Raw genomic sequence first — 142,566 nt, forward strand, 5'->3', positions numbered from 1 at the left:
GCGGGTTGTGTGAGGACATAATTCTTGGAGCTGTGACCTCCAGGTGACAAGTCAAGGGAAGAAAAGCCAGCCCATGAAGATGGGGGCACAGGGAGAGGAAAGGGGTCTGAGTCCTTGACGGCTCTGTTGAACCTTCACCTCCTTGCTTGTTACTTGAGATCATTGGATATCTTCATCATTTAAGACATCAGTCAGGTTTTACTTGCACCCAAATATATCCAACTACTATTGTCTTCTACACAGCACACTTTTTAAATCTGGCATGCATAACTCTTGGCAGGGCTCCCTGTCCCCCAAGCCTTCTCTTCCTCCTGTCTTTTCTACCTCAGTAAATGACCTCAAACTTCACCTGGTTGCTTAGGCTAAAAACTTTGGCTTCGTTCCTAACACTCTCTTACCACCCATATCCCGCATCCAAATTCATGCCAAAATCCTGTTGGTCCTCCTTCAAAAAGGATCTAGAATCCAGTAACTTCTCCCCACATCCACTGCCCTCTCCCAGGTCTAAGGCACCATCATCTCCATCCTTGAGGTCCCTACAGTTGCCTTCCAACTGGTCCCTGCTCTTCCCTCTTGCTCCCCCAAGACTAGTCTCCATTTGGCAATCAGCATGAGCTCTGAACACATAATTCTGGTCTTGCTCAAAACCTTCCACTGGTTTTCAGAATTAAATCCAAAGTCTTTATCTGTGGCAGTCATCTATTGCTTCATAGCAATACTATCACACACTAAGTAACTTAAGACAACACACATTTCTTATCTTCACAATTTGTCTGGGTCAGAAGTTTAGATGTTGGCTTAGCTGGGTCCTTTGTAAGACTCCATCTGAGGTGTGGGCCAGGGCTAGATTCTCATTCGAAGGCTCAACCAAGGAAGAATTTGCTTCCAACTTTACATGGTTGTTGGTAGGTTACAGTCCCTCTATGGCTGTCGGTCAGAGGCCACCTTCTGTTCTTTGTCTGCTGGACCTCTCTGTAGGGCAGCTCACAACAAGACAGGTGGTTACATCAAAGCCAACATGGAAGAGAGTCTTCTTATAAGCCAGAAGTTACAATCACATATGAGTTCATCACAGAAGTGGCATTCCATTACCTTTGCCATATGTTATGGTTTAAAAACAAACCCTAGGTCCTGTCCACACTCGAGCAGAACAGGTTACACAAGGCAGGAGTACCAAGAGGTAGAGATCATTAGGGACCAGTTTAGAGCTTTGATGGGCTGCTGATGAAATGTTTGGGCTGAGTTCCTAACCATCCAACCTCATTCACTAATGCTGCAGCCACAGAGGCCTCCTGGCAGTTCCTTGTACACCCCGAGCATGTGCTAAGTCAGCACCTTCACACTAGCTGTTCCCTCACCTGGAAGACTTTTCCCTACTTAGGTGAGCAGCTGTCTGCTCAGGCACATCTCTGCAGAGAGGCTTTCCCTGACCGCTGCAGGTCAAGTCACACCACTAGCCCTTTCTGAAGCCCTGCTCTGCTTCATGGTGTCTGACAGCCCCATTAGGAGGGAAGCGCCACATGTCAGGAATTTTCATCCATGTCGTTCCCTGCTGTAGCCCCCAGCTCTCAGGACGGTGCCTGGCAACCAGTAACACTCAATAAATATTTGTTGAATGGAGACAGAATGAACTCCTAGCAAAATAAATTGGAGAAGAAGAGATGAGTTTAAGTTAAAAGATCAGAACAGAGATGAGGAAGGGCAAACCAACATGAGCAAAAACCACCAACCAATGGCCTCCATCCCCTAAGTCAGCAGCTGTTTACTGTGTTCCTACTACTGGCGGAGCACTGTGGTAGGTAAGAGGTGGGATTCTGCCTTTGGGGGGAGGGGATGTTTTAGTGAGGGGGATTGGCAAGAAATCAGGCAGAACAATGAAGTGAGATAAGTTAGGTTGTGATAAAAAAAGCACCAGGAGCTCTGTGAACTCATCTGTAATCAGGTACTTATTGGGCACCAACTGTGGGCAGAGTTCTGTTAAGACACAGAGAGTATAAAACCCACTGTATTCAGTGTACTCTCTGGAAGCTCTCGACCCAGTGAGCAGGCAGCATCCAGAACTAATGATCTGTCAGCAGCCAAGCAAGGGTAGGATTTCGGAGAGGGAGAAGTACTCACCAAGGAAGAATGCTGGTCCCCCAGGGTGTCAGTCTGTCTGCAGAACTCCAGCTCAGCTGGAAGCCTGACCATGAAGAATTCCTTGATCAGATCTGCTGTTGGCACCTACTGTTTCATTTTCACCCACCTGGTATTCCTTCTTTGCTTTTTCTGGTGACAGCCTCCCCCTCCTCTTGGGGAATTATTCCTGCACATTGATGTGAGTCTCTGGTGGGATGGACCCAGTGGCCCGACCCCCAGGCTCAGGGATGGACAGATGACCCGGGCTAGGTAACCTCATCTCCACCATCTCTGGTCCGACAGGTGCAGGAGACCTGGCTGTCCTCTCCTAGCAGGCAAGAAGCCGACCCCTTCCCAGGAGCACCAGCCGGCACTGTGTGTCCAGAGCAGTGGGTGTTGAGTTCCCCTGTCATTCAGAGGGAATTTTCTGTGGCAGGAAATAATGAAACCAATATTCAGAGAGATGCAGAATCAAAAGATGGAGCTAGAGGGTGGGCCACGGTGGCTCAGCAGGCAAGAATGCTTGCCTGCCATGCCCGAGGATCCGGGTTCGATTCCCGGTTCCTGCCCATGTAAAAAAAAAAAAAAAAAGAGAGAGAGATGGAGCTAGAGAGGCAGACAGACTGAGAGCACCGCCTGGAAGGGACTGTTTGGATTTGGCTTTATGCTTCCTGCACCTGAAAGACCCCTGGCTTACTAGAACAACTGGGAAACACTGCATCCTCTGCTCCCTTCCTGGAGGTTCGCCTAATTAAAGACTCCGAGATGTCCTGCAGGAAAGAAGCCTGTTCTACCTTTCTTTAACTCATTAATTCTTAGACTTACTTAGCCACGAAGTCCTTTTTTTCCTATGGCCTGAGGGAACATTTTGAACAAGGTGAAAGTGTATTCCAGGTAACCAAAAAGCAAAGGTCTGGGGTTAGTATTTAGAATATAAAACTCCCCTGAGAAATGGGGCTTCAAGCTGGCTGCTGAAAGACAGGTGTAGACGATTATTTAGAATCCCCCCCATACCCCTCAACAGCAGCGTGGGGGGCAGCTTCAGAGTGAGAAGTTCTGTGGCTTCACACGGGACCATCTTCGCAGCACAGCCCCCTCTGAGCCACCTTCTACTGTTTTACCCATAAACATTTTTCCAGGGAGACAGACCTACTTTGGGAACACAAAATGGGTCTGCCAGGCTTGCTTATTGCTTAATGCCAAGAAGGCTTTCTGAAGTGACAGATTGCCTTGAAGTAGCCTCTGAGCAGCAGGAACTCAGTACGGCCACACTGGATTGATATTTTTTCCCTTCTAAAATGGAAATGCAAGAACAAAATGTCTGTAAGTCAAATATTCTGATTATAATGAGGTTTTTTGAACCCCTGTAAATCATTGTTTTTCCAGTCCCCACTCCACTCCCAGAAAATTCCCACAAGGCACTTGGAAATCAAAGACTATTACCCATAAAGACAAAATCAGGGCCACAGTGGTGGAGATGGGGGGTATGGGAGGGGCCGTGGAGTTGGGGGTCAGGGAAGTGGCTTGAGGTGCTGGGAGCCTCTACCCTCCACTGGACCTCCAAGGAAAAGCCCTGTGGCTTTAGTACTCTCTGAACAGCCAGTGGCAGGCAGGAAAGGTCTGGGTCTGAGGTGACTGCAGTCTTTTGCAACCCCTTTGATGTCTTGGAATACCAAGTTTCCTAGGTTTGCAACTACAGATAACTCACTGGGGATCACGCTCCTCAGAGGCCAGCCAGAGAAAGGGTCTAGCCCATAAAGACGCTGAGCTTAGACCAAGAGGAGAGGCCTAGCGCCCAGCAATGCACCCTGTCTGGACTCTGATTGGAGACAGGAGGCCCAGGCTGGGAGAATGGTTTGAGCTCTTTTGTTGTAAGAATTAAGCATCCATTCAAGCCAACCCAAGGAACGCGGTGTTATCCTAAAGACACAGGGCCCAGGGAATCATCAGGCCCCAGGAAAAACTGGAGTTAGAAGATGGCTCTGGATTCCCATAGTCCAGAAGCTCTCTGACCCACCCCAGGACCTTTGCATTTGCTGGTGCCTCTACTGGGAACATCCTCTTTCTTATCAGTTGCATGCCAGGCTTCTTCTCAGATGTCACCTCCTCAGAGAGGCCTGCTCTGAGCAGCCCGTATAGACAGCCCCCCACTTCCTCCCAGTCCCTTCGCTCTTCTTTGTTTTTCTCCATGGCATTTGTCATTTACTGCTGTTTCTCATCTGTCTCCCTCAACTAGAGTATAAGGGATATTTTTTCTTTAATTTTCTTTATTTTTTAATTGACAAACCAAAACAACATACAAACATGAACATTCTTAACATACAAACATTCCACGCATGGTGTACAATCAATGGTTCACAATATCATCACATAGTAATATATTCATCACCATGATCATTTTTTAGAACATTTGCATCACTCCAGAAATAGAAATAAAAATAAAAAAAGAAAAAACTCATATATACCATACTCCTTACCCCTCCCTTTCATTGACCGCTAGTATTTCCATCTACCCAATATATTTAACCTTTGTTCCCCCTATTTTTTTTTCTATACCCCTTACCACTCTCAGTATAAGGGATCTTGAAAGTGTTTCTCCTGCTGCAGCCTCAGCGCCTGAATAGGGACTGTCATGTGGTGGAAACTCAATCCATATCTGTGAATGAATTCATGAATGAAGAGAATCCCAGGGGTGCTGGCATGGTTGCTCAGGGCATGCACAGCACAAGTTACCAAAATGGGGGTGGGGACCCAAGAGCAGCACAGTTCACAACTGGCACCATTGAACACTGTGGCTCTGGGCTCCTTCACAGTTTCACTGCTCCTAACCCAGCAGCTCCCACCTGAGAGCGATCAGGGCTGCCTGTGGTGGGCATCTGTGTTCACAGCCGGCCTGGGACCGTGCAAGTACTTCACTTCTGGTGTCTTATTTCATCCTCACAACATTACACTAGTAACACTAGTATACCTGTATTACAGGTGAGGAAATGAACTCAGAGACTATATTCCTTGGGTTCCAATTCGGTGCCATTGTTTCCTGGCAGTGCAACCCTGGGCACATTGCTCAACCGCTCAGATTCTCAGTTTCCTCATCTGTAAAATGGGCGTACAAAATAATACCTGCTTCAAAAAGGTTATGAGGATTAAATGAGAAGACACAGATAATAAGGCTAGAAACCTGCCCTCTTAGCTAGTGTGGTGGATTGACTTGTGCACCCCAGTTTGGGCGTGTTCTTGATCTTGGCCCGCTTTCTGGTGGGTGTGGAATCATTGAAAGTAAGAGCTCTCTAAGGTGTTAGTGCAGTTAAGGTGTGGCCCAGCTAAATCAGGTGGGGCTTTAATCCCAGTTACTGGTGTCCTTCATAAACAGAAGGAAAAATCAGATGGAGAAAGAAGCCATGGAGAGCATGGCAAGAAGCCGGAAGTCAATGGAACGCAGAAGAGAAAGGAGAAGATGCCGCCGTGTTCATTGCCATGTGAGGGAAAACCCAAGGACCAAGGCTCGTTGGCAGCCAGCCCCAAAACACCACAGTCTCCTGGGAGAAAGCATCACCTTGCTGACACCTTGATTTTGGACTTTTCCTAGCCTCAAACCTGTAAGCCAATACATTCCCATTGTTTAAGCCAATCCATTGTTTGGTATTTGTTTTATCAGCTGGGAAAACTAAAACAGTGACCACTGATGATAATGTTTGAGTGTTTCTTTCTTCCACCCAACACAGACATGCTTTATAGCACTCATCTCTAGTGATGGTCCAGGCAGAGAGAGTTGGTCGGCTCACACATGCCCTGAACTTGGGGTGAAAGTGGCATTTAGGGTTTGTGTCACTAGGACTGAGTTGTCTGGGGGGCATGAACCCTTGAGAAAGGGAAACCGCACTTGAACACTTGGCCCTTCTTGTCTGCATACTACTGCACAGGTTGTTTTGTCACCTGATGTCTCCAGGGACACTGGGCCATATGATGACTCCTACCCCCCACCCCAGGCAGAGCTCTGAGGCATGCCCACCATCAATCAGTGATTTATGTTTGGGACATATACTAAAAATTAGTCATTGTTTATTTGAAATTCAAATTTAAATGGGTGTCATGTATTTTTAGGTGCTAAATCTGGCAGTTGTACTCGGTGGCCAGTCATCCTGTGAACTGGCTTTAGGAGAGGGACCTGGTTGGAAAACTAGGGAGGTAAGAATCATGCCACCCCAGGTGTGAATGCTGGCTCTGGCATTCATTTGCTGTGTGGCCTTGGCCAAGTTCTTTAACCCCTGTGCCTCTGTATCTTCATCTGTGAAATGGGAGTTATAGCATCTCATTTCAGGATTGTGAGAAGATTGGAGATAATCTGAAAAGCGCTTGACTCAGTGCTTGACACAAGATAGCTGCATCATTAAAGCCAACTCTTATTATCCTTTGTGTCATTTAAAATGAGCTCAAATATGCTAATCTTCTCAAATGACCTTTCACTGCATGAGTCAGGACTAACCTATTTGGAGTGAGGGGTTTACCTAGGAGGAGGCAATAAAGATAAAAACCGAAGTAGAAGGGATAATTAGGACAATTGAAAAAAAAAACAAAAGAATTAGGAGAAACACATGGAGGCAGGGGAGAGAAGAAAGAGAAAGGAGGGCTGGACAAGAGCACAGTGATGTAGTAATGAGCTCCTGGGGCCTTGGGAGCTGAATTCTAATCTCAGCTCCGTCCTGACATACTGTAAGGCTTTTGGCTCACACTTCCCCTCTGGGTCTCAACTCCCCTGTCTTCAAAATGAAGGAACAGAACACACCTCTGCAGCACTTTGGTTGTAACAGAAAACTCAGAGCACCGTGGCGGGAACTATAAAACACCTTTTTCAACTCATGTAACTAAAAAGTCCTGGGAGAGAGCTAGTGTGTGGGACATCCGTACACTAAAAATTATTCGATGTTTATCTGAAATTCAAATTTAACAGGGCATCCTAATCTCTATTTTTATTTGCTAAATGTGGCCGTCCTAGCCCCTCTCTGGCCATTATTTCACCAGAGCAGCTTCACATCTGTATTCCGTAATGGGCATCAGTGAAATGCTTGCCTTGACCAAAAGTTTCAGCTTTTATCCATTATCTCCCAGGGCCCTTTCCAGCAACTTGATGCTGTATCCTGCAGGGTTGGTAGCAGCAGAAACCATCTCGTGCTAACTGGCGCAGAAAAGGAGTCCACCAGAGGACCTCGGGGGGCTCATGGAACTCCCAGGAATGCTAGAGTGCCAGGATTAAGGCACCCTGGTAGGGAACGTGGCTCCAAATTGCTCTGCAGCATGGTCTAGGCACGTGCGCAGGGCGGCTGAGGCGGATGCCTCTGATTGGCTGAGACGGACGCCTCTGATTGGCTGAGACGTGGTCACATGCCAACGCTCCGGTTGCAAAGCAGGCTGGGGCCGTGCAGTTCCAGGTGGTCGCGGGTGGGCTGTGCTTCAGAAGACCGCAAATTCCCAAACATAAGAGGGGTGCATATGCAGCTGGGTGGGTAGAGGAAAGGCACTGAGAAGGGAGATCAATGGACACCCGGCTCCTAGAGAAGAAATTTTGTTTTTTGATTTTTCTGGGAGAATTTTTCGGAGCGAGTGTTTCAGATCAATTAGCAAGGACAAAGAGCTGCAGTGCCAGTGGGAAGGGAACTGTGGAGAGGGTCAGGATCAGATGCTGCTGCAGGGGTGGGCAGGTTTCACCTTGCCATCAGCCACCATGAGCTCCTTGAAGAGAGAAGCAGATGGGCAGGTGTCGCTGTGCTGCCTTGAAATGCACCATCCTCAGTGTCCTTTGGTTGCTGGTGGGGACCCTAGATATATTCTCCAAACCTAGAAGGGCCCTTTGTGAGGCTAAGGGCCAACTGGACTCAGAGGGTAGATTTGTCCTCTTTGGTCTAATGGTTTAAAAAAAAAAAAAGGAATTAGTTGTCATCAAATAAGCAATGAGAGTCGTTACATGAAAACCCAGATTTCCAGTTTCTCTTTAACAATGAGTCTGTCTTGTAACATTGGAATCCAATTCCTGGGTGTCAGCATCCACGGGAATGTGATCTCCAGCTCACCCCAGGCCGCACCCCTCCCTATTGCCTCTTGGCCGGTGTCCTTTGCCATTTGTCATCCGGACTGTGTTCATGGTTTCCTTTGGTGGAATTGGGGGAAAGTGAGTATTCCTTGGGCCTCGCATCATGGGCATTGCATCTCTATTTATGTTACCAGGCTGGACCCTGCAGGTATCTAGTGTGGGACTTCTGCTACAAAGGGGGACCTGAAGAAGAGCTCAGAGATGCCTAGGCATTCATGGATTACTGTTAGGGCACCCACTGTACGCAAGACCTCTACCAGCACGGGGAGGTAGGAGCAGGACTGACAACCCCCCCACCCCCCCCACCACCATTTCATTGTGCCCCTGTGTTTAAGGACCCAGGTCTGTACCTGAAGCCTGCATTAGAACGCTGATTTCACTGCATGTTGCCCGCTACGTGGCCTGGGGCAGGCTCTGTCGAGTATTGAGCCTCGATGTCCTCATCTATAAAATGGGGACCATAATAATGAGTATCTTAGAGGAGAGTTGTGAGGAGTAAGGAGTTAATAAAAAGCCCCTGGAATAGTAGCTGACATGTTTGTTTCCATTTTAAGTTTCAGATTATTTTCAGCTGTGACTTCAGTAGTTTAGAGCCCTGCTACTCAACTCGCCAAAGCTAGACAAGCAGCCTCAGCAGCCCCTGGGAACTGGTTATGAATGCAGACTCCCAGGGCCTGCTCAGCCTGGCAGAAGGGGATTCCCAGGAGATTCATGCATATAGGCAGTTTGGAGACGTGCTGCTTTAGGGTAAAGCTCTGCTCTCAGATCACAGAGCAAGCCAGAGTGTTTAAGAGCCTGGGCTGTACAGAAAAATGTGGCTTTGGATCCTGTTTGGTTACGGATTAGCTGTGTGCCTTTGGGCAAGTAGCTTTACCTCTCAGAATCTTAGTCTCCTTTGTGGTCTGAGAAGCATAACAGGCCCCTCTAGATTGGAAGATCCCATGGGCTAAGGCAGCAGGGCCTAGCAGATGCTTGGCAAAAGGTCAACATTTCAGAAATGTTGGCCGCTGTTATTCACATTTTGGAAGGTCAGTCCTCTCTCTCCAAAGCTGGACCAAGGATAGTAAATGCTCAAAATCAAACCAGGCTTCCCCCAATGGAGGAAGAATTAAGAGTCGTGATAATAGCAGACAGTGCTGCAGCTTCCCCCGAGCTGTGTTTGAGAACTGGTCTGGAAACCATGCCTCGGGCATCTGCTTTCTTTGGAGTGTGTGTGTGTGTGTTTTCCCTTTGGAACTGTGGCCACTGCCAGGTGTACTTAAGACTGACAGAAGATGTTTAGTCTCTTACTCCTGTTTTTTATTTTTTTGCTTGTGTAAAGAAAACTCCTGAGTGATTAAGCAGAAGGAGCCTGAACCTCCAGTGAATTGTGCATGAAAAGCAAAATCACATTACAGGTGTGTTAAAATAATTTCTTCTCCAGAGTAGATCTCTTTGCACCCACGAGTTTAAAAACCCATGCAAAAGGAATCTCTTGGACTCCTATTCTCTGCTGGGGCCTGAGGTCCCAGGTAGTCGGGTCTTGGCCAGGTGGGGTGGACAGAGGGAGCAGCCCCTGGGTCTCCCTCGGCTGTCCTGGGTGCCCCCAGGCTGGCTGAGCTTCCTCCAGGCAGATGGTGTGAGAGCTGCACAGAAGAGGAGGTCCGTACCTTGGCTGAACAATGTGCACGTCAGCAGAATTCTTTTCTTCGTTTTATTGCCTTTGAGACATATGCTGACTGGGTCAAAACGGCTTCAGCAAGATGTGACTGATGATGTATGAAATGAAAACTCCTTGTCCGGCGCTGGGAGGCCTGCAAACTAGGGGTGTGGACACTGTGCTGGCAGGGCGGCTGGCCAGACTCAATAGCGCCCTCAGCTGCCAGGCCGTCTGTCATCCTGCTGAAGCCCCAGGTGTGGGCCAGGCCGGGGCCGATCAGATTACGGCCCCAGGAGTCCAGCGTGGGGTGCCCTGGCTTGGAGACCCACAACGGGGTGGGGGGTGGGGGGTGCGGGGGGGTGGGGGCTGGCTGCCGGGGTAACAAGATAGGCCCCAGGGAAGGTCCTGGGCCCCTGGTGGCATGGGGGCTGGGGGACAGCGGGAGGATCGGAATGCAGATTATCCTTTCATCTCCAGCCCTCTCCTTTGCGCTCTCAAGCTTCCATTCTCTTGCTGGCGTTCTTGATCTCTCCAAGTCAGGATAAATTCGCTTTTCTTTGCTTGGCCAGGAAGTAGATGTTCATGAAAAGTTTCCTTGTTGTTGTTTTTAAAACTTTTGGAGGCTCTCATGCTAACATATTTTCCTTTTCATCCAGATGGCAACTGACATTTATCAGGCGTTTTCTCTGTGTCCCCAGGCGCCATTCAAAGCCCTTTACGGGAATTAAATTCTGAATCCTTGCAGCAGCCCCAGGAGGCAGGCACTCTCAGTAGCCCATTTTCCAGGTGGGGGAACTGAGGTCCAGAGGAGTGGAGACCCTTGCCCTTGTCATGCAGATGGGAAGCGGCAGCCCAGGGTGTCCACAACTCCTGCCACCACCTGAGACCCTCTAAATGGTCTCACAGCTTTTAGCTCCCAAGCCAGCATCGGAGGCAGTTCCAGCCCAGACATTGCCTGCATGTTTGCATTCATTCATTCATTCATTTACTCCTTCCTTCATTTGTTTGGCAAGCATTAATTGAGGGCCTGGCTCAACCCTGGGACTCCTTTAGGGGAGAAAGCAGGGAAAATAAAGAGCCGCCCCCTCCCCCAGCAGGGAAAGATAAGGTTAAATAGGGGGATCTTGGGAGTTCAGAGGGGACCTTATCTTTTCCTATTGGAAGTGCCTCATGAAGGGGCTCATTCTGCATTGATTGTCACTGGACAGCTGTCACTGGACAGCTATTTACTGAGCAAATGCTGGGTGTCAGGCTCAGGATGAGCTCAGAGGAGATGCAAAGAGAGGGGCAAGTCCTTGCTTCAAGGATTTCCAGCGGCAGAGAGGAGCCTGGAGGAGATGCTGACAATCCTGTACCAGTCCTTATTTGTGCTCCTGTGTAAATCCGCAGCACCCATACCTGCCCTCCTCTCCAGGCTCATTTGCTTGTAAAACAACACCCCTCCCCACCCCTCACCCCGCCAAAACAAAAAGCTTTGCGAAATGCTTAAAAAAGCAGAGACAGTGTGGGGAGCCACTGTGATTCTCATTTGCATTTTACCTCCTGGAAGAAAGGGCTGCCTTCATCTTCACTGGCCTCTGAGGTAGCAGGTATAGCCGCTTCGCCCCTGGCGAGCCAGCATGGGGGTGCATGGGTGGTGGTGGTGGTGGAACCCTTTCCCGGTCCCCAGGGCTTGGGCATTCGCTGTCCCTCTGCCTGGCTCAGGTCAACGACAACTCCTCCCTCACCACCTTACCTTGTTTATTTCCTCTGTCGCTTATCCTGAGCTGAAAGGAGCAGGTTGTTGAGTTGTGCACTCTGCCTCTGGTGGAACCTCGAGGCCACCGGCACTCTCTGACTTCCCATCACCCCCGTGGTAGCCACCCCCTCCACAATGCTCTCAGCCCACCTGTCCTCCCTCCTCACCCTCCTCCGCCTGCCTTCCAGCTGCCCAGGGTGCCAGAGAGGAAGGATGGACATGGGCTGCCTCCTCTCCCTCCCCTCCCCAGCCAAGCCTGATTTAAGGTGCCAGGTTTGCTGCCCCTGACCTGAAAGCCAGTTCCTTGACAGTGGCCACCTCACGGGCTCCTGCTGTACCCCCTGTTAGCACAATGTCAGGCCATGGGATTGCCACGTTGGGGGGCCCAGTGCAAGATGAAAATGCGGGGCCCTTGTTCATGGAATATTAAGAAATTCAAGATGGCGACAAGGGAGCATTAAACAAGTGTGGGCCTTTCTGAGCACCAGCCCTGGGGAGACTCACGGGCTGTACTCTGACCCTGTTCGGTGACCAGGAAGTGCTCAGGAGTGAAGGGCTGATGGGCAGTTCAAGGGGCCCCAATCCTAGGTAAGGGGCTCAGGCCTGGGGGCTATTTGACATACCCTTCCTCCTCACTGAGCCTCTGGCCTCTTCTCTCAACCCATGTGACCCCCTTACTCCAGCCTCTTGTCTGAAAGCCCCAAAGAGAGATCGGGAAGGCTGTAAGCAGAACTGTCTCTGCTGGAGAATACTGGAAAAGACCAGCTTGGCCAAGTTCCCCTTCATCAGCCTTCCTGCTGCAGGGAGGACCAGCCCTTCGGGCCTAGCCAGACCCTTCAAAAGTAAATCCCCTGCCCCAAACCTAGCCTTCCACCTTACCGCGTTGGATGACTCTCCATCTAGCCCACCCAACGGGAGTCACCACTTTGTATGCTTGCCTCCTCGGGGTAGAACCAGAAAGGAAGGAGGCAAGATTTGAAGTTCAACTCACGGTGCTCCCTGCTGCTCACGGTGAGGTGTTCTTCTGCTCCCACTTTTACAGAGGAGGAAACTGGGGCTCTGGGGAGCAGAAATTCACATATGGTCCAATAGCTGGCAGAGGGGACCCATAGGTTCTGAGCTGTCTGGCTCAGTTATGTTTGTGGGGAGAATGAATGAGGGAAGGTGTGGGGAGGGCAGAAAGGAGGCAAGGAGGAGCTGGCAGGTGAGGTCTCAGATAAACTAGGTGCCAAGGCAAGCTGCCTGCCCCCACACACGGTCAGGGTGGAGAACTGCGGGGGAATGTCAGAGAGTGGATGGCTGTTCTGGGGAGTTGGAAATAAATGGAGCCCAAAAGAGGAGGAGAGGGGAGGAGTTACTCCAATTTCATCTACTCATTCAACAAGTATTGCTTGGGCAGGGCAGTGGCTACCAGGTGTTGGATTTAAGGGCCTAGGGAGACGAGAGCAACCTTATGGGGAGACACACTAAAGAATTCTCCGCAAGATAAAATAATCATGTGTAAGAGTGAGGGGGCAAGCCACCTTAGCTGCCCTGGTCTGGGAAGCGCTCTGGGAGAAGGTGACAGCCAGGTAGACTGTCCAAGCACCGGGTATGGAAAGGGAAGTGAGGGGGTAGTGGAGAGTTTGAGGCAGAGGGAATTGCAAGTGCAGAAACAAGTTGGAGACAAAGTTGGGGGGAGGCGCAGCAGGGTGAGCATGGCTGCAGGGCAGAAAGCTGGAGGGCAGAGGGACAAGATGGGCTCTTGTGACACCTCCTCTGCGACTTCTCCTCTGATTCCCGCGCCTGCTCAGAGCTTCATCCATTATATCCCGGATTCCAGGGTCCCGCTCGGGCCTCCTTTCCATCCCGACTGTAAGTCCCGGGAGGGCAGGGCCGTCTCGGATTCCTCCCTTCGAAGCCCCGCGGCGCCCGACCCGGTGCTGGACACCCTGTGGGCACTCGGTAAATATTTGTCGAGCGCGCTAAAAGGGATGAATGAACCCATTGGGCGCAGTTGGGGGGAGGGCGGGGCCGAGGGCAGGTGGGAGGCCGCCGGCGCGGGAGGGCCCCTGGAAGTCCGTCCTCCTCCTCCTCCTCCTCCTCCTCCCAGGCCCCAACGCGTACCACTCTGGGGCTCCCGAGGCGGCCTCTCGTGCGATCAGGGACGCACAGGGCTGGGAAAGCGATCCGTGAGCCCTGCTTTCCGCGCCGGAGGTCGGAAGAGAGTGGGTCGCGGCCGCCGGAGGGCGAGAGCGCCGGAGGAGCGGGAGGAAGGAGCGCTCGCTCGCCAGCTGCCTCGCTGCCTCCCCGGCGCCTGCTCTCGCCGGCTGGGAGGTTGGCTGGCTGCTCCTCCCACCCGCGCCAGCCTCTTCGCTAGCTTGCTGGTTGGAGCTGGTTTCCAAGCCCCGCGGTGCGCCCGGGGGACTGCGGGGCGAGGGGCCCCAGGGCCAGCGCCGAGCCGGGGGCGGGGGTCCGGGCAGAGCGCAGCCGGCCGGGGAGGGGCCATGTCCGGCGCGGGCGCGGCGGGGCCCGTCTGCAGCAAGTGACCGATCGGCGTGGACAGCTGCCTGCCCCTCTCCGCCACCTGGGGCGGCGCGGGCCCGGGTGCCGGGAGCCGGGTGCCCGGGCGGCGCGGAGAGCCGGCGCGATGCACGTGCGCTCGCTGCGCGCCGCGGCGCCCCCCAGCTTCGTGGCGCTCTGGGCGCCCCTGTTTCTACTGCGCTCCGCCCTGGCCGACTTCAGCCTGGACAACGAGGTGCACTCGAGTTTCATCCACCGGCGCCTCCGCAGCCAGGAGCGGCGGGAGATGCAGCGCGAGATTCTCTCCATCTTGGGCTTACCCCACCGCCCGCGCCCGCACCTCCAGGGCAAGCACAACTCGGCGCCCATGTTCATGCTGGACCTGTACAATGCCATGGCGGTGGAGGAGGGCGGCGGGCCCGACGGCCAGGGCTTCTCCTATCCCTACAAGGCTGTCTTCAGTACCCAGGGCCCCCCTCTGGCCAGCCTTCAAGACAGCCACTTCCTCACCGATGCCGACATGGTGATGAGCTTCGTCAACCTCGGTGAGTGAGGGCGGGCGGGAGGGGTGCGCGTCTTGGGCCGGGCGCCGCAGGACAAGGAGGGGGCCGCCCCTTATGTTCAGTCCGCCCACCTCTCCACTCCCGGAGGTTTGCCAAGCCGCCGGTGCCTGCCTGGTCGAGAGTCCCCCAACCCCCAGCCCAAGTGGACCCCAAGCTGAGCGCGGCCCCAGGTAGCGTGAGCCGGGCTCGGCTGGCCTGTTGCTGTTATTGGGAGGGAGGGAGCCGCCTGAAGCCCCCTTGGGGTACGACGCGGGCCGCACCTCTAGTGTTGGAGGCGCCGGGCCCGGCCGCGGTTCAGTTCAAAGCGCGGGGCTCGGTCATGTGAGCTGCCCGCGCTACCTGAATTTAAAGAGTCTTTCTAGTGAAACCGCCTTCCCGCCCTTCTTCGGTGCCGCTCAGCCCTGCCCAGCCCTGTCACCGCGGCCGTCGCGGCCCCTTCCCGCCTTGGCGAGCCCCACCTGTCCCCTCGCTGGGCCGCCCGCCGGAGCGTGCTGCGCGCCCCGGGCGCCCCGGAGCCCCTCTCCCCGGGCACCCCCCTCTCTCCCGGCTCTACCCGCCGGAACTGGGGAAGAAACGTTGCCGTTGCGAGCTTTCTATTTTAAAATATTTAATGATAGGTCCCGGGCGGGTAGAATCCATTTTCAGCTTTTATCACGTGTGGCGCGCCAACCACCGGTTTGGGCGATTGGGTGGCGCGGGATCTCTGAGCAGACGCCACCGGGGGCGGCTGGGGGACCCGGATCCCGACGGTAGCCGCGATGACACCGGCGACGGAAAGCTGGGGCTTCGGCGGGGGCCCCGTGGCTCCCCTCGGTAGGGGCTGCGTACATTCTCCAGACTTGCGCAAACTAACCCCCGACAGCGCACTGTGGGGCGGAAGACCAAATATTTGATCTCAGAGATAAAGCACCCCGATAGCGCCGTTTCCCCAGCCGCTTTTATTCTACTTGCTGCGAAAATCCGAACCGAGTCAAGACAGCAAACTTCCACCCACGGGCTCTGTGTCAACATCGAAATAATGACCCTAAATCCCCACGTCGGGTACCTGGGGAGTGGATGGGGGTGGGGGAAAGCAGGGATCGGGTTTAATGCTTCCCGCCCCAGGTACCCTGGACGCCATTGTCTGTCTTAAATGATAACCAAACATCAACTAGTGAAATGCGCTTTGGCGAGCAAGGGGTGGGAGATTTAGATGCCCAGGTAAGTTCAAGAAAACTTTGAGTTTTATTAGCAGCCTGGTAGGAGGGAGGCAGCTGCACAGTCCGGATTTAGAAACTAACCAAGGTATATGAGGTGGAAAACAGCAAGGTGCAGGAATCAGTGAGTCTGCGTGTGTGTTTGGGTATCATCCCTGCCCTTCCTTCTGCAGGAAGACACCATGACAAACTGCAAATAGATTTAGTGAGGTGGAGGCAGAAGTGGGGCTGGGGCTTACCGGTGGTAGAGGGGGTTCTGATTTTTCACTCTCTGTCTGCACTTTGATCTGTGGCCTTTTTTTTTTTTTTACAGTGTGTATTTATTACCTGTAGCAAATCTAAAGAAAAATTATAAAAATGGAAAAGTAGACGTGGAGCTTCTGTTCTTTCCTGAAGTGGGGGTGGGGTGGGGGTGGGGCAGGGTTAAACCAGGACCCTTTCTCTGGCTGAGGATCCAAACCTCTTCCCTTCTGTTGGTTCAGATGGGTTCCCAGCACTGAATGAAGCAGGTCCCACCTGCAGCCTTGGGAGCCTGGCTGGGGTCGTTAAAAAGGCATTTGTAAGCCCTGGCTTCTGTAGAAGGCTCTGCAGACTCAGTCCAAAAAGTGCCCCATGCTTGTAGATTGGCAGTGTGGCTGAACCCCGGGCTACCACCCCCTTCCCACACCCCATCCCAGAGGAGTGAGTGCCTCTGGGTAGCTGGGGTAGGGCTGTTTGCTTCCCCCTGCTGTGGAGGTGGGGGTGGTGGGGGCGGTGGGAACGAGTTGGGACTCGTTTGGGAAGGCCCCAGTTGGGTGGTTTTCCTCCTGTGGGTGTACACACACCTTTCAACGCCGTTAGCCCTGTTTCTTTCATCTTGCGAGGACAAAGACCAGCTTGTCTGAGCCTCTTCATCAGCTGGCCTGGCTCTGGGCTCCGTGGGACAGTCCTGACTTTCTCAGGTCTAACTTTGTGGAACATCACTCCGAATTAGATGGTGGAGTGGCTATTAACAGGGCACGCTGAGCTTGTTTTTTCTCTCTCTCTTTCCTAAAACGAAAGGCACTTCATTAGATGAAGACCTGGAGTACAGTTTGGCAAAACTCTTCCTGTAGAGCCTTCTAGGGCTGGCCTTTAATTTCTGCTCAGCAACAACACATGCATAAAATGTCTGCCCCTTCTATTCTGCCTTGGCTCTGGAATTTCTCCGTAGGAGGGGTGGTGGTAATGGGGCTGGAGGGGAAGGGGGCAAGTAGGGCACTTGTCCTGCAGCTGAGTTTACTGAGAAAGCACACTGTCCCCTTGGCCTGTAGATCCTATCCATCCGTAATATACAAACTTTTCAAAAGGTACGTTCAGTCACACTTTCCGTTAAGAGTGAGAAAATGTCACTTGTCCATATCAAACCACTGCTCGCTACATTCAGGAAACTTTGAGGGCCCAACTGATGGAGACCTTGGTGGCAGAGGGGTAGGCTGACCTCTTGCATGCTCTGTCTGTCCTATGTGGGCGCGGGGGGACGTCAGCCTGGACACTGAAGGCTTTTGCAGACCTCGTGCATTTAATTTTTTTCTCTGTCTGCAGCCAAACTAGTTTTTGTTCCTATAAGTCGTTCTGTTCGGAATTCAAGCTTTTTGCCAGGCTGAGCGAGATCTCAACGAGAGGGGAGCTAGAGGGGAATTTACTACAAAACCAGGCACTGGGAACGAGGACTTCAGACCACACCTATGACAAAGGCCAGCCTGTGTCACGGGACCCCTGTAAGCCTCGCTTAATTGTGGGAGTGGGCTCACATCCTCCCAGCCTGGGCCCCTGAAGTTCAATGGTGGGATTTGTAAACTGGTTTGGATTAACAAGTCCCCAACTCCTCTGTGTAGACTTAATTTTGGAATTCAAAATTCAGTGACAGCCTTCCACTATTGTTCCTTTGGAAAAATTCAGCAGCTCCCTTTGGAATCTTCTAAAGAAGGCAACTGGCAGTAGGAATGTACAATTAGAGTTTATCTCTGGTCCACATTACAGAGGAACCAAACTGGTTTACTCTTGGAAGCCGAAGTACAAGAAGAGAGAGTTGGAAATCCGTCATTTTTAGAGCCAGCATCTATAAGTGGCTTTTGTTAATAGGAGCTGAAGAGCGAGGAGGAGGCCGTGCAGTTTGAGTTGTACTTCATACCATCTGGCAATCCTTTTTGTTGACAAGTGTTTGGCATTAAGAGCTTTCCTTTTGCCCCTTAAGAACAGGCTCTACCACTGTAGAGTATTAGAAAAAGATTCTGTTACAGTTTAAAAATTTCCTTCAGGGAGTGCTTTGCGAAGGCAGCATGAGCTACAGGCATTTGCAGCTGTAACCTGGCTTGTGTTAAAATTTGGAAGGGGCGGTTCCACATTCCAGCGCCCCGGCACTGAATGCGGCCTCACTGGTGAGCAGCCAAAGGTTAATATAGATGTCACACAGGCTTTCCCCCTTCTTTCTTGCTTTCTACAGAGCGCCTTCGCTATAGGAGTGCACCGACAGCTGTGTTTTTAGTAACCCTTTCAAAATCACTTCTTTTAAACCTCATTTTCCTGCTTATATAAATCAAAAGATTTCCCCCTCTTTTCCCAAGGATGTGTGACCCCAATGTGAACTTTTTTGATCTTCTATGTAATTCCCTTCTGGAATCAAAGCAGGTTAAAATGGAGCCCTGGATGCCAGCTTGGGTGGCTTTTTTTTGTTTGTTTTTATTCCAGGATTGTCCTTCGGAAGGGGTAAGGGAGGTGGCTCAGATAAAAATAGGGTATGGGCAGCAAAGGACCAATCCTCTGAGTTTCCAGAGAGAAGAAATTGTTTCTGCGCTGCAGACCTTGCAAGCGGCAGTTCAGGGCCTGGTGCGTAGTAGGCCCTCAAACTTTTGCTGAGACGTACACAGCTGGTGGGCTATCCCCCATGGCTGGAATGCCTGCGATATGAGCGAATATCACATGTCCGCCGAACCCAAGACAAGTGATGACTTCATCCCAGGGAGAGTCCTTCTCATTGATTGATCACCCCCTATTGCTTTAATTTCTTTCTTTTTTTCTTTCCTATTTGGTAAGATCATGTTTGGCTCATTGCAAGAAGCCCTAGCCCTCCCCTGCTCCACCCATCCCCAGTCTCTGCATCCACTTAACTGGCTGAATATTTTGAATGGAGGACCCTTTGTGCCAAGCGGCAGGCCACCTTAGTTTTTTTCCGCGGCCACTTTTCAGACCTCTAGTGGGGCTTGTTGACATGCTCATTTTTGGCAGGCTGTTGCAACGCTTCGTCTTAATATACTCTGGCAGTGTCACCGGGGTTAGGGCGAAGCCAAGGATGTGTGGAACCTGTCATGTTATTGTCAGAAGGTATGCGAGGATTAGCTTTTACAAAGCGGTGGTGGGAGAGCCCTGCAGCTGTGTACACTTATTATAAAAGATTTAAGTCCCACTGGTAAAATCAATATATTGAATTGCATGACCCTCTGCTTTTAATTAGTTTAAATCAAATGTGCTGGTGCCATTTTGCCTCCTCTCACCTTCCTGGGGTGAGGAAATACCAATATTTACACAGAGACTGCTAATTTGTCATGAAAATGATAACACATTTAGCTTTACGCCCCCAAATTGCTCCCCCTTGATGGATCCAGGCTCAGTCCAGAGCTGAGAGGTGACATCACCAAGGGACAACATCAGGGTTGTCTGTTGCTTGGAGTCTGGGTGCCAGGAAACAGGTGGGCATTTCATCAGGCTGGGTGGCTGAGGATGCAGGTCTTTTGAGAACTCTCTGCTGTTTTCATTCACAAGACAGAAATACCAAGATTCACCTATGTCTTCTAAATCCTAAGCAGTCCTACAGAATCGCTAACCAGGCACTTGATTTCTTGGCTGTTTTTTTGAGTCTTTTCTCCCAGCACACTCGGTCTTTTACACTGGGCGGCTCAGGGCACGGCACTTTATTTATTGCAGAGCTTCAGATGCTTTTCTTTCCAATTCATGAAGCAGTTCGCAGAGAAAGGGGGGTTCTTTCATTGCAGATAATTCTGGGGACGATCATAGCTATTATACGAGTCGTTCGCTATTAACTGTGTGCTCAGCTGCGATTGAATTCCGGGTTTTGCAGCAAATGGCATCTGACAAATAATATCTGACAAAAATGTGATGTGGTATTTCTTCATATGGAACAGATATTTCATAGTTAACTTTCCCTGGCGAAAAATTGCTCGAACCCGAAGCGAACCAGGCAATGCGGATGCAGACCAGGGCTGCCTGTGTGTTTTTTGCCCGTCCAGAGTGGGGGGTGGGGTGGTTTATGATCTGGGAGGACATGAGCAGCACATGACGTTTGACATACACTGTGTGCGCCTCAGAGTAGCGTGTGCGGTGCCGTGCTTTCAGCCTTTGGCTTCAGAAGGCATTGTTGGGAGCGGCACAAAGCCATCGCTGATCCGCGTGGAGTGGATTGAATTAATGACAACTCGGAGAGTACCAGTTTTAGGGTAATTGCTTTATTGTTTGGGAGCCAGGGCGCTTATAATCCGGTTCCTGTACAAACATGTTTAACGTGTGTTAATGCGTTTCCAAACCAGAGCCTCTCAGCACAACCCTGCTTTTCATTAATTGATGTCGGTAGCATGGTACAGTATTTCAAAGGGCTGGCCAAGTATAAACTGTGTTTCCAATTTCCTTCCTTTCCTGTGTTTGGAATGCCAATGTTAATTTGTTCCCATGCATGAGCGGGGGCTGCCAACCGCGGCTTTATATAAAGGGCTTCACAGTGAAGGCTTCCAGCCCTCACTGATGCTCGGGGTTGCCTGGCCAAGTTTCCTGACACTTTGCAGCTAATTCTGGGTGATATATGGAGTGGGGGGTTGAGGGGTTTCATGGCCCTGCAACGGAAGTTCTTGGTGACAGCAGAGGGTGTGACTTGGCGAGGGAGTCTGGAACCGGCATTCACGGTGATTCTTTTTAAGACACAGTTTAAGCCCACATGTCAGCTTCGTTGCATATTAGCTGTGTGACCTTGAGCAAGTTGCTTGACATCTCTGAGTTTGTTGCCTCATTTTTTAAAAGGAGGGCAAGAGCCCCATGAAGATGCAATCATATGGCACACAGGCAGTGCCTGGCACATGGTGGGCATGCAATAAGTGATAGCCCTTGTTTTTATGGTGGTGGATGGATCAATATCCACTTTGCTGGGTTGGTCCAATTTCAGTTTTTAATCACCTAATCGTAAAATGCTGAGATGCAGCCACCCACTTTATTTTAAAGATGTCAAGAAAATGGCCCCAAAGGTAGCCCGTGTGCATTGCTCTCCTCTCTCAGAGACCAATGGAAATTTGAATGAAGACACCAGACTCACTAGAGGATGATTAGAGTTTAATGCTGAACCTTTCTCTCGTTTTTAGCATCAATGGCTATTTTTAAATTGCATTCCTAAAAAAACTGAAAGTCCGTGAGGGTCATTCAAAAACTCCATACTATCTTTACGACTTTGCTCTAAATAAAAAATTATTCTAGAATAAAAAGCTTACTTTTAAAATATTGCATTCCTTAAGGGTTTCTTCCTAACCATTTCTGGAGGATACTCAAAGTACAAATCGTCTCTTCCTTAGAGGAGTAACAAGCCCAAAGCATTTATTAACAGAAGGGCACAACCTTACTTTCTACTGGAGCAGGTGCGAGGCTTCCCTCTGCTCACCCCCTCCTTCCCTCCCTGTCCCCCCCCCCCCCACCTTCCTTGCCCTCCTCCCCCACCGGGCTTAGTCCCCAACAACAAAGCGCTGTGTGGGATCAGTCTGTTTAGAACTCTCTGGAGACCAGCAGGCGAAAGAGAAGTCTCCAGGCTGGAGACTGAGGGGTGGGCTTTAGCACTCAGGGCTTCCCTGTAAATTCCCTTCAGCTATTTCTATCCGGTTTGAAACATCCAACTTAGTAGGTATTAAGTTTCTCTGCCTTTTTGAGGTCACGTGTGATTCTTTCACATCTTTATCTCCCCAGAGTAGCTTTTAAGTTTCAATCTTTTGTTGTCTGGCTTAATTAAATTGGGCTGTGAATAAAAACTTGCACTGTTTCCAGAATCGCAGACTTGCATGTTTTTCGGCATGGGAGTTAGGCCTGCACAGTCTTGCAATTCCAGCCTCTCTTTTGCTTTCATGTAGTTTGAAAAAAGAAAGAAATGCTCAGCATGACAGTTGGCACAAATGGTCCAAGAGCTCATCTGCCCAGCAACTTAAGAACACACTCACAAAGGCTGGCACGTTATTGTGTGGTTTCAGTGACTTGTGTTTCGGCTTTGATAAAGGACTCATTTCTTACATGTTTGTCAGATGTCCTTCCTATCCACTTTTGCGCTGCTTCGCAGAAGTCTCGTGACTCCGAAGATGCTCAACTGCTGGCTATGTGTATGTGTGAATGGGATGAAGACATTCTACAGTGGTGTTCTCAAAATGTTTTTGATCTTCAATCCCCGCGAGTAAATTTTTGAGTACGCGTACCCTAAATACTGTGTCAGGATAGTTTGTGCACTAGAAAAGATAGGCTAACATAGAATTTTAAATAGGAGGCACTAAAGGTAAAAATAATACAAATTTTTATTTAATGAAGGAAAACAACTTTGTTGTCACTAAAATTTGCAATATGATGGTATGTTCTTTGATTTTTAAAAAAATCATGATTCAAGAGTTTCAGATCGGTGAGCTGAAGTTCTGTCCAAAATTTCGGTTGTTTTGATCCTTTCGTCTTTAGTTTATGCCAGTCAGCATAACCTGAGTTATTGTGTGGTAACAAATAACCCCACTATCTCAGTAGCCGAAAACCACAAAGATTTGTTTTCGCTTTCACTGTGGGCTCATCAGGAGTTGGTAGGGGGCTTGGCGCATGGCCGTGAGTAGGTGGGAGGGCTCAGTCCCAAGGCTGATGGTGCTGCCGCCATCAGGAATGTCTCTGATGAGTGCATCAAAGGAAAAGACAATGTAAGCTGCTCACTGGTTTTTAAAATTTCCATGGCACTCGTGCTCATGTTTCATTGGTCAATGCTGGTCATGTGGCAAAACCTAACCAAGGTAGGCAAGACAGTAAAATTCTACTATATTCTTGAAAGGAGGAAGTATTAGAAATAATTTGGGAAATGGCAGTGGCTCCCACACTGTCACAGGGGAAGAATGCCTCATAAGCTATCAAGGTAGAAATGGAAGATGTGAATTGTTGGCTGTGTTACTGAAACAAGAGCCTCAGTTTTCAATGCGGACTCCAGTTGTGCAGATTTTTGTTGAAGCTCAGCTCAGTGAATTTCCATCTTCTTTGATGTCAATCAGCTCTTGGAATATTTACTTAAATATAATTGTAATATTTTCTCCCTGCATCTCAGTGGATCCCATTTTGCCTCCCCACCCCCAGGGCTTGCACCCCATTTTGGAGACCGGTGTTTTCTAGAAGCTTCCACAGCACTGAGGTATCATGTGGCCCAACAAGAATAACCACTTGTTTCCAGCCCCACTTTGTAAAATGAGTCGCGTCTTCAGGACTCGTCTCTCAGCAGCGGCGAGCCTGAGCTGTAATTGGGCTCACCACACTGAGGGCCTGAGGGCCTTGCCCTGCTCGCGGCAAAAGGGGTTAGCTGCTGGCGTTTGGGTTATTGCCTGGTCACGAGTCTCGCCCTGAATGGAAGAGCTGCTTTTTCTCCCTGGACCTTTGAGGCATTTCCTAGTGTCGGCAGGCGCGTCGTATGCAGCTGAATCCAGAGGCTGTCTTCAGGGTCTCCTCCCTCATCAGAACCCACCGTGGAGGTAACATAGCAATAAAGCGAGAGGGGGAGCTCTTCTGTAGTAGCAGTGGATTTAAAGCCATCCTTATGGCTACTCCCCACCCCACCCCCACCCCCACCCCCCCACCCCCGTTCTGCAAGGTACGTAGTATCATTCCCATTTAAGGGTGGAGCAAACTGAAGGGGCTCAAACGTGATTAGCTGGGAAGTGGCGGGGGTTGCAACGCATTTGAACACAGTACTACATAAAGCCATCTGCTCATTCCTCCCGGTCCCAGGGGGATAGATGGCTGGGGAGGGGGCCCAGGGGAGAGTGGCCTCCCTACCCCAAGACCACGAAACAGAAGCTGAGCCGCCGGCCTGGCTTTGTCAGGTGCTTTAGTGAGTGAACCAGCGGGCAAGCCCCCTCCCTCATCCACCTCCATGCATCCAGCCAATCCACACCCCTCTGTTTCTGTGGTTTAAAAATAATAATTCTCTGTTCAAGGTGGAGGGGAATTCTGGAGACAGCTAGAGATGGGTGTTTGAATAGCAGTGCCTCGAGGTGCTGTGCAGAAAAGCGCACAGGAACGTTCGTGGCATGCGTGCCTGAGGCCGATGGCACCCTGTTTGTAACAGTGCCCCCCCACCCCGCAGCACCCTGCAGGCCCACGACGAGGAGAACCGAGCTGACTCAGACCTCGGGGACGGGCAGTGCAAAAGTCAGGGGGACTGCGCTTCTTCCTCATGGCTGGACCCAGACCCAAGAGTGTGCAGAGGAAGGAAGTCGCAGAAGGATGCTCGGGGTGTAACCGTTTGTCAGCCAAAAACACACACAGCGGCACCGAATCATACACCCGCTATTGTTTGTGAGCATGTATATATGTAGTGACAACACAGAAAGGTGGGCAGAAAGGATTCACACCCGCATCAAGGCACAGCGGCCTCTGGGGAGGCAGGGATGGGCTGGGGGCGGGGAAGAAGTTTTAAATAAACTCCAACTGCTCCTGTTAACTTTTCTTTTACAATAACAACAACAACGGTGACAAAAATCCCACTACCAACCACAACAATTGGAAGGCACAATGTGGCATCCTGGTTTGGATCTTGGAGGAGATAAAGGACATCAGTGGAAAAATGGAAAAATCTCTGGAGTTTAGTTAATAGTAACATCCCGTGTTAATTTAACAAGTCTCCCATGGGGGTGTAAGATGTTGGGGGAAATTGAATAAGGGGTAACCCAAACTCTCTCTTTGCCATATCTCTGTAAACTGGAAGTTATCCCCAAATAAAAAGTTTGCTTAAAAAAAAGATAGGATTGGAAACCACCACAGTGTTCACACTTGTTAGTTTCTGGTTATGGGTACATGGATGTTTGTTATGATTTTCTCTGTGTTTTTTTTTTCTTGGGATTAAAATGTTTCCCCTCAAATCCCCAAAAGCCAGACATCTCTCCTACTGGAGAGGAAGAGAGTCTCGCTAAGAATTGGGAGCAGAGAGCCAGTCCTGGTGTGTGTTCAGGCATCACCCCCAAAGGCCAATAACTGATCAATCTACAGACCCATTAACACGACCGGAACGTGCAGGCAGTAGAAATTCCACTCTGCAGATCCCCGAGACTCTTACAACACTCCCTGCCTCCATTCATAAGATGCCCCATATAAAGCAGCCATTGGTTTACAGGCGAGAAAGGAGATGGCGGTGTTTTAGGTCTTTCGATTTTCCTCTTGGTCCTTAACTTTGTTAAACTGCCCCCCTCCCAGCTTCTCCTGTCTCAGGTTTCATTTTCTAACCGACTTGACCTAACATTTGTTGAGAGAGAAGCCCTTAAGCTTAGCAGTGGGGCCTCAGAATCTTCCAGGGCTAGTAAATGTTTATAGGATGGAGGCACTGGTTGGTCATTTCCTTTAGGAGGAAACAATAAATGAAGCTACTTGCGTTATACTTACTCCAACCCTGAGCGCCTAATTGACTTAATATGCCGGCCAAGGGTAAGAAGGGGAGGGGATTCAGAAATCCCTGGCCTTCTGGTGGCTCAAACTTTAGGCACTTGGAAGTGCTCTCTTAAGTAGATTTAGGGTATGTCTTTCAACTTTAGCACTATTGACTTTTGGGGCAGATAATTCTTTGTTGTAGGGCTGTCCTGTGCATTGCACGATGGTCACCAGCAGCTCAGGCGCCTTCCCACCAGATACCAACAGTACCCCTCCCCCTTGCCCCCAGCTGTGATAATCTAAAATCTCTCCAAACATTGCCACATGACCCCTGGGGAGCAAAATCACCCCCGGCTAAGAACCAGTGGTTTAGAGTAACTTTCCTCAAACTTGGGAATTCATCTGGGAGCCTTCGCCCATGACGGTGAGTAGGAAAAGCAGCGTTTCTAGATGGAGGGATTATTTTCCGGTTGAAAGGAACACAGATTGCAATCAACACGTGAGCCCCCTCCTGGGAAGACAGCTTTGCCTGGGTTTGAGACACTCCCGGAGACTGGAACGCAGGTGACAGTAAATGAGAAGGGGGCCCCAAAGGGGGCCCCAATAGCAAATCTCTAAGGAAAGAGTATTGTCTCCTGGGAACCAAAAGATTTTACAGCGCCTTTTGCCTGATGATATTAAAACATTATTAAGCATGCATTTAGCACCAATCCCTCTTTTACTTTTGTCCCCTATAGAGGAAACAGAGCAAACGGGTGATGCAGCATCACGCATGGCTTTTTCTAAATTTGCTTGGCCACAGCTACCCCTTCCCCTGTACTGTTTTTTTTCTTTTAAATTCTCCTGAAGTGTCTTAGGTAGGTAGGTAAGCCTTCAGCTCTGGGATCAGACTGTTTGAGTCTGAATCTCACCTCTGCTACTTGTTAACTCGCGACGCGACCTTGGGCAAGTTATTAAACTCTGCATCCCCATTGCCTCATCTGGGGTTAATACCGGGGCCCCCTCCTGGGCTGCTGTGAAGGCAGGAAGAGGGCTGAGCGTGGAGCCCGCACCCAACAAGCACCAGGTAATGTCAGAGGCTGGCAGCAGGGCCATTGCTTGCTGGCCCCACACACTTGGTCTGCTCGGGCACTGACCCGTGTGTACCCCAAGCATAACAAGGTTCTCAGTCTGGGAACCAAGGCAGGCTGTGCACGGGTCCGCCATGCTGAGCCTCGGCGTCTCTGTGGGATTTGGGTCAGGGGTGGCTCGCACTTAGCTGGGATGCCCCGTGGTGTAACGGGAAGCTTGCAGTGTTGACTATGGGCATGAGGCAAAACAGGAAGCTGATTCCATTATGCTGAATCCTGTTATACTAGAAAGTTGCCTCTTTGCTGATTACAATCTCTTTATTGGTGCAGGGTTTTAAGGAAACACTGAATGTGTGGGACCAGCTCTGCATATGCCTATTAGTCTAGGGCAGAGACAACCCACTCAGGTTTAGGCACTAGGCTGTGGGCTGGCCTAACATTATTTTAAAAATCACATAAATATAAATTTCACAGTAAAATTATCCCATTTTTCCTCTTCCCCCAGAACCCTGTTTATGATTGACCTGGTGGGGTGGCATCTCTGTGTCCTTCCCAACTTTGATACAGACAACTGGCGTTTCTCAGTCTAAAGGAAGAACCACCCATATCAGTCATGCATCAAATAGCTATGGCCCCCACAGTTATTTTCAGATATGAAGAAATGGGCTCCGTCACTTGCCCAGCTTTGGGGTGGCAGGTGTGTCTGGCTTTTGGTCCAAATCACTGGTGTGTGACCTCAGGCAAGTTAGGGAAGTGACTGCAGTGCCTGGCCTCTGCTCCCACCCAATGTGGGGCTGCTGGGATCGAATGTGTTTATGTTAGGGAGGGGCTTGGTCCTGCCTGCAGGGAGCTCTCAGTAAAAGGGGCTGCCCTGGAACCCAGCCTGACTGCAGAGTTGTTTCTGAGTCCCTCTGTGAACTTGATGATGGGCTCTCACCTGTTAATGTTTTTGTCGGGCCGCTGCAGCTCACTAGAACTGCCCTTAGTTCCTCTCCAAATCCAGTATTGGCCTTCACATCCATGAATATATGCATTTTTCCAATAGCCTCACATTTTCAAAACTGCGTTTATGTTATTTATTCAACTCCCATTAGAGTTTTTGGGAAAATGCTGGACATTTGAAAAAGTGGGGTGTTTCAATCACCCTTCCCTTGGGGCTTAGGTTAAGGGCAGTGGGTAGGAAAGAATTAGGCAGAATGAGAATTACCCTGAGCTCCCTTAGGAAGCTGCCACGTTGGAGATGGGTCTTTGTGTCTCTGTGCAGTAAGGGCATCACTACCAGGTGTTCCTTGCAAGTTAGGGCAGATTGCCGCTTCCATTGCACATGAGATGAAATAGGGCCTGTATTTTATCAAAAGGCTTGTCTTTGAACCACCCTCAGGGACAGGAGAGGAAGTGAGATTTATACCTCTCATTGCCTGCTCCACATTTCTATGGAAAGGAATGCTGTCTCCGTTGCAAGCCACAGTACATCTAACAGTGGCCACAGCACTAAAACAGGTCATTATCTCCCATTAACAACAAGTCTTTAAGAAGGTAAGTCCAATTTGTGGGCAGCAGTTCAGTGATACTATCCAGGATCCATGAGCTTTCCACCTTTCTCTCCACCATTTTCTGGGGGCCTCATGCTGGTTACCTCATGGTCACAAAATGGCTACTGCAGCCCCAGACATTACATCTTTATATAATCTCATATTGAAGGCAGAAAAAGTGGAAGGGTCCAAAAAGCTCACATTGCTTGCCCGTTTTTTGGTGTCCTATAAGTCCCCCAGAAGACTTCCCTTAAGTCTCAGTGGCCAAAATGGATCATAAGGTCAAGTCTTGTTGCAAGGGGGAATGGTAAGGTATGAAACTGACCTCTGTAGATATAACACAGTGGGAGGTGGGCATGTAGGAGGTAGATTGGAATGGTTGGGTCACTACATCCAAATTATTTAAGTTGTTTCTCTCTTGTCTTTGTTCGTCTTGTCTATCTTGTGTATTCTTGGATTTATACAAGTTATTTGCACCTGTAATGTGACGCCACACTATGCACCTGATGAATAGAAGGCCTAATCCAGTCTCCAAAGTCTCTAAATTATAGTGTATCATGGAGAATATATGTGGAAGTTTGGTTGCATGCTGACATTAATTTGACCAGGCTCTCTGCAGCACATAGAGAGACTTTAGTTTCTCTTTAAACTCAAACCTACAAGGAGGTATAACTTCAGCCTTCACTTTTAAGACTCCACAGGACTCTAGCCAACAGCCATTCCTGGAAACAAACTTTATCTTATTAACTTAACCCTTGAGGGGTACACGTTCTTGAAAATGACCCAGGAAGGTCAGGAATTTTTGTTCCCTAGGAGGAAACAGAGTTGGGACAGGGCTGAGACCAGCTTGTGGGACAGGTGGCCCTTGTTTCCTTCTGGGTAGAAGGATGAACAGATCAAGATAATCAAGGCATTTTAAGAATCTGTCATTGTTTGTCAGCTTGTCAGTCAAGAGTGGAGAGCTGCTCGGTGGAAAGGTCTGCCTGTCTTGGTGGAAGCTTGCACATACGCTGTGAACCTTAGAAAGATTTTTGCAGTAAATGGCCCCTGGTGTAATTTCTGCTTTTTCCCATGGGGGATGGACAAATGACACCATCAGGCCTGGGTATATTTTTGGGCCCATTGTTTGGAAAAGATGATAAGGGGAAGGAGGTAAAAGATATTTTGAGGGTTTGTTTCTGGAAAGTGAACAGAAGTGCGTTTATCAAAATTCTTTGGTTTCAGGCAACAGAAATTTGCTCAAGCTAGCTTAAGCGAGGGGGAAAAAAAATTAGTTTTAAGGAATTGAGGGTTGCTCATGCAATTCAGAACAACCTCATTCCCAAAGCCTAGGAAAGGATGGCACCAGCAATGAGAAGATTCTAGGTAGTCCAAAGATTATTCTGTCCATGCCCTTCATCTCTATCTCAGAACAGCTTACCTTTTATTTCTCTAGCTCACTAGATTCTTCTGTTACCCTGACCACTGGAGGGAAGATGGCCACCCGTAGCAATTTGTGCTTTCAAGAATCTGCCCAGCAGCATCCTCCTTTTCTGGTTTCCCTTGCTGATTAGAGTGGCCTTGGGATGTGGTTCTGACCAATGAAACACAGGCAGGAATCTGCCATGGGTAAAGTATGGGGTGGGAGATGATTCTGGGAAAGATGTTGCTTCCTGATGAGTGAAAGCTGAGCAAACAGAACTCTCTGTTCACTTCCCCTGTTTCCTGTTGTGATTGTGGTTCGTTGAAGATGTGATACTTGGAGCCATGGCAGCCATCTTGTGATCATGAAGCAACATGCCTGTGGCTTATAAGTCAACATGTTGACAAAGACAAGGCAAAAAAAAGCAGAAGAAACTTGGGTTCTTGATGACTTGGTTGAGCCACTGCACCCAGCTAAAATTCCTAGGGAGAGAGCTTGAATTACATGTTCGCTCATGAATCAGTTGAGTCCAGAAGGTAGTTCATGCTACATAAACAAGGTTGCTGAAAGTCATCCACTGGCCCCTTGTGCCTGGGGTGGAGGTGTATCCACTCTCTGATTATAGCTGTGTTAGCCATAATAAGTAATAGTAATGATAATAATACTCTTAATAGCTACCATTGGTCAAGGGCTTACTATGTGCTGAGCACTCTTTATATGCTTTCCTTATATTAACTTTAATTTTCGCAACAACCATTTCAATGGAGGCTATTATTATTTCTATTTTACAGACCAGAAAACCGAGCACAGAGACGTTAAGTAACTGGCTCAATAACACACATGTATTTGGATTTGGAAGTCCAGTTCCTGAGCCCTCCATCCTAGACTGGGTCCTGAACTGCTTCTCAAGGACAGGATAGGTGGGAAGCCAGTTAGTAAACAGCCTTGCTAATAGGAGGGTTGTATCTGAGGGCGGTAAGGAACCTTGGAGGAGTTTTACAATTATGTGCTTAAGCCATAATATCCCACTTCTTTGATTCTCAATGTTTCTGAAAATTGCCATTGATTAAGATGCTGGTATCTTCTTCCCGAAGAACTGCCATTAAGTTGCTCAGGCCTCTTACGATAGAGGAAATAAGGTGACAAATACATACTGGGTAGAACTGAAGGCAAATAAAATCAAATGCTTCTGATTGTTAATAAAACTTTTGAAGTGTAGCACATGTACAGATCAGTGCTCAAATCACGAGCACTTGTGAGTTTTCACAAAGTGAACACATCCAGGGGTCCAGCATCTGGATCAAACTACATCACCAGCCTCCCAGAAGTCCCCGCATGCCCACACCCAGGGAACAACTATCCTGCCTTCAAATGGCACAGATTAATCTTGTCTGTTTTTAATTGTACAAGAAATACTCTGAAATCACTAATGAAAAGAGCACTGATTTAGAAAGCTGACCCCATTAGAACTGCTTCTTGTAAACCAGAGATTTACTGTGGAAATCGGCTTCTCCTCTCCTGGTTATAGTCAACATAGGATGCCAAATGTCATTTACAAACCATTCTTTGGTTTGATCTCAGAATCTCCTCCTTCCCTCACCTAAAACATGTTCAGAGGACAATGAGGCCATTTTAAGGGTGTTTTGATAGTTCAGCTTGGGAATTTGAGTTTAGTTTGTCCAAATCTGAAAATGAAATGAATGAAGTGCTTAAAGATTCCAGTTTCTGCCAAACCTCCACCTGCCAGCGCCTGGTGTGGTCTTTGCACATCCTGGCACTGTCCTGTTTACAGAAACAAATGCTGACCACTCTGTGGGGTCCAGGGCTGGGGCTTTAAAGATGACTTCTATTTTGAAAGGAAGATGGAAGCTGGGCATGAAGGCAAAGCAGAACCACCTTTTCCTTGGCTGCACCTGCACCTCCCGGGCCTAATGAGTTTAGGTTGATAGAACCCAGACTGCAGGAAAGATTATAAATTCTCATTTGATTTGATTTGCTTCTAGAGTACCTGAAACCAGCTGTGCCTGCCCAGCTGACCTGGGTGTCTTTGGCTGTTTTGGGGGGAGATTTGGGCAGGGCCCTCCTGTCTGGGGAAAGGGAGGGACGCCCAGAGCTCCTGGGCACCTTCCCCTCTGTGCCCCAGGACAGCCAGCATCTGCATATATGAATTCTCACAATAGCCCTGTGACTGGGGTCCTCTCATTGTCCCCGTTTTGCAGAGGGGGAGACAGAGCCTCCCAGAGGTGGGTTGACTTGTCCTGAGTTGCTGCTGCCAGTAGCAGAGCCTGAACTCTCACCCAGGCCATCAGCCCCATGGCAGCTCTGCTGCTTCTCGAACTGAGTGAGGCCAGAGGGTGGTTTCTGTCCTAGAGGAGCCCCTGGGGAGAGTTTCCAAAGACTTTTCATTTGGATGCATGAGAACCTGCCAAGCACCAGGCTGTGTGGTGGTGGTGGTGGTGGGGGGACAGCTGACATCTTTCAGGACGTTCGTAGATGTCCAGCACCCACAGCCTGTTCCCGTGGTTCTCAAAGTGGGATTCCTGGGCCAGCAGCATCAGTAACCTGGGAACATGTTCTTAGGTCCCACCCCAGACTCCTAAGTCAGAATCGCTGGGGGCAGGGCCTCACAGACTGCTTAAGCCTTCCCAGGTAATCCCAGAGCAAGCCTCAGTTTGAGATCCCCTGGTCTGTTTTAACCCTACAAGAACCAAATGCAATCCTTATTATTATCCCCATTTTACAGATGGGGAACTATCGTCCAAGTGCCCCAGTGGATAGTAGAGCCAAGATTCAAAGCCCAGTGCAGCTCCAGAGCTCACCACCGAAGGCTCTTAGCTAATGCTCTGAGTTAAAATCTCAAGGAGAGGACAGTTAATAAACAGGTCAACAGGCCGATCACTAAAATCATCAGAGCATTTAAGTTCTAGGAAGGAAATGAAAGGAGCTGGGAGGAGGCCATGCTGTGGGTGGGCAACTGGGGGCCAATGTCTGAGCGGGGTCCGCTCAGCTGGGGCAGAGCCCTCACTTCTGCATCCCCGAACTCAGTGGCCGGTGGTTGTCCAGCCTCGCGTCACTCAACTAGGGCTTGGCGGCCAACGTCACTCCACAAGGTGACCTTGTGACCACAGCAGGATTTTAGTTCTCCAGCCCATTTGGCAGATGGAACCTACGGCCAGCCGTGTTGGTCCAAGTCCTGCAGTCCAGAGGCCACACTGCCAAGTTGAGAGTCTCCCTCCTGGCACAGAATCCCCCACACTGGGAACCACTTCTTGAGGGCGAATTTCGTGTCTCTCTAGGAAGACGTGTGTAGACATTGGTTTACAATGAGCTCTTTCTGTGTCACCACCACTATGAGACGACAGCGCGCCCATGCCGTGGGGCAGTGGCGCCCCATAGCACTTTCTGTGACGATCGATGATGGAAGTGTCATTTGTTTTGTCAAATGTGGTAGTCACTGGCCACAGATTTAAATTATTAAAATGAAATGCAAGGGTGCACGGGTAGTTCAGTGGTTAGAATGCCCCGCCTTTCATGCGGGAGACCCAGGTTCAATTCCCGGGCCATGCACCCGCAAAAGAAAAAAAATGAAATGCAATGGAAATTCAGTTCCTCAGTTACATGAGCCACACTTCGAGTGTGTGCTGGGGCCACGGGGCTCGTGGCTGCCTCTCGGACAGGCTGGGGCTAGGCTTCTGGCACTTTAGAGATAGTAGGTGGAACCATAAAGAGGCCAACGTTGATAGAATATCAGTAACTTTATGTGGTAGAGCCTAATAGAAGAGAAAGAGGGCTTTGGGACAATTCAATCTTTTCTTTTGCTACAGATGGAAACATGGAGCCCCAGCGAGCCCGGGGTCACCCCAGCTAGCTGATTGCCCAGATGCGACCAAAGCCCAGGTTTCTTGACCCTCTTGAGATGTGCCATGTTTAGCTCAGGTATTCTCAACTCAGCATGACTGACATTTGGGGCTGAATGATTCTTTGTGGTGGGAACAATCCTGTGCATTGTAGGCTGTTGGGCAGCATTCCGGGCTCCTGTCCCCCAGGTGCCAGTCGCACCCCAGCCCCAGCTGTGACAACCACTAATGTCTCCAGACAATGCCAGATATTCTCAGGTGGGAAAAGGGGGTGGGCAAAATTGCCCCTGATTGAGAACCGCTGATCTAGCTGAAAATATTTACTAGTTTCTGTTCTTTTTTCTAATTTCCAATAAGCCGAGGGCAGGACAGGACCCCGAGATCCCTGGGGGCTGGGCTTCTCCCTCCAGGCAGGCAGGAGGGACGCCCGTAGGTGCAGGATAGCTGCCTCGGTTTGTGGTGGAAAGGCAGACATATGCTTCCAGCTCAGTTTTCTTTTCAACTCTGCCAGCGTCTGGGTCTTTTTTAGGCAAACAACGTGCCTCAGCTCCAGAGATAATTAAACCCATCTTTCTCTCCCTCTCCCCGCCCATCCCTGAAACCCCTGGTTCATTCAGCTCACAATGATAACATTGTCCAAGCAATCCTGCACACGTGTTGACACTGAAGGGTTTAATCTTGTGGTACAGTAACTCACTAAGCCCCACCCCCACCCCAAACATCTGTGCCGGCTGGAGGCGCGTGACAGAAAGGCTCCCGCCGCCTCTGCAACCCCGCGTCTGGGGATGCGGCCCCCTGCGTCTCTAACAAGGAGACAGTGTCTCCAAAGACCCTCCCGGCATGGCCCGGCTGGTGAGCCTCCAGGTGGGCCCATTGGCAGCCGAAGCATTTGGTGGAAAGTTTGAAAGTTGAGGCAGTAGTTCAGGGATGAGGGAGACAATGCTGGCTTGTGTGCCCCACACTCCTTCCCCGCCAATCTGGGGGGCTTGGGGGGAGATGATGGGGAGATGGGTTGATGCTACAAAACCTTCAAGCTGTCAGCCCCTAAAACGGGGACTCCGGCATTGGGCGGGAGTGAAGTTCATAAACCCGAGAGGTGCCTGGCTGGGACGTAGAGAGGCCCTCTCTCCCCCTGAGCGTGGCTCGTAGGGGATTGATGTTGGACAGAGGTGTAGCGTGTGCCATGAGCTGGCCTTATTTAATCCTCTCCACTGCCACAAGGTGGGCGGCTTTTCCCTCATAAGGGAGGGAAGTGGGTGTGTGTCTCAGTGGTGAAGTGCACTTTGGGGATTCAGGCCTGCTGTGTGGCCTTGAACAAGTGACTTTACTTCTTTGAGCCTCAGTGTCCTCATCTGTAAAACGGGCGTAATGAGCATGCCTGCCTCTGAGCACACAGGCTCTAGAAGGATTCCAGGAGATGTACATGTTGTGTGCTGCAGGGACACTTCGGCCAGTTGGAAGACTAAAATAGTGGCTGCTACCCAGCTCTGGGGTTCCATACGTGACGGCTGAGATGTCACTTAACTTCTGTCAACTAGTTTCCCACAGCATGGCAATAGAGGGCTCTCACAGGCTGTGCTGGGGCGGTCAGAAAATACTTGTTGAATGGGTACAGTGGGGTACAAGAAGACACTGAGATATTTTCTTGGCAGCATTTGTCATTTTAGAATCTTAGGCTGTGTCCTTTTTCTCTGGGTTTAGGACACTGTCCCCCACTCTGTGTAGCAGCATATCACAGCAGCTTCTCTGGGTACAGTGTTGGCCATGTTATCGGAACATTTTCCTGTTGCCGCAGTTGGGTGCGTCTGCTGGGTTTTTCAGAACTCCCAATTTATTGCATGGCTCTGGCGGTTTTTCAAGCTCCGTAATTTCGCCATGTAAAATCTTCAAATGAATGAAGAGCCATCATCAAATTTCACATCCCCAAAGCCACAGGGCCATAAATCGCCTCCCACCAGCAACCTTAGTAGCAGTCGGTTCCAGAGAGTTCTGGCGTGTGCCAGAATCTTCTGGATAACTCCCTGTTTGGAGGTTTCATAGTTAGGGGGGTGGGGGGAAGGAAGGGGTAAGGGAGACTCTGGGTCATGAGACCCTAAGTAGTTAAGGAATTGAAAACTCAATTCCTGCTTCTAGGTATATTGTGAATTTGGTTTGTTCTGTTGGTTCCCCGAGCCTCATTCTCCTTAAGGGGTCTCAGGAATCTGTCCCCAGCCCGTTGGCTGGAGCTGAAGAATCTTCAGACCCATCTGAGCTCAGGAGCAGAGTTCTAACATGCGAAAAGGATCCTTGGGCTCAAAAAACGTTTGCTTCTGATTCACCAATTAGCAACGTCGTTGAGGCAGAGAGAGGACCGTGTGATCTGGTGGGTGAACCAATGACTCCTGAAAGCCATAAAGTTTTGGAAGTCATTGCTGGACCATGAGCGTATACAACTCCCTGTTTATTAACTCTTTCCCCTGGCCGGGAAGACCACTGGAGGAAGCAATGAACACAGCTTTGTCCGGACCTAAAATTCCTCCTTCCGTGGGTGCAGTGTCTGTTTTCTGCAGCTGGCTACGGTTCTGCTCTTTACTGGTCTTTTCTGCCTGGCTCTCCCCTTGAGGGCTACCTTCTGCGGCCTCTGAGCAGCCGATGACTAAATCCGGTGACTCGCCTTCCTGTCCCCTCTACCCGATGCTTACCCCCTTCCCGGGGTGCCGCTCCTCCCCCTACGTGCTTCCGGCGGCTTTGGTTCTCCACCTCCCATGCAGCCCCCACGCTCTGGTCCCCACCCGTGCTTGCCCTGCTCATCATGTGCATGTTTTCCCTGCATGACTTTATCCATAAACCCACTTCAGCAGCAGCAGCAGCCACTGACTAACCTTGCTGGTGTTCCAGACATCTGGTTCCAACTGTCCAGTCAACATTCCCACCTGATTTAGGTTGCCTCATATTGTACTCGTTTTTTTTTTTTTGCATGGGTAGGCACTGGGAATCGAACCTGGGTCTCTGGCATGGCAGGTGAGAATTCTGCCACTAAGCCACCATTGCACCACCCCTTTTATATATATATATATATTTTTTTTTTCTCATGGGCAGGCACCCGCAATCAAGCCCGGGTCTCCAGCATGGCAGGTGAGAACTCTGCCTGCTGAGCCACCGTGACCTGCCCTCATATTGTTTTTTAAGTAGCAATTTTATTGAGATATATTCACACACCATACAATTATCCAAAGTGTACAATCAGTGGCTCTCAGTATAATCAAAGAGTTGTGCATTCATCACTACAATACATTTTAGAACATTTTCATTACTCTAAAAAGAAAACCCCATACTCCTTATACCCCCTTATTATTGACAAAGCATTGGTGTGGCACCTTTGTTGCATTTGATGACAGAATATTAAAATATTGCTGTTATCTATAGTTCATAGTTTGCATTCAGTATATTTTCCCCATTTATCACCTGATATACTTTGCAATAGTGACATACATTTGTTCTAGTTCATGAAATAACATTCTTATATGTATACTGACTACAGCCATTATCTACAACAAGGTTCACTGTGTTATACAGCCCCATGCTTTATCCTCTAGCTTTCTTTCTGTGACATAGTGACCCTAAACTTCCCCTTTCAACTATATTTGTGCACATAATTGAACACTGTTAATTACACTCAAAATAGTGTTCTATCATCACCTCTATCCATTTCCAGACATTTACAATCAACCTGATTAAAAATTTTGCACAATTTACCCATCAGCTCCCCATTCTCTACCCTCATTCTATCCCCTGGTAACTTATACTCTCAATTCTAACTCCATGAGTTTGCTTATTATAATTAGTTCATATCAGTGAGATCATACAATAGTTGTCCTTTTATGTCTGGCTCATTTCATTCAACATTGTGTCCTCCAGGTTCATCCATGTTGTCACGTGCTTCAGGATGTCATTCCTTCTTATAGTTGAATAATATTCCATCGTGTGTTATCTAACACATTTTGTTTATTCATTCATCAGTTGATGACACTTGGGTTGCTTCTAACTTTTGGCAATTGAGAATAATGTCGCTATGAACATTGGTGTGAAAGTGTCTTTTCAAGTTCCTACTTTCAGTTCTTCTGGGTATAGCACTACTAGTGGAATCGCCGGATCATATGGCAGTATTATACTTAGCTTCTTGAGGAGCTGCCAAACTCTCTTCTACGGACGGCAGCTGCACCATTTTCCATTCCCACCAGGCAATGAATGAGTGTTCCTATTTCTTTACATCCTCTCCAACACTTCTAGTTTTCTGTTTTTTTAATAGTGGGTTGCCTCATGTTTGACCTGCCCACAAATACACATTTTTCTTCCCTTCCACTTTGCTGCCTGAGCTGTTCCCCCTGTGACCCCGAAGCATGCCAAGCCAACAGCGGTCAGCCCTTCTCTCTCTCCCTCTCTTCTAATGCCTGCATTTGATCAGTTGTTGACTTTCCTCCTTTCCATAAGAGGATCTCCTCCTCCGTAGTCCAGACCAGGATTCTTGGGCCAACCAGGATTGGTAGTGGCTGCCTGAACTTGAAGTAAAGATGTTGCAATTGTTTAGTGATGCCTACCCTGGGAGCAGGAAGACAGAAAGGGGGCACGTGTGCTGGATGTGTGTTGTCCCTGCCCCAGAGTCTCCTCTGAGTTCCCTCCCTGTAAGCTTGCCCCCTATGGTCCACTTTCCATGGAAAATAGACCCTATCAAGATCCTGCCCTGCATAGAGACCGGCTAAGCCATTAGGTTAAACCAGAACCCCTGAGCATGGCATTTAGAACTCAACTTCTTGGCACTCTGCCAACACCTTCTGTGGTTTGTCTCAGGCCTTCACTCATGCTGTTCCTTCTGCCTGCAGCGTCCTTCTCTGTCCTCTGGGCATGTCAGCCCTCATTCTCCCTTAACACTCACTCCACCACCTTTCCTGTTACCTGTACAAATAGTCCCTTGCAACCAATGCATTGTGATATACTACAATAAAATAAACAAAATGGAACGCCCCCTCCAGGGCCTGGGTCTCCTTTGGCCTCTATACCCTATTCACCTTGAATGCTTGCCACAGAAGCAGTTAGACACCAGTAATGGAGGCTCCCTCTTGCCTTCCCTCTGGGTAGCCACAGTCTAGGCTCCTGGCTTTTGACCTGGAGGCTCGGTGACCTTGGCACATCTTGGGCTGAGTTCCTTAACTTTCCAGGTCTTAGCACACCCTGCTGCAAAGGCCCTCGCCCATTCTGGCCAGATCACAAAGAAACCGTGCAGCTTACAGGAGAAGGTTCATGGGAGAGTCCTTTAGGGACAGGTGACACCCTAAAGAGGGAAGCTTGAGAACCTGGGATCTAGTGCTTTTTGGTTATACCTCCCTGACCTATAAACTGATTGAGTTACTAATGTCTGGGGTCGGCCAAATAAATCACATGGATGGGGGCAAGTGTATCTAGTTGAATAAGGTCCTTTCCAGGGGATGTGCAATAGTACCGTTTTAAGAATAAATACACAAAGGTGCAAGGACATCCGGAGAACTGTTTGGGAGAATATACTAGCATTGAGCCCACGCACACCCTCTGACCCAGCGATTCCGCTTCAGTGTTTACCCAGGAGAAACGTGTTCACCAAAAGGCAGTTCAAGGAGGTTCATTGTAATAGCCTCAAATTGGAAACTCCCCAAATGCCCATTGAAAAATAAAATTGTGGTCGATGCATACAATGGGGTCCTGTATGGCAGTAGAAGTGAATGAATTACAGGCAGCAGCGGGTGAGCATTGCGTGAACGTGGAGAAAAAAGGGGACTTGCTGGAAGAATCCTGACATAGTTCATAGATCAGAAAGAAGCAGACACAAAAGGGTACGTGTTGTGGGATTGCCTCGGCCAAGTGCAGAGCGGGCTAAAGGGATCGGTGGTGTTGGGTGTCAGGATGGGGGTTGTGTTTGGGGCGGAGGGGCTGGTGTTTGGGAGGGGGCCCCGTGGGGACACCCTCGGTGCTGGTAAAGAGTGACAGTATCCTGCCCTGCGTGTGTTTGCACTGGCAAGTTCATCAATCTGCACGAATACCTGTGATCTGTGTACTTTCCTATATGCGTGTTAGAATTCAGTGACATGATTTGCTTGAAGACCAGAAGGGAATTATGAAAAGAAACTTCTGCAGATGTATGCAGCCCTGGAAAGTGGCGGGCTGTCCTGGGCTCTGGGGTACAGGGCTGAGTGAGGTGTCATTGTCCCCACTTCCATGGTGCTCTGTTCAGGGTCCACCTTGTATTTGGAAATTATCCAAGTCTAAAGAAAGCAGCTTTCAAGGCGGATGGCTGCCCGAGATAACCCCCGCCACCCGGTGTGCCTCCTCCCATCTCTTTCTGGATGTGTATATAATTGGGCCCATGTTTGTTTTGCTCAGATCTGCTTTGGTTGCAGATGGCAGTAACCGGACTCTAATTAGCTTAAGAAAAAAGGGGACTTGTTGGGAGAATCCCGACATAGTTCATAGATCAGAAAAACCGAAGGAAGGGTGGGAACCATGGGGCCAGGGGATGGAACCTGGCAGGGCTCCCTCCCTCCGACCTCCATGCCTGGAAGCTTCTCTCTCACAGACCAGCTTTCTCCTTTGAGTTCAAGGCAGCGCAAACTAAGTTCCAGTAAAAAAAATGAGACAAATTCTATGTTTGGGTCCGCTTGGGGTTTGTCCCTTCCATCCTTTGGCTTGGGAGGAACTGGTCATGGGGGCAGATGGCCGCTCTCTGCCGGACCACGTGGCTTGACTGGGAGATGGACAGTGGCTTTCCAAGAGAAAGAGGTGACAGGAGCATGGCACTTACTTTGGTGTCACAGTGAGCTGTGCCCCAGCTGTTTTGCTTATCTTAAACTGGGACGCATCAAATGATCCACTGGGGAGCAGGAAAAATATGCCATCTTTTATACTGCTTTCTCTCATGCCTGTAAGAATTTGTTATATCCATTTGTGTTTTGGATGTCATTATGTCCACACGTGAGTACGTATATATTGAGGTGTGTACCCCTACTTTTTTAGGGTGTTGAAGACAGTTTCATTAAGCATGTTTCTCATCATCTACCTTTAGACCCCCTCTAAACACACTCCCTTTACAAGTCTAGGCGTCAAGTTGCAGATTATTTGGATTCCTGCAATCTGCCTTTTCAGAGGACTCCAACTCTGGGGGTGTGCCCAGATGGGGCAGGAAGTGTCTCTGGGTGATACTGGGGAGCAGGGATGGCTTCCACACGGGCCGCTGGTCTTCCCTGACATGTCAGAGGGTCGGGAAGAGGGAGGCCCAGGTGGGTGGCTTCCTGTCCCCACCTGCCTCTCACCCTTTACTGACACTCTCCAGGTCAGAATGTCCCCTCCTGGGGCCATTTTTGGGGTTACTATTTCAGGCTTTTTAGAAGAAGGGCCCTGGGAAGGCCAGGGGGTTGATTGCCGTCAGGATGGTGTTTTCCGGAAACCATTTTCTCTTGACTTATCTTTTGGTCTCAGGGATTTGGGCCCTTTTAATCTTTTAAAGATTAAAGTCCTTTGTTAATGCCTGTGAGCTCTCCTTGTGATGGGGTGCTGGAATGTGAAGGGCTGTGGGAGAAAAAGTTGGATTCCTAGGCTGTAGTTTTACTTATGAAGTTTTTGTTTATGGGCACAGGTATCAACTCTTAATGTTTTACTTAAAAACCCAAGTCCTGGATAGTCAAATGTGGTGAATTAAGAAACTGTAAAGAAGCATTTCCCCCTAAAAGTACATGCAGGTTCTTATCTCTTTTAGTTCTGCAGTTAAACTGCCTTTATTCTTGAGATTGAAATGGTGTCACTTCCACCCTGTGGAGAAGCTTCTCTTTAAAATGGCAACCCTGGGCGGGCCACAGTGGCTCAGCAGGTAAGAATGCTTGCCTGCCATGCCTGAGGACCCAGGTTCAATTCCCGGTGCCTGCCCATGTAAAAAAAAAAAAAAAAAGAAGAGTTTAAAATGGCAACCCTGTGAAGACAAGATTTAAATTTTGGTGTGGACTGCATATTTGGACTGAATGGTGTGCTTATTCTTGTAGGGTGAAACCAACGATGGTTCTGTCTTTGAGAAGTCATACAAAATTACTTTCAGAGCACGCAGTGATGGTATTTATGAAGAAAAGAATGGCAAAGTGTTGCCTTCCTCTCCTTGTCTTAAAATAAGAATTAATGAAGTACGTTTACTCAGCAAGCCATCCCAAAGAGACTCCAAATGTTGGCAAGAGTTTATTTTTTTAAAAGAAATCTTATAACTCTGATATCTTAATGTCTTAATAGTTGATACGTTTTATTATACACATTTTTTAAAAAGTTTTATATATATATACTTACTCAGTAAACTCTATATGTGTGATTACTGTCAATGTTTCTTTCTCCGTTGGGGATGATTTTATTGGCTGTACCTCTGATGACATCACTTATTCAATATTTTCTTTATTGTTTGGTCTATTGCTTCCTTCTCCTTCTCCTGCTCCTCCTCCACCTCCTTCTCTTTACCCCTCTTCTCTTTTCCAAATGAAGTTACCCTAACTGAAACATGTAAACACACACGCACACGCAAACACTACTTCTCCTCCACAAATTGTCTCCATTCTCCTCGTTCATTTTTTGACGCCCTATACTGTAATAAAGGCAAACTTCAATTGCCCCCTGTATGCCAGATGGTGTTCTAAGTGCCAACACCTCTGATTTTCCCAACAACTCCGAGAAAGAGCCATTACCGTTATCTTTGTTTCAGGGATGAGGAAGGGGAAGGCACAGAGAGGTTAAATAATCTAACCGAAGTCACACAGCTGGTAGGTGGCAGGGCAGCATAAAGGTCAAGAGTGTGAGCTTCAGAGCTCAGCCACTTACTGACTTACCTGACTTGTGATTATGGGCAAGCTGCTAAACCTTGAACCTCAGTTCACTCGCCTGTAAAATGGGAATAAGTCCTGCCACTCTGGGTTCTGTTAGATGCTGGCTAGAGAGTGTTTGGTAGAGGGCTTATCTCAGAAGGAACCCTCAATTAACGTGCCTTCTGGAAACTCTGGGTTCTTCTGCATCTTGGCTATAAACTGGAAGTTACCCACACCTGCTCCCTCCTCAGCTTGATTGCTATGTTTCCAGTAGGAGCTGTTCTGAGGCGTGGCCTGTCCCAGCGCTGGGAGGAGGGAAGCCCAGGAGGCTCACTGGGGTGCCCCGTGTTCCGGGTTGGAGGCATACTGTGTCCCAGGCATCCTGCCTCCCCCCATGCATTATCAAATGAGCAGCCCTCTCTGCTGAGTGTTAAAGCATGGCCACCTCTCAAGGGCAGTTCCCACCCTTTGGAGATACTGTTCGACTTCTTTGGGGGAGGAGAAGGAAAGGTGGTTGGAAAGTGTACCTGTTATCCTTGGGGGACAAATGGCTTTCCTGTTACTCAGCTCCTCATTAACTCTCTTGTTACCTCCTCCTCTGCAGGAATTTTGATGGGATGTTGCAGCAGTTGGTTTTCCCTCCTGCTGTCCTTCCGTGCCCAGCAGACGTGACACTGCAGGGTTGTAGAGAGACGGATGGATTTAAAGCTAAAATTGACAAAACTTGGTGTGACGGAAGGAATATGTAGGAGGGAGGGGCAGTGTCCAGGAGGACACCAGGGACTCTGGCTCGAGTAGAAAGACGGCTGTAGCTGCCTTCTGCCTAAGACAAGGCAAAGTTAGAAGAGAAGCAGGGTTGAGTAGGCGGAGCGCATGAGCAGCTTTGGAAATGAATTTGGAATTGATTTTTGAGACCTGCAGATGTCAAGAAGGGAATTGAATACCTGAGAGGGCAGCTCAGGGAGGAGGTCTGGGCTAGAGAGAAAGCAACGGTGTCATTTGTTAGTTGACGATCAGCAGAATTAAGGTGGGGAAGATCTAGGGCAGGCTGTATAGTGAAGAGCCTGAGACGGAACTGGAGCCCAGCAGGCTGGGAAGACAAGGATGAAGCTGCAAAGAAGTCCAAGAAAGAGAGACCCTAGAACAGTGAGGAAGTCCCCAGGGTTCACAGGGAAGGGAGCTCCAAGAGCACAGGTCTGTGAAGGAAGAGGAGCCGAGGAGGAATCTGCCAGGAGGCCCACAATGTGATGGCCATAGAATGTACTTTCCATTCGGAAATGGGATGGCCTTTGGTGACCTCGCACTGGGGAGAGTGGTGGGGCGGGAGCTGGTACAGGCATGGGCGTGCATGGGAATTCACTGGGGTGCCGGGATGAAGGGTGGTGAGGGCACCTGGGCCCTGGAGCACAGTGGGGTGTGTGCAAGTGTGCAAGGGCACGCAGGCCCTGGAACTCAGTGGAGTGTGTTCAGGTGTGTGAGAGCACGCAAACCCTGGAGCTCAGTGGGGTGCAGGTACATGAGTACCCTGGGGCCCTGGAGCTCAGTGGAGTGTGTGCAGGTGTGAGGGCATGTGGACCCTGGAGCTCAGTAGGGTGCAGATGTGTGAGAGTGTGAAGGCCCTGGAACTCAGTGGGTTGCATACAAGTGTGGGGGCATGGAGCCCTGGAGCTCAGTGGGGTGCAGGTGTGAGAGAGCATGTGGGCCCTGGGGCTCAGTGGAATGTGTGCAGGTGTGTGAGGGCATATGGACCCTGGAGCTCAGTGGGGTGCAGGTGTGAGAGCGTGCAGGCCCTGGGGCTCAGTGGGGTGCATGCAGGTGTGTGAGAGCATGGGGGCCCTGGGGCTCAGTGGGGAGCAGGTGCATGAGGGTACGTAGGCCCTGGAGCCAAGTGAGGTGCAGGCATGTGAGGGCAAGTGGGCTCTAGGCTTAGAGGGGTGTGTGCAGGTATGTGAGGGCACGTGGGACTTGGAGCTCAGTGGGTGTAGGGGCAGAGGTCTGCTTGGTGATACTTGCGCTGGTGCTTGCTGGGGTCAAGGATGCTGTTAGGAGCTGTTGCCATCTCCCGGGGGTCTCCTCTTCTGATCCTCTGGAGAAGAACTCATGGAAACTCCAGATTGTGGTCCTCTCCCTCCTAGGACAGATTTTTCATTCTTCTGGGTATGCTTCTAAAAATCTCTCTAGTACAGTGCTCTGGGAAAATAATTTGGCAGTATTACCAGAGCTGAACAAATAGAATTCGACTTGTAGGCATATCTCTCAACAGAAATGCATACCTTTGCTTACCAGAAAACACATACTAGAATGTTCACAGCAGAACCAAGAGCCTCAAAGTGGAAGCTGCCCAAATGCCCATCACTGTTGAATGAATAAGTGAATTGTGGCCTCAGTAAATTCTGAATATAATATGGAATGTTATACACTAATGAGGACAAATGAATTGCACAGACACAAGAGAATACGAACTGCTTGATTCCATTTATCTACTGTCCAAAAGCAGGCAAAGCAAACTCATGAACTGAGAAGGCAGAGGAGCGGGAGGGGACAGAGGAGGCTGGTGGCTGGTGAGGTTCAGCTGCAGATCTGGGTGGAGGTTCTGGGCATGGGGTCACTTTGTGACGGTTCACTGAGCTGCCCACGTGCGCTTTGTGCATGTTTAGGCATGTGTGCTCGAATGCAATAAGAAAGTTCTAACAAATAAGCAGAACAGACTTGCCTTGCCGGGCTGGGGTGGGGGGCGGGGTGCTGGCTTCCAGCTGACGGTGGAGGCCACAGAGAAGGCAGTCGTTTAGGAACTCGGGCCGTCGTGTGGGACCTGGATTTGAATCCCAGCTCTTTGACCTCGGGCAGGCCACCTGACACCCTCATTTCTCAGGTGTGTCCCCTACCCAACAGGGCATTGTGCCAACCTCACAGGGTGGAATGTGCTAGAAAGGTGACAGGATTGGCTCAGGCATTTCCACAGCTGGTGTCCAGGCCTTTTGTCTCGACCCCTCACCCTGGGGTCACCCTCCAGAGGCTCATTTCATTCCCAATGGGCCATCCTTCCTAGAAGCTGCTGCAAAAGACCCCTCCCTCCCCACCTTCTCCGTAAATAGAGGTGGTGGCATTCTTGTCGCCGTTTTTTCCCCATCAGTTCAGCTTTTCACACAAATATAGCCAGAAGAGATGGACTCCTTATGGGCGTAAACGGGGCAGGGTATGGGGAGAGGGAGCAGGAGCATTGTCAGCGGGGAGGAGTGGTGGGATGGGTTTTGGAGAGTTCTTTCCTCTGGCTGGCTCTCCACATGTGGCCCCGGCTTCCAGCAGCTGTGGTTCAGGGGTCACCTTCCCAAAGTCGCTCCAAGGGCAACTGAGAGAGAGGCCACTCCTCTACCAGCCAGAGGCTCCTGGCCTCAAGGACTTCCCTGCCCTCTCCTCTCAGTCGGGCCAACATGAATAAATGGATAATTCCTCAACCGCTCCTCACCCTCATGTTTGGAACAATTATTTTTTTTTTTTTGCATGGGTGGTAATCGAACCCGGGTCTCCAGCACGGCAGATGAGCACTCTGCCTGCTGAGCCACCGTGGCCAGTCCTGGAACAATTCTTAAGGCATAAAACAATTTTTTTCTAATGGGGACCTCTAGGAAGGGTCTTTGGGCTGCCAGTGGGTGCAGATGTCCTTCCCATGATAGGTGCAGATTAGGGTGCTCTGCTTGGCAGCCATGGCACCCTAACCCAGCCTGAGTGTTTCCGGGCTCCTTAGGCTGCACTGCTCTGCCCATGTTCTCCTCTCTTCTGGCCACACAGTTCTGCCATGTGTCCCCACCTCTCCGCTTTCCCACCCCCCAGGCAGAATGTAGAGAGGGACTGTGTCTTCCCAGGAAATGAGAAGTCTTTCCATTTTGGTCCAGAGGGGGCATGATCCTCAGGAACCCCACACGCACCGTCAGAGACCCCATTCTTGGGCTCACAGCCCCTGAGAGCTTGTCCTCCAGGAAATGGGCATCATGCCTTCGTGGGCTGCTCCTGCCTTCATAGGGAGAAGGGCTGAGGCTTTTGTCCTTGCTTTGTCCTGCAGTCATTTTCAACAGTCCCCTAGACTCCCCTACTCCCCGCTTTACCTGCTTTTAGTCTAATGTTGTGGTTGTCAACCCTGGCTGCTTACTACAAACATCTGGGAGATGCTTTAAAAAAGTAAAAGCGTCTGGGCACCCTCGCTGGTCATCTTGATCCAGTTGGTTTGGGTAGGGGCAAGAACGGTGGTCGGCTGGAGGCCACTGGGCGTCTCTGTTTCCACCTCGGGGTTCAGTGACCTCATGTGGGTGGCTTGTAATCTGCCAAGGTAGGAGTGTTTATACCATGGGAATTGGCAAACACTACAAGTTAGGTCTTGGAGTCCCACCCCCAGGTCAAGGTGTTAGGATTTTTTTTTCTTAAAAAAACAAGCTCTGGCCAGTTTTATCAAAGGCAATTCTTACAATTTTCGTTCTCATTCTACTGCTACCAGAAATCACTTGGATCAACTAGCCAGTGTGCACACTCTGTAGTATTTTCCTTGGCCTGTGTCCAACTCAACATTATCACCGTGATCGGGGTGAATGCCAGTTTGGACCAACAGCATGTGGTACTTGATGGCAGATTTGCCATGTGGGCAGTTGTTGGCAAGGATGAGCTGTTCCACATTGCCTGATCATTTTCGCAGTCTCCTTGTAGCCCAGTTTGCCCTTTCAGCTTTTCATAATGAGTTGATCTACTGCAGAGGCTTTTTTTTGGTCTTCTTTGCATCCTGTTTTTGGTGCAGGGTGGACCCCTGCCCCCTCCCCGGCCCACTCCACCCCCCAGCCAAAAGTAGCTGCTTGGCTACCGGGAGAGTGAGAAAAAGCAGGGAATCAGCATTTCTGAGAAGCGCCCCCTGGAAATCTTTGATGCAGCCAGAGCTGAGAACCATTGGCCAGAGGCACCCCTGCTGGCCTCATTAGATTGGGTGTAGCAACAGTAGCTAATGGTTGTCTAGCCCGAAGTGGTTCCTGTCAATCTCCCAGCTCTCACAACAACCACAAAGGTGATTAATATCCCCATTTTGTAGATGAGGAAGTTGAGGTGCACATGGGTTCCCTGGTACCTTGTGCTTGTGCCAGACACGTGTGCCTGGATTCACACCCAGGCTTGCACTCCCAGAGACTCAAGTGTGCCCAGACCCTTAGGATGCCTGTGGCCAGTGCCCACCTTTCCCAGCAGGTTGGAAGCAGGGCCATCGCCGTTGCTTTCCAAGGTGGGCTCTGAGCTTGTGACCCTGCACGGTAGTGTGGAACGGGCAGTTAGCACCAGGGTCACTAAAGCGGGGACGCCCTCGCCTAGCTTTACCATGAGGCTCGGACATTGAGCCGTGGGAGTGAAACCCGGTTACTAACGGGCTTTTGGTGCTGGTGTGTGTTTTCTTTCCCTTCCAGTGGAACATGACAAAGAGTTCTTCCACCCGCGCTACCACCATCGGGAGTTCCGGTTTGATCTTTCTAAGATTCCGGAAGGGGAAGCAGTGACCGCCGCCGAATTCCGGATCTACAAGGACTACATTCGTGAACGCTTCCATAATGAGACCTTCCGGATCAGCGTTTACCAGGTGCTGCAGGAGCACCTGGGCAGGTGGGTGCCGCCCCGGTGCTGTTCACAAGGAAGAGGGGGTGCTGGCCAGGGGATGGAGCCAGCTAGGGCCGGGGGAGTCCTGGAGGCTTTCCCAAGGAGCACCGCGGCATGCCAACTCTCCTCCTCCCCTCCCCACAAGTGCCTGTTGTGAAGTGGGTGTTCTGTAAAGGGGGCATGCGGGTGAAGGTCGCTGTGTCTTAAAACTGTCACCATCAGCAGATCCAGTTAGGATCTGCAGAAGGCCGGGCAAACCTGGGGCTGTGGGGCTCCTCGGAGTATTTGTTGACCATCTGGGTCTGGCAGTGAGCTCAGGGGCAAGGAGGGGAGCGAATGGGGGAGAGAAGAAGCATTTTTGATCATCTGCCTCTCTCTCTCATTCATCTCTCTAAACCTAGCATACACCGTCCGGCAGCTAATGAAAGTGGCCATTTGTAATAAAATGGCAGGGAATAAAGAGCCCCAAACCAAAGATAAATAAGTAGAAAGCTTGCAGCCTTCCGAGAATCGCTAGGTCTGGGATGAAAAGCTCGAGTTCAAAGACTTGACACTCTAGAGACCCTTTAATGTCAAGGTTTTGTGAGAGGTTAGAAGGTTAAGAAGAAGGGCTGGAACATCTACCCAATTACGTTCTACGTCCCCGAGGTGGAAAGGACCATGTTCATGTCATTTGAAGATAGCACTCCTCGACTCTCGGGTGGCTGGAAGTTTGCTGGCCCCCTGGCTGCCATCAGATGGTAAACGATGGGGGAAAGGTGGGGCAGGCACTTCCTTGCAACGGTCACTCCTGGCATCTTCAACCGGAAAGGGGACTTGTCGTCACCGATGAAGGCAGCCCTGTGAAAGCGTGGGGCCATCACAGTCATGCCCACCAACCACTGCCATTTGAAGTCATCTTGAATTCTAGGGAAACCAATCCTTTCTCGAGTGGCCCAGTGTTTTGCATCCATTATCTTATTTCATATTCACAGCAGCTCTCTAAATGGGGACCTGGAAGTAAAATATGTGTCACTTGCCTGCAGCCACCCACAGAGAAAGTGGCCAAGTTAGGACTTGAAACTCAGGTTTGAGAATCTGGAGCCCATGCGTACAAAAAAAATTTTTTTTGTTAAATATGGGCGTGAATAGGTAAAACAGGTTCATGGTGTACAATTCAAAAGATAGAAAAGTAATTGCAGGGAAAACCTGTTACGCATTTATGTCTTTTCACAAATGGCGTCTCAGCACACATGCTCTCTCGCAGCTTGTTTTTATCATTTGACAATAAACCTGACAGTTCCTCCCGATTGGTTTGCACGGAGCGTGATTATTCTACCGCCACCCGGTGTTCCCTGGCGTGGGTGTGCTGTGAGCTATTTAACCAGCTTCCTCGGTGACGTATCAGGATCTCCCTTCTGCACTTACAGGCAGTGCTTCGCGAATAGCGCGAATAGCTTTATCGACATCTTATTTCACACTTGCGCATATCTCTCAGTTGGATAATGTTCTAGAAATGGAATTGTGGGGTGGCAGGGCACACACATTTGTAACTTTTTAGATTTTGCTGTGCTGCTGTCCTTGGAGATTCTGTCCATTCACACTCACCAGCCCCAGAGAGAGGACCTGTCTCCCCACCCGTTCACCGACAAACACGCTCTCGAATGTTTTTGATCTTCATCAATCTGATGGGAGACAAATGGTGTCACCATGTGGTGTAAATTTGCATTTGTGAGCCCACACTCCGTTGACAGCTCCTCTGCTAGAGTGAATGGCAGACCCATCTGGGGTGGAGGGTACAGGAAAGGAACTCGGGGCCTGGCCCAAGGTGGGGGGGTGGGGGTACAGACAGCACTGACAGCCCCCTCCAAATCTGACGAAATCACTCTGGTGCCTCAGCGAACCTGGCAGGCCATGTCTTGGTCCCCAGTTAGTTTGCACAGCTCCAGGAGCACAACCACGAGTGAGCCATCGGCTTCATCCTCCGGAGATACAGACATTGGCTCTGTGCTTTGACAAATCCCCAGGACGCTCGAACAAGGTGCATTCATCAACAGCCCCCAATCAGCCCAGTTGTGCAAACCCCTAGCCCTGCTCACACTCTGGGCCTCTTGGCAGGTTCCCCAAACCTGCTGCAGAAATCCCCACCAAGAGGCTTAACCTCAGGAACGTGGCCACTCGGAATGGGTTTTGGTCGAGCAGAGCTGGTAGGGGTGGCCAGGCTCACCTGCGTGGCTCCTCCTCCTCCTGGCAGTGCACCCTCCCAGCTTACATAGCTGGGTCCCCTGGGACACGTCTGAGCCAAGAGTAGGTGCTTCATAGCTATTGAGGTTGCTCCTCCTACATCCTCCGCCATGCGCACGTATGGTGCACTCCTATGCTGTGTTCCCAGCAGGCTCCACTGGACAGACAGAGCCTGCCCTCGTGGAGCTCAGAGGCCACCTCCCTTACAGAGAGATGTTCAAGCGCTGCAATTCACTTAGCCCTGCTGAGCCCCAGCGTGCCAAGCTCTGTGCTCAGAACTGGGAGCATGGGAGCAAACCAGCTGAGGGCGTGGGAGAGACAGGCGGCAAATAGGTAAACAAATAGGCAAGCTCTAACTGGTGGGGTGAGATGCAGAGAGAGGAGGTGGCACTGTGGATCGGATGGCCTTGTTGAGTCGGTGACGGTCAAGTCGGTGACAAAAAGGAGCCAGCTACAGGGAAATGAGTGGAAAAGTGTCTCAGGAGGACCTGCAAGGGTCACAGTCTGTGGTGAGCATGAGAGTGGGTCCCATGAAGAACAGAAAGAAAGTTGATGATGCTTTACATGTGAACCAGTCCTTCTGTAGAATGAAACGGTCCTTTGTGCAAGAGAGGCTTGAGTGGATTTCCTGCTTGGTTTCCAGCTGTTGCTTGTCTTGCTGCCTGTATCCAGCTGCTGACTTCATGGACTTCTAGCCCAGTCCCTGTGCTCTGTGGCTGCCTCCTGACCTTGCCCAAGACCTATGGTTGGGGTGGACCTTGAGGCAGGCAGGGCAGGAGAAAGGCCTGAGTCACTTGGTTGAGAGAAGGCTAGGGTGCATGTGTCCTCGGCTCCTTGGCTGGTTGCGGGCATTGGCGTCATAGGCTGCTCACAATGCAGAGGCCCAGGCTGGGCCACGGGCTAACTTCGGGATGCCTATCCTAGCATCAGATTCCTGCACTTAGGCCTTTTGGCTTACGGTGATCATGTCACTGGGTCAGCAGATGTTTGGACACCGATTGTGTGCTCTGCCCTGGGACTTGGTGGGGACGAACCTGATGGAAGTCCCTTGTCTTCTGGGAGCTCATGTTCCAGTGGAGGCTCCCACACACAGATGAAAAGGCATGGCTGGAAAGAACCAAGAAGAGCAGGCAGTGGATTGGGAGAGAGGCAGTGGGAAGGGAGGAGGGGATTGCTTTCTTGTGGTTTCTGAATTTTTTCCTGTGCCTGAGAGTGGAAGCAAAATCCCCATTCTCTAGAAGATGAAGATTTTGAGTATCTTTAAAATATGCTTTACTGTTTATTTCTGGATGGGTTGTTTGGTTTTTGCATTGAGAAACAAGATAATGCCATGATGTCATTCCCAAGGTGGGATAACCCAGCTTAACTGCGTTATTTGAATCCCACTGTGGGTTCGGGAAGGGGTGATCCCTCAGAGCCTCAGTTTCTTCATCTGCAGAATGGGTGTAATGATTGTACTCTCCTTCCTGGAGTTGTGGTAGGAATGAAGGGAATTAATATACCTGGAGCAGAGTCTGCACAGAGTAAGTGCTCAAGAAAGTTCCCTAACATCGATGCTGTCATCGTCATCATCATCATCATCATCATCAGAGTTGTGAGTGCAGAGTCACCATAGGCAAATGGAGAGCTCTGGGTTTGAGCTGAGTCACTGCCTGCCCTGTCTGCTCAGACTGAACTGAATCCCTTAATTCTGCAGTCTCCTGGTGGGAACTAGGGCCCCAGCTTGCACCTCTGCAAAGCCCCTGAGGCTTCTGAGTGGCTCACCTGGGCGGACGTGGAGCTCTTGTTTGCTTTTCCCGACCAGGGCCTGTGCATCTCCTCCAGGCGGGAGGCCCCTCCTGCTGCTCCGGGCAGCGAGCCAAGCCCCCAGAGGCGCGGCGGGTGTTCACCCGGCCCCCGCCATCCCCACCGTGTGACCGCCCTGCAGAGGGGGCCATGGCCTTGCTGCCGAGGGCCTCCCGCCACGCAGAACTGGGACATCTGGCGCTCTGGTGAGCCTCTGCTGAGCTCCAGGAAAGCCCTGGGGGTGCTGGGGATCAGCCGGCTTTGGGGCAGCCTCCGTGTCTGTCCCCTTGTGGGAATCACTTTCCACCGAGTCCTCTTGATCTCTTGGAATCCAGATTAAATTCTGGTTATGAGCCAAGCTGGAACCCTTCCACGGGCTGGCCTCTGGGCCCTGCTGGTGGCGTGGCCCCAGCCAGCCGGCAAGACATGCTGGAGGCCTCCGCTGGGGCCAGCGAGCAAGTGGGGCCCGAGACGCAGGTCTGAATGGTGGTCTTGGGTCTCAGTGGCCCTTCTGGGGGAGGGGGGCTGCTAAGGCATTGGAGGCATGTCGTCACTTTCCAAAGCCTGGGCTGGAGGCAGGGCCAGTGGGGGCCTGGCTTCCAGCAGCCAGACTGCCTTCTGTCCCTGTTGGCTCAAACTTTGCTCCCGGCTGAGGGTGAGGGTGTTTGGGGTGGGGGTCACCCTGGTTAACCTGTTTCATTCTTCCAACTGGTTCAGGGCATTTCCATCCTCAATGCCCCTCCCTACCCCTCCAGCATGTCCCAAGCTTACTTCCCCCATGTGTTTCTCTATGTCTTTGAGAGCCAGCCTCGGAGACCATCCCCTCCCCCAGGCCCCTTCTCCCTCACCCCAACCCAGGGCCAAGTATTGCAGCTGGAAGGTCAGAGGCCAGCCAGGCCAGCCAGACCCAAGGGGAGTGGCAGAACCAGCTTCAAAAGGAGTCCGCTCCCCGCCAAGGGCGAGATCTTGTTGGCAGTTGCAAGAAAAATGTTCCTTGGTCCATCTCAGGGACTTTGGCCACCGGGAGGGTGAGCTCAGAACAATTTCCAGGGCCAGGATTTGGGCCAGCCACAGCCTGAGTCACTCTGAGAAGAGGGAGCTCCCCGGCCTGTCCCCACCCTGTGTGATGGATGGCCAGCTCCCTCCAGCTGCGGGCTGCCCGCCAGGAGGCTGGGAGGGGACGAGGAACCTCCCTTGTCCGGAGGGAGGCAGGCCTCACACTGCCTGGAGCTGGCAGCACTCTGTGCCTCCCTGGGGCTCCCCAGCCTTGTGGATCTTCTCCAGTTTCACCGTGTGGATCTTCTCCAGCTCCATCCATCCCTCAGGAACACACACACCTGTCCCACCTCTTATCTTCTGTCAGCTTCCCTGTCGCATCCCTTCATAGCTCAGCTCAGTGCTCCTCAGCTTGACCCTGCAGGCCCGTCCCCTGGGGGAATGTCTAAGTGCAGGTTTTGGCTCAGTAGTAGGTGTCTGCATTTCTGACAAGCTCCCAGGGGATTTCAGCCCATGGGAAAGGGTTGGAAAGGTGCATAGGTGCTGGTGGAGAGGAGGGCCTTGCTGGGAGGAGCATTGCAGTCCCCACACACTGACCCCTGCCCAGGCAGCCCCAGGGTGCTGGTCTTCTCCTGGAGATTCGGGGGTGGCAGCAGGCTAGTCCTTTAAAGGTTAGGGACTTGGCTTTTATCAACTTTAATCACTGGGCATGTGTTTGGGCCACAGCTCAGCCCTGGGTGGGAGCTTCTGGTTATTTGCTGGTTTAGTGGATGTGTCTATGTACGGGGCACCTCGCCTTCGTGTGCACACGTGTAGAAACGGACGTGGTAACTCATCTGAGTTCTCCCGGCTGGAAAGTGGGATTCCAGAGCTCAGATTCTCAGCCCCGGTACTGCGGCTCATCTCGCTGGCACGGAATTCCTCACCTGGGCTCACGTTTAATGGAAGGGTCCACAAGCACGGTTCTAACCGTGGCTATGCTGCAAACCTCCTGGAGAGCTTTAAACCACCTGATGCCCAGTCCACACCCCAGACCTCGGCTCAGCGGTACTTTTTAACAGTATCTTGGTGACTCCCAGTGTAGCCAGGGCCCAAACAGGTGGGCGAGATAGCGCTCCTCTGTCATTTGGACTGCTGTGCCGGCAGAGTGAAGGGAAGAAATTTCTTCCCGTACCGGTGCCCAGATCCCCCTTTGGCTTGGTTTCACAAAGAGACTGTTTTTCTTCTCGTAGGACTGAGCCCAAATCACCATCCAGATCCTGACGGTCATTCTCAATGGCGCAGAAAAGGAGTTGGCTGAGGGTGACAGTCCCTTTGGGTTTTGGCTTTGGAAGCTTCTGGAAGCTTCCTGAGACTTCTTGCTGTTCCTGAAGGCCCACGGGCCTGGTGCCACTTCTCCTGGCTTCTACCTCTCCCACCACACCTCAGCCCCAGGGCTTGAGCTCTGGTTCTGAGCTGCCTTCGCAGGATTTGCCGGTTCAGCATCCCAGGTAGCCTTTTCAGAGAGTCAGGAGGGGGCAGCGCTCTGTCAGGGCACTGCCAGGGATGTCCTGGAAGGTCAGAGGAGAATCGCAGAGGGCAATCTCCATCCACCATGGCTTGGCACTTTCCCTTGCAGCTCTGCTCTCCAGGACCCACTCCAAATTCCAGCTCAGAACTCCTGGAGTTCTTCACCCTCCTTGCTGTCCCTTGGGGGCTGCTCACGTGTCAGCAGAGATCACTCTGGAAAAAGTCCCCACTCAGCTCCCCGCTTCGGAGCAGGCAGTGGCACAGCTCAAACCTGGATGGCCAGCCACCACGTCTGGTCTGGTCAGCGCCATGGAAAGGCAGCGGGGGCCTACCTGGGGCCTACCTGGGGCCTGGGCCCGGTAGGGTGCTGGCTTCCTCTCCTGTGGCCTCTGCAGCCAGGCCATCTGGTGGGCCTTGGTGGCTCTTCTGATTTTGGTGTCTTTTATTTTCTTCCACGATTTAGCCCACGCCTGGCTTTCCTAGGAAGCAGACGGGTCGTGGTCAAGGACTCAAAAGTTAGCAGGTCCCTTGGTTAAGAGCCAGTGATGCGTCGGGCCTGGCACTGGGCAGGTTAGACACATCCTGTTCCCTCCCTCATTCTTCTCAGAACCTTGCAAAGTCTGTCTTCTCCCATTTTGTGGATGAGGTCACTGAGGCATGGGGCAGGCAGAAGGCCTTCCGCAGTCTCCCTCTGTAACCAGCCCAGGCACTGGGCTAGATCTTGGATGCTTGGGCCACCCCCGGAACTCTGCTGTGACGGGTCACTGCATGGCCCGAGCGAAGTGGACTTTCTTAGCCACCAAGGAGAAGACCCTGACTCTGTCCTGCTCTTTTGAGGCTCTGAGTGATGCTGAACAAGCCTCTTCGCCACCTCGACTGCCGCCCTTGTCCTCATCCATCCAGTGGGTGTAGACAGCTGCCTGCCCTCCCATCACTGATCAGGGTGGGCAGAAGGCTGACTTGGGCACGTGTGGGGTTCCCCCAGTGAGTGCAGTGGGGCCTGGATACCTTTCTGGGTGAAGAGGATGGAGCAGAGATTAAAAATGACTCTGCCCCACGTGACATTGTGGGGAGATTCTCAGACATTGTAGTTCTTTTAACAACATGCCACTGTATGTTCTTTCCCAAATATCTGTACGTGACTCTTTAAATAAATCATGTTACACTCGAGAAAAAAAAAAAATGACTCTGCCAAAGGAGCACCACCAAGGAGCACTACCAAGGAGCTCTGTGAAGGAGCACTACTGAGGGCCTCTTAGCGGATTTGGCTCTTGGTGATCAAGAGGGTGCAGGTGAGGCGAGGCGTCTGGGCCTGGTGTTCTCATGGATGCGCCTTGTGGGACAGGGCTGCTCCCGCACCCCTCGGCTGAAGGCCAGTGTCTTCCAAATCCGTGACGTCATCTGCGGAAGCCCAGCTGAAGACAGGTCTGTGGTCTGGGAGAAGGGAGGGCTGCCTTCCAAAAGGTAATTGTGTCAAACCTAATTGCACTGAGCTCTTTTACCATGTGGTGGGCTCTCTTCTGGTACTTTCCTTAACAATGCCCCCCTTCCCAGAAGGAACCATTATCCACCCCATTTTACAGATCAGGAAACTGAGGCACAATGCCAGATTAGGGAGTAAAGGAGAAGAAGCTCACGTGTCTCCCAGTAATGGTGGGGCAAGTGATATGGTTTCCAGGAGGAAACTGAGGCAGAGAAGAGACACACTCTGCCCAGCTTATCCCAGAACTGGTGTGGACTGAGGAGGTAGACTTTTGTGAGACCCTGGATTCACTTCCCATTCCATCTCTTGAAGCGAACTTGGGCTGGCCGCATACCCCCGCTGCCTTGCCTGGCTTCCTGCAAAGATGAGTGGGAGCTGTGTTGGCTGTGCAGTGGCCGAGGCCACGGCATGTGCTCCATGAGCATGGGGGCTTGTCTGTTTCACCCGCAGTTGGATCCTACTGAGTGCACTCGGATTTACTGAGTGCATTGGGTAAAACAAATGTCACAGGAATGCCTTTGGGATGTGGCCTTCTTGAATTCACATACCACGGCTGTCCCTGGCACCGAGGAATCCCCAGCCATGGAGACATGAATGAGTGCTGGCCAGGGCACTGTCGTCCCTGCCTCTTGCACCCCAGTGTCTCCAGTCTTGGGCTGATCTGACACAGCAAACCTTCCAAAGTGTCTCTTTTAGAGACCTGAAACCCAAGCACTGCTTGTTTGCAGTTTTTCTTCAGCATCTGAGCTCAATTTCCAAAAAGTGAAAATTGCCTATAATTATAATACTTTTCGATCCTATGGAAGTTTCCCCATGATGAATATAATTATATTATGGAGAGCTGGTGTGCCAGTGGGGTACCCAAGGGTAGCTCAGCTCTCATATGCGTATAGGGGAAATGTCATCCTGTATGCCATGGACCCAGGTTCTTTATGCTGCAGTGAATTTTGGGACAGGGCTTGTTTCGGAGGCCATCTGTATAACTTGATCCGGCACTTAAATTCCAAAAGCATTTCAAACTTGGACTTCTGCTTGCCTATAGGAGGCTATTTTTCCAAATGTATTAACATCTGTATTTCATATCAGGGCCTGTAATTGCTTTAGCCTTTTTGGCAGGAGACAAAGAGAATTAATATTTTTCAATTTGGTCATAAGCGGTCATCTGTAGCTGGAAGAGAAGTGCTTGCTCAAATATTAACTGTGTGAAGATGAAGAATGCAGGCTTAGCAGGAAGGTAATGCTTTGAAGGGTCAACTGTGATGAACAAAGTCCTTAATTATTTCAAATTCAGGTCTGAAGTAGGCATCTGGGAAAACATCTAAGTCCTTTCAAACTTCAAACACTGCTTCTTCCTTTGCTTGCTGATGCTCCCTGCCAGGGCTGTTTTCTCGTTTTTCCTTGACAGTGCTCATGGCTTTCGATCTTGCCACCCCACGACTGGAGGGAGGACAGCTACACAGGCCTGCAAACCCCCTCCGGGATCCAAGGCAGGCATTGCTAATGGATCACTGCACGCCTTGCTGCCGAGCCTGAACTTGGCCCAGATCCTCAGTACCGCTCCCCTGGACCAGGCAGCCACTGCGAGTTATCCTGGCAAAACCCACTGGCCACCATTCTCAGGCAGGGTTTCCCCAAAGCAGAGCCAGAGACGAATGTGCAAAGGCCCCTGAGAATGGTCTCTTCTGGGAGTGTGCAGAAGGGGAGCTGGAGAGGGAGGTGGCAGGTGAGAGGATGACTTTGGCTCCTGGCTCTACTTGGGGGTCCAAGGGCTGGAGGGCTTGAGCTCAGCGCCCAGCGGTCAGCAGCCAGGGCCTTATCACTCTTGTTACCTCGGGCCAGTGATTCTCTGATTCTTTGTTGGCCCCAGTGGCATATCAGCCCTCAGAACCCCTGCTCTGTGTACCGTGGGTTCTGCTGCCAGCAGTCAGCCACCAAGAGAGGAGGTACGGGAGCCTGGCCTGAGAGCCGCCACAGCCCCACGCACAGGCCGAGGCCCCTGAGTTGCCACGCTTCGGACAAGCCCCCCAGGAGGCTGGCACTGCTGCCCCCCAGCCGCACTTGGAGGGGAAAGTGCCACCCCCTCCGTCTTCCTCCTGCCCTCCCGTTCCCCTTCTCACAACCATCCATCCCGGTGGACCCGCCCTCAGCGCCAGCTGTGAGTCTGCTGGCACACCTGCCGCTGCTCCCCACGGGCTGGGGCACAAGTGTCCAGACTGGCAGTGGTCAGAAGCACCTGGAGACATGTTTAAAAGAAGACAGATCCCCACGTCTAGATAGGGGTATTCTGTATTATTATCAGTTTAAAAACAAGCTCCCAGGACACGTGACTGGCAGGGTCCAAGACAGAATACAAATGTGGAGCCCCTTGTTTAAAAACTGCTAAGAATTCCAAGATGGTGAGAGCAGAGCATTCCACCATGTGTAGGGCCTTCTGAGTGGAGGTGGGTAGGACTGCAGACCCCATGGGGGTACACGTCTGTTGGTGCCTCGGCACACCACGGAGCCTGTCCTCGGTGACTCAGGACTCCAGCCTTTTAATCCAGGGGGTCCCACCTTCTATAGCCCATCTCTAGCCTCCTTTCCCACATGTTCAAACACACATACAGAGACACACATGCTCACACGGACACACTCATGTTCACACACCTGTGCACACAGACACATGCTCACAAATGACACACTCGTATACATGTTCGTATTCTCTCAGTCACTCAGACACACAATCACACACTCAGACACATACACAGACACTCTCTCACTCACATACCCACACAGGCACATAGTCACAAGAGATACATAGTCAGACACAACACACAATCACAGACACACACACTTGCCCTGTGGTGTGGCCAGCTTGGCTTTTGCACAACCCCTCCTCTGGAGAAACCTTTTTTTTCTGGCTTTTGCTTTTCTTTGCCCTGTTTCCATTCCCTGCATCCCCAGTCCCCTCACCTTAGTTTAACCCTCCAGCAACTGATTAATAAATTTTATTTTTTAGAAAAGTTTTAGATTTAGAGAGAAATTGAGCAGTGAGTCCCTATATTACCCCACACCCCCGCTAACCTCCCCTTGCTCTGTTGTTAACGTCTTCGTTACTCTAGCACTTTGTTGCAATCACACACCAATCTGGATGCTTACTATTAGCTGAAGTGCATCGTTTCTCCACATCACCTTAGAGTTTCCCTAGTAATGCCCTGTATCCCAGCACCCCGTCCAGGACCCTGCATTGCATTTGGTCACCTTGGCCTCTGGGGCTCCTCTTGCCTGCCAGCTCCTCAGGTTTCCCTTGTTCTCAATGACCTTGACTGTCAACCTGATATTGACGGAGAGTTAATGTGTGACCCCTCCCTGTCATGCTCAGTCTTCCTCAGCTCCAGCGGTCTGCACAGCAACCTCGAAGCCCGGTCCTCTGCCCTGGTCTCGCCGTCTCCTGAGTTAGCACAGTCCGTGCTCAAAACCGCTACATCCTCAGCTGCAGCTCCCGTAGCCTTTGTAACTTTCAACCCTCAGGGCCTTAGAGGCCCACCACAGAGCAAGTGCCATTGCTTCTTGTACAAAAGCCAGGTTATAACTTCCTTTTAAGGGGTAGGATTTTGCTTTTTCTTGACTCTTCCTCAAGGCCCATTTAGGGACTCTTTTTAAAGATGTTACTTAGGGCCAAAAGGCTGACTTGCTTTTTGGTCCCACTGCTGTGTGTGTGTGTGTGTGTGTGTGTGTGTGTGTGTGTGTGTGTGTGTGTGTGTGTGTGTGTGTGTGTGTGTGTGTGTGTGTGTGTGTGTGTGTGTGTGTGTGTGTGTGTGTGTGTGTGTGGCGGGGGGTCCAACGCTTTGCCCTGGGGCTGGGAGCATGGTGCAGGGTAGAGTGGGAGCCGGGTGTGCAAGAAGGACACAGAGGACCAAGCCCCTCCCGAGGGATGGACGCCTGTCAAAAGGAGGGCAATAGGGCTTCCCCTTGGAAAGCCTTTCCCAAGGAGCGTTGAAATGCACGGGGACTCGGGGTCTGTACATTTCTAGAGGAGCCTGTGAGACCCCCTAGGTTTGGCTGGTGATAAGAGGGATCCACTGACTTCCCGGTCTTTGTCATCGCTGGGTTCTGAGTCTTTTCTCTCTGCACATCCTGCCCCCACCCCAGGTCCAGTCGCCCCCACCCCCACCCCATCTTGGGCAGGGGCCCTGCCAGGATTCTAGAAGCAGTTTCTCCTCCAGCCCAGGGTCTGGCCTCCTAAGGAGGATGTGAGCGTCCCCTCCTCAGAGAGACGGCCTGGGGCACAGAGTCCAGTGGGGGGGGGGTGGCGAGTGCTCAGGGCAGTCTGCCCAAGGGCCTTCCTGACTCAGGGGGGTGGACAGGAGCTGGTACATAAATAACACAGCTGTCTCCCCCTTGGGGCAGGACCTCACTGGGGGGTGACCCGCGAGTCTCCCAGAGCTCCCAGAAGGGTTCGAGCCCCCGCTGCCCACAGTGCGTCCTGCTGAGGAAGACCTCTGGGTTTGATGCCTCCCCATTCCTGCCCTGTCCCCCACAGTGGTTCCCAAGATGACCTCTCGGGTAAACTGCTTGCCTCGGGATCCGCTTCTGGGGTTCCCGGAATGTGACCGGAGAGTCCCGCCTCGCAGGGCAGGTGGGATGCTTCGATGACATTAGGTTCGGATCGCACCTGGCCGGGTAGCTGGGGCGCAGCGGGTGCTGGCTGAGGAGCTTGGCTGCAGCCTTCCTCTCCCTCGTTGCCACCCCTTTGGGTTAAGGACGCTACAGCCAGAAGCCAGGTGGAGGCACCCCCTCTCGCCCCTGCTTCTGTGTGTTCCGATCCGGCCTTCAGTTTTGAAAATCTTGAAATTGGTCATCACATTGATCACTCCTGTCTGCGGGCTCCGCTGTTGAGTTCACTTCCCTTCCCCGTCGCCTGCCTGATTCACTTAACCTTTCCGTTTCTGGGTTTGGCATCTTAAACAAACAGTGGTTCTTCAAAAAAAAAAAAAGTAGGAGAGACGACTCATCACATTAACTGGGTTTGTGTCCTAGTTTGTTTATTCCTTGAATGTGCATGCGAGAGGCTGAATTTGACTTGTTCTATTTTGGTCTGGAGCTGGAGGCTGGCGGAAATGGGGCACCCAGGGGAAGTCTCGGGAGGCGTCTCCCGGCCACCCACCCTCCCACCTCCTCGCGGCCACACGAGGGCAGCTTGCCCTCAGCGCGGGGGCCCTCCCGGAGCCTGCCCAGGGGTTTCACGGCACGGCACCCGAGGCCCGGGTCTGCTGGGGGGACCCCCTCGGGTCTCCGCGTCTCCCCACAAATATGTCTCGGAGCACCGTCGCCATCAGCACGGCTCGCCTCTCGCCCCGTGGCTCCAGCTCAGGTTGAATGGAACGACAGGGCCACTAGTTTTCTGGAAATTCTGGGGCCCAACCCCTGCAAGGGTTAAACAAGGGGAAGCAGGGGTTGGGGCCAAAAGTAAATTTGAGATTTGTTGCTTTCCGGACTGCCTCTCTCTGTCCTGCCTGCAGGCATTCTTCTGGTTTTTCGTGACACTTAGGGGGAAAGGAGTTGGCCCTGGTAAAGGGAGCGCCAGGTTGCAGGGTGGGGGGTACACAGAAAATGGAATTAGTGAACAGGAAGCCTGAACAAACTGGCCATTTCCATTTGGGGCCCGGTTTGGGGTAGTTTGATGCATTCCCCCTTACCTAATCTCTCAGCCTGGGCAGGTGGCAGGTGGGAGTGTGTGCAGGTGCCTGGGGCCTGAGGAGGGTCTCCTGTTAACAGTGTGTGTGTGAGCAGGCAGCCTGTGCCCTGCGACCCTAAGAGTGAGCTCCCAGTGGGGCACGAGGGGTGTGGGAGGGAATGGGTGGGCTTTCCCCCCTGGGAACTGGGAGGCAAATCCATTTCTGGGGGTACTTGAGTCACTTGGAAAAAAAATCACTATTCCTATTTTTATAATAAAAACTACAGAAAGTGAAACTGGAAAGCTTTCTTGGTTGGTGAGAATACCTGGAAGATACTAACTCATTCGTGCCACACATATCTGAAAACTGCTGCATGTTGTGCTGCTTGCTGGGAGATGGGGCCGCTGCAGTGGGGAACAGAATAGGCCAGTGCCTTCCTGACCAGTTGCTTAGAGTCTGGTGGGGAAACAAGAACCCCAGAGAATCATATGAACAAACACAGACTCTAGCCCAGGTGTTGTAAAGGAGAGGACTTGGGTGTCTTAGGAGGCTTTGCTCCGTCAAGGTTCCCGGGGAGCCTGGGATGGAGCTAAGAGCTAGAGGATGGGCAGGTATGAAGGGGCTAAAGGAGGTGGAAGCGTGTTCTAAGCAGGGGGACCAGCGTGTGCAAGGTACAGAGTACGGATAAAGAGCCCGAAAGATAAGAGGCCGGGGTGGGAGGGGAGTCAGGTGAGAAGGGCATCAGGGAGGCAGGTGGCCAGACCAGCCAGGCAGGGGCTCACAGGTCAGCTGGCCAAACACCCCCGTGTACCCAGGACAGTCCCAACCAATCTAGAATGATTAATAGAGCATCCCTTCTCTTCCCAAAGTTTCTCTGGATCATAAGTTACATAGGGCTTATTAGGGAACATATTGGGACATTTCAGCTTTTTATCCTAAGAGGTAATGAAGGGTTTGAGGCAGGGTAGCTGCCCGATCAGCTCTCGATTCTGCAAGGCGAAGGGGGTTGGGGTGGGAAGGTGGACGCGGGTCACTTGAGGCTCCTCCAGGGGGCAGGTCTCCTCCCACCATTGGGACGTCACGGCCTTGTGCCTACAGCTCTGGGCTGGCTCCGTGTGCCACCACCTGTGCCCGGGGCTGACCTTCTCCGAGCCTCATCTCTGGCAGTGGAAGGAGTCAGTGACACTGACCTGCCAGCTATGGTGGGGATTCATTCAGTTCGCTCAGGGCCAGGCCTGTTTTCAGGTGGTGGCATCTTGAATTGGGGTCAGTGCGAACTCCTTGCTTCAGGGCAGGGCAGCTTAAATCCAGGGGTGAAAGAACTGTGGCAACCTGGGGCCTTTGGCTGTGTTGGCATCAGCTCATTTAATCCATCCTCGCAGCAAGCCTTGTTGTTTATCCCCATTCTACAAAGGACCGGAAGGAGGGCGGCTTACCTGGGGTCACTCGGCTCGGCTGCTGGGACCTGATGCCAACGTTCGTCTGACCTGTAGCCTTGTCTCATAACGTCTACATCCCTGACCACCAAAACTGTGGCTCGAGGACCACCCTGGGGACTTGATCACAAAGATGATCGTGGATTCCACCCAGGCCTCCTGAATGTCTTGTGCTGGTAGGGAGAGCTAATGGGGAAAAATCTTCCATTTTCACCAGGGACGTTCCTCCCACCCCGCCCTCCCCCCCCCCCCCCCCCCGATTCTCACGTACACACCAGTTAGAGAGCCTCTTCGCCATGCTGGCATAGACACTTCTTTGCAGCAGGATTTGTCAGAGCCCTTAAAAAGAAAATGGGCATTATAAAACCTCCAAGCAGCTGTGTGTTGTGTTGTACTTCACACCACAGAGCTCTTACTTTCGACCATCCTGGCTACTCCCTGGATCTCTTATGAATGGGGACATAGCTTTCCAGCCCTTCATAGACTCCAAACATTTAATCTTGCAGTTCAAGGAAACCAGAGCTCAGGTCCTAATGGCTGTTGACTTGCCCTCTGACCTTAGCAGCATGGTCCTCCTGGGTCTGGACAGGAGAGCCGGCCTCGGAGGAGGCCTGGGGGTGGGGGGTGGGGGGGCGGAGTGGGGTGGCAACCCTGCCATCTGTGGTGGGACGATATCATGCTTACGTGTGTATTTTTCCACCTGTCTCCCCAAATGACTTAATTTTAGGCTTCCTGAATACGTATGTTTGAAAAAAGCCTCAGCTCTCTCTGACTTAAGGGAGTGTGGAGACTGTTTGGATGAGTTGATAGGAAAAGCGGGAGTTCCCAGGAGCTCGAGGTGGGGGTGTCTGGGACCTGGACCTGGTTTCCTCCCAGGCCTGGGGAGCCCCGGGACTGCGGGCGGGGCCCAGATTTCCTCCTGGGGCTCCCCTGCAGGCTGCAGTTTGCACACGGGGTTGCCTCTGGGCGCCTGGCTGCTTGCTGCTCTCCTGGCCTGACTCATCTCTCGCAGCAACCCGCCTGCCCTCCCTGCGTTGCATCATGTTAGCCTGGGGAAGCGCTGCTTTCTCTCTCTCTCCCCTACTCTTCTGAGGAATGTTCTCGAAGCTCAGGAACAGTTCACAACATGCAGGGCTTTTAAAAATCCAACTGTGCCGTTTTCCAAAGAGCTGGGGGCACCAGGAAGAGAGCCCAAGGAGAGAGTGGGGAGAGGCTGCTGGGCCCAGCCAGTGTTGAGGCATATTCTCCCCACCCTGATGCTTAAAAATTCTCCTGGGCTTCCCGGTTCTTGGGGGTCCCCAACCTTCCTGTGGCCAGAAGCCCCTCAGGTTCTGGCTGTTGCTCATGGCACGTGGCTCCCTCCTCACCAGTCTCTTTCCTCATGTTTGCACCTTCTGTTCCCTCTGCTGGGTATGCCCTTCCCTGCCCTGGTGGCAGTATTAGCCCCATTCCTCCTTCTGACCCTTCTCAGGACACACTTCCTGAAAGAAGCTGTCCCTGAGTGACCTCACCCCACAGTCGTTTCCCGGAAGATGCTTACTTCTCCCTCACATCTCTTAATTTGGTTTTTATTCTGCTCATTTGTGCAGCACCCCAGGCAGCCTCCGTCGCTTGCTGGGACTGCCATTGCACCTTTGGCCCACGGAGCGTCCGTGGCCTTCAGGATGGCAGCACCTGTTTCCTGCGGCCGTGCTAACAAATCATCACACACCGGGTGGCTTAAAGCAGCACAGATTTATTGTCTTTTGGTTCCAAAGGTCTGAAGTCCAAAATGGATTTCCCTGGGCTGAAATCAAATGGTCCACAGGTGTGTTCCTTCCTGAGGCTCCAGGGGAGAATCCATTTCTCTGCTTCTTCCCAAGATGTTAAGCCACATCTTGGGCTACGATGCTGAAAGCATTTTCCATCACACCACCCTAGATGAAGGGCCAGACCTGGGTCCTAATTCCCAGCAGCTGCCCTCTGGATAAAGCTTCAACTCTCTAGTCCTCCAAGCTGAAAATAAGGGCTGGAGTAGATCTCCAGGGTCCAGTTAGGCTCTTCAGGCCCTGGGTTGCCAGGAACCCATTGGCACAAGTCAATGGGAAACCTCTTTCCCGGAGCCCTGCAGTAAGGAAGAAATGTGAAATGGAGTTCAAGGACCTGACATGAAGGTACCCAGGCAGTAGGGATCTGCAAAACAAGCAGGAATCGGAGCGCTGGGGCAGAGAAACCCTCAGGTTTCCAAACTCTGCTCCATTTTGCAGCGGGACCATTTTCAGTGTGGTATTCCCCCAGAGCTTTGTTTGTGCAAACCGTCAGCTTCTCTGAGGCCCTCAGCCAGGGTAGCCTTCTGTGCCCCACGTGGGAATTCTCCTTCTGGGACTGGATCATGAGTGAAGCCAATTTGAGAATCAGTCTCGAAATAGTCTCTTAAGTGGCCAGAGTTAAAAAAAAAAAAAAAAAAGTCCTTCTCCCTCCCACGTTTGAGATTTTAAAATACTGGTTTTTCCATCGTGGTAGAACTTTCCAGAGGAAGGTGGGCTGAGAAGCCCTGGAAACACGCTGGCATCGTACCGGTCCTCCTGCTACTTCCTCCACTGGTTGGATTTCAGCCAGTTCCCATGGGGTGTCCCTGCGAAGAGTTGCTGCAAGCCAGCAGTTCCACTGTCCCCAGGTTGCTGCTTAAATATCAGCGTTCCCCAGCTCTGCTAAGGTGGGGTCACCACTGATTCCTTCCTTTCAGAGTGCGGGGCTCCTGGGCTTCAGGTGGAGAGAAGCTGACCTGTGCATCTTGCTGCTGACTGGAGCGGTGGGAGAAAGGTCAAGTTTGTCCTCCAGAGGCCTGTGGCTTACCACCTAGGTCTCTGGGACAAAACTGTCTTCACCCATAAAAGGGGGTGAGAGCCGGGCCAGCCACCCCACCTTAGTTAGTTCTGCGGGCCAGGAAGGTCATAGAAATATGCTGGCTAGGAATAAGCTAGGAATCTAGCTTCTACCAGAAATCGCATGTGCTTGTTAAATCGATACCATATTAATGTAGTTATGTTGGAGTGTAAAGAAGAGCAACATATTTCAGAGTACTTATTGCGGAAACTGTGGGGTATGTGCAGATAGGCTTTTCAAGTCCAGGTGTGTGAACCCTTAAGAAACTCATTGACATAACGGTGCTATACTCTGTCTTTCAGGCTTATGTTGGCCAAATCCATTTTCAAAGAAACAGCTTTATTCAGATAGGAATCACATACCATATATCTTACACTTTTCAATGTGTAATTCGGTGGTTTTTAGTGTATTTGAAGTTGTGCACTCATCACTACTATCTAATTCCAGAACATTTTCATCACCCCAAAAGGAAACTCTGTTCCCATTAGCAGTGACTCCCTGTTGCTCCCCTCTCCAGACCCTGGCGGCCACTGATTTACTTCTGCTTATGGAGATTTGCCTGTTCTGGACATTTCACATCAATGGATTTATACAATGGGTCTTTTGTGTTTGGCTTCTTTAACATAGCATGATGTTTTAAGGTTCATCCATGTTATAGCATGTGTCAGTCCTTGTTCCTTTTATGGCCAAATAATATTTGATTGCATGCGTATGCCGCGTTGCGTTTCATCTGTCCATCAGTTGATGGATACATGAGTTGTTTCTGCTTTTTAGCTATTATGAATAATGCTGCTATGAACATTCATGTGTAAGATTTCAGGTGGTCATGTATTTACATTTCTCTTGCGTAGCGGATTTGCTGGGTCTTAGGGTACTCTGTCTTTTCCCTTTTGAGGAACTGTCGGACTGTTTTCCAAAGCAGTTGCATCATTTTGCATTCCCACCAACAAGGTAGGAGGCTTCAGTTTACTCCTCCTTGTCATCAACACTTGTTAAAGTGTATCTTTTTATTAGAGCCATTCTAATGGGTGTGGAGTGGTATCTCATTGTGATTTTGATTTGTATTCCCCTGAAAGCTAATGTCGCTGAGCATCTTTCCATGTGCTCCCTGGCCATTTGTGTATCATTTTTGGAAAAAGTTCTATTCAAATCAGCCATATGCGATTTTAGAATCAGTAGCATTCTAGCTAGATAATATAGGTTGGCAATTTGCCCTCATTTTCTTGACCAACTTGCATAAGAGGGAATTGTCTGTTGCGGTTGACTAAGGTCAGCCATGAGTGACGTTTAATTTAATTAGCTGGAGGCTTAAAAGAGAGAGGTCAGAAGAGAGCTCAGGAGCTCAGACCCAGGCATTTGGAGATACAGAAAGGAACCACCCCAGGGAAAGCCGTTTGAACCCAGAAGCTGGTACAGAAGCCTGGCAGATGTCACTGTGTGCCTTCCCAAATTAGTCAATTTATAACTAAATAAATCACTTTCATATTGCGTTCTGGCAGCCTTAGCGAACTAAACACCCACTGAAGTGACCAGGCAGAGCCCTCTTGCCTTGGACAACGACAGGATTCTTTTCCCAGTCCTTTCCAGTGGGCAGTGAGCAGTTTGCAGTTTTTCTCTTAGGAACAATGTAACTGTTATTTGGAATGTCTGTCTCTCTGCAGCCAACCATCCACAACTAGTGGCTTAAAACAATGACTGTTTGATTGCTCCACCCCTTGGGCAGTACCTAGCTGGCTGTTGTTCTGCTCCTTGCAGCGTTTGCTACAGCCACTCACGGAGCTGGGTTGCTTAGCTGGGGCTGCTGCACCCAAGGTGGCATCTCATCTGGGGACAGGCATGTTTGCTCTCTCTCCCTCATAGACTCTCATCTTCCAGGGCCTCATTCTCTCCCTCTCCCACCTCCCAGGTGATGACCATATTTGCAGACAATCTAAGCCAACTGTAAGCACCCTTATATACCGCGTGATGACTTTAGCACAGAGCCCTGGAAGTAGAATGTTCGTGTCAAAGATGAGCATTCTTTGCGTGGCTATGCGTGGTATATTGACTTGTGGATCTCAGGCAAGTCACATAGCCTCTGGGACACAGACAAACAGAGTCATTGTCCTCATAGGATTCCCTGTGGGGTGAACAAGGAACAGAGCTGCCAACCCTTACATAATTGGAAATAACTGTGGCGACTCTAGGGCGTCTTGGGAGTTTGTTGCCCGGCTAATGTTAACTTTGCTTTTCCCAATCATTGAAGAATTTGGCATCATCCCTCTTTTACAAAGGAGGGAACTGAGGCTCTGGAATCAGCTAGCTCTGCCCAGGTTACCTTCTCCATTCCCCGCCATCTGGACCCTCTCCGCCTGCAGCATTTTTTTCTGCCCGCACAGTGTTTGGACTAGATCATGTGGGAGACAATAGCTTCCTGTGCTCCTCTTGTCCCTCGATGAAGTGACAGGTTAAGGAAGGCCTTAAGTGCTCAGGTTCTCGTGTCTGATTTCCTTCACTGGTTTTGTCACTTATAAGTGGCCTATTGACTTTGCTTCTCTCAATCTCATTCTCCCCACCTGGACAACAGAGCCAGGGTAGTTGGGGAAACTCAGAGAGTGGATGCGCGGAACACACCTGGTTGTCAGGGGTGGCAAAGGTGAACAGGTGCATCTACATCCTTTGGGGGCCTTCGCTCCAAGTCTTCTCCTCTCCCTCTTGGGCTGGGTCAGGCTGGACAGTGTATTCAAAGTAGATGCAAGTGCCACAGTAGATGAAAATGCCCCATTTCATTTAAAACTGCTGGTTTTAAGGGCCAGTGAGTTCTTTCATGATGCTCGGGGTGGTAGCTGGACCTCCCCATTTTCCCAGCTGTCACTCAGGAGGTGGCTGGAGTTTTTCCCCTGTTGTCCTTGCCGTGCAGTCCACCCTCCCACCTGGACCTTCAGTCTAAAGGCAAAGTCTCTGTGAGCACCTCGGCCTCACTCCCAACCAGAACCCCCACTCCCAGTGCCTTCAAATGATGGGTGGACTCTCCAGGCGTGCCCGGAGCAGACTGCACGCGATGCCTTGGGGGAAGGGAGCCACTGCCTTCACGTTGATTCACGGATGAGTCAGCACTGGCCTGGAACATCTGGCCCTCGGTGTCATGGCCTGTAATAAAAGAATGTTTAGTATCGCTTGGCAAGGCGTCCATTGTTTAAAGGTCTAATTTCGTTCCCCAGGTTACCATTCACTGTTTCAGTGTCCATGCGGGCTTGTCCAGACGCTGGGTCACATTTTCCTGTAAATAACAATTTTCCAGCAAAATCACCACCCAGGTCTGTGACTCCTAGGCTGTGGTGTGGATGTTTCCTGCAGGGATCCTGGGAACCTGATTCAGTAGGAGAAATGGCTTTTGCTGGTGTGTTATGGCTTGGCTCATCCGTTAATTGCTGAGAACAGCTTGCTGGTTCATTGACAAACGTGGTAGCTTCCCATAGCCAGGATAGTTATCAAGTCAAATTGGAGATGAAGACAGCAGGAAATTCCTGTTTATAAGTTCAAAACCTGCGTGAGCATCCCCTAAGCCAGCTCTGGAACTGTTTCTACAGGGACACCAGGAAAGATTAGAAGCAAATAGTTTGTGAAAGACCAGTCTCATTATTTTAATTCAAGTTGGACAGAAAGTCAAATTTAGGGTCTTCAAAATCCTTGTGTGGCTCAAAAAATATTTCCTTATTTCCATAATCTCTCCATATTAAAGTAGGGGTGAGTTTCTTACAGATCATAGGGGATTTCAGTTTGTCTGGCAAGGGGACAGTTTACTGTCTTGTGCCATGGCTACACTTTGTGGGTTATAAGATCAGAAGTCATAGACCATGCATGCACGCATAGACCATGCATGCACGTTGTGTACTAAAATGCAACATTTTCTGAATTGGATTCAGTGGGCTAAGTATTACTTTAAAAAGGGGGGTTTGTGGGAGAGGCGTGTTAACCTCGGCCTCCGTTTTGTGGTTCGTATGATACTGACCATCAGAGGGAAATGCCCTGTCCAACCATGGCCAAGTTCAGGACTTGTGACTTGGCTGGGCTTTTGGATTCTCTGTCCCCAGATGATGCTCTTGGATGGTGTTTTAGTTTCCTAGGCTGTTCAAAGCAAATACCATGCAATGGGGTGGGTTAAACAATGGGAATTTATTTGCTCAGAGTTCTGAGGCCGGGAAAATGTCCAAATCAAGACCTCATCAAGGCGATGCTTTCTTCCCAAAGACGACTGATCCTTAGCTCCTCTGCCACATGGCAAGACACATGGCGACGTCTCTCCCTTCTCTTCCGGATTTCATTGATTTCATCTCCTTGCTTCCATGACTTTTTTCTCTCTTGTCTGGATTTCATTCTCTTATGAAGGACTTATAAAGGATAAGACCCATCCTGATTAAGGAGAACCACACCTTCCATTAAGTAGCCTCATCAAAAGGTCCTACTTACAATGAATGGGTTCACACCCACTAGAGCGGATTAAATTTAAGAACATGTTTTTCTGGGGTACATACAGCTTCAAACAGCCGCAGATGGAGAGACGCAAAGATGGGAAAACCACTCAAGTTCGTTCCTTTGATGATGGTGTGTGATGAGATAGCTGTCAACCCTCACACCTGCCTTGGTTCTTGTCTGCATTGGGGCCTGGTTCTCCATCCTGTCTGGAATTCTCTAAGCGAGTTGTTGATGTCCTAATACATTCCCAGTGGGTTTTGAGTTCACATACAGTTGAGGCATTGGCCAGCATGGTGGATTCAGTTCGTACATGCCTTCTCTGAGCCTCACTCCTATAGTATACCTGGTAACTCTCTAAAGCATGGCGGTGTCCAGAATTGAGTCCATCAGGCTTCACAAACTCTGAGGTCTCCAGGGCTAGACAGAAATGACGAATGATGACAGTTGGCCTGGAATAAATCCAGTGGAGAGAGTTGGGGCCATGTACCTCCTTGAAAGAGGCATCTTCTGCTTGCCTCTAGCCGAGGGTTAGTAGGTGCTGTTAGGAGTTGGACTTGCCAGAGGCTCTGCATGAGGTCAATTACATCTGAGCAAAGGTAATATCCAGAAGAAATGTCTTCATAGATGGTGCCGAGCTCGGTCTTGCAGTCCCAGCCCTACTTTGACTGCCATAGCAGCATGGCCTGGGCCCACTGCTCAGCATCTCAGGCCTCTCTGCTGAGGCCTGCACAATGGAATGGAGTCATGAGGACTCAGTGAAAGGGTGCTGCTCAGGCATTTCAGTATAGAGCCTGGCACACAGTAAGTGCTCTGTGTGCAGAGAAAATCACCTTAATTTCAAGAAAAGTGGAGAGCTCCAGGTATGATAGAGGCTTTTGGCACCCTGGGTCCTTCTTTTTCGCCATCATACCCCGGGGCCAAGCACAGAGTAGGTGCTCAAACATTTATTTTAATTAATTAATTAATTTATTTATTTTTATTGTGAAAAATAACATATGCAAAAAAGTGATAAATTTCAAAGCATACTGCAAAAATTTATTTTAGAACAGATTTTAGTGTTTGGTATAGGTTACCTTCAGGCTGTTCCAATATACTGGAGACTAAAAGAAATATCGGTATAATGATTCAGCAGCCATCCATACTCATTTGTTAAACCTGACCTCCTCTGTATAACTCCACCATTTTCTTTGATCTTTCTCCCAATCTTTAAGGTTATTTGGGCTATGCCCATTCTTTTTCATGTCAGAAGGAATGGTTGATAGTATGGGTTAGGGGGATGAAATCAATTGATGCTCTGGAGAGGCTGGCCCCTCTACGTTTCAGGACTTACCTGGCCTAGGAAGCATCTGGAGGTTGTAAGTTTCTGGAAAGTAATCAGAGTGCATGGAACCTTTACAGAATCTCTGATAGAGCCATAGGTATTCTTTAGAGTTGGCGGGAATGATTTTGGTTGGGGTTTGGCAAACCATGATTAAAAGCAATATCTAGCTAAAGCTTGCATAAGAGTAGCCTTTTGACTCTATTTGAACTCTCTCAGCCACTGATACCTTCTTTGTTACTATTCTTTTGCCCCTTTTGGTCAGGAAGGAATTGTTGATCCCATGGTGCCAGGGCCATGCTCATCCCTGGGAGTCATGGCCCACATAATGGGGAGGGTAGTGATTTTACTTGGTGCTCAGTTATTTTAATTGACTGCTTAAAGACTCAAAGTGTTGAAGCTTTGAATCTTTAGAAGTAAAAGTGCCCAAGAGGTGTTGGGAAGATCTTGCCTACCAGAATTCTACCACCCGGGGACATAGGCAGCCATCTATCTGTCACCCCTTATAGGGGCAATCAGAATTAGAATCACCTCCGTGAATATTGTCAGTCGCCTCCTGCCAGGTGAGTCTCGGGAAGAAGTTGTGCAGGACGATGCAGAGTGTCCACGCAGGGGCTCACACCTGGGAGCAAACCCCACCTGGCAGCTTCCCATCCAAATGACCTGGCCAAATCACGGCTTTCTTGTGCTTCTAATGGAGCTGGAGATTTTCTTATGTGTCCGGGTTGGGAACTGTGGGTACAGCATTTGGGACAGAGCTCTGGGACACCACAAGCAATTCAAGAAACATGAACTTCTGCTCCCTGTGACTTTTCCACCAACTTGAAGCCTGTATCCCTGCCTTCCTGTCCTCTGAACTGTGGGAAACCCCCTAACACATGTATACGGTGAATTTGCTTCTCAGCAGTTCCCTGTTCTGGGTATGTTAAAATACATTCAGTTCAGATAAGTTCACCTCTTCTGCACTGCCTTTTCCTGCCCAGCTGCTCGGGGGCTGTTCTAGTTTGCTAGCTGCTGGAATGCAACACCCAGGGACAGATTGGTTTTTAATAAAAGGGGATTTATTTAATTAGTTTTTCAGAGGAAAGGCAGCTAACTTTCAACTGAGGTTCTTTCTTACGTGGGAAGGCACAGGGTGATCTCTGCTGGCCTTCTCTCCAGGCCTCTGGGTTCCAACAACTTTCCCTGGGGTGACTTCTTTCTGCATCTCCAAAGGCCTGGGCTGAGCTGCTAGTGCTGAGATGAGGAATGCTGAGCTGCTTGGGCTGTGCTACGTTGTGCTCTCTCATTTAAGCACCAGCCAGTTAACTCAAACATCATTCATTGCAGCAGGCATGCCTCCTAACCGACTGCAGATGTAATGGGCAACAGATGAGGTTCACGTACCATTGGCTCATGTCCACAGCAACAGAACTAGGCACGTTCACCTGGCCAAGTTGACAACTGAATCTAACTACCACAGGGGACTTCCCACCTGGGTCTTTGTCTGATGAACACACTTGTGGGGACCCCAGGGGCCCTCCTTCCCATTGGCAGCTGGCTAGTGGATGGCTGAGCCACAATCCCAGCTGACTTGGAACCTGTCCCTCTCCTCCTTTCTCTCAGGGAGTCGGACCTGTTTCTGCTCGACAGCCGCACCCTCTGGGCCTCGGAGGAGGGCTGGCTGGTGTTCGACATCACGGCTACCAGCAACCACTGGGTGGTCAACCCACGGCACAACCTCGGGCTGCAGCTCTCAGTGGAGACTCTGGACGGTAAGGCCCAGCCCCACCCCGCCCCCCGCAGCCGGGCTCCTCCTGAGGCAGCTGGGGTGGGGCTAGGGAGGAACTTCCCTGGGCTCAGGCTCGCTTTCACCGCGGCAGGCTGCCCCACCCTGTCCATGCTCCAGCCACTACACAGAGTCCAGCCTTTTAACCCCAAACCAAGAGCAGCCCCTTCCTTCCTTTACAGAAGAAGACTTCAGGGTTTGCCGCTTGGGATTGGGTGAGGCCTCCAGGTGTGGTCTTCCCACCAGTGATGGCGACTGTCCTCTTCTTAGAAATGCACGCTCTCGGTTCCACCCCGAATTGCTGCATCAGACCTTGTGCTTGAACTAGAGCGCAGGTGCCTCCCGCTAGCCTAACGGACTGAGTAGTGCTCGTGCAGGGTTCGTAGCTGGGCACCATTGGCGTTGAGAAACATCCGGGACCTCTATCCAACAGATGCCAGTGTCTCTAGATATTGCTAAATGTCCCCTGGGGGTCCCAGTCACTCTTGACTGAGAACCACTGTCCTAGTTCAAGCCCCTCCCAAGGGACCCTGAACATGGTTCCCAGTCCCTAAATACTAGAAAAACCCATTGTAAGCCCCCCACCCCTCACCAGCTCTTCCCGCCCTCCCCCCCCCACCCCATTGCACATTCTGGGCAATGGTGGCTGTCCTACCTCTATTGAGAATGGCAGGCAGGAAGGTTGTCCTTAGAGGGGCGGGGCTAGGGTGGGCCTGTAACAGGACTCTCCTTCCCCCTTGGTGGACTTCTGAGTAAGCTGAGATGGCTTTGTCCTTCACCAGTGTTAAGGAAAAGACGGATCCACTCATTTATTTATTTATTTATTTAATATTTTTTAACATGGGTAGGCACCAGGAACCGAACCCAGGTCCTTGGGCATGGCAGGCAAGCACTCTTACCTGCTGAGCCACCATGGCCTGCCCTGCTCATTTATTTTTGACAAGGCAATACATGGCCCTGGTTCCAAATTCAAGAATTGTAGAAGTGGGACAACAAACAGTCTCTCTCCTACCCCCTTCCCCTGCTGTGGAGTTCTCCTTCCTGGAGGCAACTTCTGGTAGTTTTTATTGGGTATCTTCAGAGATGCTCTGTGGGTTTCTAAGCAATTCTGTGGAGATTCTGCTTTTCCCTCCCCCAACCCCTGCCCCAAATGCTGGCAGGGTATACTCAGCCTTCTTGTTGGTGCTTTCACCTGACAGCATACCTTGGAGCCTGGCCTTTCTCAGCCATCAGTGAGCTTCCTCGTTTGTTTTAAGGTAGTTGTGAGTCTCTCAGTGTAAAGTGTGAATGCCACTTGCGGACTGTATGACCTGGGGCGATTTCCCTAACCTGTCACAGCCTGGCCTTCCTCACCTGCTACATGCAGGTACTAAGAGGACCTGGTACTGGGCGGTGTGACCATAAATGAGTTAATGTGGGACAGGTTTTTAAAATAGTGCGTTGAGTTGGGGGGCTGGGGAAGGCCTCCAAGGAAGAGGCGTCTTCTCTGGAAAGTAAAGCATAAAGATTACCATGGACAGGGGAGATGGGAAGTGTGTTCCAGGATGAAAAGAAAGAAAAAGACATAAAGAAATGAGTAGAAGCCAAGAAGAGAGAGAAGAGGCTGGAAGCCTTTTCTTAAAATCTTAAATCTTAAAGATTTAAGTTAAAATCTTAAACAGTTTTAATTGCATTCAGTAGGCAACAGGAAAGCAAGAAAAGTTTGAGAGGAATGAGTGGAGCGGCATCTTCCAGATTTGCAAAAAGGAAGCTTCAACAGTAACAAGCAGTACAGATTAGTGATTGGGAGGCCAAGGGCTGATCAGGATGAAGTTAATGAGGGCTGGAGACTCAGCAGTGACTAAGGAAGGAGACTGGACAGATCACAGAGATATTGCAGAAGTAAAATGGTCAGATTTTGGTCACTGATTTGATCTGAGAAAGGAAAGGATAAGGATGAGCCTAACTCAGGTTTCTCTCAGATGTCTAGAAGAAGAGACATAGTATAGACTGAGCTAAGAATTACAGCAAGTCTAGAAGACTTTTGGAAAATGGAGAGAGAAAAGATCATTTTGGGTCAGGCTGTTGAATTTGAGGTGCATTAGGATCACCATGTGACCATATCCCCTGAGCTATTGGAAGCATGCGTGAGAGCAGGGGTCTGCAGATTAGATGTGGGCAGCCTGTTTTGGTAAATAAAGTTTTATTGGTGCAAAGAAAGTGCCTTGAGGTATGTAGGAGTTCCGTGGGATCGGGTTTAAGCACAGCCTCTGGTTCAGCAGGTCTGGGGAGCCCCGGCGTTGGCGTCGGCATTCTGGCCCCTGCGCCCAGGTGCTACAGGTGCCGCCTGTTCGGGCAGGGCCTGGCCGCTCTCCAGACGAGACCTGCCACTCCTGTCGGCTTCCTGGGAATGGCGTTGCCTAGCTGTTTCCCAGCCTCTGCCCTTCCAAAAGGACTGTGGTGGGAAAACTTGGGGTGGCTGTCCTCTTACACTTGAGTGAATAAAGCTGGAAGTCTAATTCCTTAAAGTGAAGTGTGTGGCTTTGGTAGATATGGTCGATTTGTCCTCCATAGAGGCCCTTTCCACGGGCTCCACCGCCAGCTTCCCTTCCTTGCTGCTTCCAGTTCTCAGGCGGGTCTGTCTCTGCTAGCCCAGGAGATGGCAGATGGCACCTGCAGTTCTACTTTGCTTCTCTCTCGTGATGTGTGCAGTTGACCGGGTTTTCAGCAGTGGCATTTGGTGTTTCTTCCCAGGCACTGTCTGTTCATGTCCTTTGTCCGCTGTTTCTAATAGGCTTGTTGGTTTCTCCCTTCTCCATCGTTGGAGCTTTTCCTACTTCAGGAATATTTGGCCATGGCAATTTTTTTTAATTTTTAGTTTTTTAAAACTTTTTAGAATGCATAATATAGCATATATACAAAGCGAAGACAGAAAAAAACAGTAGTTTTCAAAGCATTCTTCAACAAGTAGTTACAGGACAGATCCCAGAGTTTGTCATGGGCTACCATACATCCTCTCAGATTTTTCCTTCTAGCTGCTGCAGAACATTGGAGGCTAGAAGGAATAAATATTTTTTTATTATCACAATCGACTCTTTTTTTTGTGTGAAATAACATATATACAAAAAAGTGATATATTTCAAAGCACAGCACAACAATTATTTGTAGAACAGATTTCAGACTTTGGCATGGGTTACAATTCCACAATTTTAGGTTTTTACTTCTAGCTCTTATAAGACACTGGTGACCAAAATAAATATCAATTTAATGATTCAGCAGTTATATTCAATTGTTAAACTCTACCTTCTCTGTATAGTTCCACCATCACTTTTGATCTTTCTGTCCCACTCTTTAGGAGTATTTGGACTTATGGCCATTCTAGCTTTTTCATGTTGGAAAGGGCTGTCAATAATATGGCTGATGTTCTGGAGAGGTTGGGCCCTCTAGGTTTTAGGACTTATCTGAACCAAGTTGTAGGTTTCTGAAAAGTTACCATGGTGTATGGAACCTTTGTAGAATCTTATATAATGCCCTAGGTGTTCTTTAGGATTGGCTGGAATGGTTTTGGTTGGGGGTTGGTAAGTTATGGTAGGTAGCAATGTCTAACTGAAGCTTGTGTAAGAGCAACCTCCAGAGTAGCCCCTTGACTCTATTTGAACTCTCTCTGCCACTGATACTTTAATAGTTACACTTGTTTTCTCCCTTTTGGTCAGGATGGAATTGTTGACCCCACGGTGCGAGGGCTAAGCTCATCCTGGGAATCACCTCTCATGCCACCAGGGAAACTTTCACCCCTGGATGTCATGTCCCATGTAGTGGGAAGGGCAATGATTTCACTTGCAGAGTCGGACTTAGGTAGAGTGAGGCCATGTCTGAGCAATAGAAGATGTCCTCCAGAAGTAACTCTTAGGCATACCTAGGCCCTTGGCTATTTGAGCAGCAAATATTTCCTCAGTCTTTAGTTTTTCTTTTTACTTTGCTTGTGCTGGGTTTTGCCAAATGGGTTTTTAAAATGCAGCTGAATTTAATAACCTCTTCCTTCACTATTGCTGGGCTTTCCCTCTGTTCCCTCCTACCAGGGATCTTGGGCCCACGGCTCTGGGCTTGAACCTGGTAACAAAACCAGCCTAGGTCTGGGTCTCCTCTTTACAGAAGGGTGGCTCAAATGCCCCTTCTTCTCTCTTTCTCTGACTCAGTTTCATGACAGTGGGATGGGGCGAGCAGAAACAATTCTGGGATTTGTAAAGCTCCTAGATTTGGGCTAGAAGAGAACTCCAGACCATCCAAAACACTCCTTCTGCTTGAGTTTCAGAAAACCAGAATTACTCACTCACAGCCATGTGCCGTGGAGGTGAGGGAGGGCACTGAGCGTAGAGCCCACTTTTGGCTCCTGATTTCTAGGCCAGTCTTCTTCTTTCTTCATGCTTATGGCTCCCCTGCTATTCCCCTGCCCCCACTACCCTTGTCTCTTTCCATGCCCCTCAGCTTAAACGGGACCCTAGCATGCACTGGAGTTTTCCTTTGCTCTATATCAGGGGGCAGCAAACTACTGTCCACAGACCAAATTTAGCTCACCTGTCTTTGTACAGCTTGTTTATTTTTAAATGGTTGAAAAAAAGTCCAAAGAAGAATGTATTTTGTGACACACGAAAAAAATTATGAAATTCAAATTTGTGCCCATAAATAAATTTATTGGAATGTAACCTTTTTCATTCATTTGTGCAATGCCCAGCGCTGCTTTTTTTTTGGTGCCACAACAGCAGATTTGAATAGCTGTAACCAAGACTATATGGCTGGCAAAGCCTAAAATATTTATTATCTATCCCTTTACAGAGAAAAGTTTGTGACTCCTACTCTGCGTCATCATTTTTCAAACTGGTTTCCGGGAAGTGCCAATAGATATTCCAAGGAAAAGGGAAGCGTTTCATTGTCAATTAAGTGAGGAATGCCAGGCTAGATGACCTAAACAGTATTTATCAGAGCAGGACTTTTCAGAGCCTTTATTTTGCCAATGTGTACCTTGAATCTCCTGGTGGAGAATCTAGAATCGAGGAGTTCCACATTTACTTCGTATGAAGTCATTCGCCTCTTCCTTTTCCTTAAAAGTTCCCTGTGGAACATATTGGGGATGAGATACAAAGGAGGTCACGAGGCTAAAGTGGCCTTCCATTTCCCTGGACCTGTGGGTATGGCTCCACCTTCCAACATGACCCACAGTGGAAAGATTGTGCTTCTCCATCGTGCCTGCCCGGCTGGCTGGGGAGGACCAGCCCAGGTTTGGCTTTTCTCTCCTTACCTGACTCTCAACTCCGCAGCCTATCCCTCCTAGCCTTGGGCCTGCCGGCATTTTTCTCCTCAAACAAGATCAGGGTCTTTTTACCCCCTTTGGCCTCCAGCTCTGGCTCCCCGACTAGGCTGTGGATTTATGAAGATAGTCCAGCCTGGTAGGGAGAGCGTGGACTCAGAGGCCAGCCTCTCCAGGTTCAAATCCCCGCTCTGCTGCTAGGGTGAGTCACTTTGCGTCCTGGTCTGGAGAAGGGGTTCATAGTTTCCACTCCGAGGGCTACGGAGAGGGATGAGAACGAGCTCAAGCAAGTGAAGCGTTTAATTGCTCAACCATGTGACGGCTCCTGGGCGCAGACAGCTTTGCACCATTGTCCCTTGTGAACCTCCTAATTACCCCGAGCAGATGCTATCATTAGCAGCCCATGGTGTGGGGGAGGAAACTGAGGCTCCCCGGAGGCCACTGGGACTCCGTGGTGTGTTCCCAGCAGCTGCCTGGGAACCCACAGGCAGTGTAACTGCGTGGCCACAACCGCTGTCTACATTCAGGGCAGGCATTGGACGCCATACTCCTACTTGGCGCTCACGTGTCCTCCCCTTAAAGGACAGGGGGACTGGCCGTGGGTGCTGCAGTCCAGGCATTCAACTCGGCTTGGTGCACTGCTGGGGTCCGGGAGGGACCACCTCCTTAGACCGCCAGGGAAGAGGCAGTATGTCAAGTGGCCCCTAGAGGGCATGTAAATACCTTGGCCTTCAAGTGATGAGACCCAGGCTTGTGATTAAGAGAATTCTCAGTTTTCCCTACTGACTGAGCTGGTTCTCAAACATGGAGTACATAGAATCGCCTGGGATGTGTGTGGGAAATGTAGATTCCCGGGCCCCACTGCAGCCCACTGGTGGTCAGTACCTGAGGCTGGGCCTGGAAATCTGCCCATTTTTGCAAGCTTCTTGGGTAACTTGGCGCCTGGTCTCCTGGCCACCCTTGGTCAAGTGGTGCCCGGTGTGTTGGACAACCTGTTGATAAGATGGTGCCTAGGCCAGTGTTCCATTCAGGTCCTGGACTTAAACCTTTTCCTGTTTGATGCCCACACAAGGTGAAAGAGTACGGGGACCCATTTTTTTGACACCTGGGGGTGCACCTACTATGTACCAGGCTCTGAGCTGGCCAGGGCTTCTGTCCACCAGTGATATAAATCTGCCACCTCGTGGTGCAGGGTGCCAGGCAGGCACGTGTGGCCAGCCCCAGCCAGGCAGCAGCACCTAAGCCCTTGAGGGGAGGGAACATGGGTGCTGAGGAGAGGTACAGCGTCCCATCCCTACCTTGACTCTGGACAGCAGCTTGTGGCCACGGGGCTACACTGCCCACGGATGGACAGGGGACCCACAGGGACTGCTGGAATATGGTGCCGCTGTCACCTCTGGGGAGCCTCCATTTCCTCGCTCTTACCATGGGGATGGTAGGGATGGCAGAATATGGGACAGCGTCCTTCCGCTCAGTGAGACCTCCCTTCCAAAGCCCAGGGAGTGCACTCGCTTCCCTTCCATCCGGTAATGGCAGAGGGAGGCCTGCAGGGTGGAGCGCAGAGGGGCCTGCCAGGACCACCCAGGGAGCGTGTGTTTGGTCCCCGCCTGCCGCCCTCTGCCTTCCAGCTGCAGTCCCCCTGTTAGTCACCCAGCAGAGCAGGACATCTGTGGGGCCTCTACTCCAGCCAGCGTGCCCATGCGGGGTGGGGGAGAAGCCTATAAACTCTCCTGGGGCTCATCAGGAGGCCACTGGGAGCATTGTCTCATCTTCCCAGGGATGGGACGCTGCAGGAATGGAGGCCAGCATCTGTTTGTCTTTCTGTTTGTACAGAAGAAAGAGGAGAGGCAGTTCCTCCCCACTCTCAGGAAAGCTTAGCTATAAAAGCAGCTGTTCCCACCCCTGGGCCAGCTGTTCTCTACCCCCTGCTCTGTCTGGGGACCCTGTGGTGGGTGGGCGGGGAGAGGAGAGGGGAGGAGGCTCCCCTGAGCAGAGGGCAATCCCGATGCATCCTGGTCCTGGGGGCTGCCCCAGTAGGTGGTTGAGAGCCACGTCCATGGAGTCCTTGCCACAGGCTGGGTGTGCACAGGGCCCACGGCGGCCGCTCGGAGCAGGGCAGGTACAGGGCAGGTTCAGGTGACCAGGTTGAATTACTGTCCTTGGCTCACTATGGCGTGACCTTGGGCAGCCCGTCCAACCTCTCGGTGCCTCGTTTCTTCACTCATCCTGTGGACATAATGATGAACCTTCTCCATAGGTGTTGCCAGGATGCAAAGAGCAAATTCACGTAAGATGCTTCGCCCTGGGCCTGGCTACCCAGACTTGGCTTATGAGGATTCACTATTATTATTATTTTTATTTTTATTATAGCCCTGCCCAGGGAGGGGAGTCATTAATACCAGCACTTTACAAATGAGGAAACTGAGGCTCAGTGTTGAGGACTTGATGACTGTCTCATGGCCCCCAGGTGTGGGCCTGGGCTGGAAAACCTTCCCAGGAATGTGGTCACCAGGGACCAGACTGGACGGGGTGGAGGGTCCACCACGTGCAATGAATGAGCCCCTGCAGGGGGCAAACCTGGGTTCCACAGACATGGGGGGCGCTAGCCAACCCAGCAGCCCTGCTCCACCTGGCTGCCCCTTAAGATCTCCCCTTTCCTGGGAAGGAAGGAGCTTGAAAAAGGGCTGGACCGAGGCCTCCTCAGGCTGCCTTTGACTTTCCTAGTGGGTACTTTGCCTTCATGGGCCCCTCCCTCCATAAATATATTAAAATTTATGTTTTACAACTGTGTTGGTATAAGGACGAAATTAATCCTACCAGATTAAAAATTAAGATGTTTTCTTTGACCCTGAAAGTGCATGGTTTCTCTTTTGATTTTAAAAGAAATTAAAATATTTTCATGGGCCCGTAAGCATCTTGGGGGCCCGGGGCTTGTGTCTGCCATGTTCAAAGGGTGGGGTGATCCTGGGTCTGGCTCCCGGCCTGGGGAGTGACACCGAACGCTCCCCCACCCCTGGCTGTCAGAGCCAGCATCCTAAAGCAGGGGCTTCTTCACCCATGTTGGGAATGAATTTATTCCCCAGACAGTTGTGCTCACCTGCGCTGTGCCAGGGCGCTGCTCTGGGTGCAGAGGTGCAGCCTTGTGGAGCCCGCGTTCTCGTGGGACGAGGCAGGCGGTGAACACGGAACCCTAGACCGAAGTTAAGGGTTGAGGCTGCAAGGAGGCTTCAGAAGGGCCTCCTGCTGCTGCTCTCCAGATCCGTATTGATCCATTCATTGATCTGTTGATCTGTTGTTCGGTAGAGATCTATGTAGCTGGTGCTGCTCTGGCGTGCACAGCCTGCTGCAGGAAGCCTGTGGTCTGGGCTGGAACACGCTTTCGTCCATGCAGACACGGAAGCACCTAGTCATTTGGTTCCAACATGAGGAGGCCACGCATCTTGTCTTAGTTTCTGAGACCCCCCCTCCTCTCCCTTGTTCACGGAAGACATTGCTGGGGGCCCAGGAGGACAGCATCCATCAGCCCTGCCTCTCTGATCCAAGAAAACGATCCGGACATCTTTCTGCTCCCTGTCTCCCATTTCCTCCCGAGGGACACGTTTCTCCAGCAGCTGCTCGCCCTGGCTCCACAGCTCCTGAGCTCCAGCACAGAGAGGTGCCCTCTTCTTCCACCCTTGCCCCCCATCTCTGCCCCCTGAAGTCGGTGGGCCGTCAGACTTGTCCAAGTTTTGCATTTCCGTGTGCCTCTCTCTTTTGGCACGAAAGCATGCCTCCCTCTTTCTTTTGATCCTCCAGGTTGGCTCTAAGGTCGAATGGGATTCAAGGACATTTAAAGGTGTGTGTTGTCCTGGGTGATGCTGGGTGGTCCGGGAAGGGAAAGGGGAGGTGAGCATTCGCCCATGGCGGCCCCAGAAAGCCGGTGAGAGAACCCGCCCACAGTGCAGCTGGCCCCAAGGTGCCTTCGTTCCTTGCAATTGCTTCACATCCTGTTTGTTCAGCCGCTGGAGTAGGAGCGAAAAGAAGAGGCCTTGAAGACCCAGAGGCTGGGGTGCACCGTTGTAGGGTTGGGCGGACGCTGATGGCAGGGCTGGAGTCGGGCAGTCAGGGCCAGGCAGAGTTAACTACATCCTCAAGTAGTTAAGGAGGCAAGTGTTAACTACATCCTCACTTGACATTTGGGCCTGGATCCATTGAGAGAAGTGGCTGGAATTAATTGTGCTTTCCACAATTAACCAGGAACATTCCTGTGCTGTGTCTCGTAGGGGCAGCTGACAGCCCCGGGCCTGGAAAAAAAGAGAAGCCACAAAACCACCAAGAAAGGGCCTCTCCAGCGGGGCAGCCTCCCCTCCTTTCCAAGAGGCCTCCTTGGGGCTCCAGGCCTGCTCCCGGGAGGTCTCCTACGAGCCCGCAGGCCCTCAGGGGCATGGAGGAAGGAGGCAGATGGGCTCCTCGCGAGCCTGGCTTCCTGGCTAGGAAGGCATTTCCGAGAACCCAGAGCGAGCTGCCAGTTCAGCCTCCTGGGTGGAGGTGGGTTTGGGGGTGCCGTGGGTCCGGCCTAGCCTGCCTCTGCTCGGTCTCCTGGAAACAGGCCTTCTCTCCACTCACCTCGGAGCCATCGGAACGAGGGCCTGTCAGACGGCTCCCCCGGCCCCGTCACAGAACAGGTGCCAGGATTTGCGGCCCCATGAGCACTTGCAGCGTGCAGAGGACTATGGGAAGTGGGCATCCCGAAGGTTGTAGCTTCTGCTTTACACCAGAGAAGTGAGAACTTGGGTTCACACTAACACCGGCTCGCGGGAGCCACTGATTCCTCATGGCTCAGAAGGGAAGCGATGATGCAGGCGTCCTTCACCGGGGGAGCCGGCCAGCCAGTGGGGGCATCCACACCACAGGATGCTACCGGGCAACAAAAGGCACCAAGCGCCGATCCACACAACCCGGACGGTTCCCAAAGACGGGGTGCAGAGGGCGAGAAGCCGGACACAGGAGACCACGTGTCGTGGGTTCCCATTTGTATGAAGTGCCTAGTAAAGGCAAAGTTCTAGGGATGCAGATGAGATCCGTGGTTGCCTGGGGGTGGGGGTGGGGGGAGAGTGTGACTGTAAGGGGGGGGCTATTGACCTCTGCACCACTGCCACTTGGACTGGGTAATCCTGTGGGGTGGGGGCCATCCTGAGCCTGGAAGGATATTCGGCAGCATCCCTGGCCTCTACCCACCAGAGGCCAAGGGCAGCTCCTTCCAGCTGAAACAACCCAGAATGTCTCCAGACACTGCCCCGCGGTCCGCCTGAACCACTGAAATGAAAAGCAGAGCAAGGGAGTTCTCTGGGTGAGGAGCTGCCCTGTGTCCTGATTGGAGAGGTGGTTGCATAAATCTACACATGCATGAAAACTTACACCTCTGTATGTCATAAAAAGGTCAATTTTACTGCATATTAATATAAGAACTAAAATTAATGAAAGCAAAAAATTCCAAATGAGACAAAACCAAAATGTCACACAGAGGGACGAACAGAAACCACAGAGCCCTAGCCTCTGGGCTGGTTCCCCTACCTGGTGGAGCCTGCAGGGACCATTTATAATTATATGCAGAAAACCCTTCTCTACCTGAAGGAGGGCCTCTTGGGCGGGCTTGCCGATGAAGTGCAGGATGCCCAGTGAAGTCCGAATTTCAGATAAATGGCAAAAATTTCCCACACATTGCAAAAATTATTCACTGTTTATCTGGAATTCAAATTTAACCGGGAATCCTGTATTTCTGTGGGCTAAACTTGGCAACACTGAGCAAATCTGCAGATGCGTGAATTGTTTGTTTTTTTTTTCACCTCTTTATCCTTGGCTAGAATTATGTCTTTTCTGACTTTACCAAAAATTCAGACTCCATGGTTAAAATACTATGTATGTCTAGTCTTCCTGCCTACATCATTTCAACCGCTATTCGCTGGTTCCCTATTCAGTGTGACTTTTCATAGACATGCAAATGCACATAAAGTAATCATGTACATGTGCTAAATTGTAAGGTATAAAATGAAAATGAATTTTCCTCCTCTCAGCCGACCCCATACTCTCTCTGCTAAAGTATTCTCGGCCCTTTATAGGGGGCATCAAAACAAAAATAATTGTGTTGTCTGTACATACCCACATATGTTCATCTGTGCTTGCAATTGCTTTTCTCCCCAGTGTCACCCCGCTGTAGCGTGTCCTGCCCCCTTGCTGCACCCTACTCCCCATCAGCAATCTATGTATGGGGGGCCCTCCCAGCTCTGCTTCCTAAAAGGAGAGCCCAGCTTGTCTCAGTCCTGGTGTGACCCCCAGAGTGCAGAGCGGAGCTGCCTTCTGTGCTGCATGAATAGTTGTTAATGGAAGAAAGAATTGTCAAGCCTCCATGCCCCCTTAATTTAACTCAACCATCTAATCTTGAGAAAACTCCATTGTCTCCAGGGTTTTGCATCTAACAGGTCTGTTGCTGTGACATACCCTTATGTGCTTGTCTTTCTTGGCTCATTGAGCAAGTGGTTCTCCACCGGAGACGTTGTGCCCCCAGAGAACACGTGGCCGTGTCTGGAGGCCTGTTGTCACAGCTGAAGGGGGCTGCCACCGGCATCTCGTGGGGAGAGGCCTGAGATGCTACTCAGCATCCCACAGGGCACAGGATGGCCCCGCCCCAGAGAAGGATCCGGTCTTTATCCTTTATGAAGGATAAAGAAAACATGGTAGTCTTAGTCTGCCTGCTGCTATACCACACGATGGGGTGGCTGTTTCCTCTGGTTGGCGATTGTGAACAGCACTGCTCTGAACGCTGGTGTGCGAGCGCCTGTCCGGCCATGGTGGGTGCTGAGGCAGAGGGTGTCTGGGCCCGTGGCCAGGTTTCAGGGCTTGGCCCTGTGCTGGGGCCGTGAGCAGGTGGAGGAACTCTCCTCCCCCACAGACCCGAGCTTGATGCAAGAGGAGGTCAGGACAGTCAAGTGTGGAGCCGGGTTGGGGGTGCCGAGAGACACCAACCAGGGCGCCATAGGAGCGCAGAGGGGCGTGGGTGGCAGGGAACGGCCCTCCGGGACACCTCCTCAGCTCCACTCTCCCCAGCCCACAGCACCTGGGTGCCCTTCCCAGTGCCCGTCTCTGCTCAGCCCCCCGCCACAGTCTCCGCCACACCAGAGTGGGGTGCAGAGCCGGGCACGTCACCAAGAGCCCGCGTCTGTGGGCCTGGCCCACCTCGCCGCCTGCAGCCCCTCGCTGGCACCATCCAGCCTGCCCCCTCGTCACTATTCCTCACCTGCCCCCGGTACATGCCTGTCTCGTGGGCCGGGCATCTCTCTCCCCCAGGGGCCTTCACACCTCACTGCCTCCCTTCCCGCCCCTCGGAGAAGCCTCCCCTGCCACCTGCTGCCATTGCCTACCCTCCACCCTTCTTGGTGTCGTTCCCCCCCCACCCCAGCTGGGGGCTCTCCATCCATGAGTTGACCTCCTTCTCCATCCACTACTGGGGGACCCCTCACACATCTTCTGTTCACCCCTAAACCCCACCACCTAGCGCAGTGCCCGGCACTCAGCAGCTACTCCATAAACAGTGGTGCATGAACCAATAAATGAATAAATGAGCAGGGTGGTTGAACCCGAGACCGTTCCCCAGGTGTCTGCCAGCAGGAGAGGAGGAAGCGGATTTTTTCATGTGAGGCTCACTCCCCTCACCCCCTCCACCCTGCAGCCGTGAGGGATGAGACCAGCATGCGCTTTGTGGTCACCGAGAGGTGCCTGCGATTCAGGGAGTGGACAGCATGGGAAGTGTGCCGGGGCTGCCGTAACAGCCTTGCAGAGGGGCTTAAGCAGCAGGAGTGGGTGCTCTCACAGCTTTGCAGGCTAGAAGTCCCAAACCCGCATTTGGAAAAGGCAGGCAGGCACTGCCTTTTTCCCAGGTCCATAGGGTCCTGGGGGTGGCCTCTGGCCGTCCCCAAATCAGCCTCTGCCTCTGTCTCCTCCCGTCTCTTCCTCATGCCCTGCTGCCGTGTCCCAATCCCCCTACATCTCGGACCCCAGTTGGCCTGGATTAAGGAACACCCTGATTGTTTGGCCTCACCTTAACCAGTGGGAGCCCCAAAGATCCCGTTTACAAATAGCTCACTCCCAGGACCAATGGTTGCGACTTGAAGAGGTCTCTGCAGGGACCCAACTTGGCCCAGCAGCAGTGGGGTTACCCCAGAGGCACGGCCGGCGGTGCACACCCCTTATGTGGGCACCCACGCATGTCCCTGTATGTCTGTGCATGAAGGTCAGCGCTGGCTTCTCTCTAGAAGGACCTGCGCCGGGCACAGCGCTCTGCTGCCGGATCCTAAAAATCTGCACGGCTTAAGCGTGCTTCAGGGCTCCTACACTTCCCTTTTATACTGAGCCCCACAGATTCTGTGGCCAGTCTTGGTGCCTGGGGACGGCTAGAAGGTTGTTCTCCAAAATAGACTCTGAAGCACCCACCTTCTTCTCTGTATTCTCTCTTACGTCACCAGGTCGTATTTTTCTTTTGTAATTGAGGCAAAATTCATATAATACAAAAGATCTGTTTTAAAGCATACAATTCAGTATGATGCATATGTATGCAACCACTTCTCTCCAGTTCTGAAAAATTTCCATCATTCCCAAATAAAATCCCGTACCCATTAGCAGTCACTCCCCTTTCACACCCCCATCCCCTGCCCCTGGCAAGGACCAATCTGCCTTCAGTCTCTTCGGATTTACCTATTCTGGACATTTTGTATAAGTGGAATCGTACCATTTTTGCCCTTTGTGTCGGGCTTATTTCACCTAGCATAATATTTTAAAGATTCAGCCACGTTGTCGCATGTTTCAGAACTTCATTCCTTTTTTACGGCTGAATGCTATTCCACGGCACGGATAGACCACTGTGGTGGATTGAATTATGTCCCCCTGTGTACAGGTGTTCTTAATGCTGTTCTGCATTCCTGTAGGTGTGACCCTCAGGATGTTAATTTTAGTCCAGGTACAGCCCAGCTGACTGAGGATGGGCCTTCATCTGGGTCCCTGGAGGCCTTCTAAGGAGAAGAAACCAGAAGCCAATGGTTGGAGGCCACCCAGGAAGAAGCCAAAGTCACAGGAAACCAGAGCAGCTGGCACGAGGAAGCAGAGGGGGCGTGCCCCCCAGGACCCATGGCCGGCAGCTGGCCAGCATGGAGCCCTTCAGATATTGGGGAGAAAGCAAGCCCTGCCAGTACTTTGATTTTGGATTTCTAGACCTCCAAACCACGATCCAAGAAGTTTCTGTTGTGAAGCCACCTGATTGTGTGGTATAGCAGCAGGCAGACTAAGACTACTATGCTTTCCTTATCCTTCATCCACTGGCGGGCACTTTAACTATTTCCCCTGGTTGGCGATTGTGAAGAACGCGGCTCTGAACACTGGTGTGCAAGCGTGTATTCAAGAACCTGCTTTCCAGCTCTCAGGGGCATAGATCTAAGAGTGGACACCAGGGAGCAGTTTTATACCACCACCTCCTGCCCCCCAGAAGTGATGGGAGGAACCCTGTTTAGAAGGTTTTGAATCCAAATCCTTCCAAATGAATGTGGTCACATACTGGACAATTCAAGGAATACCACGGAGAAAAAGACCCTGCCCCTGGGAGAAAAATGTCTTCCCCCAACTCTGCCCCAGAATATCTGTTTCCTGGTACATCCTTGGCCTTAAGAGTCTCTGGGTTGGTGCCCTAACCCCATGGATCTGGGAAACTTTGACCCCCATTTAGCCTAGCTGGTAGCATCTGTAGCTCCAGACGGGTGGGGTGGTTGAGGAGGGAGGCTCAGGCGTGCTGGCAGCACAAGGACAGACTGGTGTCACGGTGGCCAAGCTCGGGGTTTGGCTTCCGAGAGACCAGGGTTCAAATCTTGCCTCTGCCACTGACTAGCTCAGGGCCTGACTCACTCACAGCCTTGTTCCTCCTCTGGGAGGTGAGGACACGTGGCTGCCCCTCGGGGCTGTGTGGACAGAGTGTGCTGCTGGCCCGGGAGCATCCTTCAGTTAAGCAACTGTGGTCACCAGTCCACTGAGTGCCAGGCGCTGCTGGGACGTCACTGCCATTCATTAATAAAAGTTGTCTCCAACATTTGGGTCGTGGGTCTTCCTTACCCCTGTTTTCTTTCTTTTGAAAATTTTTTTTTGAGATAAAATTCATAGGACATAAAATCCACCATTTTAAAAGTATACAACTCAGTGATATTTTTGTATGTTCACATTAAAGTATAATCTCCCACCGTCTAATTACAAACATTCCCATCACCCCTAAAGGAAATCCCATAACCACTGGCCGTCACTCCCATTTCCCTCTCTCTCTCCAGCCCCTGGCAACCACTAATATACTGATGTACTTTCTGTCTCTGTGGACTTGCCTATTCTGGACAATTTCATATAAAAGGAATCCTGTAATATTTGGTCTCTGGTGGCTGGCTTCTTTCACTCTGCATGTTTTTAAGGTTCATTCATGTTGTAGCGTGTGTCAGCACTTCATTTTGTTTGTGGCTGAATCATATTCCGGCGTATGGATGGAGCACATTTTGTTTGTTCATTCATCTGTTGATGAACATTTGGGTTGTTTCCACCTTGTGACTACCATGAAGAATGCTGCTGTGAACATTCTTTTGTGTTTTGTTTTGTTTTTTATTTTCTACTATGAACATTTATATACAAGTTTTCATGTGAGCAATGCTTTCAGTTCTCTTGTGTATATGCCTAGAAGTTGGAATTTTCTGGTTTACATGGTAACTCTATATTTAATTTTCTAAAGGAATTGCCAAATTGTTTTCCATACCCCTGTTTTTGGTTGAAGGTGAATGTCCTTCAATATTTAGGTTGAAAATTTTGGTCTTCATTTAAATCTGGTGATAGGAAGGGAATAATTCATCTCTACCCTCTAAGTGCCAGCTTTATGCCAGGCCCAAGATGCTTTGCAACCTTAGTCTTCCTGCCTACAAGAAAGGGACAAGAGCAATGCTAAAATGCCAACCTAGGCTAAACAATCAAGGTGATTTATTCATCTTGGTGACTGGGGTGACAAGTGTGAGCTTCAGGATTGGTTTGATCCAGCAGCCCATTGATTTCATCAGATACCCTGTAATTTTGTGTCTTTCTTCTTTCTACAAGGTCAGCTTAATTTGAAAACATGCCCCCTTGTGGCTCCAGGGCTCCATCCATCCCTCCTCCCTCAATCCTATGTAGGGAGAGAGAAGGTTGTTTCTGGACCAAGAGTGAGAAGCTACTTTCTCAGAAACTTCCAGGATGCCTCTTCTCCAGTCATTGGCCAGATTGGATCATGTGCCATCCATGGAGGATAAATTGCTTCAGATTAGACCACAGGTCCCACCCCTATGGCCAGGGTGGAGTCAGTTTAAGGCATGGCTGCCTAAAGGAAAACTGAATTGGCCACTAAGAAAAGGCATTGTCCCCATTTTACAGATGAAGAAATTGAGGCCCTGACAATGCAACTTCACCTCTCTCAGCCACACAGGCAGACTGGTCAGTTACAGAAGTAAGCTTGAGACCCCCAAGACACTCTTCTTCCCTTTCTACCTGGCCTGTTTCTCAGCTGGCCTGTGAGTCCCAGGACCTGCCTGTCTTGACAACTCCGAGAATGCTCAGAGGTGCAGAGGGACTATTCACAGTACTAGGATTTAATGTATCTGGAATAGCATCAGGTTTTCAGGCGAGGCATTTTTACTTTGCTCTAAAAGCCTTTCTTGGGGGGAGGGACACAATTCCTAGGGGCTCAGCTTTAATGGTTACTTTTATAGAATCGTTCAAATTATAGATGGGTGAACTCGAGGAAACCCCGCTCAAGAATGCAGGAAAGCCGAATGTTAAAAGGGGTTAAGGTAAAATAATGAGGGTGGGTGGGAGAGATTTGTTCTTTTAAATATTAGTTGTTAAAAAACCAAAGTGAACCCCCTGGTGCTGATCTGGTCCCTGGGAGGCTGGGTTAACTTGATTTCCGGTCCATCTGGGGGACTCCAGGTGAAGTTAATTCCAGATGTGGAAGGATCCAGGGCCCTCCAGAAACTGTTGCTTTCGTGGGCCTCTGACCCCCTCATCTAACTTGGGGTGCCATATCTATAGTGTTTATGAGCTCAGCCTCTCAGACAGCCTGATCTGGGCTCAAATTCTGCTCTGTTGCTGACAAGCTGGGTGTTCTTGGGCAGATCGTTCAGCCTCTCTGAGCCTGTTGTCATCAGTAAAATAGGCTGTATTTGTCCTGCCTGCTGCCTTATTCCTTGGAATCTTTATGAGCACCACACACTGTGATAAATAAGCATTTACCAATGTCCTCGTCATTGCCAGACCCCACCGTCCCTTTTCAGTCTCTGTCTCACGTGCTCCTCTCTCTCTCTCATGCATTTTATGCCCAAATTTCCTTTCCATGTATTCCAGAATCTGCAATTTTCCTGCTTTGGATATTGTACTCTGTAGTCATGTGAGAGGGTCCCATGGTGGGAAACTGGGTGAACAGTTTGTGGGACTCCCGATCCCCAAACATTTAATTTTTTTTTATAACCTCTGTCACTCTGTAATTATTTCAAAACAAAAAGTTAAAAGAAGTTCCAAAGGTGGGTTTAAAAAATCTGTCTATCCAGGCTCTGACCCTTTCTTGCCCCCTCCGCTGCCCCCACCCCTGCCCAGCCTGGCCATTGTCACTCCCATCTGGACTGCTCTGTCTCCTCCGCGCTGGGTCCCCTGTCTCCATCTTCTCCCTCTGCAGGCCAGTCTCCAGGGTGGCCAGAGGCAGTCTTCTATAAACAGCTCGAGTGCCCACTCCTCAGCTCAAAACACTCCAAGGTGCCACCCACGCAGAGAAAAAGCAAAGCACCTGCAATCTGCCACAGCACTGCAAGTAACCCAAGCTCCCTGATGTCCTGCTTCGCTGCTCACCATGCCCCCCACCAGCTCCAGCCAGCTGGCAAGTCTTCTCACTGCCACCCCAGGGTGTCTGCCTTTGTGTTCTCTCTGCCTGGAATACTCGCTCCTCACTTGTGTCCAGGTCTGCCCACGTGACCCCTCTCATGGGGTACCCACCCTCCTTGGCACAGAGCAGGATAGTGCTCCCCAACCCTCTTGAAATTAGGTGGCCTGCTTTGCCCGATGAAGGTGAGCGGTAGTTACCTGGCTTGCTGGCCCGAGATCACCCCTAGACCCCAGCCTGGCTCCCTACCCTCCTGACTCCCCCTCTCCTGATGCTGCCCAGCCAGGATCCACACACGATGTGGCTACCTGCCTCCCCTCCAGCACAGAAGTCCAGAAGGCAGGCGTTTCCTCTCTTTTGTTGACAGCTGTTCTAGTTTGCTAGCTGCTAGAATGCAATATACCAAAAACTGAATGGCTTTTAAAAGGGGAATTTAATAAGTTGCTAGTTTACAGTTCTAAGGCTGAGAAAATGTCCCAATTAAAACAAGTCTATAGAAATGTCCAATCGAAGGCATCCAGGGAATGATACCTTGGTTCGAGAAGGCCGATGAAGTTCAGGGTCTCTCAAATGAGAAGGCACATGGTGAACAGGGTCAGGTCTTCTCTCTCACCTGGAAGAGCACGCGGTGAACACGGCATCATCTGTTAGCTTTCTCTCCTGGCTTCCTGTTTCATGAAGCTCCCCGGGCGGCATGTTCCTTCTTCATCTCCAAAGGTCACTGGCTGGTGGACTCTGCTTCTTGTGGCCATGTCATTCTGCTCTGCTCTCTCTGAATCTCTCTTATTCTCTAAAATGCTTCCTCTTTTATAGGATTCCAGTAAACTCATCAAGACCCACCCAAATGGCTGGAGACATGTTGTCACCTAATCCAGCTTAACAACCACCCTTGATTAAATCACATATCCAGTGAGATTATCTGATTACAGTTTCAAACATACAGTATTGAATAGGGATTATTCTGCCTTTATGAAATGGGATTTTGATTAAAACATGGCTCTCCTAGGGGACATACATCCTTTCACACCAGCACCCCAGCCGTGTTCAGGGCTCTGGGCACAGCACCTGGCGCGGAGCAGGTGCTCAGGAAGTTCTTGCAGGAAGAGCCCTGGATGAGCGCGAGTGCAGTGGTGTCGGCGAGGCCCTCAGCCCGCTCACGCCTCTCCCGTCCCCCGTCTCCCGTGCCTTCCTGTCTAGGGCAGAGCATCAACCCCAAGCTGGCGGGCCTGATCGGGCGGCACGGGCCGCAGAACAAGCAGCCCTTCATGGTGGCTTTCTTCAAGGCCACAGAGGTCCACCTGCGCAGCGTCCGGTCCGCGGGAGGCAAGCAGCGCAGCCAGAACCGCTCCAAGACGCCCAAGAACCAGGAGGCGCTGAGGATGACCAACGCAGCAGGTAGGTGCGGGCAGGACGGCGTGTGCACGATGCAGGAGCCCCTCGGGGCCCAGTGGGTCGCCCCCAGGGAGCGACCCCTGACTCATTCGTGGGTTCAACAAACAGCTCTGGGGATGCAGCCAAACCGTCAAGACCCCTTCCCACCCCAGGGCTCACCTGCAAAGTCAGACGTTAGTCTAGAAATGCAAGCGGCAAAGCATCAGTGTAGCATGATGCCAGTCATGAAGAAAGACTGAAAACACATGGGTGGGAAGATGCCACACCAACTTCTAAGGGGAGAGAGGAAGTTGTGGGTGTACAACTGAATAATGGTGTGTGTATGTGTGTGCAACTGAGTAATGGTGTGTGTATGTGTGCGCAACTGAATAATGGTGTGGGAGTGTGCAACGGAACAATGGTGTGTGTGTGTGATGGAATAATAGTGTGTATGTGTGTGCAACTGAACAATGGTGTGTGTGTGTGCAACGGAATAACGGTGTGTATGTGTGTGCAACTGAATAATGGTGTGGGTATGTGTGCAACTGAATAATGGTGTGGAGGTGTGCAACGGAACAATGGTGTGTATGTGTGTGCAACTGAATTATGGTCTGGATGTGCAACTGTATCTTTAATTTTACTACTTAGAAAAAAATACTTGAAACATGGCAAAATTTTAGTACTTATTAAATGCGGGCAGTAGAATTTTTGCTACATTGTATGGGATGCCTTTAGTTTGTTAGAAATGTTTTACTACTATAAGTAAAAAATATAGGTGGTAGGTTATTTTGGTATATTATTCTAGATATTTTTGGGTTTGGGTAAAGTGTTTCAGTACTACAGGTAAATGTGAAATTAAATAGAAAAGTATCATTTTTATGGCAAACCATTAAAAGATTTAATGGAAATACTGAAGTTAATGCATCCCCAGAGGACACTTCTGGGCAGTTGCCACATTTAGGTCCCCACTGTCAGGAGGAGACAGGGCCTTCAGCCTGTGATGTCGTGGATCCTGAGCCTCTGAGGCGAGTGGCCTCCCACTTTACAATGAGACTGGAGCTCAGAGAGGTTAAGTAACTTGCACAAGGGCACAGAGCAAGGATGTGGCATCCCAGGGATCCTAACCCCAGGTGTCTGCTTTGTCCATTATTCCTTTCCCTGTTTGCTGTTGCTGGGGCATCTCCCTGTACTGGAGGAGCTTTGAGGCGCCCAGCAACCCTGTTAAATGTTTTCTGACAATTCAATATGCATTTACTAAGCCACTGCATGTGCCTGGCTTTGCCCTGGTGTTGGGGCTGTGGCTGGATGGGGTCCTTTTCCCGCAAGAGATTGGGGAGGCTGAGGTTGATGGCATCTGGCTGCCTGGGATTGCTGGGGCCCCAAGACAGTACATTTTGGCCCGTGAGTGGGCTGGGCTGGCCTAGAATGATCTTTCTAGTCCCAGGGAGATCTACTGAAAGGCCTGCTTGCACTGCTCACCCATTTCCAGCACCTTAAGTGCTGCCTCTGCTGGTGGAAGATGCATCTTGAATTTCCCCCAATCTGAAAAGGCTTCAGAGCAGTTAAACTCACTGAAGACTATTATCCCAATAGGCTATGGAGAAGACCAGCCAGATCCAGGTGTCCCCACTTGCAGCTAAAAGAAGGCATTTGCCCTCCTGTCCCCCAGCCAGGTCTGCTGGGGGGGTGGGCACTGTTTCCTCAGCTCCTCAGGTAACCATTTGTGGTGGGCAAAATAATACCCCTCCAAACATGTTCAGGTCCTAATCCCTGGAGCCAGTGACTATATTGTCTTTTATAGCAAAGGGGAATCACTTTGGAAATGGACTCAAGGTTGCTGGGCAACAATTTACCTTAAAATAGGAAGATTATCTGAGTGGACCCCATGTCATATATTTTCACAGTATGTGAAAGAGTGAGGCAGAAGAGGAGATCAGAGGGAGATATGACAATGGAGGAAAAAATTGCAGCGCTGCGGACTTTGAAGATGGAGGAAGGGGCTAGAAGCTAAGGACTGTGGGCCACCTCACAAAGCTGGGAAAGGCCAGAAAACAGATATTTCCTTAGGGCCTCAGGAAAGGAATGTAGCCAGGCCAATATTTATCCCAGTGAGATATTTAGTGAGACCTATTTGGATTTCTGCCTTCCAGAACTGTAACGTACTGTATTGGGGTTGTTTTAAACACTGACGTTTGTGGAAATTGTTTACAGCAGCCATAGAAAACTAATGCAGATTTTGGCGTGGGTAGTGGGTCTGTTGTAATGAATGCTAAAAATATGGAAGCAGCTTTGGAATTGGGCAGTGGACGGAAGGTGGATGAGTTTCAAGGCGCATGGTCAAAAATACCTAGGTTGCTTTGAGCAGATTGTTAGTGAAAACCCCTCTGCTAAGTGAGGAGTCAGTGGGAAGCAAGGGGCATGGCGAGAGAACCGAGCCATTCCCCGCACAACACCCAGATTTTCACAAACAGACTGTTCATTGGAACACGGACGTCAAAGTCCCTCCTGGCGAGGGCTTGGAAGGAAAGGAGGAACCTGTTCCTGGAGACTGGAGGGAAGAGGAACCTCTGCTGTAGGGTGGCAGAAGGCCAAGAGGAGTTGCACCCTATAGTTAAGTAGAAAGCAGAGCTGGGCGTGTAGGCGAGGAGTAGTCCAAATGGCATGTCCCAGGTGCAGCCTGATTCCTTCTTGCTGCTTGTAGGAAAATGCGGGGGAAAGAGAAAAATTGAGGCAGGAAACAAAAAGGAACCCAGACATGATGATTTGGGAAATTCTCTGCCTCTCTAGCTTGCAGAAGGCACTATAATTAAGAGATTGACTGTCAGGACAGGGTGCCCTGGAGAGCGCACAGCGCGCCTCGGGTGTGGCTGGACAGTCTTTTGCTAATATTTTAGAAAGATCAAAAGGTCAGAGTACTCAGTCAGTCAAGAAGCTCCTTGAAGGAATTGTGGGTGTAACTCACAGATCCCCAAGATGAAACCAGAGAGTAGATAGGAAACTTGGGGGCTTGGTCCCTGAACCATCTCAGCAAAAGCCAAAAGTTGAAATGCAATTATCTAAGAAAGATGTGTGGCGGAGACTCAGAGGAACGTGAGAATTCTATACATGCGGAAACACTGCAATTGGGACCACCAGGGACAGAAAGGGTATGCCATGAAAGAAGCTGTCAGAGCCTCCATTTCTTTGTCTTTTCCAGATTTCACAGCCCCACTGTTGTTTGAAAAATGACTCTCCCACCAGGCCCGTGAGCTGGAACACATCTGTCCAGAGTCCAGCTCTCAGAGCTGGAGTATTCATGGGCCTCCGGGCTGGTAGTGGGGTGGGCAGAGAGCTGAGATACAGACACCCTGCCAGCTGTGCAGGGGGTCTGGGCTGAGCTCCCCAGCCCCTCCACCCCTGGGCCTCGGGTTAGTCTGAGGAGCACTGAAAGAGACCATGGGCGCAAGTGGTATTTGGAAATAGGGTGGCGAGGTCGCAACGGCAGCCCCCGACCCCCAAATTAAGCTCATATTGTCGACAGCGTTTTTCACATCAGCTACCCGATTTTGAAATTTATGTCCCTTTTGCATTTCGAGGGAGAAGACAGGTCTGCTATGGTTGATGACCTTTTTTTAAGAGCAGGACTCCCTGGTCCCTAGGAGGTCTCAGGGGGCCCATGGGTGGACTGCAGTGGGTCTGCACAGCTCCAGTATTTGTCTTCAAGGTTTTTGCATGTATTCTTTTCTGGATCTATTCTATTTAGGCTTTTCAAAGGGGTCTGTGATTCTCCATGAATTTTAAGTCAGTGGAATCACTTAATTTGTATTTGCGAGCCTTCTCTAAGCTGGGGTCTGGGAGTGGGGGCTTATGACAAACAGGTAGATGTGGCGTGTCCTCGTGGAGCTAATTCAGGACGGAGAGGGGGTGTCCGTCTGTCACACCCAGATATCATGCCTGTGGCTTTGCAAGAACAGCCCTAAGAGTTGGGGGATGGTGAGGAGGGGCCTGACCCACCCCGGGGTTCCAAGAAACCTTCCCCTGGAAGGTGAGCCGAGTGCTCCCAGGAGGCCAGGGGCCCAAGGGGTTCACAGAGCTGTTCCTGCAGTGGGCCAGCACTTGCAGAGAGCCCTGGGTGGCCAAGGAAGCGAGCGGGAGACAGGGATACTTTCAAGAGCCATTTCTTGAAGTTCAACTTCACCCAGAGCCAATTCGGAAGACTTGACGGGGTTTAAGCTGAGGGGTGGAGTGGAGGTGCACAAAGCTCTGAGAGGGGCAGAATTGGAGTGGCCCGTGGTGCTTGGGAAGGCTCAGCACAGGGAGGCTCCTGGGAGGGTCCCCGGATCAGCTGGGTGGGGGCGCTGGCCAGTTCCACCCAGCCCAGGGTCCCGGGTCTTGGGGCTCTGTTGAGTGTACTCTGGTAATGAAAGTGAGAGGAACCAGTCTCTAAAGTTTTGGAATTTGATGCCAATCCCCATCAAATCTCCATTAAGTAACCCGTGGGAGGAGGCTTGTACCTGGCCCATGTTGCTGAAATCTGCTGCGTGTCTGGGATCTCTACTCCCGGGCCCTGATTAAGCTCTTGTAAATCCTGGCTGGAGGATTGGTAAAAAATACCGAGGCTGGGCCCCACTCCAAGCTTGGCCAGGGTCTCCCAGTGTGTGTCATTGTGTTTGTCACTATGTGTGAGTATGTCAGTGCATATGTTGTGTCTCTTTATGTATCACTGTTTCTGTCATTGTGTGCAGTGTGTCATTATGTATGTGTCTCATTGTGTGTGACTCAGTGTGTGGGTGTTATGTCATTTTGTGAGTGTGTCAGTGTGTCATTGTGTGTGTGTCATACCTGTGTGTCATGCATCAGGGTGTGTGTGAATGTGTCATGTGATTTTGTGTCAGTGTATGTATGCAGTTTGTATCATTGCATATCACTGTGTGTATGTCTTGAGTGTGTCAGTGTGTGATTTTTGTGGCCGTGTGTTAGTGTGCAGTTGTCTCTGTGTATGTCAGTATGTCACTTTGTCATTGTATACCACTGTCTTGAGTGTGTCTGTGTGAGTGTGCCAGTGTGTCATTGTGTGCCACTGTGTTTCTTGAGTATATCATTGTATGTCATTGTGTGTATTCTGTCTTGAGCATGTCATTGTGATTTTGTGTCTGTGTGAGTGTCCCAGTATGTGCCAATGTGTGTCAGTGTGTGTCATGTATTGAGTGTGACAATGTGAGTCAGTGTGTGTCAGTGTGTGCTATTGTGTGTGTGTGTATGTGCATGTGCCTGTAGTAAGTGCTCTCATGGCATGTGATGGGCCTGGCTCCTGCCGCAGGGCCACACACATTGTGCCGCTCTCCCAGGGCCGCCCACTGTGCCGTGGGGAGGGCACAGGTCCCAGCGTGCCACCTACGCAGAGCTTGCTTTCTGCAGCCCGCGCCCCCCAGGCCCTCAGTGGCCCTTCAGAGGATGTACCTTCCTGCTGAGAAACCGGGTCCCTGCCTCCCTTCCTCTCCCTTCTCCCTACCCACATTTGAACCCACCTCCCTGGTAATCAGCTGTCGTCACCAGATGGCCCGTGGGGGTGGGGCCGAGTCCGAGCTCCAGTTGTGACTTGTCGGCTGCTCTGGCGGAGGTCATGGGGGTGGATGAAACGTCGGTGCTGGCGTCGGGCTCGGCTCGGGCTCCCCTGCTTTCTGTGGCTTGGGGCGGGGCGGCGTGGGAGGGCCCGGGTGGGACTGCGGAGTCGGCCTCGTGAGCGTCTGTCTTTTGTTCCATGGGTTCAGTGTGGTGTTTGTGTGTGTGTGCAGCGTGTGTGTATCGAGGAAAGGGTGTCTCCCTTTCCTCACCCTTCTGCTAATAAGAAGAGGTCACAGGGAAACATCTGAGTTCCAGCACTTTCCGCCCAGGCCGCCGAGGCCCAGGAAGATCTGGAGGTGCTGTGCAGGTCTGTGGGGCTCCCTGAGAGCAGGGCCAGAACCCGCTCCACACTCACATGCCAGCCACTTGCTGTATGTGCTGCTCTTGGCCTTGGTCTGTTGGCTTAGATTTCAGCACTAAGCCCCATGTCATTGCTGTGCTCTAAGCCAGGGTAGAGAAAAGTGGCCCTCAAGCCACTACCTTCCACTTCTCTGCTCATTGCAGACATTGCTAATCAATCACAGCACTTTGCAGACATTGCTAATCAATCACGCCACTTTCTTCTCCCATAATTTCAGGAATCCTACATGAAGGTTCACTCATGGGCACTTCATGTGAAACCTGTTTACCCTCCTTGTTCTAAGCTAAGTGCTCAGATTTCTGTCCTGTCCAGGCTGCGTCACACCCCCTCACTGGGCTGCAGGGAAGTGTCTCCTCCCTCCCTCCTACCTTCTGCCCCTGCAACGGGGCTGGGAAGCTCCTGGAGGAGGTGCTCCTACCTGCACCTGTGCTGGATTTCTGCTCTGTCTCTGTTCCAAAGGGTAGGGTGGATGGCTGAGCAGAGTTCTCAGACCCTTCTCTGTTGATTTCCTTGACCTTGACCTTTGCATGCCAGTGGCAACTTGGGCTCCAGAGGACCCCGCTTCCCCTGCAGCCCCTCCCCTGGAGCTGTCCTTCACCCATAGCCTTCATGCTACCAGGCCCCGAGGTGGGGAAGAGGGGACCTCATGCACCCCCACCCCCACTGCTGCCTCCAGCCCTTTGTCCCTCCACCCCCCCTCCACAAGCCCTGCCCCCCAGCTGGGGAGCTCATTCCAACAGGCTAAGCCTTCCACCTCCTCTTTGATCAAGCTCACGCCTACCTGTTTCCAGCTCTCTGTCCTGGGAAACACGACAGCCTCCTCTGGTCTCCTGGGAGAATTCCTCAGGGTTCCTTCTGGAATGCTTGCACTCGGGTACCTGCCTGCCTCAATCTTTTGCTTCCTTTTGGATTTTGCACATAAGTCACTTCCTCAGAAGGGCCTTCTCCTAGCACCCTACATAAAATAGCCTGCCTTGCCCTCCTCCCTGATAGCATGGCCCTCCTATCCTCCCTTCCTACTTTATTTTTCCGTATAGCACTTGTCTGCGTAGGATGTAACTTAGGTGTCATCTGCCTTTCTGGCTGAACACAAGCTCGTCAGTGGCAGTAACTTTGTTTTGTTCACAGCTGTGACTCTAGTGCTGGAAACGGCGTCTGCCAACTTGTTAGACACTTAATAAAAGTTTGCTTGAATGAACGAATGAATGGGGTTGAGTGGGCTGGGCACACTGGTAGTGAGGGAAAGACATCCAAAAGCAAATGCTCCCTGGCCTCAAATGTAGGAAGGTTGAGTGCCCCCTTCCAGCCTCACTGAGAGGATCCCCAGCTATTTTTAAGTGTCTAGTGGGTGCCGACTTCCTTGCATAAATGAGCGCACCCGATTTTGTTTTAATCAATCAAATGTAATCTTGTCAGTTTGGTACATGTAGTGCATCTGTGAAAATTGCTTTTCTGAACTACAGATATATAGAAATGTATTTTAAAAAAAATGGGACTAACCAACAAAGAGGAAAATAAAAGTAGCATTTGATTGAACCTGCCCTGCAGTGACCCCGCCTTCATTTCTGACCTCAGTGCTCCCCCGAGAACCTGCTCGGTGGCACTGTCCCGATTGCTGCTGCAGCCTCCACACGTCTCTGAGAGGGAGTGTGTGTGTGTGTGTGTGTGTGTGTGTGTGTGTGTGTGTGTGAACATGTGCACATGCATGGGATGAGAGAGAGAGAGAGCGATGGCGATTTCCACACTGTTTACGAGTGTTTACTCCCTAACCTGAATGCCTACAAGCCTTGCCCACTTCTGGAAAACCCCAGTGCATAATTTTCCCTCCTGAAATAAACCTCAGCAGTGTGTTTTCAGGTCAGTGGGACTTGACCCTCTGGTTTCTTCTGGGAAACAGGTGACGGGGCCTCAGGTCTCGGGCCATGTCTGCCTGTCCCCTCCTGCCTCCTCCAAGTTGGGTCAGAAGTTGATGCCTCTGAGCAGGGCTCCGGAAGCCAGCGTTGTGGGTGTGTTCCTTGTGGAATTCCCTTATGGCCAGATGTCAGCATTTGACACACACATGCGTATAAGAGAAACCGATGTCACTGAAGGATCCAGAAAGGCCTTTCAGCTAAGACTGCATGGCAGTGGGGAGGGGGGCAGGTATTGGTGCCTCCTTTACCAGTGCTGCTTGCTGGGGGCAGAAATGAGTTTTGACGTGACAGGCCCTTAAACTGGTTTTAGGGTCTGAAAAATCTACCCTGCAGTTTTCTGAGTTTGGTTGCTGCTCACAGCAGTGCCTTGGATGACAGCTTCAATATGCGTGTGTTCATTTCTTTTTTCCTGCCCCTGTTCCACTGCCTCTCTACTTGTCAACACAGAAAATAGCAGCAGTGACCAGAGGCAGGCCTGTAAGAAGCATGAGCTGTACGTCAGTTTCCGCGACCTGGGCTGGCAGGTAAGGGGTGGGGTGGCTTCTACCTACCCCCTTAAGTGGAACCCCTCTTTTCTTCCCCAGAGCAGAAGCTCTGTGCTCCAAATATGCAGTAAGTTGTGTTTCTCATTTGTGCCAGTTAAGACTCCAGGTCCCAACAGCCTGAGTAAAGAGGAGAGCTTGGGTTAAGGAACTGGGGATGTTGAGAATGTAACTGAGACACAAACTAGAACCAGGAACCCAAACTCTGGACTCTGAGCTACCTTCTCCCCAGGAACCTCACTCCTATCCCATGGGCCAGCTGCTTCTCCCATCGGGGCAGCAGGAAACATGGCTGAGCCCAACTGTTCAAATTGCCAGCTGTCTGGAGAGCCTTTCCCTGCCCCCTCCCTCACTGTCCTTCTTTCCAAATTCCCAGGGAGGGACTGATTAGCTGAGCTGAGGGTCAGGTGCTTGTTCCTGAACCAGTCAGCTGTCGTCAGGGGTAGGGTCATGTGACCCAGCATCAGCCGCTGTCTCTGGAACAATTTGAATGGAGTGGGGCAAAAGACAGGGGATAAATCCTGGAAAAGACATGAGGGTAGACAATCTGACAAGCATGTCTGAATTCTGTTACTTATTCAGCAACTATTTATTGAGCATCTGCTACATCTGGGCCTGTTCCTAAACACTGGAACCATGGCTGTTGAACATTGCAATGTCCCTGCCCTGCTAGAGCTCAGATACCGCTGGACAGGACACAGGCAAGAGATCCCAGGGCAGGAGGCTTTGGCAGTCTACTGACAGGGACTTGTCATTCAGCGAGAGAGGGCAGACCGTTCTCTGGGGGTGTTATGCCCACTGCACTGTCAGCCAACTTGGTGCCCTGCTGTGATGCTGGCTGAGAATCTCTTAGCTTGGGGGAGCCGGGCATGGTGCTAGTGCTAGGACAGAGTCCCAAACTCCAGAGGCCTCTACTGGGTGCATTTACTCCTCAAAAATATCCCTGTAGCCACCAGATCCAGAAGGCGAGGGTGCCCACATGCCCTTCATGGAGCAGTGTCTGTATATGGGTCTGGAGCTAAGCCTTCTGCCACCCCCTCATAGGATCCTCCCCCGCCACCAGGAGGGGTTGTCAGTTTCTTTCGCAGGCAGGTGAACCGAGGCATAGAGGCTTGTTGCTATTTTTTTTTTTAAGTAAAGTGGTCAAAGTGTCACACCAACTTGGGTGTCAGGCACCCCCACCTCTGGAGACGAAGCTGCAGAGTGTCTGTTCTAGGCTCAGCCTGGCTGCGGGCCCTGCCGTCTTCCCCTCCTTTTGCACTGTTGGTGCCCTGAGAGGCCGCCCGCCCCTCCTGCCCTCGCGGGACTCCTGGGCCGCAGGCGGAGGGGCTCGGGCTCAGGCTCCCCGTGGCTCTCTCCCAGGACTGGATCATCGCCCCCGAAGGCTATGCCGCCTACTACTGCGAGGGGGAGTGCGCCTTCCCCCTGAACTCCTACATGAATGCTACCAACCACGCCATCGTGCAGACGCTGGTAGGTGTGGCCCGGGGGGGCCTTCCCGGGGTGTGGCTGGAGGGGCGGGCAAGGGCAGGGTGGGGTCTCAAGGTCACCAGGTCCAGCCTTGTGTCTCTGCAAAGCCAAGGCCAGAATGAGGTCCTGCCAGGGCCACACCATGGCTTCCGCGGGCCTCTTCTTCCATAAAAAAAAAAAAAAAAAAATTAATAAAAAATTGTATTTTATGATTGCATTGGTATAAAGACATAATCTTTGACCTTAAACTTGATTTTTTTTTCTAATTTTAAAAGAAATTGAAACATTTTCATAGATCCCCAAAAATATCACTGGCCTGGCTGCCATGCCCACTGGGCACTGGGCCCATGGTGGAACTGGCATTCCTTGCTGTGGGTGGAAGTCCCCTCCACATTAGCGGCAGATCTGTCCCCCAGCTTCTCCCTCCCTCCCTGCCTATTGGGGGCCTGGAGAGCTTGCCAGAGCCAGGGAGAGCAAAACTCATGTCTTCGCCTCCTAGCCTGGCCCTGCCAGGGTGTTTATCATGTTTGTTGAGCGCCTGCTCAAAGCTCTTAATACAGTGCTTGGCACGTGAGGAATCAAACAGCTATTATTATTACCACTCTTACGGTGACAATCATGGTGATAAGCTTCAGGGACTTTGTTCTCTAGCTTAGAATCTGGGGTTCAAGGACCTTTATTATCCCGCTGCCTGCCATGAGCATTATCTGGACCTTTCCTGACCATTCACCCTAGCTTGAATGCTTCCGGCAACAGAGAGCTCACTACCCAAGCCCATTCCCTCTGTCCAGCAGTTCTGTTTGTTATGGAGCTTTACGCTCTTTGTGTTTGGAAATGGGCCTCCCTCTCCCCTTGCCCGTGTCCTGGAGATAGAGTTCATCTCTTCCTTTCATTGGGACGAGGAGGCCTTTGGAGGCCAGGCTCTTTCAACCTTGGTTTTCCAAGGCTCTCACTTCCCCCCAATTACTTTATGTATTTGTTCTGTGGGTTTGACCCATACTGGGGCTCAGACCCCTAGTAAAACTCCCAGATATACTAGGATCGAACGTCCTTTTGCTGGGAAAAGGACACAGTCTGCCCCAGCCTGTTTCTTGACCTGCGAGTGCTCTGCCCCCAGACCCTCTGAAGGCAGGGCACGTTTTACCTCCTTCATTCCTGCCTGCATGGGCCAGCTCCTCACATCTGCCATTGCATCCCCTGAGTGGCCAGAGATGATATGCAAATGAATGGGTGTGGCTATGCCCCAATAAAACTTTATTCACAAAAAGTTCTCAACTCCGGGCAATTCTGCCGCCAGGGGACATTTGGCCTGTATGGAGAGAGGACTGCTGTCTAGTGGGTGGAGGCTGGGGATGCTGCTAAGCCCCTACAATGCCCAGGACAACCCCCAGCCTCCACAACAGAGAATGATCTGGCCCCAGTGACTGCTCGGGCACCTTATTTACCAGGAGTATGCTCCGTAAACTGCTCTTTGGTTGCCTCATCTCTGAAAGAGGGGTAATCCCAGAACCAAACTGAGTTAGTATGCAGAAGTTGCTCATGACAGGAAGTGCTCAATAAATGGCACCTGCCATCATTTGCTGCAAGCCGTACATGGTCCATATGGAACATGGAAGCTAGAGAAAAGTGACTCAGTGCCTCTCACCATAGTCAACATTTGGTGTGTGTTCCAGGTCCACTTCATAAACCCAGAAACTGTGCCCAAGCCCTGCTGTGCTCCAACCCAGCTCAACGCCATCTCTGTCCTCTACTTTGACGACAGCTCCAACGTCATCCTGAAGAAATACAGAAACATGGTTGTCCGGGCCTGTGGCTGCCACTAGTGCCTCCTAGAAGTCAGATCCTTTGGGACCATATTTTTCTGGATCCTTGGTATCTCACAGCCCAAGGTCTCCCACCATGCAAGGTCTCCTATTACCTGTGGTCTCTCAACGCTAAGGTCTCACACCGCCCAAGGTCTCCCACCGCCCAAGGTCTCCCACCGCCCAAGGTCTCCCACCATCCAAGGTCTCTCACTGTCTAATGTCTTCCACTGCCTAAGGTCTCTCACCACCCAAGATTTCCCACCATCCAAAGTTTCCTACCATCGAAAGTCTCTCACCTCCCAAGGTCTCCTGCTGCCCAGCCTTGGCAAGGAGCTTCAGACCAACCACATTTTGTGAGAACTTCCCTTCCCTGTTCCTAACTATAAAGATGGAGGGGTATTAAGGAATTCAAGATGCAAATAGCTTTTGATCTGTTTTCCATTGGCATCCTATGGACAAGATCCTACAAGCTACTGCAGGCAAAACCTAGCAGGAAACAGATACATAAAGAAAAAAATTGCCTGGCCACAGCCATTGGCTGCGTAGGCTCAGCCATGCACTGACTCATTTCCAGAGGTAATTACAAATGCCCTTCAGCTGGGTGACCCAGCAGAGGGAAGAAGGGGGCACCGTGAGGGGTGGGCACATCTGTGTCTATGCCAAAGGAAAACTGACATGGAAGTTCCTGTAATAAATGTCACAATAAAATGAATGAATGCAAATGGTTAGGATGTTACAGATATATTTTCCTAAACAATTTATCCCCATTTCTTAGTTTACTCTTAATTTCATAAACAGAAGCGGTGGCTGGCGGCGGACAGGAAGGTCTCTGCTCCATTCCAGTTTCATTCTTATGCTAGCAGAGACCCAGCATTAATCTAGATTAGCCCCAAACCAAGATTTGGGGGGAGGGGAGGTCTGTTCACCTTGGAGGAGGGGTTGTGTTGACCTTGAAGGAAAATTATGTTCCATCCTTCAGCTAGGTGTGCCATGGGGGCAGATATTAAAATAGGCATGTGAAATGAAACACCAACAGATGTTTGAGAATTGCTTTTCCAGCAATTCTCCGTGATGGGACATCCATGTGAAATGGCAGAGTGGAGGGGGAGATCACATAGGACTGAACTTGCAACTTGATGCTGAACTCTGGCAAACACTGGCCCTTTTATTAAGAATTACTAATGCTCTCAAGAAGGATGGGGTGGGGAGGTGCTCTGTCCATCTCCCAGAGGGCATCCCTCTGTTTTTTCATCAAAGGCAACATTCCGGCACTCTAGCAAAGGCCAGAACTATTAGGGGGGCTCTGCAAATGAATCAGCTCTTTGAAATAAGAGAGAGACAGCACAGTGGGAGGTATGCCAGGTGCAGGGTATACTGGACTGAATCCTAAATGGAAGGATCTAGAAGCTGCTTTGAGGCTGATGTTCTAAAAAAGTGCCCTGGCTTGGAGGGACCCTTTCCATGCAGCTCTAGACATGAACCTCCCTTGCCTTAGCCAGGGGGTTCCACAGATGATGGGCCCCCAGTCTCTACCTGCAAAGTCAAGGCCTTGGGCTCTCAACCCCTGCTTGCCAGGAGGACGCAGACTGCCTATGACGTTTCCTGTATCTGTGGCCACATGGAATCCAGACACGTGGAGGACTGTCTCCCCGTATTGATTAAAGTGGTTCCTGGAACCACTGGGGCCCTGTTTTTTTTTTTTTTTTTCTTTTCTTTTTTCTTCTTCAGTAGCTTTGGCTGCAGCCTCCACTCTGCCTCGTCGAGGGGAAGAATGGCTTTGTTGTTGTTGTTGTGTTTTGTTTTTATTTTTGGCAGCTCAGGCTTTTTTGTGTGACTCCACTTGGTGCACGTTTTCTCACCACTTACATTCCGATCAGCCACTGGTTAGCATCATCTGTACGCTTGAATATGTACGTGGTTGTGACAAAACAAAAAATTATTTATTTCCATCTGAAGCTCTTTTTAAACCCTCCCTTCATGCCTTGTTCAGGATGATGAGCTTGCTTTCTTTGAACCTGTTTGTTTTCTTATTTAAGACTATTTATTAACCATCAGCCGATGTACCCACGGCTGGTGTGCAGGGCAGACATTAGCAAACGTTTTGTGTAAATAGACAAAATAAAAAGGATTTTTGACCTTGCAATAAAGGAGACATTTGGTTCTTGGACCATGTATGTTTGTGTGTGCTGTTTTGTTCTTGTTTTTGTTTTGTTTTATTTTCCCCTTTCAATGCCTGCAAGTTGGAATTCCCTTGGATTGCTAAGAATCTCTGCCTTGGCCTGCACCGTTAACCTGTTATTTATCATTCAGCGAAGGGAGAGAAACGGCCGCTGGTCAATATTGGGTGCAGCTGTGTGGGGCTGCAGGCAGGGCAGACAAAGGAAACAACAGATGTGAATTTGGTAGGCTCGACTGAAAGTTCCTTGATTGAATCACAGTACAGCTGTCAGCAGCTGTTTCAAAGAGGCAAGGAGTAAATTAGCTGTGTTTACTGCAAACATACTTGGAAGATTTCATCATCCCAATAAAATAGAGGCAGGAAAAAGGAGAAAAAGGAGGGTGGGAGATATACACCCAAAACTTTGAAGCAATGCCGGCCTCAGAGCCGAAGTAGTCTAGCGCTGATTATCCGGGAGGTTTGAGGGTTGCATTAGCTTGTTCTGAGCCATGCATGGCCTGCAGCGGCTGCATGAAGAGCAGGCCCAGCCCTTCTGCCTGCCTTGCAAATGCATGCAGCGCAGCATGGAGTGGAATTTTGGGTCCAGCTTGCCTTGAAGTGAACATAAGTAACCTGGTGAATGTTTATTAAAATTCGGGCAGATATTTGGACAGGCTGCTCTGCTCTTCTTGAACAAGTGGCTGCTCCTAACAAACCCAGCCCCTGTAATTTCCAAATCCGCCTTCCATTATCCTGATGAACAATTTAGCTCTTGTTTTATTTTTCAGGCCAAAGATAGGAGCCACAAACTAGAGACTCAGATGTATCTGCACTATCTTGTTCATCCTGTGTGGTGTTCATACATTTTCTAAAAAATGAATTTGTTGCCAACAGGTTTTTGAGATCAGATTAGAGGGGATATATCCTGAATTCTGGCTTCATTTGAAATTTTGGCAGATCTGAAGCCTGGGGATGGCCATTGCCGCAGTCCTCACCACCCCCTATTGCTCAATCATAATGGAGTGAACGTCAGTTGCTTTTTGCAACTGTGCTTGAAGAAGAAGAGGGCAAGGATTCTTTGTTCCTGACTTGCTGCCCTTGCAGCATCTCCTCGTTGGGTCCCTGTAGGCATGTGTGTTTGTGGCTGCAGTGCCACAGAGGGCCCCATCTTTTGACTTTCCTACCTTTCCCCTCTCTTGATTTCCACCTCTCTTGCACATTTTCACCTTGGAGCACTTCCTCATTGCTTCTCCTCCAACCCCACTCATCCAGCATCAGGTACCGTCATTCCACCCTCAGCCATGCCAAGAGCCCTCCTGCTAATAATTGGTGGGACAGGCATCTGAAGCCCAAAGCCCAGACTCGACTCCAGACCTGCCTGATTTGGAGTCTTCTGGGGCTGCTTGTGAAATGTGAGGATCCCTGGCACCAAGTCCCGACCCACCAAATGTCCGTCTCCAACCCTGCATGTCACTTCCTGGACCTGTGCTGAGATCCTGGGCTGCATACTTGGGCCATGGGTCTCCATCCTGCTTCCCAGCTGCTCAAAGGCCTTCCTTTCTGAAAGTGATGTTTTAATTTCTATTTCCGCCTATCCTAGTCCCGCTATACAGTTCACCTCTCATGAATTTTAGCCATACCCTCTTTGATCCTGTTTCCTTCTCCATTCCCTAATGGCCACAGTGTGGACCTTGCTGGTTGAGGATTAGCAGTGGTCATCAGTGCTATCCACATAGAAGATTCTTGCATGTCCCATTTCCTTCCTTCTGTTCAGATTACTTAGAGAAATGAAATGTGTTAGTTCTCCGAGGCTGCTGCAACAAATTGCTACAAACTGGTATCTTAAAACAACACATTTATTCTCACAGTTCTGAAGATTGGAAGTCCAAAATTGAGGTGTTGGCAGAGCTACTTTCTCTCCAGAGGCTCTAGGAGAGATTAGGATCAGCTGCTTATAACAGGAAAAGGCAAGAAGAATGGCTTAAATAAAATAGAAGTTTATTTCTCTCTCATTTGAAAGAAAATTTCCAAGTTCAGGGTAGCAGCTTGGTGTGCCATAAGTGTTCTAGATTCTTCCTATCTCTCTGCTCTGCTATCCTAATTCATGGCTTCTATTGTCAAGATCCGCCTCATGGTCCAAGATGGCTGCTGGAGCACCAGCCCTCACATCTATATTCTAGGCTAAGCTTTATGCTCTCTAAGCAACCATCCCAAAGACCAGGCATAAAATATCCACTCACTTCTCATTAGCAAAAATTCTAGGCACATGCCCACACCTAGCTGCAAGGGAGACTGAGAATTATAGTCTTTCATTTGGGGAGACAGTGTGTATAACCGAAAACCATGCGTTGGTGTCCTGTTACTATCAGAATTGTATGGATGCTGGGAATCAGCAATTAGCTATCTGTGAGTTTTCCACAAACTTAGTGACTTAAGTCATTACCCAAGGTGTTGATGAGGTCTCAGAAGACTGAAGCCGAGCGTCAGCAGCTGTGCTCATCTGGAGCTTGGGATCCCCTTCCAAGCTCACATCGTGGCTGCCAAATTCAGTTCCCTGCAGGTGTAGGACTGAGGTCCCCATCTTCTTGCTGGCTGTCAACCCTGGTCTCTCTCAACTCCTTGAAGCCACTTGCAGTCCCCTTCTTTGTGGCCCCCTCCCAAAGGTTAGCTTCATTCTTCCCAGCCAGCAGAAGCTCTCTCAGTTCCAATCTCTCCCATAAGAGTCAGACCAACCTCAGATAATCTTCCTTTGATTAACTCAAAGTCCATTGATTATGGATCTTCATTACATCTGCAAATTCTTCCCCTTCGGGTGAGCGCTGTGCACGCAGGTGTCCAGGAACCTGGCACCCTCCAGGTGGGACAGTGGGGATGCTGTCCAGCGCGAGGCCGAGGTCAGAGGCATCTGGCGGCAGGTTGGACCCTCGCTTTTGGAGACACAGTTCAGCCCTCAGGTCTGAGTCCATCCCTCCCTCCTAAGGGCATGCGGGGTGACCTCTTCCAGGCATTGATTTTCCTTGCATCTGGGACCAAGCTGTCCTGGCTCAGACCCCTCCAGGACTCTGACATTAGCCAATCTTGGTCTTAGATTTGAGGAAATAAAAATAGAAGCAGAGGAAAGACCCCGAACGCTCCAAAGCCTTTGGAGATGTGACAGCCGTTTGAGGTGATGGAGGCAGCGTGCACCTGGGCTGCGGAAGGGCAAGGCTTCCTTCCCGGGGCTGCTCGCATCTTTCCCGCCAGCTGCTGTCATTAGATGGAGGAGACAGATGGGGGCTGGGCTGGCTCAGAACCCCTCCCTCCACCGCGTGCAAGGCCCTGAGCTCACCCTACTTTAAGTGGCTCAGAGGCAGGGAGTGAGGGCTGAGGTGGGTCCTCAAATCACTGCCCCAGCACAGGTGGTCAGTGTCAGCAGGTGGATACAGACCAGCCCCCAGCCAGGGTGTGCCCTGCTCCCAGAGGGGTCCCGCGCTCATTTTAATGCTCTGCCGTCTCCCCCTTGAAATTCGTAACTAGATTTTGAGCGAGGAGGCCAGCTTTCCCAGCTCACCCTGGGCCCTGCCCAATGCTGTGGCCGGTCCTGTGCCCAGGGGATAGAACAAGGACTTCAAAGCCGGTCTCAGGCTAAATTCAGTCTCTGCCACATTTGTTGCTCAACAAACACATATGGAGCTTCATCGAGCTGCCCGAACGTTTCTAGGCGCCGGGAGGGACGAAGGCCTCGACTCTTGAATGGTATATCCAATGGCAGAGAGAGAACAGGCGGGTGGAAAATTAATCAGGTAAAAGGGCAGACGGTGTTGAGCGTTGGGTGGAGAGTGGGTGCGGGCTCCCAGGAGGGGGCCGTGGCTCTCAGTCAAGGAGCGTGTAACAGAGGGGATCTTCGCAAAGTTGTGCAAAGACAAACCCCAAGGTCTAATGCTCCGGCACCTAACAGGACAAGGTCAGAAGCTGGTGACCAGACCCTGAGGGAGACAGAGAAAACACCCTGAGAGGGGCTTGCCCCGGTCCAGGGGGCAGTCAGTGGCGGTGACCACTGGGAGACAAATCCTCGACCACCCTGTCCTCCTCCAGCCCTCCGTCTCCTGCCCGGGCTCTCCACTGGCGGAACCCAGGGGGACGTTAGAGGACGAGGGTGCTTGTCAGTGTAGTCACCACCCAGGACCCACTGTGGGGGGCTTAATGGAAAGTCTTCACAGCAAAGCTGCGTGGAGCATCTGGTGGTTTGGGAAGGAGGAGACATGTAAAAAGAGATCTGCTTCACCTGCAGGAGCCAGCCCAACAGAGATCCAGAAGACGAGCAGGGCAGACTGAGTGAGCAGGAGTGCAAAGGCCCTGAGGTAAGGATGAGCTGGGCATGTGCATGGACTAGCAGGAAAGCCAGGGTCTTGAGCAGAGGGGGCAAGGAGGGGCTGGTACAGGTGGTGTCGTGATGGTGGGCAGCAGCTGGGTCACACGCGGCCTCACCCTGGGGTAGGGAACTGGCTGGATTCCAGCCACAGGCAAGTCCCCTGGAGGTGATGGGTTGGCAGTCGAGGCTCTCAGAGGCTCGGCTTCCTCACCTGTAGATGAGTGTGGTAGGCTGGAGTATAAGTACCCCAGAAAAGCAGGTTCTTGAAGTTGCTCCCTTCCTGTGACTGGGGACCCATGGTAAGTAGGACCTTTCGATGAGCTTACGTCAGTTAAGGTGTGACTCGCCTCATTCAGGACGGGCCTTAATCCTCTTACTGCAGTCCTTTATAAATAGGGTGAATACGGAGAGAGAAGGCCATGGAAGCAAGACACTGAAGCAACAAAGCCCAGAAGAGAAGGCAGAGACCAGCTGATGCTGCCACGTGCCTTGCCATGTGCCAGAGGATTCCAGTATCGCCGGCAGCATTGTTCAGGGAGAAAGCATCATGCGAGATGCCTTGATTTGGACATTTTCATGGCCTCAAAACTGTACGTTTGTAAGCTAATAACCTTCCCATTGTTAAAAGCCCACCTACTTCATGCTATCTGCTTTAAGCAGTCTAGGAAACTATAGCAATGAGGAATGTCGAGATTTAAAGATTTAACTGGGGGCAGGGGACGGGGCGTGGCGTTCACGCCCAGGGGCCGCATGAGACTCGCGGTGGGACGAGGTGGGTGAGCAGGGCAGGGACTCTCTCCTTCAGCACCGCTGGCACTTGGGGCCGATGCTTCTCTTTGTGGGGAACATCGGGGCCCTGTAGGACGCTGAGCGCCCTCCCCGGCCTCCACCCAGGAGATGCCAGTGGCACTCCCCTCCCCATGGTGATCACCAAAATGTCCCCAGTCACTGCCCAATGGCTTGGGGTGGGGGTGGGGGTGCAAAATCACCACGGGTTGAAAACTGCTGAATTACGGGAACCGAAAGCAAGCCACCGAGGTCGAAGCCCGGGGAGTGAAGGGGAAAGCTTTGAGGAAGGAAGGCCACATGTTATCATCTATACCAGTCGTGGATGGGGTCAGGAGCCTACAGCCTTGCTGCCTGGAGCCCCAGATGTCCAGCCTGCCGGCTTAGTGACCACGAGCCTGATGTCTGGCTTCATCAACCTCCTGGGGACATGGGCTGCAGGACAGGGATACATTAGGAGGAAAGCTGTAGCACGAAGAGCCACTGGACAGAGGTCCTGATGTGTCTGTTAAAGGAAGATTTGGGAGCTCTGGCTCTGGTGGCTGAGCATGTCACAGGGCTACTAGGAGCCTCAGTCTCCTCTTCTGTAAAATGGAACAGTCATGATAATCTCTTGGGGTTGCTAAAAGCATTAAATGAATTAAGATAGGGACACCCCAACCCCAGGATATTCCAGGACCCTCTCCCCATCTCAATGTCTTACCTTCATCACCTCTGCAAAGTCCCTTTTACCATATGAGGTGACATATTTCCAAATTCCAGGGATTAGAGTGCAGATACCCTTGGGGGAATGATACTCAACCTTTCACCCTACCACACCTCCTCCCCTTTCCCCTCACAGGCACTGCCCTCCTTGCTATTCACACACCCAGGCGTGTTGCTGCCTCAGGGCCTTTGTACAGCCCTGCCCTGTGCCTGGATTGTCCTCCAGATAGCCTCACTGCTGCTCCCACCCCAAACGCTGATTATCAGTTGGCAAATGGAATGTTTTACTTGTTTATGTTATTATCTGTCTTGCTTACTGGAGGGCGGTGACATTTATCTGTTTTGGTCACTGTGGTATCCCCAGACCCAGCTGGTGTTTACTTGACATTTGTGATGAGTTAACATCATAATTAGTAGCAACCTTTGGGTTCTGGAGACATGGGCTCTGCCCCCTCAGCCAGGCTCTCGACCTGGGCCCTTGGAGCGCCTCTTTTCAGAATGAGGTTAGAGTTGCGGGGGGTGGGGCTGGGTGGCCACCCCACCTGATCCACAGGACAGTGCCTGGAGATCATCGGCGGAGGGTTGCTCAGGGTGTCCAGGAGCAGCCTCCCAAGGGACTGCAAATTCCTCTGCGAGCTTCAGGCCAACCCTTGTCACCACCCCTGTCCCCCTCTCTGCTCTAGGGAAGGACCTGGTTGGAATGAAGAGGGCGAATCTGACCTCAGCTCTGTGCTCCTGCCAAATCCACGTCATTGTTTTAGGCACTAAGCAAGTCCCCGAGTAACAGATTAAATGATTCCAAAGAAGGGTGTGTGTGTGTGTGTGTGCGTGTGTGTGTTAGGGGTCTGGGGAGGAGGGGGGAGGCTTTGTCCACCATCTGCCGACAGATCCACGCCCTTGAACTTGACCCCCGGTGATGCATGTCCACCTTAGTTAAGCTATTGAAATGCTGAATAAAAATGGTTTCAGTTGCTAAGGCCAACAGGGAAATTCCACATTTGAGCACTGACCCTTTCTAACCCAATCCAGACCTGGGGTCTCTCGATTTCGGCTGGTTTCAGCTGAAGTCACCTTGCACCTTCCCTGCAGCCTGGCATTCATGGTGGCTTCATTTGGCCACTTGGCAAGGTCACCTTGACTTCCTGGTGGCTGGTTACCTGGAGGTGTTAGGAGGGGGATGGGAGCAGCTGCCCTGAACAAATTCCTTTCCCAGCTGCCTTCCAAGAGGTTAATTTCCAGCTTGGTGGAGCCTCTCTGGCCATCCACACAAGAGGTGGTCTTTATTCCACTCTTGTTTAGTGTGTCAGTGAAGGAAAGGATGACGGATGCCCTGGGCCCCCAGCCCATCCCGTCCCTCTGAGTGGTCCCTAAAATAACACCATTAGTGGGGCCAAGCGGGGCTCCTTATCTGCAAAGCAGGCCTGCTGATAACGCTGAGCGGGTTCCTCGTAGAAGCGCTGGGCCCAAGTGGGGTTGTGGCTGGGAGCCCCTGATGCATGGAGAGGGCTTTGCTTCCCAGCGGGTCCTGGGGACATTCCAGCAGGTATAAATAGATGGGCGGGCTTGACGTTTGATTGTGTAGGCGTGACATCGGCACTGGAGCCGGCCACACCTGGCCCGAGGATGTTCACCCAGGGCGAGGCGCCGACACCTGCCACCACTTTGGCGCCCATTTGCTCAGCCGGAACCAGGGCCTGTGAGCGCCCAGGACGGAGGCTGGACACACACTTGGGAAAGCCTTTCCTCCAGCCCTTATCCACCCACAACCCCCTGGCCCCTGCCAGCAGCCCAGGCTTGTTCACCTTCAGGAGCAGGTCTGAAGCATTTGTCCAGGCACCATCCGTTCACCATCAGAACGTTCCTTGTTAGCACATATTATTCTGGGTCCTAGATTTGGAGACAAAGAACAACATCTAGGAAAAGGCAAACGTTGCCCCTCCCTAGCTCCAACCTTCTCCTCTCACTTGGTGCAACTGCTGTGAATACTTCTTATAGCTATTTTGGGATTTTAAAAAAATTATTAATTTAAAAAAACCTAAAAAGGAGTTACGTTGTATTTTGTTGTTTCCGGTTTTCATTTACTAATTCACAAGTTGCCCCAGGCCCACAGGCCACTCTGCCAGCACCACCTTTAAAGGCTGCCCACCTTCCTGGCTGAGCATGCACTTTTAGCCAGGCTGCCTCAGTATATAGCCCAGCTGCACTGCTTACAAGCTGTGCAAACTTGGGAGAATTACTTAACCTCTCTGTGCCTTAATTCTCTCCTCTTTAAAACAAGATTTGTAACAGTTTTAACTTTATCGGAGTCCTGTGAGGATTCTGTGAGCCAATATGGAGAGGGCTTAGAAGTGAGCCCGGCACAGGTTGGGTATTGAATCCCTATTTTCATCATCATCGCCTTCGTCACCTTCCTTCTGCCTGCTGTGGCTCATACATGTGAGGCTATTAAGTCCCTTTTGAGCGGGAAGGTGAGAGCCTGACACAGACAAGGGACCACGTCTGAGTCCCACCCTCCAGTGGCAGTGGCCAGGTCACAGCACGCAGACACTCCCTTGGCTGCCAGGAAGAGGACTGGAAACTCAGTGTCCCCCTGAGCCCTGGGAGAGCGCCTGGTCCAGCATCTATCCCCACTTCCCTAAACATCCACATGCAGGCAGCCCTTTCTACAGATGGGGAAACTGAGGCCCAGAGATGGCAAGAAGGGTCTCCCCAGCCAAGCAGCAAGGAAGAGGCAGCTTGGTAGGGTCTGGGTCTCTCACTTGCAGACCTTGGGCTGGTCTCATTCTCACCTGAGCCTCGGTGTTCTCACCTGTAAAATGGGAATACCAATCTCATCAAGATACAACAAGTTAATATGCCCAGCACACATGCGGACTTGGTAAACCTGGTCCTCCTTTGCTCTCCTCCTGGGGCCCATATCAGCCCACTCCAGTTTTGCCACCTATGCCTGGGAACCGATGGATCTATGTGGGGGTGACAGTGAGCAGGCAGACAGGTCTCCAAAGCTGGGGATACATAGAGGGCTAGCCCTTATGGTGTGGGGAACAGTTCTATGTCTGTCCAGCTTTTTGTTTTACAATAAGAAAGACATCGGGTTTGGGTCACATTTCCCATGTGGGCGAGGAGCTCATTTGCACAAACTGGATGAAAAGTACATTCTGGGAAGACGTGGGAAACCCTGAAGGGTCTGGGTCGTAGCTGAGATGAGAATTTATTCATGGGAAAGGTTGTGTTAACCAGAGGAAAAGCACTATTCTCAATATGACCTCATTTTGATATAAGAAATCCGCCCAGGTATCGCGTAGAAAGGGCCCAGAGGAAGGTGCTATCAGAGGTCATCTTGGGGAGATGGAAATGGGTTGATTTTGTTTTCCTGCTTTATATCTAGGTCAATTTCAACTTGCTTCTAGGTCATTCAAGGGCATACATAGGAAAGCAGCACCCCGGCTTTGGATGGTGGAGAGCTCCAGGGAGGGAGGAGAGAGGAGAAGAATGGCGAGGAGGAGACAGGGGCCCTTCAGCTGCACCTGTGGGGCATGTGTTCATTTCGTCATCCCTTTTTTTTTGCACGGGCAGGCGCAGGGAATCGAATCTGGGTCTCCGGCCCGGCAGGCAAGAACTCTGCTTGCTGAGCCACCGTGGCCCACCCCATTTTGTCATTCTGTTTACGATCGGAAACAAATGTGGAAATCCCTTACTCTGGGTGCGGGGTATGCGGGTGCTTATTATACCCGTTCTTCTGTCTGTTTGAGACCATCCACCTACACGGAAAGATGACCATGCATTTTTCCTTGTCCCTGTCACTCACACCCATGGCAATGATCCTTCTTTACTGGGCCCCCATGACAATTCATGGGCCGTACGGCAACCAAATGTCCCCTTCTGGGCATTTTTGGTCCTCGGGCACACTGTGTCTGCACCCCAAGGCTTTGGAGGCTCTGGGGGTGCTTGTGGTGCAGCGTCCTAGGGGCTAGGGACTTGGAGCTGGGTGTCCTCCACTTGCCATGAGCCCCATCAGGAGAAGCCTCCCTGGGAGACGAGTCCCTGGGACCTCTGTAGGTTTGCAGGCTGCAGAAAACCCAGCATCTCCTAGACGCCCAGGACTGTTTTTTACTTCTCTCTTCACCCCACCCCCAGCCAACCTCCGCCCCCATCCACATCAGCTCCATTCCATCCCCTTGGAAGTCCTAATGGACCTCCTTCCCCAGCCTCACTGCCCCACCCCTGTCCTCCTGGGCTCCCTCCACCCACCCAGCCTCTCCCTGGGGGCCCGGCTCCTCCAGCCCCCAACCACCTGCCTCCCCACACCCTGGCAGCCTGGGCATCGTCCAGATACGCGTGGTGGAGCATGCCCCTCCCTGCTCCAACACCCTCCACCCGTGCCCTCAATTGCAGCTGCATTTTTCTGCAGGAAAAAAAGTTTGGAAGAAAATACACTAAATGTCAATATTGATTATCTCAGGTTGCTGGGATTATGGATGTTTATTTTCTTCTGTGGTTTTCTGTAGTTTTAAGACTTTTTTTCCAATGAGTGCATATCACGTAATGAGAAAAAAATGAACTTAAATATAAATATATGGAATACAAATATCAATGTAGATAAATAAAATGCACCCTTTGGTGACCTCCTGTTGACTAGGATCCTGGTGAGATTCTTGACTCCAGGGTCCCCATGACACTTCCAACCCTGTGTGCAGCTCCTCTCCCCGTGACCCCACAGCTCCCATCCGCTCAGGGAACGTCTTGCTCGGCCCCAGACCCTGCCATGGGAATGCACATTTCCACTCCTTTGTTCCGTGGATGAATGTCTGACTGGTCCGTTCAGCATTCAGCACCCACAAGTATTTGTGCGGCACTTGCTGTGCACTCTTCTAGAAACTGGGCATGAAGACAAGGTCCTGTTCCCGGGCACTCACCATCTGGGAGGCCAGACAGAGGACAGCGGCAGCTGCCCCCCAAAGGGGTGACAGACGAGAGAAACTCAGGGGTGAGAGCTCTGGTGGAGATTTAAAGAGGGGTGGTGACAGCTGGCCTAGCCACCTTAGGACTGGTTTTCAGAGACAGCATCTCTGACAAGGTGACATTTCAACTTGAGACAGAATATCAAGGGAAGTCACCACCAACCCAGTCCCCACCCCACCTTGTTCATGGGAGAAACATTATCGTGTTTATGTCATTGTATTTATTTATTTATTTATTTATTTTTACATGAGCAGGCACCGGGAATCGAACCCAGGTCCTCTGGCATGGCAGGCGAGCATTCTGCCTGCTGAGCCACCGTGGCCCACACTATTGTATTTATTTTTAGTTTTCTCTTGAAGTGTGATAGAAACCTGGAAAAGAGCATCAGATTGCAAGGGCGAAAATTCACAACGTGAACTCAAAGGGGAAACCCATGCACCTGTGCAGGTAGGCGATACCACCTTGGACCACTGGGTCCTCCATGGGACCCCTTCCCTCATCAGCCCCCTACAGGTGACCACTATCCTGAATTCTCACTCTGCAGGTAGGGTGTATCCGATTTAGAATGTTATGTAGACAAAATAGTATAATATGTATGCTTGGCCTTTTTGGCTCAACATTATATTTGAGCTGTTATGTTTAATTATAGGTCACTCATTTTCACTGCTGTATAATATTCCATTACACAATGCAGCAGATTTGTTCATTCATTCGACTGTCGATGGACATCTGGTATAGTTTCTGCCTAATAAGAAACATGCTGCTCTGAACATTCTCACGCTTGTCTTTAGGTTTCTGTAGGGTTGATTCTAGGAATGTCATTGCATAGAGGAGGCTATGTGGATGGTCTGCTTTAGTATATCTCCCAAACTGTTTTTCAAAGTGGTCATACCATTTCACACCCCACCAGCAGTATTTGAGAGGTTCACTTCCTTGAGGTCCTCACCAGCACTTGCTATTGTCTGCCTTTTTCATTTCACACATCCTTGTAGTTATCCCACTGAATTTTGAAATCTGAATTACTGTTATTAGGATGATGATGATTTTTGGTTCACATTCACACATAACTCTTTAGGAACAGAGTCAGGACCAGAAACAAAAAAGGGAAAAGCACTCTGTTAGCTGCCACTGCTGTGCATTACAAACTCTGTGGGCTGCCCTGAGCACCTCCATCCACTGTCCCAGTCTACTTTGTAAGGGAAGCTGCTGCTGCTGAAGCAGGACTACTGGATGCCGTTGTCCTATCCACCTCCATGTGCCAAGCTGTGTGGGGTCACATCCACTGGAAAAGCTGTCCCTTCTTTATGCACCGGGACAGTGCATGAGCTTAAAGATGACCCAGGAGAAAAGGAAACAGGCCCAAAGAGAGCTAGTCACTTGCCACCATCACACAGCGTGGAGGAGGGATTTGAACCCAGGCTTGTCTGACTCCAAAACCCTGCTACTGTCCATTGCATTACTCCCAAATCGGGATACTCCCCTGAGCCAGGCATGCAGAGACCTCGTCTCTACTTCCACAAGCCAAGCATTGATTCTTATTTTTATCCAATTTCTCTTGGTATCTGAGCCAGACCTTGAGCATCACATACCTGGAGGCATTTACCAGTCTTCCAGGGAACAGCTTCATGTCCAAACCTCTATGTGAGTGAATTAAAGTAAAAACAAGTAACCTCACTGGTCGTCGACGGAGAGTTGGCAATCGTCTAGGTCACTGGCCACTCGAGACAAGCAGACAGAGAGTGTTAACTGAACGGGTCCCGCGCTCCAGCCGCCCTGACCTTTCGGGAAGCCCGCCAGCGCGCCGCGACCTCTGCCCTCGCGAGGACAGCCATGGAAAGGAGAGCGGGGCTTGTATTCATTTTGGGTGCATAGATGGCCTGTTTCCAAAAGAAGCTTTTAAGGATTATTAACAAAAAGAGAAAAACCTAAATGGGAAAATTAAAGACAACTTGAAGTAAGTTTTTAAAAGGAGCGGAGAAGTCAATTCTGGCCGGGTCCTAGACAGGACGGACCCCCACGTTGTCTGGAGGCCACCAGCTGGGGTCTGAGGATGACACTGAGGAAGACAGAGGAGACAGGGAAAACCAGCCCTCGGGAGGGTGATGACTGAAGGACTTTCTTTGCACATAGATATTCCAGTGCTGAACCTAAGAAAGTCCCAGGCAGACAGGGCTGAGTCAGCCTTTCAACCCCAGTGACATTATCTGAGCTGCTGAATCCAGTTGAACTTGAAAGCAGGTTTCCCTGGGCCTTTCAGGGGTGTGTGTGCCAATGAATTCCTTCTGTTATTTTTAAATTTAATTTTTATTTGAACAGAAGTAAATGGGGGGCGGGCTATGGTGGCCCAGCAGGTGGAATTCTCACCTGCCATGCCGGAGACCCGGGTTCGATTCCCGGTGCCTGCCCATGCGAAAAAAAAAAAAAAAAGAAGAAGAAGGAAATGAAAAGTTAAATGATAATACGAGGTTAATAATAAAAAATAGCTGTGCCCTAACCATCCCTCTCTACTGCCACCTTCTTTTCCGAGGGAGGATGCAAAATGAAATATATTATACTGTGCACTTGAAGGACACTTTAAATATGGAAATTCATGCCCTCCTGGTTTTTTGTGGGATTTTTTGTCTTTATTTTATTACTCATCTGCCCATATACTGCATAAAGGGAATGTCAGTCACAAGATTTTTCACAGTCTCATGGTCATACCCTAAAAGCTCCATAGTTATACAATCAACATCAAGAATCAAGACTACTGGATTGTAGTTCAACAGTTTCAAGTATTTCCTTCTAGCTACTCTAATACACAAGAAATTAAAAGGGGTATCTATATAATGCATAAGAATAGCCTCCAGAATGACCTCTCAAGCCTATTTGAAATCTCTCAATTTTGTTCCAGTTCTTTCCCCTCTTTTGGTCAAGAAAGAATTCTGAATCCCATGATGCCAGGAGCTTGCTTATCCCTGGGAGTCACGCCCCACGCTGCCAGGGAGACTCCCACCCTTGGAAATCATGTCCTCCACTGGGGGGAGGGTAATGAGTTCATTTGCAGAGTTGGCTGAGAGAGAGGCCACATCCAAGCAACAAAAAAGGTCCTTTCGGGGAGACTCTTAGGTGTAATTATAAGTAGGCTTAGCTTGTCCTTGCAGGAATAAGTTTCATAAGGGCAAGCCCCAAGACCAAGGGCTTGACTTATTAAATTGGGTGTCCCTAATGCTTGTGAAAATATCAGGAATTCCCAAGGTGGGGAAGTTTAATTTTTCCATGTTTTTCCCCAGCTCCTCAAGGGGACTTTGCAAATATTTTTTTATTTTCTGCCCAAGATACTCTGGGATGTACTGGTGTATAACTTTAAATTGTACAGAATAACAAGATCTCATTACCTATTCTAGGTTCCATGCAAATATATCATTTATATTTAACCTGAAGATACAGGTTAAATTAGATAGTGTACTACAGAAACTATAAATTTTGTATCAAATAAACACCTCTTCCTTTGGTCTGACACTGAAGCTGAAATTTTAAAATACAGTCAATATCATACTTTACCCTATATTCTGAGTTACCTTAGTCCCAACCAAGTCCATTTCATTCAAGTCTCTAACTAAGGTCGGATCTTTTTTTCAGCTTCTTTAACAGACTTTCAGAGCTGCACAACTCCAACCGTGAGTCTCAGGTGTCACACAGACACACAAAGTTCCAGGGACCGACCAGGTTATACACAGAGAGCTCAGCATCTCAGAATTTAGAAATAACAGTTACAACTCAGGAATAGATGTGACTGCTGTAAGAGCTTACAATCTAGGAACCTTTACAACAAGCCTTGTTGAACATTCTGTACTCTTTAATCCTGAGTGTCCAATCTTTGCCCATTGTTCTATCCTCTAATAACCTATGCTCTCAAATTTATTTCTCAGTGTTACTGTTATTTCTTTGTTCCCTATTTTGATTTCCATTGACCTTTAATGGAGAAAATGGGGATTTAAACCCTTATACCAGCCCTATACATGGACTTCTCCCACATCTTCTCAATGTATTTATCATTATTTGGGGTTAAATAAATATTCAGTATTTAAATCTGGCCAGGCTCCACTACACTATGTGGTACATTAGGCATCATTTCCTTTCTCCTACAACCTTTTGTTTTTCCTGGAGTTTATGATTGCCTTGAGAAAATAATCTGTTTAGTTTTCTTTGTATCCATTACTACGTCTTTCTCTGACTCTCCAGAAGAACTCTAAAACCTTTCTCAGCATAAACACATCAGGAAATCGATTGGGTGATTTTCTTTTTGTTTCTAAGTTATTCCTCCTGGTTTCTGCTCTGCAGCTTCAGAGTCTGCCACACTGCCAGGACTTTCCTCCAGGCCATCCCGGGACTTGCCGTCATCTTCCTCCCATAATGAGTCCTTGTCCCAGGACCCTGTGCCTTCCTTGCTCATGGATTACACTGTTCTATGGCCAGAGCAGGTTCTCCGGGAGCTGCAGTTATCGGAAACTTTTAATATCTGAAAACACCATTATTCTATTTCACCCTTGGTAGTTTCAGTATAGAACTCTAGGTGAAAATAATATTCCTCCAGTTTCAAAGAGTTGATTCCATGTCTATATGGTTGCAATATTTCTAGTATTGCTGTTGAGAAGGCCAGGGCTACTCTGATTCCTGTTCATTTATTTACTAACTTTTTTCCTTCTTTCTCTCTGGAAATTGATTGTCTTCTTTACATGTCCAGTTTTCTGAAACTCTTTAAATGCTATGATCATTTCTCGCCCCATTCGCTCTGTTTTCACCTTCTGAAGTTCCTACAAGTTGGAGAGGGGCTCCCAAGACGACTCCTGTATTTTCCTTATCTCTCATTTCTGGTTTTCTACCTCTATCTTTTTGTTCTACTTTTTGGGATATTTCTTCACCTTTGTCTTCCAGTGATTCTATTGACTCTTTTTGTTTTACCCAAGTGCATTTCTATTCTCTGAAGATTCTTTTAAAAATAGCATTTCCTTCTTGTTTCATGAATTCAATATTTTCTCTTACCTCTCTGAGACTATCAGTCATGCCTACTGATCATTTTTTCTTAAGTGTGTTTCTTCTGCCTACGTATGTAACCCCTGTTTCCTCCAGGTTCTTTTCTCTCCTGTTGGTGTGTTTGGGTTTCGGCTTTTGGTGTGGAGGAGAAGGGTGAGGCCTCATTAACTACAGAGACCTTTGTTTGAGAACCTTATTTTCACAACAGGGCCTCCCGCTGCCCTTCGCTGGGCTGGCAAAGCTGGCCTTGGAGTCTCTTGGCTTCACACCCACTGCAGGGCAGCCCGCCCTCTCCTTCTGGGGTGGGGCTGGAATGGTTGACCCCTCCCCCTACTCTTGCTTCTTAAAGGTTATCTTTTCAGCACCGCCGTTCCCCCAAGGCCATTCGCCTTCTACCTTCCAACATTTTGTGAGCGCTCCTCATTCACCATCGTCTCTTCTATTCCTATTGTTCTTTAGGTTTACATCTTTTCTTTAAAAAAAAAAAAAGAACATTTCTTACCCTTTTTTAGAGGTGTCTCTGTTTGGAGCAAGGAAAACGGCATATGTCTAACTCCCTAATTCCCTAAGTTTATCAGGGTGATCTCCTTGTCCTGGTTGGGCCAGAACTTCCCTGATTTTAAGTCCTAGATGCCTCAGTCCTGGGAAAACTATCTTTCTCCACCTGTAACTTCTGAATCTCCTTTGCCGCGTGGGTTTTTGAGCCTATCTACGTTGGGTTTTCTCTGAATAGCCTGGTGCGTCCCGGCATCCGGGCCCTCCTAGGGAGTGAGTCCACAGCCTAAGAGAGCAATGCAGACCAAGCAACTCATGTCACAGGCACTCACAAGTGTCTGGAAATGTCCCTGTATTTCTGGAAAAGCCAAAGATGAATGGCGTGTATGACTATCATTATGGAATGCAGAGTGTGAGTACAATGGCCTCCCAGCAATGCAGCCCCCGCCCGCACGGCCTCTGTAATTATAAGAAAGCATTTCCAATTATTCTAGTTCAAACAAGACCTGGACGTACACAGAGCAGGCTGCTCATTTGGGCTGGAGATTAATGGCCACCGTGAAAGAGGCTGGAACAAGATACTCATGGCCAAGGGTTGGAAGTGGTATCTTTCTACTGCCTCTGACCCAGAGGGGTTTGTAGAGGGAAGGGGGAGACAAGAGGCCTTCCTCGGTATCTGAGTCTCACTCCATGAGAGCAGGCATATGACAGATGTCCTTTCATCAAGTAAACATGCATTTGGATGAACTTGCATTTAAAGTTAAAAAAGCAAACATCTTTAGATTGAGGTCAGCATAGCAGTCACTCACACTATAGTATAAAATAATTGACACAAAGAGTGAGGCCAGCCCACTATTTGAGGGCCCAATACAAGTCACTTAAGAGCGGGCAAGTGGGAAGGCAGCATGGAAAAGAGCCTGAGGAGGTGCTATGGGTGGTACAAACTATCAGATAACGTGCATGTGGGTCTTGATGTTAAACCCAGTTCTACCACTTATTAACTTTGTTATCTGACTTCCCTGAGCCGCAGTTTCCTTATCTGCAAAGTGGATATAATAGCAACACCTATTTCCCAGGGCTGTTGCAAAGAATAAAAAAGATAAATATTGTGTACTTGGCATAGTATGACAATTTGGAGCATAATAAGTGCACAATGAATGGTGATTATTATTACTATTATTATTCTTATGACGCTTATTTCGCCACTCTCCTAGGAATGCAATGACTCTTTGCCAGTGAAAACTATCCCTGCTGGAGATTGCTGCTGCCTAATATGGAAGGCACAGGGCAAAACAGACCTTTAGTCAACCTTCCAATTACTTGGAGTTCAACTAATCAGACTTCCCATTTGACCAGGTCCCGCTTCCCCCAGCACTGACACATCTGTGGCCCACACCAAGTAGAGAACAAGCTGAGGCCTTGCCCTGCAGGAGCTGAGTGAGGGTAGAGCCTGGCCAATCTCTTGGAAATGTCTCCATCTCCTCCACCACTTGAATTGAAGCTCCAAGCTCTGTAAGAGCATAAGGGGAGATTCAGTTATGTTTCTTAGATCCTGATCATGGTGCAGAGATGGGCCAAGATGTTTCAGAAAGATTTCCAACATCAAAGGCTCACAGAGAAAGGTGACCAGGAAATTTCATTATTCTAATCTCCCTTGGCCCTGAGATTTCTGGTCAATCGAGCTTTCCCAGCCCGGACACTTCACTGGGAAGCATCATGGTACAGTCCCCACATGCCTTCATTTGTCTGGCAAAAGTGGGGTACACTGTATTCCCAGCCAAGTCTCAAGGAGCTAACTGACTGATGGGGAGTCTGACAGTTTACTAGGCAATTACACCACAGCTTGATGTGTGTTCTGATAAAGCCCCGTAATTCTTATTGAAATGAGGCAGGGAATAAACGAGTGATTGAGGGAATGAATGAATGGATGGATGGATGAAATGAAATCCTTGATAGGATAGGGCTGTGTGTAGGTTTGGTGGAAGCCGAGATGGCTGAAGGACAAAAATAGATAAATCTTCTAAAATTCCTCAAGCTGAGTTAGTCCCTTCCTGCCCCTCCGTGCCCCCTGCCTCACTAGTCCTCTCTGTCCCTCTCCAAGCCCCCCACCTTCACTCCCACCCCTCACTTCATGAAAGCCCAGGTAGCAGGCTGGGCTGTTATTAGAGCACACAATTGGGGAGAAAGTTGAGCAGGCAAAAATGTAAAATCCTCTCTGATACTGGTGGTTACAGGGTGCTTAGGAAAAAGAAGCATTGAAGTAAGCATTAATCGACTTTGTTTTGGTCACAAATATCTGGACAAATATTTGGAGGCATTGATTAATATTCCTACTGCCTTTTCTTCCTGTCTGGAACTTGCACGTGAGGCCTGGAGGCGCAGCTGCCGTTTTGCAGGTGTGAGGCAATGAGCAAGAGGATTATGGGAGAAATGCCAGAGAGATGGGGACAGAATTAGAATGTCAGAGAGATATATACGTGCAAACGTGAGAAAGAGAAATACCGAGAGATGTAAACACTGGGGAAGAGAGGTGGGGAGTGGGGGCGGGAGCAGAGAGACACTGAGGGGAACAAATCCTCAAGAATCAACCCAATTTTATTTGAAGGTTAACTGCTCTGTACAGCATCCTGAGCCCTCTGTCATCTGCACAGTGAACCAAGGTGAGAAGTTTCGTCACCCTCCTGGCCTTGTCAGAAAGCTGCCCCTGCCCCTGCATGGCATGCACAGTGTATGTGATTCGCTGGGGTCTCTTCCTGGACTCTGCATCCCAGCCCCGGTGTACAGGATGGCGTAAGCAGGCAGGAAGAGGGGCTCGCAGACCACCCTGGTGCCTCCTCGATGGAGTATTTGCTCAGGGCCTCTCCCCAGAGGATTTGGCAGCTAGTGTGTTTTCCTGAGAATAAAGAATAAACACAGAGAATCCAATAAGGGAGTCGTCCAGGTTGGATCAAGAATGAGTGTGCACGTGAGCCCAAGTGTGTGTGTGTCCGTGTGTGTGTAAGCATGCAAAGAGCTGCACATGAGAGTGGGGAGGACCTGCACAGCGATTGTAGTCAAACACCCATTACCTGGTACGTTAGAGTTCACAAGGCACTTTTAAAAAAACATAACTTTATTGAGATGTGATTCATGCACCATACAATTAACCCATTTAAAGTGTACAATCCAATGTTTTTAGTGTAGTCACAAAGTTGTGCAACCACTGTCACAATTACTTTTAGATTATTTTCATCACTGCCAAAGGCTCCATTAAATGTCACTTCCCGTGTCTCCACCACCTTCCTCCCCAGGTCGTGGCAACTGCTGACCTGCCGCTGTCTCCTTAATGTAAATGGAATCATACAAAATGTGGCCTTTTGTGTCTGCCTTATTTTACTAAGCATCGTCTTTTCAAGGTTCACCCATGTCGTAGTATGTATCAGAACTTCATTCCCTTTTATGGCTGAATAATATTCCATTATAGAGACGTAACCACATTTTGTTTACCCATCATTCAGTTGATGGGCAGTTGGATTGTTTCCCCTTTTGAATAATGCCGCTATAAACATTTATGTACCTTTGCAATTTATTGCTTTTTTGCATATATGTTATTTTTCACAAAAAAAGAAAAAAGTCGGTTATGATGATAAAAATAATAATTATTCCTTCTAGCCTCCAATGCTCTGGAGCAGCTAGAAGGAAAAATCTGAGATGATGGTATGGTAGCTCATGACAAACTCTGGGATCTGTCCTATACTCACTTGTTGAAGAGTGCTTTGAAAACAACTGCTTTTTTCTTTCTTTGCTTTATAGATATGTTATATTATACAATTTTAAAAGTTAAAAAAGGGTGGGCTCTGGTGGCTCAGTGGCAGAGTTCTCACCTGCCATGCCAGAGACCGGGGTTCGATTCCTGGTGCCTGCCCACGCAGAAAAAAAAAAAAACAGTGCTCAGGTAATTGATTTTTAGCCTGTCTTGTTTTGTTGTGCTAAGTAATTTCATTTTGATCAGATGGATTTCTCTTTATGATCTTAACTATTTGAAGATTTTAGGACTGCTTTACTTATTGTATATGGCTTACCATTGTCATTTTTTTGGTAAATGCTCTGTATGAAGTTCAAAAAAATATATGTCCTGGAGCTCTTGGGAGCAGTATTACATATATGTAAGTCATAAAAATTTGTTAATCATGTTGCTCAAAAATTTGGATGACATTTTTTCTGCTATTTTTTAAATTAGTTTTTCTAAGAAAGCCCTAATGGAAATAAAGTACATTGTTGTAAGTCAAAAAAAAAATTATGTACAAGGTTTTGTGTGGATGCATGTTCTCTATTCTCTTGAGCATACACCTAAGAGTGGAGTTGCTGGGTCTTAGGACAACTCTGTGTTTCACCATTTGAGGGGCTGCCAGGATGTTTTACAGTGATTGCACCATCACACGTTCCCAGCGGCAGAGGGCACGGTTCCATGTTGACACTTGCTAATATGCTCTGATTTTTTTATTATAACCGTCTTAGGGGCTGTGCAGTGATATCTCACTGTGGGTTTGATTAGCATTTCCCTAGGACTAATGACGTCGAGCATGTTTTTGTCTGCTTCTCGGCCACAGGTACGTCTTCCATGGAGAAATGTCTGGTCAGATCCTTTGGCCGTGTTTTCTGCTGGGTTGTTTGTCTTTTTATTAGCAGAGCACTTTCACAGGCACCCCCACACCTGGCCCACCACATCCGAGTGGAACAAGGCTTGCTGTGTGTGCCCATCTTTCAGATGAAGAAACGGAGACCCAGGGCGCTCTCACCAGGACAAAACAGAAAAGCAGGGCACCCTATTCAGCATTCATTCAGAATGTCAAGACAACAACAGCACAGCGTTCAACTAGCCGTGAGCCTGTGTGGTGCCTCCCTAGCTGGCTCAGACACCCGCTAACAGCCACGCACTGTGCCAGACCCTGCACCCACAGAAGGTGTCACGTCATTACAACTCACCTATGGGTCTTGTGTCATTGGCTCGAGGTCGCCAGAGCGCAGGTGGCAGAGCAGGGGCTTGCACTGAGGTCCCATTGAACTGATGGCTACAGTCGGTGGAAGCTACCCGCGGAGTCCTCCAGAAGGCAGAGCCCCAGGCAGTAGGGCACCCAGTGCCTTTGAAGACGAGGGTGTGGAAAAGGGAAGGAGGGTGACAAAGGGCGGGTTCATGAGCAGGTGATGGCCAGTGGCCACCAGGCCTTGAGCTCGGGGGGAGCCCTGGGGGACTGCCTAGAGCAGCATGGGTGCCAGGACAGCCACCCTCCAGTGTGCTCTCCCTCAGCCAAGGGCTGCCCCTGGGAGCATGGAATCCCCAGCACTCGAATAGGTTCACAGAGTGCCCACCATGAGCCCTGTGCTGACCATATTCCATCATCCCCACAGCCCCTTAAGGCAGACACCGTTTCCATTTTATAGGTGGGAAACTGAGTCCTGGGAAGGCTAAATAACATGCCTAAGATTATAACCCATGTGATGGGCAAGCTGGGATACAAGCCTAGCCCCGGGGTTCCAGAGCCCTTCTAACCTTTCACCCTCCCTCTGTTCACAGCCAGGGAGCTGCAACCCCACGGTGGCCCTGCTGACCCAGCACCCCAAGCCCAGCCTTTCAGGCTCAGAGTTGCAGGGAGCTCAAGGCACAGCCATTCCTGAAGTTCTTAATGTCACTGTGCTCAGGCCACCATCCCTGCTGCTCCCACCCGCTCCCCAGCTGTCCTGGGCACCGTGCCATGGCTTGGCTGTTTGTCACTATGCTGTACACTTCCTCAGCCCCCTCCCGTGTGGGGTGGGCCCTGGTCACTTTGATGTGGTTCCTGCCCCCTGGCCTGCATCTGGCCTCCACATGGAGGATGGGCGTCGGAGTCCCACCATGTCCCCTCGGCCATTGCCACACAGCTGCCCATGATCCCGACACCTTCCAGATTCTGTCTTCCTATTTGGGGATCCGCATCTGGAGGGCTTGGGAGGTCAGAGCTTGGGGGGCACGGAGGGAATCCTGGCATCCAGCCTGCTCTTGAAGAGAAAGAACAGAACTGTGTTCTCTGTGCCTGGACCAACAGAAAGCTGCATTTGGCAACCAGCTGCTGCTCCAAGTCCTCTGAGCGTCCCCCCAGCCCTCCCATGGGACCCTCCCTCCCGGCCCAAGTCCAACACCTAAAGGGGCATCCCCGGCCCGGGAGGAACCACCAGTGCTCTGCTCCAGCTGGGTGTTGTGAAATAGTTTGAAAACCACCATGCAAAAGTGGCAGTGGTGGGGGTGGAGTGAGTTTCTAGGCGAGAGGCAGGGCCACATGGGGGCTAACACAGGTCACAGTCTCCGGCCATGGCCCCTCTTGCTACGCTTCATGGAGCCTGTGACGAAGCAGCTCAGAGCTCCCACGAGCGAGCCACCTGACTAGAGGTCAGCAGATGTATCTGCAGAGAGTGTTGCAGAAGCCAGAGCACTGGATTTGAATATTACTTCGGCATGCCTTAAGTTCTTTAGATGACAAGAAATAGGCATGGCTTTATTTAGTTCGACTTCTCATTAAGCAGCTTTCCCACAGCCTTAAACCAAGGCTTCTCTGTATGATACCAAAGGTCATCGAACCAATTGAGGCAGAAACTTAGAAATTTTTTACTTTGGAATAGAAACCAAAAAAATGAATTTAGTAAACACCTTAATTGCTGGAGAATGCTTTCTTATAACAAAAAGAGCCTCAGACTTGGCATCTGAGTTCAAGCCTGGCTCCACCTTTAGCCCAGTGACTTCACTCCTCTTCTCTGAGCCTCTGTTTCCCCATCTATAAAATGTAGATAATGACAGTACATCCCTCATGGAATTTTTGAGAACCAAATGTGATAGTGCATATAAAAGCAGAAAGTATACAGTGGGAAACTTCTCTAGACTTAAGGACAAAGATAGACTTGAATCTCAGACCTGCTTCTTGTTATTAAGCAAGTCAGTTCATCTATCTGAGCCTCAGTTTCTTCATCTGAAAAATGGGAGGAAAAAGTAACAACTTTCCTGAGAATCAAATGCAGCCAGACCATGAAGCCCTGACGGGTGAGCTGGTCTTATAGGTTTGAGATCGCTGTTCCTGACAGCGAGGCCCCAGGGCCTGAGGAGAGGTGATGGCACAGCCCTTGGCCGCTGTGCCGTCCGTCCTTCTTTCCAAGGCTAAAGTGATTAAACCATGAGCGTGGCTCCGTCAGCGAGCTGCGCCATTACTGCGTTTACTGACGATTAAAAAATCTTCAAAAATAGTGCTGCTTCAAGTACATGGGCCAGTAATTGTGTGTGTGTGTTTTTATATATTTGCTTTAAAAAATCATTTGGCATGTTCAATGAGCAATCATTACTTCAATAATGAAATAAAATTGAAACAAGAAAGTATACAAATTAAAGCAAATAAATGGGGTCTGTGCCATGTGATCCATCTGAAATTTCTCCCGAGTCACATTTATGACAGGCAAGGGCAGCCAGTGGCACAGCCTGGATTCAAATCCCATCTCTGAAGTTTTAAAACTGAGCGATCTTAGGCAAGTTTACACAGTAGCTCAGATTCCTCATCTGGAAAGTGGGCATAAAAACAGTATCTAATATAGAATGACCATATGACCCAGAAATTTTACTCTTATGTATATAGCTCAAAGAAATGAAAACAAGTGTTCAACCAAAAAATTGCACACAAATGTCATAGCAATATTAGTCATAATAGGCAAAAAGTGAAACAACGCACATGTCCATCAGCTGATGAATGGATAAACAAACTGTGGTCTACATACACAAGGGAACAGTATGCAGCCAGGAAAAGGAATGACGTTCTGATACAGGTTCTGATTGTGGATGAACCTTGGAAGCATGATGCTAAGTTCAAGAAGCCAGACGCAAAAGTCCATATATTGTATGAGTCCGTTGTATGAAATGTCCAGAATAGTTAAATCCACAGAGACAGAAAGCAGGTTGGTGGTTGCCAGGGCCTGGGGGTGGGTGGGGAGTTACTGCTTAATGGGTATGGGTTTCTTTCTGGGGGTGATTGAAATGTTCTGGAATTAGATAGTGGTGACAGTTGCACATTGTGAATGTATTAAAAATGTATTTTAAAGTTTACTGAACTGTAAACTTTAAAATGTTGAATTTTGTTATGTGAAGTTTCCCTCAATAAAAACAAACAACATCTAAAGAGTTGGGCCTGAAGTGAAATAACACCTGTGCAGTCTGCACACAGTGCCTGGCGTTTAATATGTACTGGCTTAATTTAGCTCCCTGGAAAGAGATGTGAGGCTTGCACGGTGCTAGAATCTTCCGTTGACTCCATCGAGCCTGGAAACATTGCTCACACAAGTCAGCAGTCTGTCCTGGGTCTGGGAAGCTGAACAGAAGCCCTTTCCGTGAACTCCTCCAGTCTCAGTTTATATGGCACTCGAGGAATAAAAGGAAATTGAGGCCAAAACAGGGAAATTGGAAGGGAAAGAACTACAATAAAGGGGAATGATATGAAAGTGGTGAGTCCTCTTTCTTCATGAAGACCGACTCAGGAAAAATAAAAACCTCACGTGCGGCTTTTTTTTTTTTCCATTTAATAATGAAAAACCATTAGAACACGTCCCATAGAAAACATATAATCTTACAATTTAGACTCCATGTTGTTCTGAGGAAGAGCACTATCGTCAAGGACTTAGGGTCTGGAGTCAGAGTGCCTGGGGTCAGAGCCTAGACCTTATATGCAGAAGCTGTGACACCTCAGGAAGGTGGCTTAACCTCTCTGTGCCTCGATTCCCTCATCAGTTCCTATCTGATGGGGCAGTTGTGAGGATTACATGGGCCAGGGGCTGGCACGACATGAGGATTAGCTCTTACTAGGGGCATTATTATGGCAATGGCTATGCAGGGGAAAACATTCCCTATCTTTTAACTGCCAAAATACTGATTTCTGGGAAAACTTCAGGAATGCAATGAAGAAAGAGAAATATTTTTAATCCTCCAGTCTGAGATTTGATTTTGCTACACAAAATGGGACACGACGATAGAGATCAGGGTTGCTCAGTCCTGGGGTGGTTGTGTGGTGGAGGGCTGGCCTGCGCATTTTAGGGTGTTTAGCATCAACCCTGAGGCTCTAAACAGCACACTACTTTTCATGACAACTCCAACCCCCCCACCACAGGCCTTGCCAAATGTCCACTGGGAGCAAAATTACCCCCAGATGAGAACCACTGCTTATCAAAGGAAAAGTGAGAACAAAGCCTTGATTGTCCCATTATATTATGTTTCCTCTGTCTCTAGAGAAGTCTTGAGAAACACCATATTGGGGTGAGTTTAAAAAATAATAACATTTCAGGATGACAGATGACCTTTTGGTCATCTGGTGGGGGTGAGACTTTAGAACTAAGAGTAAAAATCCAGCATTTTTGCTCTGACCCTACATCAAATATCTGTGTGACTTGGGAAAAACAATTCTTGCTGCTTTCTCTACCTCATCTCTTCCCCGCCGCACCACATACCTGTTTCTTCATCTGTTGCCTGGAGACAATAAAACATATCCAATGGATACCTCAGAGTTTATGGCCAACCTCTGAGCAAATGTTCCTGAACTTCAGCCACATGCCTTCACAATTTTTACCTTTACCCATAAAAATAATCATATCATTACTATTTAACATTTTACTTAAATCACCTCCATTCCCTCTTTCTCTCTCTCTTTTTATTTTTCATTATATACTTACTTTAGCCCTCTTAAGCAAGTATCTTGAAATCATGGGTTTGATGTACTTGTTGTATTTTTTCTAATACTTTAAAAAACAAATACATAAAAAAAAAAAGTTTGCCTGGGTCCTCTCAGCTGTCACCAGGGGTGTTCAGAGCAGCTTTTGCGAAACACTGAAATAAACTCACGCAGGTGGACATCCTTTGCCATAAAACCATATTGTTAAAATGTAAGATACTACCTTGATTAAGCTGAACCAAAACCTGATAATAGAATTGGTAGAATTTTGGACATTTGAAATGAGTCTTGTTTTCCATTCTGCTTTGCTTTGCATTCTTCATTCCTGCATTTCTGAGAGTTGTAAGTCAGGAGTCGGTTGGTGGGGTCTGTCCTTGCCCTAGGAGGTGGTGGGCCACCCTCTCCACCCCGAAGGCCTGGCGCGGGTCTATGCTGGACTAGAAAACCGTCCTCCACCCAGGAGAGTGGAGCTGGTTTTGAAGACTCCTCTGATGGCGCCTACTTCTCTCCAGGAGACTCCTCATTTGCACTCATGCTATAACAAATGTGATGATTCCGACAAATTAAAGGTACTCCAAACGAACCTCCTCCTTGGTCTGAGAGAGGAGGGTGGACGTGAGAAGCAGATTTGATTTTCCAAGAAGGAAGCTCTCTGGGGAGGTTGCAGAACTTTTTCAACTCCCCCCTTTGTCCCTTAGATATGGCTTTTTCTAAACTCCAGTCTTTTGAAGTCCCAACCTTCAGCTCCCAGGAAGCTGGGAATCCTGTTATAAAATCCTGGGCACATCCGGAGTGGACGTGCCCAGCCCCCAGCTCTCCTCTCCAGACCCTTCCATCCATGAGGGTAGCATGGTGGCAGCCATGTTGGCGCCTCATAACCCCGCCTCTCAGGCTGCAGTTGATTGGCTCAGGGGCAATGAGCTGCCCAGGCCGGGCCAATCAGAGGCTCTTTCTGCTCTGTTTGAACTGGGGGGCACGGCGCCTTGGGCTGAAGGTGGGATTGTCTATCTGCCTGCCCCGGGATTGTAACCCCAGCAGTCCCTATGAGCAAGAAGCCAGTCTTGAAGCTTTGCCGAGTATTAATAGATGAGTGAAGGCCCATGCACCCCCTCTCTGAGGCCTGGCTGCTCTTCTTCAGCTGGTTGCCCCTGCAGCGCAGTCTGCCCACTGAAGTTTTCAGGGGTGGGCCTGGGTGTGGCCCAAGCTCCTGTGTGCCCCTCAGCTCCCCAGTGGTCTAATGCCCAGCTCCCTCTCAGCTGCTTCCCACAAACCTCCCCTGGGCTTGAGCTCGGTAGGAGTGGGTTTTGTTACTCACACTCCAAAGGTCCCTGACTGAGATCATTTTACAGACTTCACTCCTTTCCACCTTGGTTGTAAACCCTAGTGAGGAGGGGGAAAATGAATGGAAGTCACCGTGCACCTCTGAGCTTTTGAGCATTTGCATGCTGTTGAACAGTAATGTTGCGCTCTCACTGTGTGAGTGCTCGAGGTTTTTGCCCCCTGCCTTCAGTTTTTACCTTTAGGTAAGTGCCTCACTTGCCTCACCCTGGCCCCAAGTCTGGCTTACCACGTGCTGAGTAAGCTGTGCTCTCTACTTCATCTCAATTAGCCCTCATCTCTGCTGCCACAATTTCTTAGCCTATACTGGATTTCTTGGATTCCACTCTCCACTGTTCCCTATAATCTATTCACCAACCAGAGCCAGAGAGATTTTTTTTTTAATGCAAGCCAAATCTTACAATTCTCCTACTCAGAATCTTCAAGTGGAGTACTTTGTATTCAGAATAACAACCAGGCTCTTCAGCAACAAAGCCTTACACGTGGCTGTCCTTATTTGCCCCTCTTCCCCCTTCCCCCCCACCCCCCATCCTTCTCCCTTGCTCCTTTCCAGTAACGCACAAGCTGCCTTCCTGGAGCTTGAACGTGCCCATTCCTGCTCAGGGTCTTCGCATTAGCCAAGGCCACTGCCAGAACATCCTGTCAGTGGGTCTTTGCCTGGCTCACTTCACTCTGGTCTCATCATCAGTGCCACCTCAAGGCTTTCCCCAGCCACTAACCCAAAGTGCCTCCAATCCCTACCCTTTTTGGACACATCCTGCTTTGTGTGCACTCAAGTATTACCGTCAGATTTTTGTCCACGGCTTATCCAGTCTATAACTGGGTCCCTCATACCCAGCCCAGGACCAGTCTATTTTCAGAATGAGCAAACAAAGTCCACTTCTCCCATGAAGAAACCAAGTCACAAGCTTCCCAAAGTACTAACTGAATTCATAGTGAATGCTAAGGTAGGGCCCCCTTTTTCCTGTCAGTCACTAAGATTTTCTATTTAAGGGGCCTTCCCCCCATCTGTCCAGCTCCCTGCACCCCCAGTCTGGGTCTGATTACCAGTTGCTGACACCCACCCACAGACTAACAAACATGGAACAGCTGTGTGCTGCAGGAAACGCCTCCAACTCACCCCAATGGGGCAGGGATGTCTTCAGTTACCGCAAATAGGCTTTTAACATTCATTTTTTCCTCTCTGTGCAAAATGCCTATCATTAATTCTGACTTGTGAGATCAAACAGGTAACAATGTGTTGATCCTAGCTTACTTTCAAGTGATGTATCATTTTGGAGAGTTATGAGGGTTTGATACTTTCTTGGACTAAAGCATCCAAGTCCAGGAGAGGGGGGCTGCCCAGCGTCCTGGGGAAGGAAGCAATTAACAGCCCCACTCTGAGGTTTCCAAACTCCATTGCATCACTCCTCCATGTTTTATTGAACACTGGGTTTTTCTTTCACGTTCTGTTTTTTAATTTTTTTTTCCAACCAAAGGAAATGAGCTTCACTAATTCATCACTTCAAGCAGCATCAGAGGTATAATGGAAAATAAAAAGGCTTCACTGAGCGTCCTTTGAGCTTTTTTTTCCTCCCTCTGTGCTGACATGATTCTGCAGGGCCATTTCATAAATGGGCATTTCTTTCTTTCCACCACAGCCATTTCCAGGGAGGCCCCACGGCTTTTCAGCACTTTGTACCCTGTATCCGTTTTAAGGCCACATACTCAGTTATCTCCAGGGGACAGTTGAGTATGTAAGCCAGGGACAGACAAGTAAGATACTAAGGTATGGTGAGGACTGTGGCAAACTGCAGAGCCCGTGCACAGCCCAGTGGAGCTGCCACTACTCACTGCCACACAACTATAGCCAGGTAGGAGTATTTTTCAAGAGAATCTGAAAGTTTGTATTTTATATGAAAACTTCAAAATTATGCAGGCCAAACAAAAATGGCGAACCAGAACCACCTATTTTCAAGCCCTGCTCCTTGGAAGAGCCTCTCAAACCCATGTATGTTTAGCCTCAGGGTACAACTCAAGGGATAAAGAAGTTGGAAAAGCCACAAAAGACACAAGGTCTTTTCTCTGGGAAGGTAAATTTTATTAAAAGACTTTGGGGGGTGAGGTTTGTAGAATTTTATTGGTAGGCAATTTAAAACTTTTTATATTAAAATTAAACTGAGTTATTTCATAGAGCAGAGTGCTAAAAAAATCAACATGAAAACAGAATTTCAAAGAAGTTTTCTCTTTGTAGCAGGTAGATTCAGACAACCCCTCCTCAGCTCATATGCTCTTTCTCTTGTAGATTAGGAGAATTTTGATGAAAAAGGTGAAAAACCTATGACACTATTGGTGTTCTCATCTGCGAACTGGACCTGATAATTGCAACTACTTTATAGGGTTGTTTTGAGGAATCAATGAAATAATAATGTGTAGGAAGTTCCTGGCAGAGTGAGTCCACAGTATATTTCAGCTAATACTATTATTATCACTATTGTTTAGAAACAAAGAAATGATGCTCCCAAGAGATTTCTGTGTCACCAAGACACAAAGGCTTTCTTGCTTTCCCCTGTCCATTCATTCTCTATGACTCAGCTCTACCCACTTCTCTGATACTTACCCGAACTCGTTGGCCACTGTTCTAGTTTGCTAGCTGCTGGAATGCAATATACCAGAAACAGAATGGCTTTTAAAAAGGGGAATTTAATGAGTTGCTAGTTTACAGTTCTAAGGCCGAGAAAATGTCCCAATTGAAACAAGTCTATAGAAACGTCCAATCTAAGACATCCAGGGAGAGATACCTTGGTTCAAGAAGGCCGATGAAGTTCAGGGTTTCTCTCTCTCAAGTGAGAAGGCACATGGCGAACACAGTCAGCCCTTCTCTCTCAGCTGGAAGGGACATGGCAAATACGGCGTCATCTGCTAGCTTTCTCTCCTGGCTTCTGGTTTCATGAAGCTCCCCGGGAGGCGTTTTCCTTCTTCATCTCCAAAGGTCGCTGGCTGGTGGACTCTCTGCTTCGTAGTGTCGCTCTTTCTGAATCTCCCTCTCCAAAATGTTTCCTCTTTTATAGGACTTCAGAAACTAATCAAGACCCACCCAAATAGGTGGAGACATGTCGTCCCCTAATCCAGTTTAACAACCATTCTTGACTAAATCACATCATGCAGGCAGATGATCTCATTACAGTTTCAAACATACAGTATTGAATAGAGATTATTCTACATTTATGAAATGGGATTTACATTAAAACATGGCTTTTCTTAGGGGGCATACTTCCTTTCCAACCAGCACAGCCACCCTTGCCCTCTCCAGCCTTAGTGCTGGTTTGCACCACCCTTTGCACGGTGGCCTGTCCCACTGGAGCTAGCGTGGGCACAGCCCTTCGCTCTTGCCTGTCCCTAGTAATCCTCTATGTTGAGTCTGGCTTGTCCCGCTTGCCATCTTGCCCTCCATTGTCCTCTGTGGTGGGTCCTCTCACTGTCCACATAAACCCCATCCAATATCTGGTCTCCATGAGAAATTTGTGAGTTTTAACCCATCTGAGAACAAACAAGACGGTGCCCGTGTTTCAGAATTTTTGTGGCCAGTTTCCTGTATTCTTTTTTACTTCCGGCTCTTGCAGTGTTTGCTTCTTCTGGGATGTGGGGCCGTGTATCGGACATGAAACCCCCCTTGGTTCCTTTCAGTGCTAGGTTTATGCCAACACACAGTAGGAGCCCTTTGCAGTTTGGTGGAAATAAAAGCATACCAAATTGGTTCCCCATACGGGCCATCTGCTTTCATGAAAATCATTTCTGGCAGAATTTTGATGAGATTCGGGTATGTTGAATGATTTATGGAGCCATTAAACATACCCTAAATCAATCTCTCTTTCTCTCTCTCCTTTCAAAGGGTGGGAATGTAGAAGCACCATCCTAAGTGAAAAGTAAAGTCTCTGGGGCCTTACGTTGCCCGGAAAATGGGCACTGCTGTAGCACGACCCGGGCGGGACCATTTGGGGTATGACAGTTTTATTGTTCCCTGAATCTTGCAAAATGTGTATCCAATTAACTACCACCGAAGAGCCTTATTTATAAAATAATACTTTTGTGGTCAGGTTGCACTTTTTCCATTCCTTGCTGGTGCTCCGGGCTCGAGTTGCAGATTTGGCCCGTGATTAATGGAGACAAGCAACAGTTTTCTGCTGGCATCACAGCTCTGGGTGGAGGCCCAGCCCCAGCAGACTTCCGTGGGGAACTCGGCCTCCGGGTCTTCTCTTCCCACTTGGACCTCTCCCTCGGAACACAGGTGAGGAGGGATTGCGAGAAGAGCTCCAAGGGGAAGCTAGCAGGAAGAGAAAAAGTCGCTTTTCTTGGACGGGAATAGGACCACGTGCGTGTGGTCCTGGCAGCCCGGATACATCCCGGCGGCTAATTGGAGGGGGAAGTCTGAAGGATTTTGTGGTGTGTGGGAAACAGCTCCCTGATCCACTCAAGACTGGCTTTGTCTTATGAAGCCGATTTTGTTCCTGTTAGTGTCAGGTACACCATTCTCAAGTGTGAGTTAAGATAATGGAAGTAGATTTCAGCCCAGGGAGATTTAGAATTTGGGAGCTGGTAAGAAAACCACAGATGGGTTGCTTGAGGGGTCAGCAAGCAGCTTCTGTAAAGGCCCAAGGAATAAATGTTTTCAGCTTTATGGGACTGTCCCTGTCCCATCTCTCGGTCCTGCCTTGTAGCATGAAAGCAACCGTGGGCAATATGTACACAAAGGTGGGGGAGCATTTCCACTAAACATTTACGCTTTCTTTTTCGGTCCCAGGCACGCCTGGAACTGCAGGCGAGGGTGCAGACATGGCCAAGTCCAAGGACCATGCCAAGTACAACTACTCCCAGAAATGGCACAGAAATGACATCAGGAAGCCCCACTCACATAGACATGAATCTCTTAAGGGGGTGGACCCCCAAGTTCTTGAGAAGCAAGTGATATGCCAAGAAACCTAACAAGAAGGGCCTGATGAAGATGTGGGCTAATAATGCCAAGGTCCTGAGCTCGGGCACGTGCTGCCAAGGGTCTCAGACTCTACCGACCAAGGCCAAGGCCCAGGAGCTAACCAAGGCTCAGGATTCAGCTCCGGCTCAGGTTACTGGTCGCTGTCAGGCTTCCAAAGGTGCCCAGGCCCCCACGGAGGCTCCTCAGTAGAGCCCTCCGTCTGTCAATGTGAGCGTGGAAGGACTGCTGTGAGCCCTGGGCTGCCATCTGCATGGGGCTGGGTCCTCCTGTGCTATTTTATGAATAAATCTGATGCAGGAGTTGTTGATCTAAAAAAAACAGAAACAAAAATAGAGAACTTCATTTACAGTAACAGACAATGAGCCAGATTTGGCCCATGGGCTCGAGTCTGCTGGCTAGTTTAAGCCCAGTGGCGATGGAGATACGTAGAATTGAAGCAAGCTGATCACCTGGAGACTAGATAACTAAATTCTAAAGGAGCTATTAGTAAAATTATTGATAAATGAATATAAATTATTGTTCCAAATAAATTCTTTAAGTTTCTAGTGGGCATGGAGTTCAGCGGCAATATATCTCTAACTGAAGTTCATTTTTCTTTCCAGCCCTCTTGTGCCGGGCAGCAGAAACTTAATTTTAAGGATTTAGCCTCCTTCTTTCCCTGGAGTGTTACTTCGGTTCCTCTGAGACTTCTATAGCCCCAGGCATGTGAGTAGAATCTGGTCTGGGCTGTCTCTAAGCCACCCTGCATCTGCTGAACCTGCTTCCTTCCCCACTGGCCTGATCCTCAGTTCTCATTGGCCTCTTCAGGGGTGCTGAGTTCTTAGGCCACCTCAGGCAGGACAGCCCAAGGACCCATGGGAAGCGTTTTTGGATAGAGTGGGGTCCTGAGCTGACAAAACTGTGCAAGGCTTCCAAGCACGCCAGACATTTCGTCTGCTCCTTTTTGTGTCTGGGGGGAATCCTGGGATTTGCAGGCTCCTTGGATTCTCTTTTACAAACGGTTGGCACTGATTTTCTGCATGCTTGGAGCTCTTAAAATAACAAGAGTTTCTATCATCTTCTCCTACTTAACTTTGGCATCTTGGAGAAAAGGGTAGGGCACAGACCTCTTGAATGTTCATCATTGTGTGGGCCAGTTATTAACATGCTAATGCTGTGTAACACATCATCCCTAAGCCCAGCGGCTCATGCAACAAAATGGGTCAACTGTGGCTCAGCTGATCAGGCTGGGGTCCCCTGGGGGTTTCTGCTTCAGGCTGCAGGTCTACAGGACTCGGCTATAGGACAGGGGCTGGGCCATTTGAAACCAACAAGGCTGTAGTATCCTGTTGTGGTCTTGCATTTCTCCTGTGTTCTAGGTAGCCCAAAGGAGATGGACAGATGTAGCCTTGGCCATTGAGAAGAACAGCACAAGAACATGTATTCTTTAGAGTCTGGTCTCTGTCCAGTAGGACCATCTAGTTTGGTAGCCTAGCATTATCCATGGTGTGGTGTCTGCATCCCCTGCCTCAGAATCTCTGGAATGCCTGTTTAATAGGCCCAGCCCTAGGCCCACTATAGACCTGCCCCACCAGACTCTGGGGTGGGTGGGGGGCCAGATCTCAGCCTCCCTAACCTGGCCCCAGACGACCTTGCAGCAGCAGACAGGGTGGAGCACGGCAGCCTTGGCAGCATGGTGTTGGCAGTGTCCACACCTGGCTGTGTATCTGAGTCCCTTGGGCGCAGGGAGTGCTTGCTCAAAACTCAAGTTCCCAGGCACAGGGAACTGCCTTCTGACAGGCACCTCATAGCAGGCCCTATTGGCGCCCCATATCCTCTCCGCAACCACCATTCCTGTGCAAGGGGACCCCACAGCTTCCAACTGCTACACACCTACTGGCAAAAAAATCTATTTGAGAACTGATCCCAGGGAACAGTAGTTGGGCAGAAGGGAGAAAGCAGCAGTATGTGGGCACCTGGGGCTCAATTTTTGTGGGGTTCAGTCCTATCTTAGGGAGATGGCATAGAGCACACCTCAGAGCTGTCCCGCTGAGGGGTGAGGAGCGCCACTGCGGAGCCACCTGCTCCCTCCACTCACTGCACCCCTCACCTCCACTGCTTTTCTGGGGGAGTATTTGGAGCTGGGAGCCCAGAAAGGTGAAGGCCAAGGGGATATGGACAGGCCCCAGCAGCACCTGCTGGAGTCCTCTTCACCAATCCGAACGGCACCTCCCTTTGGATATAAACCAGACATCTTTCCAGGTGGATGAATACACTCTCCACCGCGGCGTATGCAGAGCCGGACGTCATGGTGAATGCAGTACAGGCCGGTCAGCCAAGCCCCCCCCCCCCCCCCAGCCGCCCCACCACCCCGTCCGGTCTTTACATCTGTCTTCTTTCTGTTATAAAGACACGTGGAATGAATTCCTTTTTTTGAAACTTGTATCTCACTAACATTTGAAAATGCATTGTCAGCTCAAAAACCGATGGTCCCTTTCACGGACCTCGTCTTGCTTCTTTTTAGTGCCTGTGAGCGAAGCCCCAACAGAGACACAGCGCGCCGCGCAGCAGGGCAGTTCCGTGCCAGTGGGGATCGGATCTCCTTGCCCAGGAAGGAGGGCGCAGGCAAATCCTCCCAGGGATGAGTGACATCCGGGCACAGGAACAGCGGCATCTCCCCAGCAGTAGGGATGCAAACAGATTTCCCCAAACATAACTTAATGCATTTGTTTTATTTTCTGATGGGAGTAAAAATGACCCCATAAAACTAACAGTTTATCTTCAGACCTTGGAATACATTTGACTCTGGGGGCAAGATCAAAAGAGCGTTTGAGGGGAATATAAACACCTTTGGGGGTCACAGGTTAGCCCGAGCCTTGCTCTTGGCAGCGTAATTAGGAGTCCTTTGACACGGAAGAGTGGAGCTGACATCTTCCCGTAAAAACAAACCTTGCCCGTGCTCCCAGGGAGCCTACCCTGTACTGACTCCCGGGCCCCCTCAGCCCTGCGGGCCATCACTCTTTCACCCCTCTGCTCAGTTGGGGAGAGTCTCCTTTCCTTGCAGCTCAGTGAGCGCAGGCTGACCCCCTCAGGAGTTCGTCAACAGACACCCTCGTCACCCAAAGGCCAGAGGACACTCAGTGGACACTTGCCCCAGCAACTGCCCTTCCTTCCTTCCATTGGGTCTGAACCTCCACAATGCCAAGTTCTCTAGTGGTTCGGGGACTCCAAGTACAGGGGAGACACTGGACTGCCTGTTCACCTAGGCATCCCATAGACAACTAAATTCTTTATTGAGTATCCACCGCATGCCGGACACTCTGGAAGCTCTGCCCTCGGCTGCAATTCCCAGGAGGAGACAGAGCAAACAGAAGAGCTAACAAAGACGGAGCTTTTGCATTCCAGGAAGGGCTGTGAAGGAAACCCCTAGAACGCTGTGGTCCACACAAACCAGGAGGGGATGGGTTTTAAGAAGACTTGTCAAGAAGGACGCC

The 142,566-nt window shown here is 50.1% G+C and overlaps 1 protein-coding gene across 1 annotated transcript; it reads left to right on the plus strand.

The window, feature by feature from the left end:
- The first annotated feature begins 14,209 nt into the window (after positions 1-14,209).
- Positions 14,210-106,775, plus strand: BMP7 (bone morphogenetic protein 7). Its single transcript, XM_077113315.1, has 7 exons — positions 14,210-14,627; positions 47,623-47,815; positions 73,142-73,290; positions 92,735-92,932; positions 101,234-101,310; positions 102,691-102,801; positions 104,472-106,775. The coding sequence occupies exons 1-7, from the start codon at positions 14,210-14,212 to the stop codon at positions 104,619-104,621; spliced, it is 1,296 nt and encodes a 431-aa protein (XP_076969430.1). The 3' UTR covers positions 104,622-106,775.
- The last annotated feature ends 35,791 nt before the right edge of the window (positions 106,776-142,566 follow it).

This window comes from Tamandua tetradactyla, chromosome 1, assembly GCF_023851605.1.
Source record: "Tamandua tetradactyla isolate mTamTet1 chromosome 1, mTamTet1.pri, whole genome shotgun sequence".
Lineage (NCBI taxonomy): Eukaryota > Metazoa > Chordata > Mammalia > Pilosa > Myrmecophagidae > Tamandua > Tamandua tetradactyla.

What these genes read in the sequence shown, in the direction of transcription:
- BMP7 (XM_077113315.1), top strand. Translation starts at nt 14,210, where the DNA reads ATGCACGTGCGCTCGCTGCGCGCCGCGGCGCCCCCCAGCTTCGTGGCG. An exon ending in TCCGCGACCTGGGCTGGCAG is followed by an intron (nt 101,311 to 102,690) that starts GTAAGGGGTGGG and finishes GCTCTCTCCCAG; the next exon opens with GACTGGATCATCGCCCCCGA. An exon ending in ACGCCATCGTGCAGACGCTG is followed by an intron (nt 102,802 to 104,471) that starts GTAGGTGTGGCC and finishes TGTGTGTTCCAG; the next exon opens with GTCCACTTCATAAACCCAGA.